This window comes from Equus quagga, chromosome 7 (assembly GCF_021613505.1).
Source record: "Equus quagga isolate Etosha38 chromosome 7, UCLA_HA_Equagga_1.0, whole genome shotgun sequence".
Taxonomy (NCBI): Eukaryota; Metazoa; Chordata; class Mammalia; order Perissodactyla; family Equidae; genus Equus; species Equus quagga.
The window spans coordinates 45054054-45198232 of NC_060273.1; the positions used below are offsets into that span (position 1 = coordinate 45054054).

At 45.1% G+C, this 144179-nt stretch overlaps 3 protein-coding genes across 10 annotated transcripts in view; 1 reads left to right on the forward strand and 2 right to left on the reverse strand.

Annotated features, from left to right (window-relative positions):
- The window catches only part of HNRNPH1 (heterogeneous nuclear ribonucleoprotein H1), a 9163-nt gene extending 6793 nt beyond the window's left edge, over positions 1-2370 (forward strand). For 4 of the 7 annotated variants that reach the window (XM_046666072.1, XM_046666073.1, XM_046666076.1 and 1 more), the window contains exons 11-12: positions 408-500; positions 1618-2370. In XM_046666072.1, the coding sequence (XP_046522028.1) occupies positions 408-500; positions 1618-1736 (212 nt within the window). In that variant the 3' untranslated portion in view covers positions 1737-2370. Of the gene's footprint in view, positions 1-407; positions 501-970; positions 1021-1617 lie in introns of all 7 variants that reach the window. The other 3 variants (XM_046666077.1, XM_046666075.1, XM_046666078.1) reach the window with 1 other exon arrangement.
- A 1875-nt stretch (positions 2371-4245) lies between these two features.
- LOC124242080 (protein SET-like) lies at positions 4246-6429 on the reverse strand. The gene is given in 2 exon segments (XM_046666633.1): positions 4246-5287; positions 5290-6429. Coding segments are annotated over 2 exon segments (852 nt in total). The 5' UTR covers positions 5570-6429; the 3' UTR covers positions 4246-4715.
- Positions 6430-7394: 965 nt separating this feature from the next.
- RUFY1 (RUN and FYVE domain containing 1) lies at positions 7395-61461 on the reverse strand. 2 transcript variants are annotated; one of them, XM_046666631.1, is made up of 18 exons: positions 61168-61461; positions 53512-53685; positions 52080-52197; positions 47231-47332; positions 45717-45840; positions 35619-35680; positions 33433-33498; positions 31262-31331; positions 28769-28870; positions 27186-27302; positions 26224-26391; positions 18977-19074; positions 17247-17366; positions 16490-16619; positions 14143-14237; positions 11063-11111; positions 9265-9342; positions 7395-8015 (listed from the first exon to the last, which is right to left on the reverse strand). In XM_046666631.1, the coding sequence occupies exons 1-18, from the start codon at positions 61439-61441 to the stop codon at positions 7872-7874; spliced, it is 2091 nt and encodes a 696-aa protein (XP_046522587.1). In that variant the 5' UTR covers positions 61442-61461; the 3' UTR covers positions 7395-7871. The 2 variants fall into 2 exon arrangements, with proteins under 2 accessions (XP_046522587.1, XP_046522588.1); XM_046666632.1 differs by lacking the exon at positions 61168-61461 and adding an exon at positions 61000-61143.
- Positions 61462-144179: the final 82718 nt, after the last annotated feature.

The following is a 144179-nucleotide window of genomic DNA, read 5'->3' on the forward strand; positions in this document are numbered from 1 at the left end:
AAATCACAGGATCAAAATAACCTTAAGTTTTGGGCATAATTAGGTGTTGAGTGATACCTGTGTATTGACATAACCTTAATATATCAAATTATGGGGGAGGGAACCTCCCACTAAATCCAGTTAAGCAGTTTTCATAGGGTCTTAGCACAATGCCTCTACTTGTGGAATCATGTGGATTTAGTCCTGCTGATGTGTATACTGTTGGCCTTTTGGTTTATAAAATGTTTGATTAGCTCAAATGATGGATAGAAAGGTTAGTCTGGTCATAGATAATAGGCAGAAGGAGGCAGAGGGTTCTAGTAATGTAAGATCAAGACTGGAAAATCAGATTTAGAATTACAAGCCCGGTACCACCAGGTACCACATTACATAAAGAACAAGGTTCTAATGTTCTCTTAACTTAACAGCAAACCAGTCCAGTTACGGTGGCCCAGCCAGCCAGCAGCTGAGTGGTGGTTATGGAGGTGGCTATGGCGGCCAGAGCAGCATGAGTGGATATGGTAAGTGTGTATTTTTATATACTTAGAATAAGTTTTAGGCAGGTTTCTTTAGTTGGGGGAATATGCAGGCTCTTTTTTGTTGAAAATGGGTTATTAAATGTATGCTTTTGATCCTAATGTTACTGTTCTTAATAGCTTAATTTTCAGAACCAGTCATTGGGAGGGGGAAGTGTTCTATAAATTAAAAATAGTCATTACTGCAGCTTGGAATAATGTCGAGCCAGAAAACATCTGCCTCCATTTATTAAAATAACAATAAATAAAGTAGTTCACTTTTTCTGTCTTTTGGTTAGCAATGATTCCATTTTAGATGGAGGGAGAATTTTACATAGTAGAATGGTGGTTGGGTTCAGAACCGTATTTACTAGACAGTTAACCTAGGATGATTTTATTTATTAACTTTTTTTCAATTGGTCTAAAAGAATGGTGATTTTGGTATTATAGTCTTACCCTACAAAATCCTTTTGCAGACCAAGTTTTACAGGAAAACTCCAGTGATTTTCAATCAAACATTGCATAGGTAAATATTTTCTCAAAAAATATAACTTAAATTCCCAATAGCAAATACTGATATGTTGTAATAACACTATCTCTATAGCAGTCGATGGCTCTGACTTAACTCCATGGAGGCTGCCATTTTGGGCACAGTGAGTTGCCTTTAGTCCAACTTTGTTGTCTCACTTCCTGCCCGCCATGAATAGGAAAAGCAAGAGACTGCCCCTGTGCTCCCTATTCATATATGCCATTCGATGGACACACTGTGAATGTTGATGGTAAATTTTTTTTAAAATGCCTTGTTTAGCTTTAAAAACAACATGAAGTAATTTTGCAATTTTTGAAAAACACTAGTTTTCCTTTAAACTTAATTTTCCATGTTGATCTTCAAGCATCCAATTAAATGGTAGCACAAGAGTCTGGCAAGTTGGTACTGCAGAGAAAAGGGGTTAATTGAGACTTGTTTGGAGTCGGGAGTCCCCTTTCCCAAACATGCTTCTCGCCACTTGGACAGCAGCCATTTGTACTCGTATACTTTTTAAACTTTTTCTTGGAATGCTATATTTCGTTTGACTGACAGCCTGATAGCTTCTCCTGACTTGTCCAATCGATCTCTTTGCAGGCAGCCAAGGAGCAGTGAACAGCAGCTACTACAGTAGTGGAAGCCGTGCGTCTGTGGGAGTGAACGGAATGGGAGGGATGTCTAGCATGTCCAGTATGAGTGGTGGATGGGGAATGTAATTGATCCTGATCACTGACTCTTGGTCAACATTTTATAAAGAAAAAAAACTTAAGTTTAACAGTTTTGCAGTACAAGCTTGTGATTTATGCTTACTCTAAGTGGAAATCAGGATTGTTTTAAAGACTTAAGGTTGAGTACTTTCGAGCACATTCATTCATCTAGGATGTAACAACTAGGTTGAGTAACTGTAACTGTTAAAACGATTTTCAGCTTTTCTCAAGTTAGTTCTCTTGTAGGTTGTCCTTAAGCAGTAAGTGTATTTAGGTTAAAGCAGTTGAATTATGTTAAATGTTGCTCTTATACCACGTTACATTGAACACTGTTTGGATGCATGTTGAAAGACATGCTTTTTTGTAAAACTCAATATAGGAGCTATGTCTAAAATGAAAAGTGAAACATTTGGCATGTTTGTTAATTCTAGTTTCATTTAATAACCTCTGAGGCACGTAAGTTTAAGCTTTTTTTTTTTGTTAATGGGGAAAATTTGAGACGCAACACCAATACTTAGGATTTTTGGTGTTGGTGTTTGTATGAAATTCTGAGGCCTTGATTTAAAATTCATTGTATTGTGATTTCCTTTTAGGTGTATTGCGCTAAGTGAAACTTGTCAAATAAATCTTCCTTTAAAAAATTGCACTTTGTCTTGTCTATGCTTCAGTGTCATGTGGACTGTTTCTTGGTGCTCTCTTCCTGCCTGGGGCATAGGTGACAGTGGCCCACGTCTCTGGCTGTGGCAGAGAGGCTCGGCAGTTGAGGCTGTTGTGTAGATATCTTCAGACTTCTCTTCCCTCCAGTGCAACTGAAGGTAACTGTAGCTTTGGGGCCCTTGTGGAGGGGCTCTGTGTTGGTCTGGCTGCACAGGACCTGATGTGAATGGCCTTTGACTTCCTAAGGTCGAAGTGCCCTCACTGCATGCTCTCTGCATGTCCACAGCCTTCAGGCATGGCTGAGAAGTGCCAGAGGCCAAGGGTAACTGACTGGGAGCTGCCCTTCCCAGTGATGGCATCATTTGAGTTTTCCTTATATGGGGTGTCTTAGAGGAGCTAGCTAGCTCACAGATGGCTTTCAGATTGAGGTTTCAGTCTTTATATTTTTTCCTCATGCCTAAAGATCAAGTCCATTTAAGAGCAAAATTGAGGGGCTGGCCCGGTGGCGCAGTGGTGAAGCGCGTACATTCTGCTTAGGTGGCCCAGGGTTTGCCAGTTTGGATCCTGGGTGCGGACATGGCACCACTTGGCAAGCCATGCTGTGGTAGGCGTCCCACATAGAAAGTAGAGGAAGATGGGCATGGGCGTTAGCTCAGGGCCAGTCTTCCTCAGCAAAAAGAGGTTTGGCAGCAGTTAGCTCAGGACTGATCTTAAAAAAAAAAAACACCAATTGATTCCCTTAACAAGCTAAATACCAAGTATTTCTGAGAGCAAAAATGACTGGTTTAAATCAGTAATTGAAATCAATTTCTGTTTTGGTAGATTAGAATTCACATGACCTTTGCTAGAAAATACTTGCAAGTTGTTGCATTAAGCAGTTCTTAAAGGTGGTGTTCCAGAATTCCCTTCAGTAGCTAGACTGCAGTGTAACTGCCACTCGTTCATCATCCTTCTAGACTCAGAGTTAGCTGTATTGAGATTAGAATTTAGAATTAGAGCTGCAGGTACAGGCTTGTGCTGTTTGAAGCCAGGTGTGTGTACAGTTTTTACTCACAGAGAGTGAAGGTTTCATCCTAGCTGAGGTATGGTGAGTGGACTCAAACACAGCTGAGAGCCACAGCCGTTTCTACCACTAGGTGGCAGCATTGTGGGAAGATGTGCATGAAGGCCTGCCGACCCTCCTGCCCTGCATGCTCTGAGGCCTGGGTGCACATCTGCTGGCTCGGGCGGCTCGTGCTGCTCCACACACACGGTGGAGAGGTCTGCAGTTGGGCTGGGGATATGGAAGTCTTCCACTCAGAGTGCACCATGCAGCTTGTCTGCAGGTTTAGACAATTTTCAGAAGAGGCACCATTGTCAACAGTACTGTCCCTGATCTTGGCTGAGTTACTCCATGTCTATGGAATCAACATACTTGGCATCGGGAAGGCTCAAGGAGGGTTCCTTCCCTGGGTCCTTCAGTTTTTTTTTTTTTTTTTTGGTGTACACATTTAGTTTTATTGTAACAAAGCAACTTGTACACTTTTAACGTTTAAAACTGAGCATCTTTCCTTTCCAGTGAAACAAAAAGAAAATTTAAAAATAAACAGGAACAAAATTACAATAGAGAATGTCAATTCCAAATAAGATCCTACAGGTTCTGCTGATTCTCCCATTGAGTGGCAGGGCTCAAGTCATCATTAGGAGAGAATTTTATTTTAAAAGTGTCATCTTAAACTGCAAGGATGTCCGTTAAACATCACAATTAAAAACATGCCAAAGGAGAAGCCATGTTGTCAAAATGCCCACTTAACCCATCCAAACATCTCAAACCCACCCTTTGCTGACCTTCTATAACCCCATTTTTTTAAGTTTTTTTTTCAAACGAGAAAGTAGACAGATACATGTTGGTAAATGCTAACTGTCCATATTCACATAGAGACACAGTGTAATCTCTGAGCCCAATATACAGAGAAAGGAGGAAAAAAGCTAGAATTCTATGCACTACTACACAGGGGCCTGGCACCCTCCAGCTTCCAGCAGAGCTAAGGGAGCAGAAGGTTTTTCTTTTTTCCCACAGAGCACGGTGGTGTTGATTCCATAAAGTTTTTGTTGAGACAGGAAGGGATAAAAATGAATTTGGAACAGAAAGGGGTAGAGATTCTTTTCCCACTGTATTCTGCTCAAGGTATTTCCCCCCAAAATAAGTTGAGAACCATGGTATAAAGGAGAGAAAAGAGACCTCAAAAACAGGGCGACTGAGCACAAGACGGGGGGGGGGAAAGACTTGCAACTTGCTCCCAGGGACTGGAGAAAATGAAAAAAGGAAGGGTGGAATCCATCAGTGTTCCATTAGCCATCTTCTCCTTCATCCTCCTCTCCCTCCTCCCCCTCATCATCATCTTCATCCTCATCCCCTTCTTCATCGATATCTTCTAATCCTTCTTCGTCATCATCGTCATCATCATCTTCTCCTTCCCCTTCCTCATCATCCATGTCAGGAACCAAATAGTACTGTAATGGATTTGGCCAAATATCACCTTTGATAACCTCTCCTAACTCATCTGCACCTGCATCAGAATGGTCAGTAAACCAGGTAAAGAAGCTCTCTGGTTCCTCATGCTGTCTCTTCCTGCTGGCTTTATTCTGTGTTTGACTTGAACGTTTCGTCAAATCCTTTCCAGATTTCCATTTGATTTCAGTGGACTTTGAAGACGGATCACCATTCTCATTCAGATGAAATTCTTTGGAGAGAATTTTATTTTCGAAGTAAGGGTTTTCATCAAAATAAAAATCTATTCTGTAACCTGATTTAATATCTTCAAATTCTGTCACTTCAACTCTTGTCAAATAATGCAGTGCCTCTTCATCCTCCTCCCCAAGCAACGCAGACACTTGTGGATGGTTGACAAATGTTGTTACCAAAAATTTGGGATTTTGGTGATCAATTCCGACCTCTTCTGAAAAAATGGTTGGCGGAGTTTGTTATATTTCTGTTCTACTTTCAAAATCTCCTCACTGGCTTGTTCATTAAGTCTGTCTATTTCATTTTGTACTTCATCAATATGTTCAATTGCTTCCTGCTGTTCTTTTTCTCCTTGCGGCAAGTTCACAGAGGTCTTCGACGTCTCTTCTGGCCTGGGGGTGGGAGGCAGTCTCGGTTTCTTCATTTGAGGCGGGAGCGAATTCTGGCGTTTGGGGGCCATGCTGTGAAGAAAATCCAAGAGTCAGACCCAAAGGAAGATGCCAGTATCTGGAAGAAGCGGTGAGAACAGACGGTCCTTCAGTTTTTTACATGAGGAACATCTTTGTTGAAAAATATGACCTGTTGGAGGAAGAGAAGGGACTAGAACTAGGAATTTAGGAAGTGAGGTTTACAACTAAGCTAATCCAGAATGTGGTTTTTGAAAAGTGAGTCCTAGAACCGTTTTGGTTCTTTGGAGCCTTGTGCTCATGGGCCATCACCATCACCTGGGAACTTGGGAATGACCAGAACCGCCCGAGTCGGAGTCTGCATTGTTACTTGAGGCTCCTCACCCCTGCCCCCAGGTATCAACCTTTGCGCTCAAGCTTGAGAGGCACTGCCTTAGGCCATCTGTCCCTCACTGCCCAGACCAGAGACAGGGTTCCAAAGTTCAGGTGCATGTTTGATGTCTGAGCAGAAAAGGTCTGTCTGCCATGATAAATGTTGGCACCTGGCACAAGGATCCTTTGTGAATAATGCTTGTTGAAGTTGGTGCGTGCAGGGTGGGTGGGTGAGGTTGGGAGAAGGAAACGGATGTGCTAAAGGAAGAGCACCGAGTGGCGCAGTGGTGGGTGAGAGCATTCTTGGAGCACGGAGGTAGTACCCTGCTTCCTTGTTTGTACAGATGAGAGCTAAGGCTCCCCAGCAGGTTGGAGTCCAAACTGTGCACTGAAAACAAAGGACTATCTGATGCTGCACCAGTTTGGGGGTAGTGCAGCAGTACGTAAGCTTTTTGGAAAAAGCTACTCAGGTTAAGAGAGGGAATGGCAGGGGGCGGGCTTCTTTTTAAAGACTGGGACCTGAGCTAACATCTGTTGCCAATCTTTTCTTTTCCCCTCCTTCTCAAAGCCCCCCAGTAAATAGTTGTGTATCCTAGTTGTAGGTCCTTCCAGCTCTGCTACGTGGGACGCCAAAGCCGAGTGTGCCTACCCAACAACTTGGCCATGAGGCTGGCCCCTGCCCTGTGCTTCCTCAATAATAAGGTTTGAAAACCTGCAGTTTGGAAGGAACGTGACTTTGAAGCAGGGCACATGGTTTTGGAGGCAGGCTGCACAGATTCCTGGTTTTCCAACCATAACATGATGTGCTAGAGGGAGCAGCAGGTGTGGAACCTGAGCCAGCCTGTGGGGGCACCTTCAGCAGGGAAAGGGCAGGTCTCCAGCAGGGCTGGAGGACTCAGACAGACCAGAGGAGTGGCCGGAGGTGTGCGTCCACTGAGGCTGGAGAAGGCTGAGGCCCTGCAGAGGGACAGACTGACTTGTCTGAACAGCATTACAGTGCTTGTTACAGTTCTTAACCTGAACATTCGAGGCCATTCATTGACTCCTGTCTGGGGGAGGGGGCGAGCATGCGCTCAGGGGGCCTCCAGAGGAAGGCTCTGAGCCAGTTTTCACAGCCCACCAACAGCACCCATCCTAGCACTGCTTTTGAAATTCAGACTGCTGGGCAGGCGCTTCCTCACAGGTGTCTCCAGGAGTGACCCACTGTACCCGCTCCCCATCATCTGCATCGTGATCATTTATATCGACTCCCTATTATAGAAAGGAGCAATTAAGTGCTTAGTGACAGCCTCAAGGTCATCTCTGTGCCTGCTGATGGACTTCAGGGCCCAACTTGTCCTTGGCTCACTTGGGCAGAATGCAGCCTGTACTTCAGAACACAGCAACTCACGGCCCTTACCTCAAATGCACCGCCCCGCTGCACGCGGGGCCTTCAGTCCCGACGTGGGAGTTGCTCACAGGCAGACTCCTTTGGAACTGACACGACCTTCATTTTCTGCACCAGAGTGAAAAAGAAATGATTTTATTTCAGGGCTAATGACAGATATTCACAAGGGTGTGAAATGGCAAATCTCTTGACTGAAGCAGGGAAGGTACACTGGGGGGAAGACAGGAGCCGATTACTCACTACACTAGTGCAACTGCTGCAAAGTAGGTTAATTCTTTGAAAAGTGAAAAATGACAGCAAAATCCTGAAGTTACACCTGAACCGAAACCAGTAGCCCAGTGAGAAGGAAGGGTGTCAATCCCCAGGAGTTCATTCCATACAATTCGGAGAGGAAAGTGGCGCAGCTTCCAGTCGGGCACGCTGTGTTTGCAGTGCCAGCAGCTGGGAGAGGGTCTTACTCTCCTTTGATTCTCTTGGGAAACGCTTGCCAAGCCCCGGTCATCCCCTGAGACCCACAGAGTTTGGCACTGTTCCAAGGCTGCCCACACCCTGAGGACGGCGCGGCCGATGGTCCAGAGGCGGCTCTGCCGGTGCACTCAGGAGCCCGTGGAGGAGCAGCGCTGCAGGAGCAGGGTGTGGCAGCCGTCGCACACGCGCACAGGCCTGGGGTAGGAGGGCAGGGCCAGCTCGTTACTGGAGCATGTGTTGCAGAAGATGTGGCCACAGTTGCGGCAGTGGTGCTAGAGGACAGAAAAGAGGACACGCTGTGGCTCTGCACACCCACTCTGTTTTTTCAGCTTTAAAGGTTTGCTTAATACTTTAGAATCCCTCCCCCAGAGGCATGTAGCAGGCTGGAAGGGGTTCTTCTAGACGAGAGTTTCTCCACGATGTTACTGTGAAATCACAGGGTGCTGGTGGAGGTGTGCACTTGCGTGAGTAAGGTTCTTTTTCTTTAAAATATGTGTTGCTGGACTCAGCTAACTCAGGGGCTTGGTGGTCCACACTCCATAAAGAGCCCAGGCCACTCCCTGTGATCGCCCAGTCCCGGGGTGCTGACTCAAGGTCTCCTTAGCTGGCTCCTCCTGAGGCGAGGAGTCTTGCTTTGTAAACAGGGCTGCCAAGAACCTGGGGCACATGCCAAGATGGACCTGTGGAGCCTCTGCTCCTCCTGGCTCTGTCCATCACTTCCGCCAACAGGCCCACTCCTCTCAGGCCGGACAATGACCTTGAACTGGGTCATTCAGGTGTGGGGACAGCCAGTGGAGCCCCAGCCTCTAGCAGGCCTTGTGGACAAGCGTGACCTCCAAGGCAGCCTCAGGAGAGCTGTTTCTAGCTCTGGACCTGTTGCAAGACCTTGACTAGAATTGGGGAGTTTTGCTTCCTCTTTCTCACAGAGAGGCTGCTAACTGAGGCAGGCAGATGAGAACACATAGCCACCAGTAGTGGATGGGATGGTGTTGGCGGCTTCCAGTTTTCTTGGGAGCTAACCTTGTCCCTGTCCTGCCCAACTAATCAATTAAGGCTGTGTCAATCCTGGACCAAGGGCTGGGCCCAGGACCTGTTTCCAAAACCTGAAGGCAGGCTGTGGAGGAAGATTCACCAGAGGCAAGCGCCCTGCCCTGATTGCCAGTGAGCTCTTGGTGCCACCTGGACAGTTGTGCTGAGACCTGCTGCCCACAGGTTCCCCAGAGAGTCTGTTTTTGCTTAACTTAGCCAGAATGTGGTCCTCTTGCTTACAGACTTTTCAGAAATACACTCCCCCAGACCAGTTCTGCACACAAGCGGCCCCAACTCCCAAATAAATGTGTCCATTGTTGAAGGGACTGTGGTGGGGACAAGGCTTGTGACTGACGGGCTAGGGTCCCCAGAAAGAGGGCAGGCTGGGAGGCTGTCTGCATGGGCCAGCAGACCACGTGCCCTTCCCAGAAGCAGAGGAGGGGAGCACCGACTCAGCCCATGGGCGAGTGGGGGGAGGGCCACCCCACATACCTTTCTCCGGGAAATGGAGAACTCCTTTTCACACTGCTTACAGTGCGTGGCTTCGTCATCTTTCAGCCAAGTGTGGCCCTGAGGAGGAAAGAATCCCATTGCATGGCTTGGCTCCCGATGGACCTTTAGCTGTCCTGGCTGCCCAGCATCCACTGTCCCTTTCCTAATAGTAGCTGGTTTCCTTTGGAGGGACTGTCTCTTCTCCCCTAGATGTGGCCCCACAGGACTGTCCCCACCCTCAACCGCAGCTGGAGCTTGCAGGCTGCAGACAGGGCCTGCCCTCTGCCTCTTGCTTCCCCGCCTCTGCAGTCTGCCCCTGGGCCTCAGGGCAGACTCTCCAGCCCGTTAGCCTTGGACTTGCCCACTGCCTTTCAATAGATGCCCTTTGGCTGAGGTAACCAGAGTCAGGAGCTAGTGCTGGCAACCCCAGCCCTGGCCCAGACACTATCCAAAGTGCCTGCTGACCTGGCAGGAGGGAGAAGGGCCAACCCTATCAGCCAGACTAGAGCAATCTGTGACAGTGGTCCCTGCGTGGAGACAGGAAGCCCCTCTCCACACATGCCAAAGCCCCAGTGCCCAGAGCCGGGCGGGGAAGCAGATGTCTCTTCTGCAGAGAAGGCCACCGAGGCTTTGAAAGGCGCCTTTCCAGAGGTCTTTCTGTGGGAAGCTAGGCTATGTGGTTCACTCAGTCTCACGACTGAGGTGTTCAAAGGGCTCACAGGGCTGATGGACTTTTCTGGCTCCCCAGCATCCGCTGCACGGCCCTCACTTCCCCAATGACACAGACTGATCTAATTGGGAGCCGCAGCCCCGCCCAGGGCTCTCAGCCTGGCCTCCAATAGCTCCCGGAGGCTCCAGAGTCTCATCTTAGAATTTGTGTCCTCCCTCTGGTGCCGTCAGCTGCCATTATTTTGTGCAAACACTTCCATGCAGTACAGGGGATATCAAGGTAAGCAGCTCACAGCAATTACATCCAAGAAGCTTTCAGTCTACCAGGAGGACAAAATAAATTGATGTTACCCACGAATCTGGGCTGCTGTCAGTTGCTGTGACAGTTTGCTGTCTCCGCCCTGTGGTGCACTTGGGAAGCCGGAGGCCCCAGCACACGCTGGAGGTGCCTTGTGGAAGCGGCTGCTTCTGCAGCAGAACGGAGGCCACAGGGTGGAAGCTCTGTCACAGAGGGCCCGTCACTTCTGCTCTGAGCTGCCATGGGAGGCCTGGGGCAGGTGCATCCTCCTCACCACTCTCCCCACCCCAGCAGGCCAGCCTGGCTCCTGCCCCGGATCACCTGGTCCACCTGCTCCCGCTCCTTACGTGGTGTGTGTCATTCTCCTCTCCAAAATGGTCCAGAAACTTGGTCCAGCTCAGGGCTTAAGTAGTCCCCAGAAATGGCACAGAGCACTACAACAGTGCAGGTGGCCTCCGGCCCCTCACGTGGCAGGAAAGGTCTCAGTCTCACTATTAAAAAAAAAAATCCCTGGATCTCTTTCTGTCACCTTTCGCTTCCTTCATTAGGGCCTCTGTGATCCAGGCCTACTGTCAAACTATAGCTGATGGCAGAGGGACCAGAATCAGAAGACCTAGGTTCCAGCTTGGGCCCTGCCACTTGTGAGTGTTGTCTTGACCAAGTCACGTGGCTCTAAGCAGCATTTTATCTGAAGATCAGTGCTAACAACCACTGCTCAACCGCACACTCTCACCCGCTGCTGTGAGGAAACCCAAGAGCGCGCGGCGCATTAGCACGAGCTGAGAGCGACCCGGAGTGATGCTTAGGCTAATAACATTAGTAATCCAGTACCTTCAGGGCCTTATTGACTTCTTTGATGTCTTCCATCTTCAGCTTTGACCTTAAAAAGAAAAAAAAATCATTCATAGCAGTGAGAGAGGCTCTCCAACTCTAAAGCAAGCAAGCCCACAGCACCTGGGGCTCTGTGAGGGTGCCAGGACTGAGAGAGGAGTACAGTAACGTGAGTCATTCTCAAACGCTTGCTTTCCATCCTTTTATAATCCCAGATTCACCGCATCGCCCTGGCTCACGTCTGCCCCGGTCTGAGGCTGACTGGACTGAATCTATCCAAGAAATGCTGATCTGCAAGGGTTCAAAAAGACCTGGAAATAGGTGCAATCATTTACAAACGGAGAATTCTCTCACAGACGCCCAGGCTTCTGGCTTCTCTGGGCGACTCTTCCTGCACGTGACAGGTGCTCGAGGCGGGGGGCTGCTCTGCTCTCAGGTCTGGGCTCCCCCATGGCCCCAGTCCTGCTGCCTGCTCCATCTAGAAGGGTCAGGCGCAGAGGGCATGGTCCTTGCTCTTGCTCCATTCTTGTGAGTGTTAAGAATGATTCCTTAGTTGTCCACATAAAGACAAGACGGAACACGGTCTAAACTGGCAGAATTAAACCAGGTGCGATGAAACACTATGTATTTGTAACCTGGGGGGGAATGGTCCAAGCCCTTTCATAAAAGCTGAGATCAGTCTAAAGTGTCATTGGATCAGCCTAATCTAAGTGTCAAAGTGGCACGGCTCAGAGACACAGGCCAGACTTCCTGGGCAGGATTAGGAAACCGAGCACCATGGCCTTTAGAAACATCCCTGGGGCCCCCAGTACCGACCACAGGCAGCTCCCTCCCAGCCGCACCGGGCTGCAGGAACAGGCCCGCAGACTGACAGGCCCAGAGGCTGCTGGGGTAGGGAGACCTGGGGAACTGAGGTCAGGATGGCAGCCCGAACATATAAGAACTTGCCTGGGAGGTATAGTCGGGAAGCAGCCAGATGTCCCCAAGACAAACTGGGCAGCTGTGTCTGTGGCTAGGGGAGGGTCTGAGGACAGGCTTGTCTTCTCTGTCCTCTGGTGTGGGCTTGCAAGGAGAAGGGAGGAGGGGAGAAAGCACAAAGGCCATTCCTTCGGTAGCCCTGCACATGGCATGTCGCATGTCACCATGGGATTGGGCAGTAGCACTGGGAAGCTGCCATGTGCAGGGGTGCACTTTCCAGTTCAGAGCCCACCCATGTTTCTGAGGCCGGTGGCCCACCAGGAGGGTGTTCTCTGACTCTGCTTACTGTCTGTCCAATGTGAAGATGGGCAGGAAAAAAAAACGGTGCTGGCTAGCTGAGAAGGGGGCAGGGCACGCACGGGCCCCCATCAGACCTCTCTCTGAACACCACTGCAAACCCAAGACACCAGCCTGCACACCTGCTTCTCATCAGTCTCACGGGACACCCCAGAGCCGGCCTGTGCTGTGGGCGGACACCTGGCCTGCCCACCCTCAAGGCACTCCCCTCAGGGTGGGGCAGTAGCACAGGGCACTCAGCCCGGGAGGGGGCAGGCAGGTCTCAGGGCGGGAGGTGCTGGATCAGTAGCCCTGAGCCGGTCTAGAAGGATACGGTGAGTTGGAGAGGATGGTGCCTCTTCACCTCAAACCACTGAAAAAGACCACATTCCTACCGGAGTCGTAACATTTTCCTTTCTTATTTTTCTTAATACTTTTGTGGGCCGGCCCAGAACATTGCTGTAGACCTTATGACTTTCCAGACCGAGAGAAAAATCCTAAGGTTGTACACATCTGTGTACCACTTTATTTTGTGTGTTTCTAGTTCATTCAGACATTGGTCCCCATCTCTGGGCCTTTCCAGTCACAGTGGACTCAGTGCTGGGCCTGAGCCCAGGCTGTCTTGGTCATGAGAGCCCTCATCTCTTTGGTCACTGTGTGGGTGTCAGCACTGGCACAGGAGTCAGGTGGGAGCAGCAGGCGACCTAGGGGCTCGGTGGGAGGGATGGCGAGAGGAACTTTCGTTGCTGTGACGGACAGCCCTGCTGGGCGCCATTCTGCCTGGTAGGGGCCAGACCCAGCTGTGAGGTAAGCGACAGACAGGACAGCAGAGGTGGGAGGTGGAGACCGATTCCTGATGGCTTTTTCTGCTTAAGCCAGTTTGAGCTGGATTTCTGCCACTTGCAACCAAGAGTCCTGACTCATAAGGAGCAGCAGCTACCCACTGGGTTTACAAATGCAATCACCACACAAACGGACAAGGTCCACGATATGCAGTGTGACTGATCGGGTTGTCCAGAGCAGCCGGCAGGACTGGGACACTAGGAAGGGAGCTTTCAAGTTCAAGGGGAGGCAGAACTACCAGGGTCTTTGTGCCTGTAGCATCACCAGCGGAGACAGACCGAGCGCCTCTGGTGGATGTGTGTCCAGTCATAAGAAAGGGAGATGACTACTGCGCTTGTTCATGGCAGGCTTAAGTCCTCAAGCCACAGTGCTCCCTCGGGTCTGCGCGGGCCGAACAAGCGACCCTCTCATCACCCATCTGGTTCCTGAGACCTGGATACTGAGTTAGTGAACACCAGGGTTCTGGTCACTAGAAAACAACAGTCTTTTTTTTCCTTTTTTCAAAGATTGGCACCTGAGCTAACATCTGTTGCCAATCTTCTTTATTTTTTTCCTTCTTCTTCTCCCCAAAGCGCCCCCAGTACATAGTGGTATACTCTAGTTGCGAGTGCTTCTGGCTGTGCTATGTGGGATGCTACCTCAGCGTGGCCTGATGAGTGGTGCCATGTCCGTGCCCAGGATCCCAACTGGTGAAACCCTGGGCCGCCAAAGCAGAGTGCGCGAACTTAACTCCTCGGCCACGGGGCCGGCCCCTAGAAAATGATATTCTTAATGAGCTGACTCAAATCACCACTATGTCCCCAAGGCCTGACTTCTTAGGGGTCACCCTTGAACACCCGGCAGGCCTCCTTGATTGGCCCTCCCTCTAACGACAGGACATAGGTGTGGGGCTCGAGTAATGCACCGGGCAGGCTGGTGTGACTCCATGAGGAGGGGGCCGGTGGCCCTCACGCAGGCACAGACTAGAGGGACAGGGTTCTTACTGGCTGAGATGCAGTCCCATTTCCTGGAGGGCTTGTTCCTGCTCGTCACAAACCTTCTGTAACTCGGCCTTCTCGTCCTGGAGCTCCCGCAGCTCCTAAAATGAATGAACAAACCAGACACTTGACACAGAATTGGAAGTCTCTTTTGTTTTAAGGTTTAGTAATCACAGTGACAAGGTCAGAACGCTTCTCAAGAGCAAAAAGCAGTTTTGCTGTAGTAACCTCATTCAAGACAGGTTACTTCACGGATTACTTCTCACTGGCTCACTTCTCCAGAGTGGGCAACTGGAAGGACGAGTGCCACCAGAGCGGCTCTGCAGAGGGGACAGTGTCAGGCGGCAGGAGGCAGCTACGTTCATCAGGCACGTTTAAAACAGACCCTCACAGGGCAAATGAGGCTTTGCCTATCTGAGTTTCCATTAAAAGACAGATTTGCATCAGCAAAGGCTAGTTTGAATAAACTTTTTTGGAAAGGGCTAGTCAAAATTTCCTGAGAATGAACGAGCACAGCTGATGAAGGCCAAGAGCTGGGATCTCATTTGTGGCCCGAGCATGGCCCGACCTTCTGGGGGCTCCCAGAAGCGAGAAGCTGTGCGCATGGGGAGTGAAGTGCACTAGGGGACAATGGTGCTGACGACGGTTCGTAATCTGGGGCCGGCGCATCCTGAGGACTCAGGCTGGTGAGGGCCAAGACAAAGACGCAGAAAAGGAACTCAGGGCTTCAGGGCTGACCATGGGCAGCAGCAGGCTGAGGCCTGAGTGGGGCAGTACCCCCAGCTGTCCCTAGACCCTCTGCCCCAGAACTCGTTAACGCAGGTTCACAAGGGCACCCTGAGGCTTACTGGTGATGGCAGACATGTCGTTCTTGGGGGGCAGGGGAGGGGGGGCATAATTCAAATCTTAGACTAAAGCATTTTGAAGTGGAGTAACAGGGGCATGTTCCATGATGAGGCAGAACTTTCTAGATGTCCTCTTCTGCTCTCCATTTCCTCTCCTCCCCTCTGGGAGCCAGAGCAGCTCCTGAGGAACCTCTCCTCTTCCTTCCCCAGTGAACCTCACCCCAGGCCTCGTGGGCTCTCCAAGGGACTCTAGGTACTTTCCAACAGAAATCAAAAGGGCCTTTCTCAGCTCATTCAAATTGCACAGCAGTACCCATCACTGTGTTCACAACAAAATTCAGGTCTGGATGCTGCTCCAGCCCAAGGAGCCTCCCCCAACGAAGGAGTGGTGTAGGAAGGCCACTCGTGGCACTCCCCTGAGCCTGGCACCATAGGGAGAAGTGACAGAGGCCTGAGACACCCTCCTTAGCTTCCCAGGCTGCTCCAACCAGAACTGCCAGGACCCTCCTGTCTTCTGGGGAGACCTCTGGTGATTTTACAGCACGGGAAAAACTGGAGACTACCTGAGTTCCCCAGAAGGTCTGGCTCTACAACCAGACCAAGACGCCATGCTGGCCCCTGCTCCTTTTGCTCTCTGAAGACTCGCCACACGCTGCAGGCCACACCTTAAGGTCAAAGACTGAGGACTCCAGGGATGGACTCAACTCAGGCCTAGGCTGGAGGAGATTCAGGACTCTGGTTCAGCATGCTTCCCAGAGATGACCCAGAGCCAGGCGGTTCTTGGGAACCAGGATACCTGACCCTGAGCAGAGTGGCTGACCCACATCTGGAGTGAAGGTGTGCAAAATGTTGGCTGGTTCCTCTCAGTTTCCTCTCCTGCAACCCTACCACAATTCTCCACACAGCAGCTGGCGAGGGTCTTAAAACGCAACGGATCCTGTCTCTACAACAGCTTCCTACTGTGCTCGGAATAAATCCAAATTCCTTCGCACACCTTGGTGGGCTTGAGGTGGGCTCTCCGCCCACCTGAGGCCTCAGCTCAGACCCTCCTTCCTCTGCTGGCCACACCTTAGTCACGCCGCCCTTCTCTCTGCCCGTTCATGACGATAGCCCCTCACGCCTCCTGCTGTCTCTGCCTGAGAGGTGCTTCACCCGAATCTCTGCCTGGCTGTCCCTTGCTTGTCATTCAAGTCTCTGCTTCACCGTCACCCTCTTCTAAGACCACCCCCGCCCCACTGCAGGGACATCTTCCTGTCTTACTTTCTTCGTAGCCCTCATCACTGAGTCTGTTTGCTCACTGGCTTACGCCTTCTCTTGGCCTTTTCCTTCTAGAGCAGCAGCTCCGAGGCGTGGGAACAGCAGCCCAGACCCTGGAGCGGACCAGCGCGCGGGGCCTCGCTCCGAGGAAGTGAGTCTGTGTGGAGTCCACTCGCCCGCTGGAAGGCATTTTAGCAGGAGTTTCTGGAGATGCTAGAAGCTCTTTCTGTTCCAAGGACGGTCCACCTTACCTTTTCTAATCCTTCTACTTGTTGAAGCTCCGCTCGCAGTAGAGAGGACGTATCTTTCTCATGCTGTAATTCTTGCTGAAGAGCTTGTCTTTGCTCTTTTTCTGATTTCAACTCCTTCTCTAGACTCGAGCTGTTTTCCCAAAATGAACTTGAGTTAGTCTCAATGGGAGATTTTCATGGAAAATCCATCAAGCACAACCCAAAATCACTGCACAAGTAATGAGGAACTCAAAATTGCCACGTGAGCATCTTCAACAAAGCCCGGAAACAAGGCTTTCTCTCCCCCAGGGCCACCTGCGCCTCCATAAGAAAGCCCAGGACCGTGTAAGAGAAAGCAGGGACGCTGGACAGTCGTGCACATAGAGAGAAAGGAGAAGAGCTATAAACCCCTAGGGCCGCACAGCAGACTCCTCTACTAAGATGGAGACCCGAGGGGAAAGAGGGTGCCACATTCATCTGCTTTTTCCAACCCAGGGCCAGCTGACAATGGAGGATGCTGGGGGGTTAGGGGTGGGAGAAGGCCGTGAGCCTCAGCCAGAACCCTGATCCCCCTCCCCAGCTGAGTGGCCCTGGGCACACTACGGAACTCCCGGAAGCCAGTTTTCTCATTTGTGAAGAGAGGAAGACAGACATCTCTTCTCTCATCCTAATTCTAGCATTGCAGGGGGACACTCTGAAGTGGGACACTATCTGCCCCCAGTGCAGAGATGGCTTTCCAGTCCTTCCCAAGCACACAGCCCGCCCGCAGGCTCCCTACCACTGCTCCTGCAGCCGGCAGAGCTGCTGCTGCAGCGCGCCCGATCTCGCACCCAGCTCCTGCTGCAGCGTGCGGCTCCGCTCCTCCGCCCGCTGCCTCGCCCTTTCTGCGAGCTGCAACCTAGACCAACGAACCAAGTCTTTGTAAGGAAAGGATCCATGCTCACAATCTATGCTGTGAGTTTTTCATATTCTTCTTGGCTTGGATTTTTTCTTTTTTTTAAAATTTAAAAAATGTATTTCTATTTTTAAAACATTTTAACATTAATACATAGTACAACTGACTCCTTTGTGTGTATAGTTCCATGAGTTTAGCACATGTATACATCTGTGTAACTGCCACTGCTCTCAGGATACAGAACAACTCCACCATGCTGCAAACTCCAGTGCCGCCCTTGGCAGCCACCCCCTCTCCCCACCCCTAATGTCACACAAATGCAAGTATACTGCGCAGAACCTTTTGAGACCAGCCGCTTTCTCTCAGTATATCTTTGAGGTCAATCCCAGTTTCTTTGTGTACAACGGTCATTGTATCGCAACCTGTTTACCCACCCACCCCGTGAATGGCATCTGAACCACTTCTAGTTTCCGGCAATTACGAACAGAGCCACTCTCAACTTGTGTGTGAACCTATTTTCATTTCTCTTGGGCAAACAGCTAGGAGTGGGACTGTTGGGTCACATGGTAAGAGTTTGTTTAGCTTTTTAAGAAACTGTTTTCCAAAGTGATTGTACCCTTTTGCATTCCCACTGGTGCTGCACGGGAGTTGCAGGGGCTCTGTAGCCTCGCCAGCACGTGCTGCTGTCACTGAAGAAGGACTGAGCTGTTCTAACAGGCCTGCAGCGGCATCTCAGCAGGACTCTAATGTACACTTCCCTAGTGGCTAACGATGCTGAAGATCTTGTCATGTGCTTATTTGCCATCCACGTGTCCTCTCTGGTGAAGTGTCTCTTCAAGTGCTTTGCCTATCTTTAAACTGGATTTTTCGTTTGTTGAGTTTTGAGAGTTCTCACAGTCTAGACACAGGCCTTTCGTCAGATATGTGATTTGCAAATTTTCTCCCAATCTATAAATTGTCTTTCTATTCTCTTAACTGTGTCTTTCACACAACAAAAGTCTTAAATTTTGGTAAAGTCCAATTTATTAAGTTTTTCTCCCATGGATAGTGCTTTGACGTCATGTCTAAAATCTCTTTTCCTAACCCAAGGTCACGAAGATTTTCTCCTACATTTTCTTCTAAAAGTGTTATAGTTTTAAGTTTTACATTTAGATTTATGATCCATCTTGAGTCGATTTCTGTAGAAGATGTGAGGTACAGATTTGCTCACGGACGTCCAGTTGTCCCAGCACCATTGTTGAAAAGATTGTCCTTCTCCGGTGACCTGCCTTTGCACCTTTGTGAAAATCGGTTGTCCATATTTGTGTGGGTCTGCTTTTAGACTCCATTCTGATTCACTCACTGACCTGACATTTAAATGTGACAGTGACAAGGGTCTCACTGGCTAGTTCTGACCCCGAGAGGACAATCTGATGCAGTAGCCCAAAGGCTCACTAAGTGAATACATGCTTGGGCAAGGCTGGAGAATCCAGCCCCCTTGCTGGGCAAGACTAGGGACCTGAAGGACAGTCATCCCAAGTCATATGTGCTTTTGAGAGAGACTCTGAGTAGGTCCCCAGGTCCAGAGAATGCCCAGCACCTTCTAGGAATATCTGCCAAGGGTAACTGATTACCTTTCTTCCATTTGTTTCATGCTAGACATTACTTGATTGGTTTTTTCTTCAAAAGACGTGATGGCTTCACTCTTCTGCTGTAAGCTGCTCTCTGCATTCTAAGAAAGCAAGGAAAAGGGGTCATCACACTCGACCTCTCCCTCGCCCCAGGGCCTGGCCTGGATTACAAGTGGGTTTATTTGCTCACCGTGTACTTTTATAACACTTTCAAGAGCGTTTCATCAGTTGCTGCTCCTCCCCAGAGCCCTGGAGGACAAACGGGGCCAGGGCTCCCAGCTCCACCCACAGAAAGAAAGGCAAAGAGGGAGGTAAGGTAGGCTTTTGTTTTCCTCCACAAACGGTCCACGCTCCTTTCTGAAAAGGAACGTCAAAGTCAGATCTGACTCAATGTGACTGAGCTGGTCTCACGTGCCAGCCACATCCAGGAGTTCATCAGACCCTGCAGCGTTCTCAGGTTCTCACGGTGGGTGTGGTTAGCCTCTACTTCTCTGAGCAAGAGAGGGAGGCTCAGACCGAGGAAGCCCCAGGGGGAAGGTTAGCGGGCAAATGCGGGATGGAGCTGGGGTCACACACCTGGGTGACTTTCTGAGGCCAAGCTTTTTGGGTTTTTTTTTTGAGGAAGATTAGCCCTGAGCTAACATCTGCTGCCAATCCTCCTCTTTTTGCTGAGGAAGCCTGGTCCTGAGCTAACATCCATCTTCCTCTACTTTATATGTGGGACGCCTACCACAGCATGGCTTGCCAAGCGGTGCCATGTCTGCACCCGGGATGCGAACCTGCGAACCCCAGGCCGCTGAAGCAGAATGTGCGCACTTAACTGCTGTGCCACCGGGCCGGCCCCCTGAGGGCGAGCTTTTAATCAAGACAGATGCCGAGCGACCAGGAGGGAGCAAAAAAGCACTATGTTCCTGTGTGTTTAAGAGAGACACTCTTAAAAAAAAGGGACACAGAGAGGTTGAAGATGGAAGGAAGTCTTAATAAATTCCTAAGAAATAACATACAGACTGTATGCTCTGACCTTAACGTAACAAAATGAGACATTAACAAGAAAAGAATATCTAAAACATCTCCTATCTGCAAACGCATTTACTAAAAAACTACTGAGCTACACAAAATAAACCAGAAGAGAAATTATGAAATACTTAGAGCTAAAAAACAATGAAAAACTATGCAATATTTCACTGTACTGAAGATGGCCCTAAGTGTAACACACACCCTAATTTACATACCACTAAGAAAGAAGAAACTGCTACTTGAAATATGGCATGCCATTGACTATAAGATGCATCTCAATTTCAGAGATGCTAAACTGTGAAAAATGTGCTATTTAGATGAAATACTTTTATCAAAATTGGTGGGACACACCTAAGGCAGTACTTGTGGGTAATTTTTAACTTTAAATAACATTTTTTATGAAACAAAAAAGGATAAACCAGATGAGCTAAGTACGCATGTCAAAAGCTGAAAATGAGCTACAGAGTAAACCTCAAAAAATAAAAAAGAACATAATAAAAAGGAGGGTAGAAATCAATGAAATAAGGAACAACAACAATAAACAATACAGAATATTAGACAAAAAGCTGGTTCTTTGAAAAGATTATTGAAACAGACACACCTCTGGCAAGACTGAATAAGGAAAAAGGACAGAAAATGCAAAAAAGAAAATGCTGAGTGAAAAAGATTAAAAAATTGTGTAAAGGAATATTATAAACAACTATGAGCTAAAACACTTTAAGATACATTTTTGGAAATATTATAAAAATATACCAAAATTGGCCTGAGAAGACATAGAAAACACACACAGGCCAGTAAGCATTCAACACACTGAAATGGCATCCAAGTGACCCTGCCCCAGAGCCCAGCCAGGCCACACGACATGGCTGGGCTCTTAGAACTTTCTGAGAGCAGACACTTGCCATCCATGAGTTATTCCAGAGAAAGAGAGCAGGAAAGCTTCTTTTAGAATGCCAGTCCAACCTTGATTCTGAAGCCAGATAAAGTGAATAAAAGGAAAGAAAATTAGAGGTCCATCTCACATATAAACACATATGATATAAAATATAAGCTAACTGAATCAGGAGTATTTTTAAATATAAATACATCCCAATCAAGTGGATTCTAGGAATGTAAATCTATCAACATAAACCACAACAGAAATAAGGGAGAAAAAGAACACGATTAGCACAATAGACAAAAATACAAAAAAAAGCATTTAATAAAAAGCTCAACACTCATTTATGATCAAACCTCTCAGCAAAAAGAAACAGAAGGGAACTTTCTGAACCCAGTAAAGATGACGCACCAGACATCTAGCAAGCATTACACTTCACGCAGAGACTTTTGATGCGCTCCTTTTAAGACCAGGACCAAAGTTTGCTCACCATTTCTACTATTGTTTAATGCAGTCTCGGAGGCTCTGGCCAAAGAAACAAAAAGAAATAAGCCCAAAACTGAGAGGGAAGACACTGACTGTCCTCCTCTGCCTGCGTGGTCAGCGACATCTGGACCCACCAGGAGGAAGAGACAAACCACGAGAGCGGGTGGGGAGAGGCTGTTAGACCAGGGCAGCGTGCAAGCAAAGCCACGCGTCTCCAGCAGCAGTGCCCACCCCAGCAGGCAGGCCATGGGGCGCCAGGCATGCCGCACAAGAACTGCACAGACCCAGGGACTCGCTGAGAGAAGAGGCAAGACCCTTACGGTGTAAAAGGGACCAACAAAGAGAAAAAAGAGTATCTAAATAAATGAGGAGCTACCCCACACTCTTGAACAGAATGACTACATACAAGGACCTCAGAGACTACAGAGGTCAATTTTTTCTCAAATTAATCTATAAATTCAATGTAATCCCCATTTATGAAATTCAGCAGGATTTTTAAAACAGAAATTTATAAACATTATAAAATTTTTATCAAGAATAAAAGTTTATAAATAGATAAGTCAATCTTAAAAAGGAAGAGGGGGAAAAAGGGGCAAGGAGGCAGGCTTGGCCTACGTCATGGGTTATGTCCCTCCCAAATCTGTAAGTTGGAGCCCTAACTCCCAGGACCACACAATGTGACCTTATTTGGAACAAGGGTCATTGCAGACCTACTCAATTACGACGAGGTCACAGTGGAACAGGCCTTATCCACTACAACTGGTGACTTATAAAAGGGAGAACTTGCACCAGACGCGCACACGGGGAGAACGCCGTGGGGAGACAACGGCAGAGACAGGGTAATAACTTCTCCAAGTGAAGGAGTCCCAACGACGGGCAGCAACCACCGAAGCTAGGGGGCAGGAAGGGACGGGGTCTCCCTCACGGCCTTCAGAAAGAACCGACCTCGCAGACACCTTCATCTGGGACTCCTGGCCCCAGAACCGCGCAACTGTAAATTCCCGCTGAGCCACTCGGCCTGTGCTACTCTGTCACAGCAGCCCTAGCAAACACACGACCAAGCAGGCATTCAAACGCACCACAGAGCTATGGCCATGAAAACGAACAGACAATCAAAGAGAGAGACCTAGAGACAGCTCCATTTTATACAAGAACTTGGCATGTGATAAAGGTGGCCGCACGTCAACGAGCTAAGAATGGATTAGCTGTTAAATGGCTTACTACATGGGGAAAAATAAAGCCGGATCCCTGGTAAGGCCACATACAAAGATTAACTCTCTATATGTAAAAAACCTAAACGGAAAGCTTTATAAAAGTAGTGTAGAATATCTTTGACACCCAGGCTTGAGAAAGGACTTCTTAAACAAACCCCCAAACTGCAAACCATAATGTGAAAAGTCAGCACACTTGATTACATCAAAAATAAGGACGTAAGGATACTAGATGATAGACTGGGAGGAGACAGTTACAACACGTAAACCAATAAGGGACTAATATTTAGATTATACATGGAATTACTACTAATCAACAAGGAAAAGATAGGAAAGTCAAAGAGAAAAGGACAAAAAAGGCAAACGGTCAAGTCACAAAGAGGAAACGTAATGGCTAACCAACACATGAAGGGGTGCTCAGACTCGCCGGACCGAGAAACAACCCCACACTCAACGGCACGGGCAGCACCAGACCGGCTGGAGGTGCACGCTGGTGCAGCCCTTCTGGAAGGAACGCGGCTGGGTTTGTGCAAACCAAGGACACAGAGGAAGTGTCTGACTGCAGGGCACGCCAACCATGCCTGCGGGAGGGACTCTCCCTGGTCCTGGAGGGAGATGTGGACACGCGCTGCTGGTGCTGCTTGCACTAGCGGAGTGGAGGGAAACTGTTGGTCCATCACGGGATGAATGGGCAGGAAAATGAGGGGCGGACGTGCTAGAATACTCAACTGCACTCAGAAGCCAAAACCAGATAGGTACACAGAGGAACGCAGTGCCAAGGGGGCAGTGAGGAGCACGCTGAGACCCACTGTACACGTCGCTTCCGGAAGCTAAAATTCAGGTACTCAACACTATACAACATGTCTTAGAGTGACAAATATAAATGAAAAGAGGAACACTGTAGAATGTTGGCCTAGAGGAGAGAGGATGAGAGTCGGGATGGAGGATACAAGGAGAAAAGGAAACAGAACCAGAGAAGCGTCTTATCACGATGGGCCCCTGCCTGAGGGACGGTGCGGACTCTACCTCCGGCCTCTGCAGCCCAGAGGGGAGAAGGCTATGAAGGGAAAACAGGCTGGCAGAATTCCAGCAGGACCAGGGAAGGCCGTGCAGCAAGGACTGCCCCAGGAAAGCTAGCGTGTGCAGCACTGACTCAGCAGTCAGGGGGTTGGCACTGTCAAAGCAAATGTTACAAGCTGGAAAGCTGGTGACCCTTGTTAGTTATGGCCATCAGTTAGTAAAACTGTTACTTGCCCAACTCGTAAAACAAAATCCACGCCAGCTGTGCCAGGGCCCCAGCATGCCGGTACACACGGTGGGGCCTGCTGTCTGAACCGGCGCTGTAAGCAAGGGGCCTGCAGTGAGGTGGGCAGGACGACAGTCCAAAGGTAGGGCCTTGTGGGGTAGAAAACCCAACTGGTTCTGGACCCTGAGATAAGTGAGAGAAGACGGAAGAGTGGGCACTGAACGCCACGGGACATTCTGCAGCGAAGATCACATTAGGGTGCTTCCCTCACATGGTGACCGCTGTCTCAGACAGCTGGCCCTTAATATGAGAGAGACTGATAGAGCAAAGAAATGAAGCAGGCATTAAGAACGATGTTTAGTAAATAAACTAACTGGTCAGTGACACACAGAGTGAGTGGAAAAGAACAGACCAGAGGCTGTGACTGAGGGAACTGTCTTGTCAAAGGAACCACAACTCAGGCCTGAAAAATATCTGTGACTGTTTGATTCCTAACACAACCTCCAGGCAGGCAAACCGATAACAGCAAGAGGCTCGCCACAAAGGCTGTGCCCACACAACCCTGAGAGCCCACTCTAAAGCGCCATGGGTGATGGTGGACCCTTCCCGGGCCACAGAGGTCAGCAGACAGAGAAGTTCTTCGGAAGGCAGAAGCAAGGCAGCCAGACATGCTGAGAGCTGGAGCCCCTGCACACTGGGCAGCCTCCACACTTCCCGCCCTGAGGATGCAGTGACCGCCATGGGCTGGTGCCCTGGTTCCCCCTTTCCAAGCAGGCGTTTTCCCCGCGGCCATCTGGCTTCCGCTCTACAATTTCATGCTGGGTGGGATGGGTCAAGGTGAGAAAGACAGCAGGTCATCTGGTTTGAACAAGGGCCACGTGGGCTCGATGGAGAGCACTGCCCATCACCCAGGGGTTTCGGACTGTGAGGATGCAGGGACTGGATGGGACTTCCGGGTAGCTCTGTGGGGCTGACTGTGGTAGAGACAACTACGTTGACCCACACCCTTCTCCCCTTCAGCTGGTTGTAGCCCAGAAACGACAGCCTCAGGCTCCCCTTGCAGCCAGTCGTGGCCACGCTGACCAGCCCTTTCTGTGTAATTGAATGGAACGATGTGCACAACTTCCGTCTCGCTGCTTGAGAGGACAGCTTGGAGGCTCAGAGGAAATAAACGCCAGGACACCTACCAGGGCCAAGGGCCAGGTCTGGCTGCTCCTGGCTCTGGGCTTTTGCTTGTCTCCCTTCTTCCGCTGGCAAGAATGTGACAAGTCGAGTGGCCTTGAGAGTTGGATTTGCCATAGCCAGGGTCCCTGAATGAATGTGGGGGGCAAAACTGCTGGTCTGAAGGCTCTCCTTGGGACTACGGTGTAACGGAAATACAACTTCCACATTTTTAAGCCACTCTATCTCAGGGTCTGCTAAGTTATTACCGCAGGTTTCCCTAACATGCATTAATATTATGTCTATACTGACCAAGACCAGAAGAAACTATGAAAAAATTAAAATAGACAATTTTTTAGGAGAGTGAAGATATTTTCCTCCTTTTCTCTTTGCTTTACTTGATCTTCATTGCTGCTATTATAATAATAGTGACTATACAACAATTTAAAAAGGGAGAAAATAGCAGTTTATTAGTACTGTTAGCCCTCACATTATCCTTGACACAGATATTACTGCATTTTCCACATCTATGGAAAATGAAGTGGGACTGTTTTGGCAATAAAATAGGAAACAGAACTTCAAAAAAAGAAAAGTTTTGAGAAGGATACAGAATGGCGTCCTTCTGGGCAAGGAAGCTTTATAATTTTAGACGCTATCTTTCAGACTCTGGCATGATGGATTCTTTCTGGGCTAGCTCCCCTTGACCACTCCGAAGTGACAGGAGAGGCGGGCAGCAGGCTGTGTGGCCTTGAGACTCAGCAAGATTAATGTAACGGCAAAGCCTGCAAAGACAGCACTGCACCAGCTTATACCCTTCACCCACGTCTCCATTTCTCTGGGCAAACAATGAGTCACCGAAGTAGAAGGAGAGAGACAGCAAGGAAGCAGTAGAGGCACGGCAGACAAAGCTGGGGTTTGGAGTCGAAGGACAAGGTTCGGCTCCCTGCTCTGTGTGTTAGCTGTGCCACCAGGGATGTGTGATTTAGCCACTCGGTTCTGCCTTGTCACTTACATTTCTCCCCATTTAAAAAACTTTCCTCAGGGATTGCTGAGAGTCTCAAAGAAAATAAATGCAAGGACACATACTAGGGCCAAGGACCAGGTCTGACACATACTAGGACTACACAGAGGTGTCTCTTCGCCCCTTCTGCAGAAGAAGGACTGGACCAAAACACAGCATGTGACAAGCTCTACCTCTGTAGCCAAGCTGCAGAAAACCAGGCTGTGATCTGAACACAAAGCCAATGCCCACCTGAACTTTGTGAAACATCTGTAAATTAATCGCTTTGACTTCTTCCAGCTGCTGGCGGAGGGCGACTAGAGTGTCCTGCTTCTCATGGGTGTCCTTTTCTAGTAACTTCATTGCAATTTCCATTTCGGTTTTCATACCAACTTGTAACTCCAGTTCTTTTTCTAGTTCCTTAAAAAGATATTAACAAGGAAAATATTATTAAAGTAGATCACAGAAACGTAGTTAGCTGCGGTTCTGTCTTGGGCAATGCCTAAAATATAAACTGAAGGTCAGAATACATTAGGGAGATTGAGAGAAGTCTGTCTGGGGCATAACTAGATTAAATTTTTCTCCTTTCCTCATTTTACAACGAAAAGTGGCTCTGCATCAAGTCAACAGAAAGCTGATAGGTGACAATGTGAGCCTACAGTGCTGGCAACCACTTTCCTCAAACCCTAAGATCAGAACGCATGGTCTGAAAGAAAGTCTGTCTCGAATGCTAGAGGAGATGTAATGTTTCCCAACATTAGAATTGCTAGAATGACTTGCTAGTTTACGGCAACAAAGGTGCAACCATTCTGAAATGGTTCTGTGCTGGATAACTCAGGACACACGTCCCCACATTCATGCAAAGAGATGAGGCAGGCACAGGACTGTGCTTAATAAAAACACCAGTCACTGATGCGTGGCTTGGGCAGAAATAAACCAACCAGAGGCTGTGACTGACGGAGCTGTATTGTGAAAGAAACCATGAGTCTAGGCTCACAGCAACCCCTGGGAGAGGTTTATAAAACTGGAAAAAAATGTAAGTGACAATGCAGAACTGCATGGTAAAAACAGCCTTTTTTTTAAAAAAAAGGGACAATTTCTAACTTTCCATGGGTGTCAGCAGTTTCCTAGTTTCAGCATGCATGTGAAAAGTGCTAACAGAAATAACGTGGAGGGCTACGAGAATCCTTCTAAAGACACTGAGGCGCGCTCACCGCACGGACTCTCCTCTCCTCCTTCAGCTGCTTCCACACGTCACTGTACATTTCATCCAGACCCTGCCGGGTTTGCTTGTAAGTTTCCAGCTCGACTTTGGTATCCTGTTTTGTTATCTGTATCAAACAAGAACGCAAAGAGGAATGGTTTGCTTATGAAAGTAAGCTAACTGAAATGATTTTAAAATACACCATAATTTTTTAAAAATGTAGCATAATTTCTATTTTTTAAGAATAGAGAAAAGTTAAAATTTTAAAGATATGGGGCCAGCTCCATGGCCGAGTGGTTAAGTTCGCATGCTCTGCTGCGGCGGCCCAGGGTTTGGATCCTGGGCGCGGACATGGCACCGCTCGTCAGGCCACGTTGAGGCAGCGTCCCACATCCCACAACTAGAAGGACCTGCAACTAAGATATACAACTATGTACAGAGGGAGTTTGGGGAGATAAAGCAGAAAAAAAAAATTTTTAAAGATATTCTGAACTATCTTTGAACTTGAAGGATGAGAGCAAGCCAATATTTTTTTTTTTTTTTGAGGAAGATTAGCCCTGAGCTAACTACTGCCAGTCCTCCTCTTTTTGCTGAGGAAGCCTGGCCCTGAGCTAACATCATGCCCATCTTCCTCTACTTTATATGTGGGATGCCTACCACAGCATGGCATGCCAAGCAGTGCCATGTCCGCACCCGGGATCCGAACTGGCGAACCCCGGGCCGCCGAGAAGCGGAACGTGCAAACTTAACCGCTGTGCCACCGGGCCGGCCCGCCAATACATTTTTTAAAAGAAAAGTTAGCTTCAGAAAATAATTTAGGGGCCAGCCCCGTGGCCGAGTGGTTAGGTTCGCATGCTCTGCTTCAGCAGCCCAGGGCTTCGCTGATTTGAATCCTGGGCATGGACATGGCACTGCTCATCTAAGCCGTGCTGAGGTGGTATCCAACACAGCACAACCAGAAGGGCCCACAACTACAATATACAACTATGTACTGGGGGGCTTCAGACAGAAGAAGAAGAAAAAAACCCAATAATGTATATTCAATTTTCTTTAAAACAGAACAATTGTCCTCAGTGGGATAGGCCCCCACTCAATCCATGATTCAGCATTTATCAAGCACACTTTTAGCACGAGGTGAATCTCCAGATGAATCAGCTATGGTCTCTACCCTCAAGTCGTCAGGTAAGAAAGCTGCAAGCCATCAATTCTATGAAACAGCAAGCGGATTCTACAAAGGAGGGAGGTGCAAAGAGCTATGGGAATGTGGGAGAAGGAGGGCCCAGGCCCACCGATGGTGTCAGGGACGGCATCACAGAGGACGTGGCATATGAGCAGAGGTTGAAGAACGAATAGGAACTTTCATGTGCGAAGGCTCACAGGCGAGGGAGCAGTGGGCCTGGGAACCCCCAAAGGGGTCCAGCAGGCCTGCGAGTGACACGGGAGGGCACGGTGGCTGGAGGCACCTTCTGGCATCAAACAAGCCATCTTTGCACCTTCTGAGGACTGGGTCACTATTAAACGACGAGCTTGAGACTTGTGATGGACATGTGTGAGTCAGAACCAGGCCGTCCAGCTGTGAAGTCGATTTCTCACCTCTACGCTCTTTTCACTTCTTTGACGAATCAATTCATTTTGCTCTCTTAACTGCTGCTGCTCTTCTTGAAGTGAACAAATCCGGTCTGTTGCAGCTGAAAGCTGATAAAGAAAGATTTTTATATTTCTTAACTTCAAAATGAATCTTACTATTCAAACTAAAATCTAACATTTGGTATCTTCACAACTGATAACGTATTCTCACATATTTGATATTTTATGTCCTTGTTTTGAATAGGTAATATATTCACATGGTTCAAAATTCCAGAGATATAAAAATGTATATAGTAAAATCTCTCTCCTGCCCATCCCTAGCCATTTCTGCCCTCCCCAAATGTTCTTCTTTTAAAAAAATGATAGCATGCTACATAATGTGGGCAAAGATTTTTGGACACAAAATACTAGAAATAGCCTGAATGTTCAATATTAGAGAAATGGTTTAATAAATTACAGAGGAAGCATAAAACATAAATATTTAGTTATTACAATGTTTACAAAAGCTTTCAATGACTCGAGAACACATTTATGATATAATACCAATAGGGAAATAAAGCAGGTTATATAGTACGTTCTCACCTCTAATTAAAAAAAACTCAACTATGTTAAAAATGCTTAAGAAAAGATGGGGACTACATATACCAAATGATAAAAATAGCTGTGACTTAGCCAAGGGATTATGGGTTTTCCTGATTCTTCATTCTTTTCAGGTTTCATAGCCAATGAGCAAAAGGATATTTTATCATGAGGGAGAGTTAAAGAATTTTTGAGGAATCACCACCATGTCATTAACAACATGTCTGAGGAAGACATTTCCTCTCCTTGAACGAGTTACTGTAGTTTAGGGAAAAGTGTACAGAAGCAGGATGCCGTCATGGACCTCCAAGGAGAGGCTGTGGGAGAAGCAAGGCAGGGTACACCCAGCACCCGGTCCTCCGGATGCCGCCTCTGCACACAGCCCGCAGAGAGAGGAGAAAGAAGGAGACATGTGTTTGGCATGTCGCTGTGCTCTTGGCATCCTTCACTCGTGGGGGGCCTTGAACACTGACCTCCTCACCTCCTCTTGGTCAACAGCATCTAAGTCCATTCAGACTTAGAAGCAGGACTGGGGTTTCTACACATAACTCCTGTGCCCAGATAAGAAACTTCAAGGCTTTACAGGTGGTGCTAGGAGCTACAAGGGAAGCAGCAGGAGAAAGCCACCAGCTAACCCCATTCCACTCTCTGAAGACGTGGAGGGCACGCTCTGGGGACAGAGATACTTTTCTCCATAGCTCATTTCTATTACAATCATTGGCCTTTGAAGAAAAAATAACCCAGCTGTTCAGTTTCAACAGCTAACTTAGACCTTCATTCAAAGCATCCTGCCTCATCTGGGAGAACAGACTGAGCCTGCTTGTTGTAAAGCCAACTGATGTCTCAACGCCTTCACACACCATGTGCTGTTAGGCACGCTGCTATGACATTAACCTAATTTCATCTTTACAACAATACTGTCAAGCATGGATTATCATCCAATTTGGAGATGAGAACAGTGAGGCTCAAAGACCTACTTCCCTAAACTGAGGCCAAAGGCCCACCCACCCCAGGTGAACGCGAGCACCCTGTGATGCCACCTACGAATGCCGCCTCTGGATCTCCTGCTCCTCACACAAATCTGAGCTCCTCTCCTGAACACTGTTAAGGGCTGGCCCCTTAGGAGACAGCAGTCGGTGTAAAGTGAGCCTTAAAGTGGGTCCTTCATTACAAAGGCGTGCTCTGTGACTCTCCTTTTGGCTGTAACCTGCCTGCGCACCATGAGGGGGTGCACTCTCCGCCCCACTCACAGCCCTCTTCCTTCCCAGTGAGAGCAGCCAGGGACCACTACCTGTGGAAAGCCTCAGAAGGGCTGAGAAACCCCCCTCCTGCTAACAGGAGACAAGATGTGTCCACCAAGGAGACTGCCGGGCAGCTGGCAGCAAGCTGTCTTCCTCAGCCTCAGCCCTCCTTCTTCCTGTCCTTTCATCCTCTCTCTTCCTAGTGAGAAAGCAGAGAAAGACCACACTGTGGGGAGACTGTTCCACACTCCTGAGAGGCTGAAACACAGAAGGGGTAGGCTAGGGGACTTTTACCTCGTCACAGAGCTTGTGCCTTCCCGGCAGGGGGGACACACTACACCATAGGGGAGGTGGGAAAGAGGAGGAGAGCAGCACCTTCCCACAGGGGCTGAGCCTCTAGGGAGGGCTCGTCTTCTACGGGATTACTGCGAGGAGATAAAAACTAAGTCACCTAGGACTGGCTCCAGATCAGCTGCACTGGCTCATGGGAGACCCAGACAGGGCGGAACACAGACACGCCGAGGATGCAGAGCTCTGAGAGCGCCCGGCCCGCCAGCAGCTCCACCCAAGTTAGCAATTCCCATTCCTACCAGCGAGCAGCTCCGGTCAGACACACCGACCACATCACCGCTCGGAACCTTGGCTCACTCTATGTTAAGAATTTCAGTAAGTTACAAACCTCTTCTTGAAGCTTTGAATTAGTCTTTTCCAAGCCATCTATCTTGGTTTGAAGATCCCCAACTGTGCAGCTATAGAAAACAAATATTAAATAAACGTGAACTTATAAAAGCTGACTGTTTTTCCTACCTACAAACAATGAGAATAGAGATTCCTAGATTTCCTGTATGACATGGAAGGTCAAAGGGACTCCAATAAACTCAGAGATGAGGATTCTAAACATGTGTGTGTGTCCGCGTGTGTGTGTCATTTATAGAAAGTTTTCAACGTTTTCTCTCCAAAATATGCTACCCACTTCTTTTTTAGCCAACTGGAAAGAAAATAGTTTTTTGCACAACACAATAGATGGGAAGCAAAACGTGTTGGGAGTCATGCATCTAAAGTAATATTCAGAGCAAGATATTGGAACTTTGGGGTAGTAGGATCAAAGATGATTTTAAAATCTTTTTAATACTTTGCCTCATTTTTCAAATATTTTTTAAGAAATATGTACTACTTTCATACTGAAAAATATGTAAAAAGCTAATGAAGATGATGAAAAATAATAACCACCACAACAGTAACCGTAGGAACTCTCTTTTTGGGCGACGTGCCAGGCCCGATTTGTTCAAGCATTTTAAACGCATCAACTCACGTAATCCCGCAATTCTGGGAGGTAAATCTTACTGTTAACCCGTGTCACAGACGAGGGAACCATAACTTTGCTCTAAAAGACTCACTCAAGGTCACAGCCCTAGAGGAGGAGCCAGGATCCGAGCCAGGTGGTCCAGCTCCAGGGACTGTCCCTCTGGGCAGTGGGCCCTATTGCCAAAAGCTGGTGCCTTTGCCAGTGAGGAGGACAAAGAAACAAACCCGGCAAGGCTAATGAGTCAAGGTGCAAGCACTGGGTGGGAGAAAATAAAATACAATGACACAAAATGAAAAAGAGAACCAAACAAAAGAGAGGGAGGGAATGAAGAGTTTTAAGAGTATACAATTTTCAATTCTATACCAACCATCTAACTTAGAAAATATCAATGAAATTCCAAAAAAGACATATACTCATAGGAGAAGACCTAGATGAACTAACCACCAAGAAAAAACTGAAAGCTGATAAAGTACTGCCTCCACACAGGCTTTGAGCTTCAAATTTTCCAGGAGCGAATAATGCTCACGAACTGGGTGTTCCCAGGCACAGAAACAAGGTAAAGCTCCCTAATTCATTCTGTGAAGCTGTACAACGCGCATGTGATGCCAGAGGGAAAAACTGCAGAGCAATTACAGGTCAGGTTACATGTTAAGAGAATGATCAAATTATTAAAACTACGTTTATTCCTGTGCCATAGGAATGGTTCAGTATGAAGAAATCCATTAATAAAATACATCACATTAACAGATTAAGAGATAAAAGTAATGACTACTTTAACAGCTGCTAAAAGGCATTTGATAAAATTCAACATCTACTCCTTATAAAAAGTCTCAACAAACTAGGAATCAATTAAGAAACCCTCTCCCCTGGCAAGAGCCAGCACTGCTCCCGGGCAGAGCTCTGAGCAGCGTGCTCCAGGCCCGCTCTGAGGAACGTGCCAGCCCTGCGCCTCTGTCACTGGCTTTTGGGGCCAGCACTGCTGATGTGCCCCACCCCTCTCTAAAAGGGGTTCCGGCAGAGAATAACGTCTCCCCAGCACACCAGACTGAGCATCTCCGCCCACTCCCCACCCACACCTCACCGACTAGCGAGTCATGAACACGCAGCAGCCTTCCAACTGAGATGGAAAACAAGACAAAGACGCCGCTACGCTAGTGACCTGCTCTCGAAGGTCTAGCCAGTGGTTTTCAGCCCTTTTCTCCTGCCCCAACACCCTTCAGGGGCGTGTGCTGACTCCCAGCAGCAATGGTGCCCCCCGTGGCAGTGATTTCCACCCATGAGGCCGAGGGGCGAGGGCTGGAGAGTCGTCTATTGGCTCTCGGAACTGTATAACTGCACAAAACAAAGAGCCGAAGACTCCGAAAGCTCTTTATCAAGAAATCATACTTCTCCAGTCTGTACACATGAGCATTGCATGATAATTTTTTTTCTTGGTTTGGAAAAAAGTTAATCATAAATATACGGCAACTCAAAAAAGTTCCATGAAACAAATATTGGGGATGCTGAGAATGAACTGTGACACTGGAAAAAGGAGGGGGTCCTACCTCAAGTGCCGGTTAAGTTCTTCCACGTAATTTTTTTGATCAAGGACATCAGTAATTCTCTCGTGCCTTTTAAAAAGAACACAAAAAGAGAGAAATTCTTTTTACTCAGGGTTAACACTTTGTCACTGTCCCCTCACCTTCCAATCACCTTGGATGAGAACCAATGTGATTAGGAAACCAAGAGACGACCTTAGGTCTGCATGGCCCTGAGTGAACAGAGGAGCAAGGCTGGTTGGGGAGAGAGCAGCCAGGGCCACAGGAGGCATGGAAAGACGCCAGCTGGAGAGCAGGCTCCCTCCAGATGTCTGCCCCCGGCCCCCTCCTGAGGGAAGGGAGAGAAAGCCATCAGCACACAAGGGGGAAAACACCAACAGCCAGGTGCCAATAGCCTCCAGGCAGCAGATGAAGCAGCCGTTGTTACACTGAAGGTAAGGAGGCTGGCTCAGATAACGAGAGCCGAGACTTTTCAGAACGCAAAGCTGATCAGTCTGGGTGAAAAAAAGTCTTTAACATTTTAAACTTAGGCGCCCATTTCTTTACACATCGAGGAACATCTGTACCTAAGTGGGTCACTCCACACGGGTTCCTGCCGCAGAGGCTGGATCTGTTCTTCACTGCAGTCATGTTCTCTGACCTGTTCTGCCCTTTCCACGGCCCTCCCAGGAAGCCGTACTGACGGCCTGTTGAGCAGCCTCTGTGCATATAGTCACAGTATCTATCTGTCTACGGTATATGTGGTACATACAGTTACAATGTAAGATATCTGTCAGGGATTGTTCTGGTTTAGAAAACGGGATATGTATACTCCTCAGTACCATACTTTTCTCACTCAACACCTTGTGGGAATCCTCCAAGTCTACCATACCAGAAGGTCAAATTTGTTCTTTTTTATGTCTGCATAATATGCCACAGTGTGGAATACCTTGGATATTCCATAATTCATTCACTTACTCCCTGAATGGTGGATAATCGGTTGATTTCCAGTTTTTCTTGACATTAAAAATCTATTTTGGAGCGAGCCCTTATGGCCTAGTGGTTAAAGTCAGGCATGCCGCACTTCAGCAGCCTGGGTTCAGTTCCCAGTCACAGAACCACACTACCTGTCAGCAGATGTGCTGTGGTGATGGCTCATACACAAGAATTAGAAGGACCTACAACTACAATATACAACTATGTACTGGGGCTTTGGGGAGAAAAAAAAAAAGAGAGGAAGATTGGCAACAGATGATAGCTCAGGCTGAATCTTTCCCAGGAAATAAAAAAAGAAAAAAAAGAATAAAAAGAAAAGGGAAGCTATTAAAAAAAATATATACGTATATATTTTTTGTTTAAGTTTCAAGTGGGTGTAATCCTTGTACTTAGGGCACATGAAGCATTAATGGGGTTCTGCTGATCCCCTCCTTGGTAAAGTGCACTGCCAGGGCACTGAGACCAGAGGAGTTCCTGTCCGGAAGACATTTCAAAGGCAGGTAACAGACGCATGCTGTAAAATATTCAAACACGACCCAAGGGTTTACATAACAGGTCCCCCTGAGCCTGCCTTCTGTCCTCTTCCCCCAGACAGCCACTGTTCCGGTCTCCGTGCTGCTCTAGAAGTGGGCCCTGCGTATGCAAGTACAACAGCTAAATAGGGATGTATAGTCTTTTTTATCATAACACAAACAGTAGCATATAAAACACACTGTTTGCTTTTTTTCTTTTCTTTTTTATTTCTAGGACAACTTCTTTTAAAAAATTGCTCTCGTTCACAAGGATGAGGGAGTGCTACACGTGGCATGAAAGGACATCCAAGACACACTACAATCAAAGATCAAGTCCAAGGGCAGCTTCTGTGTATAACGATACCATCCCACTTACGTTCAAACAGACCGTAAAGCCAGTTACACTCCCAGCAAATACATACCTGCCAGGCATTAAAAAAGGCTGGGTGGAGGCATGAATAGCTTCCTCTGAGGGAGGGGTGGGAGTAGGACCAAGACGGGGATGAGGGGACAGTGTAAGTGGGGGATTTCACTTGAACTCTGTGCTCTGTAGAGCTTAATTCACGAAGCAATGGGAATATTAATGTGTTACATTTGTAATTAATAACAGCTAAATAAAAACTGAAATTTCAAACAAAGAAAAAACAAAAGTAGCATTCTTTGCCAGAATTTCATTAAAAGCGTGAAGAACAGCAGCGTACTTACTCTTTGCCACCATCAAGATCTTGCACATCCTTAAGGTAGAGGGAAAAATCGATCACTCCAACCTGATGGACATAAAATGCACAGGTTTAAATAAAAAATAACTTTTCCTGCTTTCCACAGCCTTACAATCTTTAAAATTCAGGGTATTTATTACATTCCTGTCTCTTTCCTACAAACATTTAGTCAGGCTAACCAGCTCTACAAAATTGAACAAACCAACCAAGAGAAAAATAACCCTACCACTTTCTAGAAGAAAAACTTACTTAAAATCAGAATTTAAGGGAACACTCTGAAATTTTACCACCCAGTTAAGATTAGTTTTCTGTATATATTCAATAATCAAGTTGTTGACAAAGAGCAGCAAATTTCCTCGGGGACAAAGTAATAAAGAAAAAGGAGACCTGGGTCTCTCGACTACAGTGCTTCATCTGCCACCTCAGGGGTATTGGCACCTGGCTGTTGGTGTTTCCCCCTTGTGTGCTGATGGCTTTCTCTGCTGTTCCCTAAGGAGGGGGGTGGGGCAGGCATCTGGAGGGTGCCTGATCTCCAGCTGGTGTCTTTCCATGCCTCCTGATATAATATATAATATAAAGATACAATGAAGAGGACATTCATACACCAAGAGAGGACATTCACACGACACAAAAGATGTCTGAGAGACCCACACAGCCATATGTCTGAAGGTGGAGGTGCTGGGCCCCATGGAGGGAGTGGAAGGAGGTAAGGGGATCTCCTCACCCTCCTGAATGGCAGCAACCCCTGGACTGTGGGCAGCTCTGAGAGGAAAGGGGGGAGGGGCAGCCCTCCAGGGAACACCTTTGCTCTCCGAGTTCCATCACAGCCAGTGGTAAAGCCCCAAACAGAGGTGACTAAGCTATTGCAAGGGTGTCTTCATCAAGCTAGCACCCCAGGAGAGCAGCTAGTGAGGGCAGAGCGAGAAGACCCCTGGGATGGCACAGGTGAAAGAAAGCACCCCTCCTCCACCTGATGCTCCAGCCCAGCTGGTCAGTCAGAGTGCCCACACATACGTTAGAAAAGCAGCAGGTGTGAGTGAGCTGCAGATCACGGCAGGCTCAGAATACATAGGTCCTGACACCCACTCAGCAGCAGCAGGTAGAAGCTGTGACAGATACTATCACTATGTGGAGGCACAAATTCACACCATCAAGCAGTATGAAAAAATATATTAATTCTCCAGATCAGAAGGAAAATGATAAGCACCCAGATATCAATCCTGAAGGCATGGAAAGTTATAATATAAATGACAGAGAATTCAAAATAGGTATCATAACAAACCTCAATGAGTTACAAGACAGTTCAATGAAATCAAGAACTTCTTCACCAAAGACACTGAAACTATAAAGAAGAACTAATAAGAAATGCTGGAGATGAAAAACACAACAGATGAGATAAAGAATCTGGACTATTTGAACAATAGAGCTGATATCATGGAGGAGCAAATCAGCAGTCTGGAGGACAGAAATACAGAAAGGCTTCTGATGGAGGAGAGGGAACTAAGAAGAAGAAGAAAAAAGAAAGAAATTCTCTGAGAAACATCCAACTGACTTAGAAAATGCAACATAATGATTACAGGTATTCCAGAGGGAGAAGAAAGGAGAATGGAGCAGAAAGTTTGTTCAAAGAAATAATAGCTGAGAACTTACCAAACCTGGGGAAGAAGCTGGAAATACAAGTGAAAGAAGTCAACAGATATCCTAGATATATCAATGAAAAAGACCTTCTCCAAGGCATATATGAGTAAAGCTGGCAAAAGTCAATGACAAAGAAAAAATACTAAGGGCAGCAAGGCAAAAGAAAATAACCTACAAAGGAAACCCTATCAGGCTTTCAGTAAATTTCTCAGCAGAAACCTTACAGGCTAGGAGTGAATGGAATGATATATTCAAAATTCTGAAATTCAAAAACTTTCAGCCAAGGATACTCTATCCAGCAAAAATATCCTTCAGATATCCTCAAATATTCTTCAGATATGATGGAGAAATAAAACTTTTCTCAGATAAACAAAAGCTAAGGGGGTTCACTGCCACAAGAACTGCCCCCCCACAAGAAATGCTCAAGAAGGTCCTCATACCTGAAAAGAAGAAGAAAGGGGCTAGAAAGCCTTGAACAAGGAGATAAATAGGTAGACAAAATCAGAAAATTTCAGCTAACAAAACAGGTTAGCAAACAATTATAACATTAAAGATAAAGGGAAGGAAAACACCAAAGATAAATATAATCTTGTCATTTTAACCACAAACTCACAACACAAGATGGAATAAGTTGTGACAATAACAACTTAGGGAAGAGGAAAGGGATGGAATCAGCTTAGTCTAAGGGAATAAAAGGCCATCAGAAAATAGACTATCTCACCTACAAGATTTTTTATACAAACCTAATGGTAACCACTAAACAAATAATCAGAAGAGAGACACAAATGATAAAGAGAAAACTAAGAAAACCATCACAGCAAACTACCTAACTGAATTGGCAGTCCGAAATACATGGGATGAGAAACAAAGGGAATGTAAAAGAACATTAAGCATTAAGTTCTCATATATCAATAATCACCCCAAACCTAAACGGATTGAATTCTTCAGTCAAAAGACACACAGTGGCTGGATGGATTAAAAAACAAGACCCAAGAATATGCTGCCTCCAGGAAACACAGCTCAGCTCCAGAGACAAACACAGGCTCAGAGTGAAGGGATGGAAGATGATCTCCAAGCTAACAGCAAACAAAAGAAAGCAGGTATTGCCATATTTATATCAAAGTAGACTTCAAGACAAAACAGGTAATGAGAGACAAAGAGGGGCAGTATATAATGATAAAAGGGATGCTCCACCAAGAAGACATAACACTCATAAATATATATGCACCCAACACAGGAGCACCAAAGTACACAAAGCAACTATTAACAAACCTAAAGGGAGATATTAACAACAACACAATAACAGTATGGGACCTCAACACCCCACTTTCATCAATGGATAGATCATCCAGACAGAAAGTCAACAAGGAAATAGTGCCCTTAAACAAAAACCTAGACCAGATGGACTACAGACATATATGGAACACTCCACCCAAAATCAGCAGGATACATATTCTACTCAAGTGAGCATGGAACATTCTCAAGGATAGACCATATGTTGGGAAACAAGGCAAGCCTCAATAAATTTAAGAAGATTGAAATCATATCAAGCATCTTTTCTGACCATAATGCTATGAAACTAGACATCAACCACAAGAAAAAAGCTGGGAAAAGGACAAAGATGTGGAGACTAAATAACATCCTACTGAACAAACAATGGATCACTGAAGAAATTAAAGGAGAGATAAAAAAATACCTGTGAGATAAATGAAAACAAAAATACACCATACCAACTCATATGGGATGAGCAAAAGCGGTCCTAAGAGGGAAATTCATCGCAACACAGGCTCATCTTAACAAACAAGAAAAATCTCAAATAAGCAATCTTAAATGACATCTAACAATTCGAAAAAGAAGAACAAACAAAGCCCAAAGTCAGCAGAAGGAGGGAAACAATAAAAATTAGAGCAGAAATAAATGAAATTGAAATAAAAAAGACAGTAGAAAGGATCAATGAAACCGAGCTGGTTCTTTGAGAAGATAAGCAAAATTGACACCCCCTCAGCCAGACTCACTAGGAAAAAAAGAGAGAAGGCTCAAATGAATAAAATTAGAAATGAAAAAGGAGAAGTTACAACAGATACCACAACTGTATGTCAACAAATTGGACAACCTAGAAGAAATGGATAAATTCTTAGACTCATACAACCTCCCAAGACTGAATCAAGAAGAAATAGAGAATCTGAATAGATGAATCACAAATAAAGAGATTGAAACAGTAATGAAAAACCTCCCAAAAAATAAAAGTCCAGGACCAGATGGCTTCTCTTGAGAATTCTACCAAACCTCAAAGATTTAATACCTATCCTTCTCAAACTATTGCAAAACGTTGAGGAAGATCTAACAATTCCTAACACATTCTATGAGGCCAAATTACCCTGATATCAAAGCCTGAGAAGGACAACACAAAGAAGGAAAATTACAGGCCAATATCGCTGATGAGCAAAGATGCCAAAATCCTCAACAGAATATTGGTAAATCAAATACAGCAACACATTAAAAAGATCATAAACCATGATCAAGAGGGATTCATTCAAGGGACAAGGATGGTTCAACATCCACAAATCAATCAACATGATACACCACATTAACAAAATGAGGAATAAAAACCACATGATCATCTCAATAGACACAGAGAAAGCATTTGACAAGATCCAACAGCCATTTATGATAAAAACTCTCAATAAAATGGGTGTAGAATAAAAGTGCCTCAACATAATACAGGCCATATATGACAAACTCACAGCCAACATCATAATCTATGGGGGAAAACTGAAAGCCATCCCTTTGAGAACAGGAACAAGACAAGGATGCCCATTATCACCACTCTTACTCAACATAGTACTGGAGGTTTTGGCCACAGCAATTGGGCAAGGGAAAGGAATAAAAGGAATCCAGATTGGAAAGGAAGTAGTGAAATTCTTGCTGTTTGCAGACAATATGATTTTTAAAAATTTTTTTTTTTAAAGATTTTATTTTTTCCTTTTTCTCCCCAAAGCCCCCTGGTACATAGTTGTGTATTCTTCGTTGTGGGTTCTTCCAGTTGTGGCATGTGGGATGCTGCCTCAGCGTGGTCCGATGAGCAGTGCCATGTCCGCGCCCAGGACTCGAACCAACGAAACACTGGGCCGCCTGCAGCGGAGCGCGCGAACTTAACCACTCGGCCACGGGGCCAGCCCCGACAATATAATTTTATATATGGAAAACCCTAAAGAATCCATTGGAAAACTATTAGAAGTAATTAATAACTATGACAAAGTTGCAGGGTACAAAGTCATCTTACAAAAATCAGTTGCATTTCTATACTCTAGTAACGAACTAACAGAAAGAGAACTCAAGAACACAATCCCATTTACAATCACAACGAAAAGAATAAAATATCTAGGAATAAATTTAACCAAAGAGGTAAAAGACCTATACAATGAAAACTATAAGACATTATTGAAAGAAATTGATGACGACATAAAGAGATGGAAAGAGATTCCATGCACATGAATTGGAAGAACAAACAGTTAAAATGTCCATACTACCCAAAGCAATCTACAGATTCAATGTAATCCCAATCAGAATCCCAACGACATTCCTCACAGAAATAGAATAAAGAATCCTACAACTCAGGGGCTGGCCCCGTGGCCGAGTGGTTAAGTTCGCGCGCTCCACTGCAGGCGGCTCAGTGTTTCGTCAGTTCGAATCCTGGGCGTGGACATGGCACTGCTCATCGAGCTACACTGAGGCAGCATCCCACATGCCACAACCGGAAGGGCTCACAACTAAGAATATACAACTATGTACCCGGGGGCTTTGGGGAGAAAACGGAAAAAAATAAAATTAAAAAAAAAAAAAGAATTTGTTTAAAAAAAAAAAAGAATCCTACAATTCACATGGGGCCAAAAAAGACCCCGAATAGCTAAAGCAATCCTGAGAAAAAAGAACAAAGCTGGAGGCATCACAATCCCTGACTTCACAACATACTACAACGCCACAGTGATCAAAACAGCATGGTTCTGATACAAAAATAGGCACACAGGTCAATGGAACACAACTGAAAGCCCAGAAATAAAACCACACATCTACGGAGAGCTCATCTTCAACAAAGGAGCAAAGAACATACAATGGAGAAAGGGAAGTCTCTTCAATAAATGGTGTTGGGGGGCCAGCCTGGTGGCATAGTGGATAAGTTCATGCACTCTGCTTCGGAGGCCTGAGGTTTGCAGGTTTGGATCCCAGGCGTGGAACTAGCATCACTTGTCAAGCCATGCTGTGGTGGAATCCCATATAAAATAGATGAAGATTGGCACAGATGTTAGCTCAGTGATAATGTTCCTCAAGCAAAAAGCAGAAGATTGGCAAAAGATGTTAGCTCAGGGCCAATCTTCCTCACCAAAAGAAAAAAGAAAAAAAAAACGGTGTTAAGAAAACTGGATAGCCACACACAAAAGAATGAAATTAAAACATTATCTTTCGCCATACACAAAAACTAACTCAAAGCGATCAAAGACTTGATGGTAAGACCTGAAACCATAAAACTCCTAGAATAAAATATAGGCAGTACACTCTTTGACATTGGTCTTAGAAGGATCTTTTCAAAGACCATGTCTACTTAGGTAAGGGAAACAAAAGAAAAAAGAGACAAGTGGTGCTTCATCAGACTAAAGAGCTTCTGCAAGGCATAAGAACCTAGGATCAAAACAAAAAGACAACCCACCAGCTGGGAGAAAGTATTTGCAAATCATATATCTGACAAGGCGTTAATCTCCATATATATAAGGAACTCACACAACTGAATAACAAAAAACCAAACAACCTGATCAAAACATGGGCAGAGGATATGAACAGACATTTTGACAAAGAAGATATACAGATGGCCAACACGCACATGGAAGGATGTTCAACATCACTCATCATCAGGGAAATGCAAATCAAAACTACACTAAGATACCACCTTACACCTGTTAGAACGGCTATAATCACCAAGACAAAAAAATAACAAATGTTGGGGAGGATGTGGAGAAAAGGGACCACCCATACCCTGCTGGTGGGAACGCAAACTGGTTCAGCCACTATGGAAAACAGTATGGAGATTTCTCAAAAAATTAAAAATAGAAATGTCATATGACCCAGCTATCCTATTACTGGGTATCTACCCAAAGAGCTTGAAATCAACAATTCAAAGAGACTTACGCACCCCTATGTTCATTGCAGCACTAGTCACAATAGCCAAGACCTGGAAGCAAGCCAAGTGCCCACTGATCGATGAATGGATACAGAAGATGTGGTATGTATATATACAAGGGAATGCTACTCAGCCATAAAAACAGACAAAATCGTCCCATTTGCAACAATATGGATGGACCTTGAGAGTATTATGTTAAGAGAAATAAGCCAGACAGAGAAAGACAAACACTGTATGATTTCACTCATATGTGGAAGATAAACTAATAAATGGACAAAGAGAACCGTTTAGTGGTTACCAGAGGGGAAGAGGGGTAGGGGGTGGGCCAAAGGGGTAAAGGGGCACATTGATATGGTGACTGACAAATAATAACGTACAACGGAAATTTCACAATGTTCTAAACTATTATGACCTCAGTAAAAAATTAAAAAACAAAAAACCCCATAAAGCTGAAGCCATCATACCAGTGAGTTCTAATGAACCTTCAGAGAAAAAATAATTTTTGTTCTAATAAACTGCTATAGAAAACAGGAAAAGGAAGAACATCACCCAGCTTATTTTATGAGGTTAATACAATCCTCCCACTGAAAAGTGACAGACAGTGTACAAAGGAAAATTCAGAAGAGTGTCACTAATAAATGAAACACGAAAATTCCAAATAACCCACAGATACATTAAACCTAGGAGTCAACTAGAGGAATAATGCACGATGATCAAGTGCGGCTTATTTAGGAATGCAGGTATAATATCCCTATAGGAAACCCATGCATTAATTCAATAATAGTTATGTATTAAGAATGGGTACAACATTTCAACAGATGCCAAAAAAGGTATTTGATAGCATTCAACATTCATTTTTAATGAAAACGCAAAGTAAAGTAGATTAGAACAGCACTTGCTACACAAGAGAAAGAGGATCCCCGAGACATCAACAGCAAGCACTCACACTTCATGGAGACGTACGAGAGGCATCGTGTTAAAGATGAAAGAGACCAGGGCTCAACCACCTCTATTGTTTAATAAAAATCCCAACCGAGCTATTATTTTGGAATTTGACAAAACGATGTTCAAGTTCACCTGGCAGAATGGACGGCCTTAACCATATTTGAAAAAGGCGTGTACTAAAGTAGGCAGGTAGGAGGTGAAGCACCAGAGCGTAAAAGCACACCCTGAGGCTCCAGTAACTAAAGGCCCGTGCTGCTGGTGGAGAAGCACAGAGACCCAGGCACTAGCCAGAGTCCAGGACTGAGCCTCGGTGCGCTATGGATACTGCACACAGGATGAAGGTGGAGCTTCAAATTAGTAGGAAAATAATATATTTAATATGTGATATTGAAAAAACCGGTTTACTACTTATAAAAGAAACCTAGATTTCCACTTCACACTATGTCAAATGACAGGTAGATTATTTAAATGTAAAGAATACACATTTAATTTTAAAAATGACATTAATTTTTAGATAGGGAAGGACCTTCTAAGCATACCACCTTAGAAGGCCTAAGGGAAATGTCCATTAAATTTGACTCAAAAAAAAAGAAAAAATCTACAGGGAAAACTAGCTCTGAGGAAGTAGAAAAGAAAATAACAAAATTTCTGACAAATGGTTAATAACCTTAATTTATAATAAAGGAATGGAAAAAGATGGAAAACTCAGAAAAATGGGCAAAGGATGTGAACAGATAATCACAAAAGCTGAACGACCAATGGCAAATTAAAACACGAAAAAAATCCTTGCCCCCCCTTAAGTTCCTGAGAATGTAAATTTGAGATGAAGAGCTGTTTTGTTTATCAGATTGAAAAAGGCCAAGAGCGCTCATCACATCATCACAACACTCATGTGGAATGTGTATACTTTGACTCCGCTAGCCCCAAATTTACCCTAGGGAAATGAACAGACAAGAGTGCAAAGAGGTATGAGGACGTCTATAATATTGCTCTTATCAGAGAGAAACAACCTAAGTTCGTAAGTGTTGATTAAATAAAGTTCATCATTCATCACATGGAACACTATGCATTTAAAGCGGTTTACATCTCTATTGACATTGAGAGCTATATGGGACATATTGTTAAATTAAAAAAATTACAAAATGCTGTGCTTGGAATAATCATATTTTGGTTAAATAAAAAAGAAATCTGCAAATCTCTTGCTCTCTAAAATAAATACACTCCCCGCCCCCCCTTATTCGTGTGCTGGAAGGATACATACCCAATCATGACACTGAATTCGCTGTCTCTGAGTAATGGGATTGTGTGTGATATTTTGTTTCTTTTTAAAAATACTTCTCTGTACTTTTTGAAAATTTTTCAACATGTAAAAACAACAAAACTTTGAAAAAAAATGGGAGGAGAGGTTACCAAAAAAAAAAAAAAAAAAAAAAAAGGTGACCTGGGCATAGAAGTATTGAGGAAGCTTTAGATTCTTCAGATCCAAACATGGCGGGAAGAAGGCCTGGCAGCGGCCTAGCCACAGCCACAGGCGCCATGGAGAGGGGTGGAAGTGAGGATGGGTCGGGGGGTCTGTCCTCCTCAGACATTTACAATCCTGCCACCAGGAGTTTAGACCTCAGCCCTGGTCACCGGCTCCCATGCAGGGGGAAAGGCCACCCCCAGAGGGCTGTCTCACTCCACAGGACGCTCTGCGCCTTACTGACAACTTTCGTTTGTATCTCCTTTTATCAACCTGACTTCCCAAATGTGTCCTAACTCTATCTTCCCAACCCCATCCAGTCTTTGGGGACTTCTAGACTTGTCTGCTCAATGTTTTTGCTGTCTCAATTCTTGCCCATTTCCAACTCATGGTTAGAAGTGGATGAGTTGCTACTGGATGGTTGCTAGATTGATCTTTCTCAAACCCAGGCCTGATCATCTCAGTGTACTGCTTAAAAACTTCCAATTGCTTCCCAAAGCTCCAGGGACGAAAGCTGAACCCTGTAGCATGGCATTGATGGCCTAACACCCGGGCCCAGCCTCTATTTTCACCTTACTCATCGAGGACCCTGTGTTGCAGCCACAGAGATCTGTTTCCTGTTCCCAAACATACTGTGCTTTTTGTGTGTGCCTCTGTGCCTTTTGACCAAGCTATTTCTTCACCCTTCCTTGCGAGCTTCCCTGGTTGCTTCTCCCTCTACCCTAGCAAGGCACCTTGCACAGCCCCCTATCAGAGGGCCCGTTGCCATTTGTCCCTTTCTTAGGTTCAGCACATGTCTGTAGATCTTACGTAAAACCCCTGGCCTAAGGAAGGCATTCCATCTAGGGCCAAAATTCCCATTTTACCTGAGAATCCAAGTCTTCTCCTTTTAAGCAGAGATTGGCATCAAGAACATTGAGTCCCACCAGCAGACCGACGATCACCATCCCTTCTTCCTCCATCATTAATGCGTCTGGCTCATAAAACTCACTGAAAGAGATTGATAGGCCAGGGGAGCTGCTCAGAAATACCTTTATCACCCCTTCTCCCCCACCTGCCCTGCCTTTTCACCTCTCAGCTGATGGCCCGGCTTCCAACCTCACCAGGAGCCAGAAGCTCCCTCGTGTGAATCTCCTGTCTTTCATTTCCCTCTCTTGCTTCAAGTGCTGCTATTTCTTCTCTGGCCTCTCCTCTCTCCCTGTGGCTTAGTATGGGCTCCTCCCAACTCCTGTCTAAGGCGAACTCTTCCGTTTGGACCCTGGACCCTAGTCTTTCTCATCTCCTCTTGGCTCCTGTGTTCCTGACCATCACTCGGCCCCTCCCGTCCCCTGGCTCCTTCTGTGTTGCTGCGAACTACTGCTGTGTAGAAGTACACTCATATCAATAGGAAGCGGAACCGCACAGCCTCCACATCCAAGAATAAACCACATAACCCTGGCTGCTGTTACTTCCTTGTCTCCCAGTCACCTCAGCCGTTTGCAGCAGGGCTCCATCCTCTGTCTATCACTGCTTCTGATCACCAACGATTTGCTAATTTACCATTATGTGCGTGTGAGTGCGCGAGAACTTATTAAAGAATTAGCTCATTAGAACAAAATCTGTATTGTAAAGTTACTCAGTATAACTGCATTCAAAGTACAGAGTACATGAAATATTTGAAATCAGCATTTATCATGTAAAGATGTTTAACAATAAGCCATGACTTGAAAACATGAAAAATTCTGGATGATAGGCCATACCGTAAAAGACATTTTCTCTCTATTAGACAAGAGAACTGGCTCTAGAGAGATTCTTCCCTTATAAATTGTCATATTCTAGAGAAAATGCCTTTTATAATGATTATTTTTGCCTATATTGTTATAAATATCAAAAATGAACCAGTCATAAATTTCAGAGATGGCCAGTTAGTTTTTATTAAGAGATATAAAATTTTACAAACTGGATATGGAATCCTAAAATAGATAATACACATATATTCTCTTGCCCAAAGCAGGGTTTTATACTTTAAAATTGCCACTGTATCTAGTTCTAAAGTCATTTTTTTGGTTATTATCCGAGCTAATAACACCAGTGTGCTGAAACTTAATGGAGTAGCCAGTCAGGTCCCTAATCGTAGGCATTTTTGAAGAATTATCTTCAAGACGACTTTTCAAAATGAAAAGTAATATGACTCTTCATTCATAAATGACTTGCAGATATCAATTCTCAAAAAATGAAATGCTGCTGTTTTAAAACCAAGCCACAGAATATTTACGATTAGTAATAATTTGACTAACAGCTGTGTACATCACACACTCTTGTTTTAACTCAAAATCATCTACAGAAGTGTGTTCTAACTATTTACAAAGCAAAAGACAAGCAAAGACAGGTGACAAAATACCTTAAGAGATGTTTACTGTCTATCAGCACCTTCAGATAGTCTGCCAGTTTCTTTTGCATAAGAGCAAGATAAAGCCAAGCTCGGCCTCTTCCTGCAGCCGTCCTAGAATTCAAACAGAAGCAAACTGATGGTGTAACAACAAATAACAAAGAAAAAAACTCGATTTAGCCAAAGGGATACACAGGCTCACACACACGCAGGCTTGTGACTGCAGAGTGCGCTAAGAACAGCTGCTTTCGGAGTGGGAGGGGTGCCCCCGCCTGGGAAGGCTGAGAAAACAGCTCACTGCCTTCCTTTGGGTTGTTTCAATTCTGTATCATGCGCATGAGTTTCTTTTCCCCACAAAAAAAGGAAAAAAATCTTAAGCCACAAAAATCTGATTTCTGGAACAAATACAATTAGACAAAACTTTGCATATACTCATAAAATTTCACAGGGAGCCAGTATATATCAGATTAGATTTGTATAATGGATACACATTCTTTCAAAAGACTAATATACAGAACATAGTGCTTGTTAAAGTGTTGAAGTCTCACAAGATTTCTAAGGCATTAGCTCAAAAGTGTAATTTTATTTTTAATTGTGGTAAAATGCACATAAAATTTACCTTTTTAAGTGTACAGGTCAGTAGTGTTAAGTACATTTACATTGTCGTGCAACCGATCTCACAGGTCAATTTTGAAAAGGCCTGCTGTGAAAATTAGAAGTGAAAAAAAGAGCCAATCCTGACGGCCTAGTAGGTAAAGTCAGGCGCGCTGCACTGCGGCGGCCGGGGCCGCTCCCGTCGCCCAACCTCACCCTCGTCTGTTGGCAGCCTGCTGGAGCCGCAGCTCAGAGAAGAACTGGAAGGGCTTACAACTAGAATATACAGCTAGGTAGTGGAGCTTTGGGGAGGGGAAAAAAGCCTCCCAGCTGTAGACCCAACACTGTTTACGGAAAAAGACGGTTCTAGGCAGAGCAGTCACCTGCACCCTCCCGGACAGCCCGGAGGCACTGCCGCCTTATCGGCCTCAGAGGGAGCCCAGGGCTGCAGGCCTCGCTGGGCCCTGGGGGTTCCAGGGCCGGGTCCAGAAGGGTTAACCGCACTTCACCAAGGCTTTGGAACATGCCCCCTCCCCACAATAAATGATGTTACAGAGTAAAAAGGACACGAAATAAAGTAGGAAAAAGATATTTAATGTTGGCATGAGGTGAAACATGGACACTGACACGTGCAACTCGGTGGGAGTGTAAACTGGAAGAACTCTCCAGCAGGCAATTTTACATCTAGTAATATTCCTAAGGAAATAATTTTAGGATGCATGTTTGGGGGCGGTCACCACTGCACTGTCTGGATAATGAGAATTTGCAGACAACCACAAAACCTATGTGACCACTTCAAAAATGATGTCACGGATGAATATTTGATGTGGAAAGAGGCTTAAAATCTAATATTAAATGGAAAAAAGCCTACAAAACAGTATGTAGGGTTTAATAATCTTTTCCCTGTTCCGTCTCCCCATACATTAATACACTGTTCATAGTTTAGGTTCACTTCCAAAACATTTTTATACATGTGAAAACAAGTACAAATATAAATTCTTATTTTTCTGCCCCTTTTACAAAAAATTAACAAGTTATACATGCTGTTCTCCAACTTGTTTATTTCACCGAGTACGTATTCTTGATTATCTTTCTATATACAGGGAATTTCTCATTTGTTTTTTACAGCTTTAAAGTGTTTCATTATTGGACTGCATCATATTTTATTTAGCTGGCTGCTACCCAGGCTGTTTCTAATCTTCTGCTGTTACAAATAATGCTGCAATAGATAATTCTGTACATGTGTCATTTTCACGCGTTAGTCCTCTAGGGCAAAAGGACTAGAAGTGGGATTGCTGGGTCAGAGGGTAGAAGCATTGGTGATTTTGGTGCATCTGTCAAACCGCCCTTCACAAGGTGAGTGCAATATGATGCCATGGGGGAGTGAGAACAAAAATAGAATCTTACCTATTTGTCTATGCATTGAAAGGGAGCCAGAACAGGCACGGGACTCAGCCCCCGCCCCTTGACCACCAGGCCGGCACCTCCCCGCCCTGCCACTCCTGCAGCCCAGACAAACAGCCTTCCAACAGCACAGCTCCCGCCAGGAGCAGCCGACTCCCGCATGCGCACGGGGGACCCCTCTCCGGCCTTCCTGGGGCGGCGCAGTGAGCGCGCAACCCCGCCCCGCTGGACCTGCTGGGCAGGGGCAGGGACTGCCGCCCGGTGGGGGCCTGCGAGGGGGACACCACCAGGGGGAGGGAAGCGCAACGCCTCCGAGGGGACTGGAGACGCCGGGCAGCTCCCCTCCCCCGTCAAAGGCGCAGGACGACCCCTTTGGGGAGCAGCCAGAGAGACGCATGTCCTGTGCAGTGTCCCTGTGCTCAGCGTGAGCCCCAGAAAGCCTGAGGCTGTGGTGGGGCCGCTCCTCGGTTTCTGTTACGGAGAGCCGAGGAGTCTGGGGTAGCATCGAAAGATCTGGAAGGATACTGACCAAGATATTAATTGTAGGGATTCTTCCTGAGTAGTGGACTAATGGAAGCATTTTTTTGCTTGTTTTTTATTTTCTAATTAAAAATTGGGTAATAAGAATTAAAGATTATTTTTAATTTTCAAAGAAGAGAGAGAGAAGCCTCATCTCTAAGTGCTAATATGTGGGATGGGTATACCTCGTTGAAGAGGTATGTTCAATGACAAACCAGGACATGAAAACAATGAGAAATTTTGGGTGATAGGCCATATTGTAAAAGATATTTTTTATCTCACTTAGACAAGAGAATTAAACTCTAGCGAGATTCTCAGGATGCAAAATTCATCCTGTGACTTTCAAAATACCTTAGAGTAAACCATTCTCTTCCCCCAAAAAACACGGGTCATAACTTCCAAAATACTGTCGACATTTTAGAACCTTGGTTACTATTTAATGAAACAGTAAAAATACTGCAGCTCTTTATGGAGCAAAGCAGCAGGCTTCTCCCAGCTGGCTGGTGAAGCCGCTCCTCGCAAGGCGTCCAGAGAGGGAGCCACAGGTACTTCCCTTCCTGCGGACAGGGAGGGTTTTGCCGTTTAAGCTTGTCACTTGTTAAGCATCCACAGGGGTAATGAGGAAACAGAGGTAGTGGGCATAGGTGACAGTGAGCTCTGAGTTAGCATAACAAGACTTCAAAAATGCCTCCCGTGCATCATGGGAAAGCGGGAGGGACAGCCCTGCTCCACTCCAGTCAGAACACACTGGGAGGGGGCCTGCCCCGTGCCGAGTGGCTAAGTTCTCATGCTCTGCTTCGGCGGCCCAGGGTTTTGCTCGTTTGGATCCTGGGCACGGACATGGCACCGCTCATCAGGCCATGCTGCGGCGGCATCCTGCATGCCACAACTAGAAGGACCCACAACTAAAAATATACAACTATGTACTGGGGGACTTTGGGGAGAAAAAGGAAAAATAAAATCTTAAAAAAAAAAGAACACACTAGGACACTTGGTCTAGGAGCTGTACTCTTGCGGGCGTGAGCTAGTCAAAGGGGATGGGCATCCCTCCCCCAGAGAACACTGGAGAAATGTGGTGGGGCGGGGGGTGGCACCAGCTACTGAGAGCCACCAAGTGAAGATCTGAAAGGTTGTCATGAGCAGAAGAGGCCCAGAGGGCTGGGAGCCTAGGGGCAGGGACAGAAACTTCAGTCCCATCTTGAGAGGAATGCATGGGGCTCGGCAGCAATGGAGTGGAGTAGGATTTGGAGGGTCTCAGAGTCCAAGAGACCTGTGCCCTGTTCCTGGCTCCAGCCCTCCTTGCTGAGGTAAATCACTTCCCCACCCTCAAGTCTCAGTTCCCACACCTGCAGGTGGAGGCACCTACAGCTCTCTTACAGGCTTGTTGTGGAGGATTAAGGGAGATGATGAAATGTCCTTAGCACTGTGTCTAGCATGAGGCAGGCCCTTCGTAAATGGTGGTGACTATTATGTTCTGAAAATGCATGAAACAGAGGCTGCATAGCTGAGCCCGCTGTGGGAGACTGAGGTGGCTCTTTCTCATCAGCCCAGGGATCTCTAGGGCCCCTTCTAAATACCAAATTCTATAAGGACGCCTTGTTTGTGTTTTGTTCAGTTTTTGATTCTGAGCCTATGTACAGGGATCCCAAGGGTGAACCCAGACATGACAAAGGATTCGTTAGTCTCAGCCTATTCACAAATGCCCCTTGTCCAGGAATCTAAAATCTGGTCCACACTGTATGCAGAAAACTGTCCAGATTAGGCAAAGCAGTGATTCCAGGACAATGACTCCTTTTCCTCCTATAAATGCTCCTCGGGTGACGACAACACCTTTTCAAACTAGGTGATCTTGTGCGGCAAGCAGGAATCACTGCCCCCATTTTAAAGAAAACTGAGGCTCAGAGAGGGGCAAATCTTGCTCCAGATCATGTGAATTATGAGCAGCAGAGCTGGGACGAAAGTCTGAGTGTGGCTCACGCTATAGTTTGTTCTAAATTAGAAAATGTTTTATCAGCAAGGAATTGAGAAATTGGTGAGTACAAAGGAGTTTTGTGTTTTTTTTTGAGGAAGACTAGCCCTGAGCTAACTACTGCCAGTCCTCCTCTTTTTGCCAAGGAAGCCTGGCCCTGAGCTAACATCTGTGCCCATCTTGCTCTAATTTATATGTGGGATGCCTACCACAGCATGGCATGCCAAGCAGTGCCATGTCTGCACCCGGGATCCGAACCGGCGAACCCCAGGCCGCTGAGAAGCGGAACGTGCAAACTTAACCGCTGCTCCACCGGGCCGGCCCCACAAAGGAGTTTTTTTAAACATCAAATCAATATAACTACTACTCACTCACTTTAATTCTGGCAGATTTCTGACACTAGTGGCTATATCTGTTGCTTCTGGACAGAGTTTCTCCACCAGCTCCAAAGGACCAAAGAAAGATTTGTTTTGGCCAATAAAACTCTTCTTAACTAAAAGGGAAAACAGAAGCGTTATTCATAAGAACAGGTTGCAGAATGTGTTTGGGGCCCACAGTCTCCCCCAAAAGCCAAAAGCAGAGCTCCACCACTTAATCCTCTTGATTTAGTCTTGGGACCGGGAGAAGCCAAGTCACAGGTTAGCTCTCCCTTCCTCTGGCGACAGGGTTTCTCTGATATACCTACTATGCTCTTTCTCCAAGTAATTATCACCCATAAAATAAAAAACGTGCCTCAAATAATCACCTATGAAATCCTTCCCCTTTTCCCCTCCTACCTGATGCCCAAATCAAGGCTTGATTTCAAATCATAGCCACCACTCCTCATCTGAACTGCTGCAATAATCTCCTGATGGGTCTCCCTGCTCCTAATATTGTCACCGCCCCAACTTTACAATCTGTTTTCCACAACTGGAAGTTTTGTTAAAAGTGTAAGTCAGGTCAGTTATTCCCTTGCTTAATATCCTCCAAATACACTCAGAATCAAATCCAGCTCCTCACCTGACCTATAAAGGCCTACACCGTCCAGCTGTCCCACTTCCCTGACCTCAGCGCCTCCCTTTCAGGTACCTGGTGTCTTCCTCAAACCAAGGTTGGTCCCACTCAGGACCTTTGCACCTGTTTTTTTTTTTTGCTAGGAATGCTCTTGCCTCAGATCTTTTCCTGCCTGACTCTTTCTTCTCCTTTAGGTCTCAGCTCATATTTCACCTCCCCAGAAAGACCTTCCCCTCTCACGCTAGCTGAAAAGCTTCTTCCTTGATTCTCTATCATTTAACGCATTTTGCTTCCTGGAATTCGAAGCATTGTGTAATTATGTTTGTTTGTTTCTGAGTTTACCGTCTGCCTTCTCCTCTAGAACTGTGCTGTCCGAAGCACTCACTAGCCACACGTGCTACTGAGCACTTGAAAGGTAGCTAGTGCAACTGAGATGGGGAGTGTAAAACAAAGTGAATTTTTAAGCCTCAGTATAAAAAGAATGTAAAATATCTCATTAATAAGGCTTTTAATACTAATTATGTGTCAAAATACTATTTTGGATATACTGGGTTCGATAAAATATATTATTAAATTATTTCACCTGTTTATTACTTTTTCTAATGTGGCTACCGACACGTTAAACATCGCCCATGTGGCTTAGACGGCAAGTCCGTTGGACGGCGCCGCCCTGGAGGGTCGCCAGTTATGGGCAGGTCCCTCGTTTGTTTGTGTACAGCTGTTATCTAGCACTCGGAACAATGTCTGGCACTGAGGAATAAAGGCGAGCAAACAGCCAACCCCATTTGCGCGCCCGAGCGCCCCGCAGGCTCACCTTTCAGCCCGTGTTTGAGACAGTGCTCCATCACCACAAAGAACTGCTGCAAGGGGGCATGGTCCGCGTCCAGGCTGCGGCCCAGACTCAGGGCCGACTGCAGCAAGACCTTGATGCTGAGCTTCATCATGTGCACCAGGTTGGCCCGCTCCTCCATCATCTGGCACTTGGAAGCTGCGGGGCAGAGGCAGGAACAGCCGCGTGAGTGGACTCAGCGTAGTCCGGGGTGAGGAGGTGGACGCCGAGCAAGGGAGGGAGGCCGCGCCGGCGGAGCCAGGCGGGCCGCTCGCAGCGCGGACTTGCCGGCTGCCGGACCGCTGACGTTCGCAGTCGCTCGGCCCCCGATCCCCTGAGGTCTCGGCCGCACCTGGACGGCGGGGCCTGTGGTCAGGCTCCAGGGGCCCCTCTCGGGCAGCTGCGCGCGTTGCTAGGGCGACGGCCCTACCAAGGCTTGCTGCGATTGGCGTCTCGCACACCCGGTGTTCTGTTTTCGGCCAATGGAAGGGGGCAAATGCCGGGAAGCTCCGCCCAGACTAGAGGGCGGAGCGCCCCGCCCCCGCCATCCCTATTGGGCGAGTCGCGCTCGAGGCCACGCCCACGTCGGGGCAGCAGGCTGCCGGAGCTCGCTCTCGCGTGCCGCGCGGCCCCGGCGGGCCTCGCCGCTGCCTGTCCTTCGGCCACAGGTGGCGGGCAGTTACGAGTTCCACACCTGGTACGGAAGGCCGTTAGGATACGTGACCTCGGCCGCCTTCCGCGTCAGTTCCACTCGTCTTGTCGCCTGGAGAATACGCACGTCCGTCCGCGGTCAGACGATGCCGGCGCCCCGGAGACGAGCGGCGCAGGGCCGGGCGCGGCCGCCCAGGCGAGCGGCTGTCCGAGCTGTCGTGCCCTAGGATTTCTTCTGCGAACTGCCTGCTAAGTCTTGGAACTTTCCTGTTGGATTGTTTGCCTTTGTCTTGACATGTATATTCTGGAATATGAATCCTTTGTTTACCCGTTTTATTTCCTGGGCATTAATTAATATGGACGTACAAATATTAAAAGAGCATACAGTCGTCCCGCAGTGTCCGTGGGGGATTGCTTCCAGAACCCCCGCGGACACAAAATCCGCAGATGCTCAAGCCCCTCCTGTGAACCGCTGTGGTACACTGAACACAGGCGGCCCCCCAGCCCCCACATCCGCGGGTTTCACATCCGGGGATTGAACGAAGCCCGGATTTTGGGAAACCGGCAGATACGGAGGGCCGACAGCACATACATGTACACACATATACATAGCGAAATAGAAAATAATGATATCTTGACTATGAATTTATTATTATAAATTATAAAAGGTACTAAGTAAATATTATTGAGATTTGAGACTATCTGGGACTAAAACTTCTAAATTCAGTCAGCAAAACCCAAGAAGAGTGCAGCTGGGAAAGAAAGACCGGCCTAAACATTTCATCTTGGTTGTGGAGAGAGAAAAATGGGTTAATTAAAGCATTTGAATGGGGGTGGTATAATTATTTTTAAATTTGGAGAGAACCCTATGTATTATATTTATAAATTTGCAAACTCGAATGAAATCGATGATTGGCATTGGAAATAAAACTTGCAAAACCTCATCAAGAGGGAGAAAGCCTGAACAGGGTTTCTGGTTACTGGTCTCAGTAACAACAGAAGCAATTTGTAAATTCACCTTTAAAGAAGACACGGAGCCCAGGTCTATAAGCTAGAGGTCTGTGAATCGGAATACACACCCAGGAAGCCTTGCCCAGGGCGAGGCAGGCCCAGATGTTTTCAGAAAATCGATTTCCAGATCCGCAAGTTTCACAGACACTCTCTCCGCTCCACAGAGGACGGGCAGTTCACAACTCCCTCGGACCTTCGTCCGGACGCACGGGCCTGGGGTGCAGCAAGGCCACGCGGGGGGACAGAGCCTCCTTAGACGATGATCAAGTCGCCAAAGCTAGGAAGCGCTCCCGTCTCCCGCCGCTTTACTGCGCTTAGTTAAGGAGACTGGTCTGGGGAGGGGGCGGTTTCTAGCCCTCTGCTGGGTATCCTGAATTTAGAAAGTTAAACTCCCCCCACTCCCCGCAATATAAATATATGCAATTATTTTCAGCTAGTCTCAACACTCCTCCCTAGGATGTGCCATTAACTTGATGGAGCTTCCGTAAATTAAATGAGCCAAGACTGTAGTCCAAGTTTTTGATGGCAATGGATTTGAAGTACATGTAAACTAAGTCTTTTTGTCAAAAAATATTGTATTGGCAAAGGAGTAATGAAACAAGCGATATTTAGAAGTCTCCAACCATTTTGAGTGTTCTGGGTTAAACAAGATGACTAACTGAAATAATTACAAGTTATTATCATTTGATAAGTCTTGGTCAAGCCTTTTTGGGGAGCTTCCCAGAGGTTGAGGAATTAATAGGACTAGGTTGCATCCTTTTGCTAGTCAGGTGATTTTCAGCTGCTTTGAACAAAAATATAATTTTTGATATTAGATCGGTGTGATTTGGGGCATAGAACTTGGAGTTCAAAGACTTCAGCAATATTACTATAACAAAACTGTCCATTTCTATTTATTTATATGAACCAGGTTTCTCAGGGATCCCATCTATAAAAAACCAAAAAATAGGAATAAAATTGATGCTGAGTCCTATCACATTTTATCATAAATCATATATATTCACCTACGATTCAGCTCATTAAGAGAAGCAACTCCAAGAAAAATTTATGTATAATTATTTATAAAAATTATATTCCTTTTATCAACTTAGCACTACTAATGATTTTAATGGTAATTCATTTCAAAAGAAAAAATTTCTATACACTTAGAGCTTTAGTCACAAGAAAAATTTATTAGGGGCCGGCCCCGTGGCTGAGTGGTTAAGTTCGCCCTCTCCGCTGGGGCGGCCCAGGGTTCGGATCCTGGGTGCAGACATGGCACTGCTCGTCAGGTCACGTTGAGGTGGTGTCCCACATGCCACAGCTGGAAAGGACCCACAACTAAGATATACAACTATGTATGGGGGGGGTTGGGGAGATAAAGCAGAAAAAAAAAAAAGATTGGCAACGGTTGTTAGCTCAGGTGCCAATCTTTAAAAAAAAAAGAAAAATTTATTAAATTTTAATTTATTTACATATTTTTTGCTGAGACATGATAGGATGACCAATAAGAAATTTTAAAACATATGGGGTGGAATGGAAATTCAAGTTCAAGGAATAAAAGGGAAAAATGTAAAATTTTCAAATATTAAATAACGTTATTTATTTTTAAGATGGATAGTAGTGCTTATCAAATCATTAAGGTATTTATATACCACTTGCTACACTTAAAAGAATGATGTACGTTTTATTTTAACAAGTCAATATTTACAATAGACCAGAAAATGTATTCTAAACTTTAAAATTATGATGAAGAATTTTATATGTCAATTTTAAAAGTTGAAGATTCTTTTAGGGTGTCATATGAGCAAAACTGTGAAAACTAGTTTTTAGGAGATCAGAGCTGGGTGGCAGTGGCTCCCACCACTGTTTGTGGCAGTGTCCTGCGGCCACACCCTTGCTCCATTAGTCACCTATTCCCATGCATGCTCAATTTAGAGAGTTATGGAAAATTCGAGCTGGGAGGATCTTTATGCCAGTCCATCTCAATTTTACTAGCTTTACGGCCTTGGTCAAGCTATTCACATCTCTAACCTTCATTAATAATAGTTCAACACACAGAATGGCACAAAGTTGTACTCTTATCGAGTTGCCAAATAAATGGTCTGATCAGAGATCTTGACCTTGACTGTCACACAGTGCCGGACCTGGAACATGAATGAGTGAGGCTGTACGGGATGAGCTGGAGGGAGTACGCAGCGACTGCACGGGAGGAACCCTGCTGAGTGAAACCCTCTTGTGGGGGAATCTGGTCAACACTGCCAGGTCGGGGGTTTTCAGGAGAAGCCGGAGCTCTGCATTTTTATGTAAAAACTGCTAATTGGCTAAAAAATTAAAAAAAAATGCTTTTATAATGTACAGGATTAAAAAAATGCAACTACCAGCCACCAACAGCTCAAAGGGCTGCCAGTTTGTTGTAACCTTCGGTACAGAGAATAAGTACTGAGGAGGGGCAGGGGGCCGCACAGATTTTCTTGTTAGGTTCTGAATTATACAGAAGTGACTAGACTCTTTATAAACTTGAGTTTTAGTTTTGAGTAGCCCTCTGGTATCTTGAAAGATCTTATCATATAGTGTGGTGTTATCCTGTACTGACAAGGAAGAAAACCATTCTGACACTTTGCTAATTTTCAGGAACTTTCACTTATCATCTCAATGGCTGACTTAAGGAGCTCAGCAATGTGGAGTGGAAAAGTTATTGTGCTTCATTTTGGAAGGTGCTGCACCACTTGTGCAGGAGCGTTTTGACACATGGAAAATAAAATTTGCCATGGAAGAGAACAGAGAACGGCGTAATACATACACCACCTACCCCATGGCAAATAGATAGCTCAATAGTTAGAAAATTGCAGTGAGGGAGTCCCGACATGCGAGACGTTCATTCTGAACACGTTATCCATCCTTCAGGAGGAGGCCTCACTCTAGAAAGCAGGATGGAGAACCGAGTGTCTGTCCTGTGGTTTGTGTGAAACTGGTGACATGTGAGCACGTGCTCCATGCCCAGACAGTCTGAGAGATCCAGTAGGACTGGGGACAGGTTCTGGGAAGGAGGACTTCCTCTACATTGAATGTCCTTTTGTATGGCTTTGATTTCTTTGTTTACCATGTGCATTTATTTCTTAAAACAACAATAAGGGGCCGGCCCCATGGCCGAGTGGTTACGGTCCCACGCTCCGCTTCAGTGGCCCAGGGTTTCACCAGTTTGGATCCTGGGCGCGGACCTAGCACCGCTCATCAGGCCATGCTGAGGCAGCGTCCCACACAGCAGAGCTAGAAAGACCTACAACTAGGTACTGAGGGCTTTGGGGAGAAGAAACAACAACAACAACAGCAGATTGGCAACAGATGTTAGCCCAGGTGCCAATCTAAAACAACAACAAACCAAACCAGACAACCATAGAGAACGCAAACACTGTGGCATGCTGTGCTACCAGACCCCACACAGGATAACAAAAATAAGTATCAAAGCATTACACAACCTTCCACAGCATTTTCCTTAAACCTCTGTTACCAAACACATTTTACCTGGCGAGAGTGCTGCTCACCTTCCATCTCTGCCCCTCAGTGCTCCCTCTGAAAAGTCTCCCTCCTCACTGCTTGTGTAAGCACATAATGGAAGAGAGACGAAATGAGGCAGCCTGGGCCTGGCCCTGGCTGAAGTGGTGGCTGCTCCTTCTCCTAACCTGCTTTTCTGAAGCTTCTGCAGAACCTTTCCCACCCCGACCCCCACTCCTGTCCCACCTGCTGGCTTCAAATTCTGGTTACCTTTGGGGACTAGCCACACAGCTCATCCCAGCAGTTCTCGACATTTCAGCCCTTAGTAAGCCATGTTCACAATTTTTGCCAGATCTGAGTGGCAGTGAATTACTTAATATTTTCTTTAAATTGACTAATTAAAAAATCCATATGGTATATATTACGGCATTTTGCTTACAAAGTTATTTAAAGGCATCGAGGCGTTGAAGTGTTGTGACTAACTGCGTGGGCTCGAGGGGAATACTGTCTTGGTTCAAGTCCTAGCTCAGTTACTTCTAAGTAACTTGGTCAAGTTACTTCTCTTTAATTCAGTTTCCGTCTTTATAAGATGGGGATAATAACAAAACCTATCACATGGGGCCGGCTCACAAGTCAATCTCCTCTTCCCACAGTCCTAAGGGGTTACAACTTCCTGCAAGGAGGTAGTAATCTGGCTGGGTGGACAAGAGGCCCCTGCCCAGCTGCCTGCCTAATGTGCTGTGGCAGTGCCAGCCCTGGGGTAAGATGGCAGACACCTTGCCCTGCCCTGAGATTCAGAGGGCGTGACCTCAACTCTCCCTGGGCCAGGAGTAGTCATGGAGTAGGGTCAGGGAGGGGTGGGAAGAAGCCCCAGGGCAGTCTGAGTGGGCCATGCTGCCTGAGAACTTGTCCCAGGGGGGTAGCGGAAGGTGGAACCACACGAGCCCAGCTCCAAGGCCCTCACGCATGCTCCTTTGTTCCACTGAACTTCACTTACAAAACACAAATTCAAAGATAAAATTAGTAAGAATTTCAAGTGTGGAGTACTTCTGAGTGCCTGGCCCTGGGTGACCACACTGATCAAAGCCTGCATGAATTGCATACCATGAAGCCAGCCTTGCTGTCATCTAGGATTATTAGGAGGATGAAGTGAATCAATGTATGTACAGATCTAAGACTAATACCTGGCACCTAGTAAGTGCAGTATCAGTGTTGGCTATTACTTATAGCACTACTATAAATGGAAAACAAGTGATTTTCAACTGTGCATTTGTTCAACAAATGTTATTCTGTGTTAGGCACTTTTCTAGGCACTGGCACATTTTATTTATCAGTCAGCAGCTAACATTTATAATTTGCTTGCTGTGTGCCATGAAGTATCTAAGAGGTCTCCAGAAGACCCCATGCCTTCCCTCTCAGACTGACTTCCGTTGGTTGGGTCTACCTTCTAACACCCACTGACATGTGCAAAGGTGGTGAGCTGGTCGGAACCAGATTCCTGGGTTGAACAGGATTCCTCATTACCTCCTAGTCCTACTTTCCATTTCCAGAATCTCACAAGTCAGCTTTTAAACTTCTCTACTCATTAATCTTTCTTAACCACTGTAATTCTCACAATTCACTATTCTGGCCTCAGTGATGACTTCTACAGCAAATTTACCAGTGGATAGGAGGGAATCAAGAAACCTCAAAGGCACATAATCATGCTTCTTAGCGCTAGTCTTTAGTCAGCTCTACCCCACAGCACTATGAAGATACAACTGAATTTTTAATTTAATTTTAACATTTAAGCATCACATATGGGTAGTGCTACTGTATTGGTTAGCACAGCTCTAAATATCTGGCTTTATAGGGCTTTCTAAGCAACATTCAATATCATAATCAGTTAATGTTACCATTCTCCTTACTGACAGACTGAAACTCTATTCTTGAAAAGGACTGTAAGAGGTCATCGGGTGAAAACCGGGTGAAAGAATCCTATTTTACAGGCTGGAAAATGTGGTTGACTTGTCTACATCACAGAGCGAGTTGCTGGTACAGCTCGCCTGGAACCCGCACCTGCCGACTGCCGCCTTGGCGCTTCGACTCCGCGGGGGGTCGGGAGGCGCTAACACCCGGGGGTGTGAGCTGGGCTGGCATTTTGACCCTTAAAGCAACCAATACTGGATCATTTCCTATGTACTTTTAAAATGAACACTGACTACCGAAGCTTACACTAGTAAATTTCCTTAGTCTACAGCCCACCAATGGGAGTGAGGACGCTGTCTGGGGAACACAGAAGGGAGGGGTAGGTACGGCGCCGCCCCGATCTCAGGCCCCCCGCCCTCGCGTCTGTACCTCGGCCTGACTGCACAGCATGAAGAAAGGGACCGCGTCGTCGGGCCAGGCGACAGGCTGGTGAACAGCTCGTCTAACAGGCCGAGCCGGCTAACCGCCGTGGCCAGCCCCGGCCGCCGCGAACGGCCGCGGTCCCGCGGGTAGCACGCGCGCGCCCGGCGAGCCTACCTGCGCGCGCCACGCCGTCGGCGCCGCCGTCCGCGCCGCCCAGCCCCGCGGCCGCGCGCAGCGCGCTCCCGCAGCTCGCCGACAGGGTGCCGGTGGCCCTGCGCGCCAGGGTCAGGATGGGCGCGGACCAGCCGTCCGCCGCCGCTCGCGGCCTCGCCGCGCTCCGCAGCTCTCCCGGGCCGGGCAGCTGGCTCCGGTCTACGATCTCGAACTCTTCTCCCGGCTCCGGCCCCCGCTCCCGCCCCGCCGGGCAGCCGTCTTCCCCGTCGGCCATCTTGGCCGCGTCACGTGGCTCCGGCAGGCGGCGGACTCGGCGCGGGCGGGCGGGCGCGGGCGGGTGCTTTGGTTCCTTTGTCGCTCTTTTTTTGCCCCGTTGGCAACGTTCTTCCTCTTCCCAGCCCTGCTTGCCTTTCTTTCAACTTAAAGAGGTTCAGGAAAGTACAGTCCTAACATGAGAGGCACCCAAGCTTCCAGCAGGCGGGAGGACCGGTTTGCGCGGAGTTACTCTTGGGCGTTCTCCCTTGGAGTCGCGCGCGGGCCGCCGGGAGCACAGCCCCGGGCCACAGCCGTCGTTTTGACCCTGTTTCCTCTTTTTAACTTTCATTTCACATTTTACTTTTTCTACTTCGTCATTTTTCTGCAGTAGGCTTCAGAGCAAGCCCTAAAAGGGCCCGTAAGGAAAGTCTGGGACAGGCGAGTCAGGAAAGAAGGACTTTTTAAAATTAAATAAGGAAATGCGATGGCTTGGCAGGAAAGAGCACACTGGTGGACTGGGATTCCAAGGCCCAGTGTGAGATGGGATCTTGCTCTCAGGAGTACGTGCAGCCTTTAGCAATTGTGATGACTCTCTGTTATCCAACTGCACAGCTTGGGCAAGACGCCATCCACTTGTACAAAATCATTCAGTCGGTTTCCTCACTTGGAAAAGAAGGGACTTTGGCCAAATAGAAACTCACATTTCACTTTTTGTTTCCCAACCCAAAGTGGGTTCGCCTCCTGGTGAGTTAAAATCAGACTCTGGACCAGAAGTAGTTGTCCCACAAAGTAGAGCTTATTTGCAGCAAATAGGAGGGCACACGGACTCTTCCAAGTGATGGCATCCGGAGTTCCTCTTGTGCAGGCTCAGTTGGAAAACATGCTTCCACACCCACTGCAGGTGATGGCAATAAGGCCTAAGCTCCTCCTGGAGAGATCTTAGCATTAAAAATGAGGCAAAGGTCATAGGCCTAGCTCCCTTTGTTAGGGTTGGTCTGGTTGAAGGTGGTTGGTGATTGCATCTCTTAAACAGTTAAATATTCGAGAACCCAGTCTTGAGTTCCTTGGGACACTTAGTGACAATTTGACACTTTGTTTGCAAAGTGCAGGATGTGGGCCTCATCAAACTAGGAGAACTATTTTGTGTGACTCTCAGAGCATTTAAATTAAAAAGATTTTTAAGTTGTTGCAAATATTTAGACATCAACAGATGTCACACAAAAATCTGGATTTTGGCCCTCTCTTGAAACATTGGAAGCTTTGGCAAGTCAGAGTATATTTCCTGATGGCTGCCCCTTTAGAAGCCTGAGTTCTGGCATCTTAGGAGAGGGGTGGACTAACCCCTCTTTTTTTTTTTTTTTTGAGGAAGATTAGCCCTGAGCTAACTACTGCCAGTCCTCCTCTTTTTTGCTGAGGAAGCCTGGCCCTGAGCTAACATCCGTGCCCATCTTCCTCTATATGTGGGACGCCTACCACAGCATGGCGTGCCAAGTGGTGCCATGTCCGCACCTGGGATCTGAACTGCCGAACCCCAGGCGGCTGAGAAGCGGAACGTGGGAACTTAACTGCTGTGCCGCCAGGCCAGCCCCTAACCCGTCTTAACTAAAGGTCAGTTGTTTTCTTTTCTTTTTTTTTTGAGGAAGATTAGCTCTGAGCTAACATCCACCGCTAATCCTCCTCTTTTTGCTGAGGAAAAGTGGCCCTGAGCTAACATCTGTACCCATATTCCTCTATTTTATATGTGGGATGCCTGCCACAGCATGGTTTGATAAGCACTGTGTAGGTCCATACCTGGGTTCCGAACTTGTGAACCCTGGGCTGCCAAAACAAAGCACACAAACTTAACTACTATGCCCCCCACTTATTTTCTGTGGGGAGAGTAGGGTGGGGAGTGCCTGGGGAATTTGTGTGTCACAATGATTGAAAGGGTGCTAGTTGTCTTTACGGAGTGGGGTGGACAGGGGTGTTAGGTAATCTGGCATAACAAACAATTGTCCAGTATCCTTCAGGACTTCCCAATGCCACTGGCTGTTCGTGTAGGTGAAAAGCCTGGTTATAATGATCAGAGCCTGGAACCTAATTCCATTTGGCATGAAAACACTAACTCCTTTTTTTGTGTCATCTGCTGCAGTAACCCTCAAATCTCAGTGGCTTAACGTAACAAAAGTTTGTTTCTCGTCACGCTGCGCTAAGGGAGGTGCCATCACTGCCAGCAGAGTTTTGCATCAACACTAAAAGCCTCAACCCTGAAGTGACAAATTTCACTTACACACATTTTCATTGGCCAAAGCAAGTCACATGCCACCTCCAACTTCAAGGGACTTAGCAAGTCCAATCCTACTACTGTCTGGGAAAAGGAGAACTGGGGATATTGGTGAGCAGTATTATGACTACATAAGTGAACCCTGAGTTTTCCCAGAATACAATTAAATTGATTTGTTCAGAACCTGAGAGCTAGTAACCATTTCAAAAAATCACATCACCCATAGCAAGGCTGCTTTTGGTATTTAAGACATTAAGACACTGCCTGCTAGTTGTATTGGAATACTTGTTATAGATTTATTTCTCATTTTTATATTACAGTTGGGACGTTATATTAACTTTTTGAAGTTTTGCGTGTTGGTAGATTTATTATCTATGAATTTCATTTCAGAGTAGTAAACGGGGCATTGTAAAACATGCATTACTGAGCCAGCCCTGATGGCCTAGTGGTTAAAGTTCGGCATGCTCTGCTTGGGCGGCCCAGGTTCGGTTTCCAGGCACAGAACGACACCACTCGTCTGTCAGTAGTTGTGCTGTGGTGATGGCTCACACAGAAGAACTAGAAGGACTTCTAACTAGAATGCACAACTATGTACTGGGGCTTTGGGGAGGGGAAAAAAAGAGAGGGAGATTGGCAACAGATGTTAGCTCAGGGTGAACCTTCCCCAGAAAAAAAAAATCAATGAGACCTATATAACCATTCTAAATAAATTAAATAAATAAATAAATAAAATATGTATTCCTGACAGGGTAGGCAATTGAGTTTGCGCATAATTATCTTAATTCTCCTAGCAGCAAACATGGCAATTCTAAGTTCTTTCGGTTGTTACTTTATATGAGATCAGCTCTGGAGAAATCTTGGTAAGAGAGGTTTTGGTGAACAGGATGTGTGTGATTATTTGAAGTACAAATAGAAACATTTAGAAGACACACTAACGTATTTGTTATGTTGTTTTCTATAATTTTCCACATGCTTGAAATGTTCTATAGTAATTAAAAAGTCCCTCCCCCCCCAACATGTGGCCAGTCCTCACCCCCGCCCTCTGTGTGGTTCATCCCTGACCTTTTCTCCTCTCTGCTCAGACCTGTTTCTTATGCCTGGAGTTTCACCTGTCTGCTGCCTCCTGAGTATGATTCTGCCCTCTGCCCATTTTTTGTCTCTCCCAGTTTTCTTTCTAGCCTTTTGGAAGATTCTCATAACATTTCTTAGACCCCGTCTCTCAAATCTGGCCCTTTCCTTCTATTCCCCGTGCTGCCGCCCGCATGGACTCTCACTGGGTTTTGTAGTCACTCTCCAGGATGTCTCCGTGCATGCTGGGGCTTTGCTTCCTCCATTCTGTTCTAGACAGCTCAGCCCGAGGGCTTCCCAAGACCCAGGGCTGGTCCCTTCACCTTCCTGCTTACAGATCTCCCATGGCTTCCCCATCGCAGGAGGATTTGTCTTGCCCACGTGCTGCAGTTGCAGATTGCTCATTTTCTCCTTGGTGTGGACTAGAAACTGACTAATGCAGCACCCCAGGTTCAATGACTTGCCTGAGCCAGTGTCCAGAGATGGATCCTCATGGCTTCACTGGATTCTGAGTTGGCCCATCAGCTGAGAGCACCTGGGGCTGAACTAATTTTATCTCACGTGTACACATTTTTCATCTCGGTTGGCATTTTATAATCTAGGAGATCCTCACTATCTGGACATCATTGGTACCCTGGTGCCAGGAACAGCTAATTGAAGTCAAATCACTTTTCTGAACGATGCAATATGAAGCACCATCATTGGCTATGAAGTCTTCTGCCAAAAATGTTTGCCTACAAACAAATCAAGACTTTAGAGCAGCATTGTCCAATAGAACCCTCCGAGGTGACGGAAATGTTCTAGACATGCGTTGTCCTATAAGGTGACCATGAGCCACAGGTGGCCTCTGAGCACTTGCAACATAGCTCATGTGACTGAGAAATGAAATTTTTACTTTAATTAAATTAATTCAAATTAAAATAGCTCTCTGTGGCCAGTAACAACTGCATTGGACAACACAGCTTTAGATCTAACTTCGAGGTTACAGGAAATACAGGAAAGAAAGGAGGAAGTGAAGCAGCTCCTGCAGGAAACACTGAGACCCTCCCAGAGGGGCAGCACCCCTGGCACCTGGCCCGAGAGGCCACCCTAGGGAGGCCAGAACTGCCTGCTGGGACTGGATGTTAGATAATATTATGGAATTATTAATTTTGTTCAGTGTGATAATGGTTTGTGGGTATGTAGAAAAATGCCTTTGTTTTTTTGGGGCTGTGTTGGAATGATAAGTGGTAACATGGCATGATGTCTGTAAGGTACTTTAAAATACTTCAGCACAAGAAGATATTTGATGCAAATATGGCAAGAGCTTGACAGTTTTGAAATCTAGGTGATGAATATAGGAGAGTTGTTATATATTCTCCCTACTTTTCTGAATGTCTGATTTTTCACAATCATTAAAAAGATATATAAAAAAGTGCATCTGTGTGAAACAGGAGCTAATGTTTCATAAAGAGGGAAAAATCTCCATGAAACACTTGATTGAAATTTTATTTTGAATAATAACAAAAATTATGAACATAAATTTATTTTATCTTCTATTTAACAAAATTTAGAATGTCTTTGTAGCCACATGCTAGTTTTTAGAATGAATAAAGAATGAACAAGTGCTGATTTTTACACAATTTTTCTGAAAGGTTACATGATATCGAGATATAGCATCATTCATTTCACACCTGACTCATGGTTAAGTCAGAAAGAGTGTTCAAAAATATTTAGGCTTCATCTTTTTTCTCAAGGCTTCTTTAAATCTTTGATAGACAAAATCGTATCCTTTTTTCTGTGCCTGCATTTTCATTTTATTTGTGTCTCTTTGCATGTAGCTAGTACTGCAGTTAATTGGCCCAAAGTGGTGGAGGAATTAGCGCATTCACCATGCCCTCCATCCTTCTGGATAACTTCATGGGATGTAACAGGAAAAACCGAGCCATTTTATGGTACTTTTACTCTATATTTTGAGCCTATCTAAGCTCACTCTTCACATTCAATGCAAGTTTTAAATTTATTTTTTTTCAACCATTCTATTTTGAAGCTCCTATTGGATCACCAACATTGATTTTCTTTTCTGCTGACCTCATGTGTCAGTGGCTGTGTGTGGGAACTGGGTGGGACTTGAGCAAGACTTTTGTTTACTCCGTGAAATTTTGCATTGTGTGCAAGATTCACAGTTTCCCTGTACAATTGATTTGCACTGCAGACAGCTGACAACCGGCCAGAGCCTGGCCGGCCAGTGGCGCAGGACATGTGCAAGGTGCTTCGGAGTCCAGCAGGCAGTGAGCTTTGAGTAAATGGTTAATTCATTAGCGAACCTTTTCACATTATGAAGACTGTAGCTCTCTAACAAGCCTTGTAACTGCAAGGACTTGGGTGAAATATCCTCTGATAATGAAGATGCCCTCTATTTTGAGCTTAGAACTTTAGAGTTGGTTGTCCTTGCTATAACTGAACGGGATGTAGGTGCTATTGCTGACGTGGCAACAATGTATGGCAGTTTAAACGGTAACTAGCCAAAAGGAGAACTCAGTTTCCCTACTCACAACACTTCTGACACTAACTGCCCAGAGGTAGTGCACACCCCACAGGATAAGGGCTCAGTCCCCCGAGACCGTCCCCTCCTCTTCAGAGGCCAGTCGCTAGTCTGGGCCTCTGGTACTTCTGATCAAGTGGCTATATCAGTTGGGGGTTCCCACAGCCCTCTCCTCTCATTAGGTAATTTGCAAGGGGGGCTTACAAAACTTAGGAAAGCTCGTTACTTACTATTACAGTTTATTATAAAGGACACAACTCGGGAACTGCCAAATGAAAGACACGCACAGGGCAACGTCTGTGGGAAGGGGCGCAGAGCTTCCGTGTCCTCCGCGGGTGCACTGCCGTCCCAGCACCTCGGTGTTCACCAGCCGAGAAGCTCTCTGAACCCTGTTGTTTAGGGTTTTATGGAGCTTCCAGTGTGTGGGCATGACTGATTCCATCACTGGCCGTTGGTAATTGAACTCAATCTTCAGCTCCTCTCCCCTCTGTTGAAAGGGGCTTATTGGAAATAACACAAGATGCTGGATCTCCCCTATCACTCAGGAAATTACAAAGGTTTTAGAAGCTCTCTACTGGGAACCAGGAGCAGAGACCAAATATATCTTTATTATTATGTCACACAGTAATTTTATGAAAACAATCTTGTATTAATTCAAAAATAGCTCACTTGCAAAAACGTTAACCTGATAATTTGCGTAATTGATTTACAGATGTAAACCCTCATATGTCAGCTGAGTGACCCGTCCTTTCCCTGCTAGCGACCTCACAGTGGCCATGGGTTGGAGGAGATAATCTTGAGAGCAGCCCAACTCATGCTTTTGGGGAAATACCACAAGACAGCAGGGCCGGGAAGGTGGGCTTTACAGCCCCTGCCAGTGGCTTCTCAAACAAAGGGCTTTCTGATTTGGTAACATTTTTCCATAACAGGTCATACAAATGGGCCTAGTTTTCCCCCTGTCCTTAACATTTTATTATAAAAAAATTTCAAACATAGAGTATAACATTTACTGTGTCTATTCTATGTATTCATCCCTGTATCCATCCATTAATCCATCTTATTTTTTGACGTATTTCAAAGGAAATTCCAGACCCTAATATTTTAAAAAACCTTTTATTTAGAAAGAATTTTAATCTTACAGAAAAGTTGCAAAGAATAAAAACAACACAAAGTACGACTGTATACCCTTGACCCAGATTTGCTTGTAGTTAACGTTTCACTCTGTGTGCTTTATCATTTGTATGTGTTGGCTCTATATCTGTATTTATATATATATACATTTTCCCCCTGGACTTTTTGAGGCTAAATTACACAAATCATGACTCTTTACCTTTACATACTTTAGGATATATTTCTTGAGAATTGGGATTTTTCTTACATCACCATGGTAATGTTACCAACTTCAGTACACTGAACATTGAAACATACTTTTAATAAGATGCTTAAAAATTTTTATTGAGGTCATAATGGTTTATAACATTGTGTAATTTCAGCTGTACATTATCATATATCAATTTCTGTATAGACTACATCGTGCTCACCACTAATAGTCTAGTTTTTACCCGTCACCACACATATTTGCTCCTTTACCCCTTTCACCCACTTCCCAACCCCCTTCTCCTCTGGTAACCACTAATCTGTTCTCTTCATCCTTGTGTTTATCTTCCACATATGAGTGAAATCGTACGGTGTTTGTCTTTCTCTGTCTGGCTTATTTCACTTAACATAATACCTTTAAGGTCCATCCATGTTGTTGCGAATGGGATGATTGTGTCTTTTTTTATGGCTGAGTAGTATTCCATTGTATGTATATACCACATCTTCTTTATCCATTCATCTGTTGATAGGCACTTGGGTCACTTCCACATCTTGGCTATTGTGAATAATGCTGCAATGAACATGGGAGTGCATAAATCTCTTTCATGTTCTTTGGATAAATACTTAGTAGTGGGATAGCTGGATTGTATGGTATTTCTATTTTTAATGTTTTGAGGAATCTCCATACTGTTGTCCATAGTGGCTGCACCGGTTTGCAATCCCACCGGCAGTGTAGGCGGGTTCCCTTTTCTCCCATCCTCTCCAGCATTTGTTATTTTTTGTCTTGTTAATTATAGCCATTCTGACAGGTGTAAGGTGATATCTCATGGTAGTTTTGATTTATATTTCCCTAATAATTAGTGGTGTTGAACATCTTTTCATGCGTCTGTTGGCCATCTGTATATCTTCTTTGGAAAAACATCTGTTCATATCCTCTGCCCATTTTTCGATCAGGTTGTTTGTTTTTTTGTTGTTAAGTTATATGAGTTCTTTATATATTTTGGAAATTAACCACTTGTGGGATATATGATTTGCAAATATTTTCTCCCAGTTGGTAGGTTGTCTTTCGTTTTGTTCCTGGTTTCCTTTGCCTTGCAGAAGCTCTTTAGTCTGATGTAGTCCCATTTGTTTATTTTTTCTTTTGTTTCCCTTGCCTGAACAGACGTGGTGCTAAGATGGTGCTAAGACCATTGTTGAAGAGTGTACTGCCTATATTTTCTTCTAGGAGTTTTATAGTTTCAAGTCTTACATTCAAGTCTTTAATCCATTTTGAATTAATTATTGTGTATGGTGATTTTTGTGTAAGAATTTTTATTCTTTTGCATGTGGCTGTCCAGTTTTCCCAACATCATTTATTAAAGACACTTTTCCCTTCTCCATTGTTTGTTCTTAGCTCCTTTGTCAAAGATTGGCTGTCCATAGATGTGTGGTTTTATTTCTGGGCTTTCAGTTCTGTTCCATTGATCTGTATGTCTTGTTTTTGTGCCAGTACCATGCTGTTTTGATTACTATAGCTTTGAAGTATATTTTGAAGTCAGAGATTGTGATGCCTCCAGCTTTGTTCTTTTTTTCTCAGGATGGCTTTGGCTATTCGGGGTCTTTTGTTCCATATAAATTTTAGGATTCTTTGTTCTATTTCCATGAAAAATGTCATTGGGATTCTGATTGGGATTGCATTGAATCTGTAGATTGCTTTAGGTAATATAACATTTTAACTATGTTTATTCTTCCAATCCACGAGCATGGAATATCTTTCCATTTCTTTACATCTTCTTTGATTTCTTTCAATAATGTCTTATAGTTTTCAGTGTATAGGTCTTTCACCTTCTTGGCTAAATTCATTCCTAGATATTTTATTCTTTTTGTTGCTATTATAAATGGGATTGTATTCTTGATTTCTCTTTCTGCTACTTCGTTATTAGTGTATAGAAATGCAAATGATTTTTGTAGGTTGATTTTGTATCCTGCAACTTTGCTGTAGTAGTTGATTATTTCTAATAGTTTTCTGGTGGGTTCTTTAGAGTTTTCTATGTACAGAATCATGTCGTCTGCAAACAGTGAGAGTTTTACTTCTTCATTGCCTATTTGGATTCCTTTTATTCCTTTTTTTTGCCTAATTGCTCTGGCCAAAACCTCCAGTACTACATTGAATAGTAGTGGTCTTGTTCCTGTTGTCAGAGGAATGACTTTCAGTTTTTCCCCATTGAGTATGATGTTAGCTGTGGGTTTGTCATATATGGCCTACTATGTTGAGGTGCTTCCCTTCTATGCCTGTTTTATTGAGGGTTTTTATCATAAATGGGTGTTGGATCTTGTCAAATACTTTCTCTGGATCTATTGAGATGATCATGTCATTTTTATTCCTCATTTTGTTAATGTGGTGTATCACATTGATTTGGGGATGTTGAACCATCCCTGCATTCCTGGTGTAAACTCAACTTGGTCATGATGTATGATCCTTTTAATGTATTGCTATATTTGATTTGCCAGTATTTTCTTGAGGACTTTTGCATCTATGTTCATCAGTGATATGGGCCTGTAATTTTCCTTCTTTGTGTTGTCCTTGTCAGGTTTTGGTGTCCAGGTAAAGTTGGCCTCATAGAATGAGTTAGGAAGCTTTCTGTTATCTTCAATTTTTTGGAATAGTTTGAGAAGGATGGGTATTAACTCTTCTTTGAATGTTTGGTAGAATTCTCAAGAGAAGCCATCTGGTCCTGAACTTTTGTTTTTTGGAAGATTTTTGATTGCTGTTTCTATCTCTTTACTTGTGTTTGATCCATTTAGATTCTCGGTTTCTTTTTGATTCAGTTTTGGGAGGTTGTACGAGTCTAAGAATTTATCCATTTCTTCTAGTTTATCCAATTTATTGGCATATAGTTTTTATAATCTTTTGTATTTCTGTGGTATCCATTGTAATTTCTCCTCTTTAATTTCTAATTTCATTCATTTGAGCCTTCTTTCTTTTTTTCCTAGTGAGTCTGGCTAAGGGTTTGTCAATTTTGTTTATCTTCTCAAAGAACCAGCACTTAGTTTCATTGATCCTTTCTATTATTTTTTTTAACTCTCTATTTCATTTACTTCTGCTCTAATTTTTATTATTTCCCTCTTTCTGCTGACTTTGGACTTCGTTTCTTCTTCTTTTTCTACTTCTGTTAGGTATAAATTAAGATTGTATATTTGAGGTTTCTCTTGTTTGTTGAGGTAGACGTGTATTGCTATACCTTTCCCTCTTATGACTGCTTTTGCTGCATCCCATAAGAATTGGTATGTTGTGTTTTCCTTTTCATTTGTCTCCAGGTATTTTTTGATTTCTCCTTTGATTTCTTCATTGATCCAATGGTTGTTCACTTGCATGTTGTTTAATCTCCACATATTTGTGCATTTCCCAGCTTTTTTCTTGTAGTTAATTTCTAGTTTCATAGCATTGTGGTTGGAAAAAATAGTTGATATGATTTCAATCTTAAATTTACTGAGGCTTGCCTTGTTTCCCAACATATGGTCTAACTTTGATAGTGTACCATGTGCACTTGAGAAGAATGTGTATTCTGCTCTTTTTGGATGGAATTTCTATAAATATATCTATTAAGTCCATCTGGTCTAGCATTTCATTTAAGGCCACTGTTTCCTTGTTGACTTTCTGTCTGGATGATCTATCCATGGTGTAAGTGGAATGTTGAGGTCCCCTACTATTATTGTGTTGCTGTCAGTTTCTCCCTTTAGGTCTGTTAGTAGTTGATTTATATACTTTGGTGCTCCTATGTTGGGTGCATATATATTCATAAGTGTTATGTCCGTTTTATCATTTTCTACTGCCCCTGTTTTTCTTTTTTATCTTGAAGTCTGCTTTGTCTGATGTAAGTATGGCAACACCTGATTTCTTTTGCTTGCCATTTTCTTGGAGTATTGTCTTCCATCCCTTCACTCTGAGCCTATGTTTGTCCTTAGAGCTGAGGTGTGTTTCCTGGAGGTAGCATATTGTTGGGTCTTGTTTTTTAATCCATCCAGCCACTCTGTGTCTTTCTATTTTTTTCTGCTGAGGAAGATTCTCCCTGAGCTAACATCTGTGCCAGTCTTCCTCTATTTTGTATGTGAGTCACTGCAACAGTTTGCCTGATGAGTGGTGTAGGTCTCTGTTTGGGATCCAAACCTGTGAACCTAGGAAACTGATAGAGAGCATGCCAAATTTAACTGCTAGGCCACAGGGCCAGCCCCCACTCTGTGTCTTTTGACTGGAGAATTTAATCCATTTACATTTAGAATGATTATTGAGATATGAAAGATTAATACTGTCACTTTATCTCTTGTTTTCCAGTTGTTCTGTATTTCCATTGTTTCTTTTCCCTTGTATTTCTAACTGCCATTCCACTTTGGTGGTTTTCTGTATGATTTTCTCAGTTTTCTCTTTATTTCTGATTTGTGACTCTGCTGTGATTTTTTTGCTTAGTGTTTACCATGAAGTTTGTATAAAAGATCTCATAGATGAGATAGTCCATTTTCTGATAGCCTTTTAACTCCATTAGCCTGAGCAGGTTCCATTTCTTTCCTCTTCCCCTTCTGAATTGTTGTTGTCACAAATTATTCTTTTTTGTGTTGTAAGTTTGTGACTAACTGGAAGTGTTTATAATTATTTCTGATGCTTTCCTTCTCTTAATCTTTTATGTTATAATTGTTTACTAACCTGTTCTGATAGAGAGCTGCAATTTTCTGATTTTTTCTGTCTATTTATCTCCTTGCTCAAAGTTTTGTAAACCTTTGTCTTTTTGTTTTGGTAGGAGGGCTTCCTTCATCATTTCTTGTAAAGGAAGTGTACTGGCAATGAACTCCCTCAGATTTTGTTTATCTCAGAAAGCATTTATTTCTCCATCATATCTGAAGGATAGTTTTGCTGGATAGATTATTCGTTGCTGAAATTTTTTATATTTCCGTATTTTGAATATATCATTCCATTCTCTCCTTGCCTGTAATGTTTCTGCTGAGAAATTTGCTGAAAGCCTGATAGGAGTTCCTTTGTAGGTTACTTTCTTCTGCCTTGCTACCTTTAATATATTTTCTTTGTCATTAACTTTTGCCAGTTTTAATATTATGTGTCTTGGAGAAGGTCTTTTTTGCATTGATATAATTAGGAGTTCTATCAGCTTCCAGTTGTCCATTTGGCTATTGTAAGTCCAGTTCTTCCCCCAGGTTTGGGAAATTTTCAGCTATTATTTCTTTGAACAAGCTCTCTGTTCCTTTATCCCTCTCCTCTCCCTCTGGAATACCTATTATCCTTATGCTGCTTTTCCTAATTGAGTCAGATGTTTCTGGAAGAATTTCTTCATTTAAAAAAACTTCATTCTCTCTCCTCCTCTACCTGAAGCATTTCTATATTTCTATCCTGTAACTCACTAATTCTGTCGTCCATGACATCAGCTCTATTTTTTATGGTTTATAGATTATTATTAGTAGTATTTTGCTGAGGAAGTTCACCCTGAGTGAACGCCTGTGTTAATATTTCTCTTCTTTGTATGTGGGTTGCTACCACAGCATGGCTGCCATCAGTGGTGTGGTTCTGCTCCTGGGAACTGAACCCAGGCTGCCAAACTTAACCACCAGGCCATGGGGCTGGCCCCTCTAGATTATTTTTTATCTCATTAATTGTGTTCTCCATATCCAGAATTTTTTTTTTTTATGGTTTCAATCTCTTTGGTGAGGTATTAATTTTATTCCTGAGCTCATTGAACTGTCTTTCTGAGTCTTCTTGTAACTTGTTGAGTTCTTTATGGCAACTATTTTGAGTTCTCTGTCATTTAGATTGTAAATTTCTGTGACTTCAGGATTGGTTTCTGGAGACTGTCATTTTCCTTTTGCTCTGAAGTGTTACTGTAGTTCTTCATGGTGTTTGATGAATTGATCCTTTTCTGGTGCATTTGTGTAGTACTAGGTCACAGATTCCATCTGCTACTGCAGGGGGTGGGCAGGAGCTGTGTTTTCTGATCCCGCCCTGTCTGAAGGAAATTGTGCAGGTAGGGCTACTCTGCATTTGTGCATGCTGGCCACAGCAGCTGTGCAGGTTGCCCACCGTAGGTAAGGCCTCTGTGCTCGTGGACAGGTTGATCTCATGGGGGAGGGGCCAATGTGATCCACAGGGAACCAGCTGAGCTGCTGCACTAGGCAGGAGGGCACCTACGTCAGGGCTGAGCTGCCACTTGGTGCGTCCTGCAGGCTGCTGTGCTCCACAGGCGGGGTGCCTTCTCACCTTTGCTGTGCTTGGCAGGTGGGCACCTTCATGAGGGCTGAGCCGCTGCCACTCAGTGTAGAGTGTTCCCACCGACAGAGCTGCTGTGGCATGGTGGGTGCTCCCCCGGGCCAGGCTGCTCCCTCCTCCTCTTACGGTCTTGCCTGGCTTCCCGCTGCTGGGGAGGGGAGGAGTGCACTCACCTAGTTCCACTGCTTCCTGGGGATCCAGTCCACCCACCTTCAGATGCACAGCTGCGTGGATCTCTCAGACGTCCTTTTGTGCTGTGCAGGCAATCCTCTGCTGGTTAATGAATGTCCATTTAGTTGTAACTTAGAAGGGAGAGACAAAGGGAACAACTCACTCTGTCATAATGCTGATATCACCCTCTAAGATATTTTTAATCTAGACATGCCTTACAAGAGATGCTAAAGAAGGTTCTTCAAGGTGAGATGAAAGGATGTTAATTAATAACATGAAAACATATGAAAACATAAAACTCACTGGTAAACGTAAATATATAGTCAAATTCAGAATACTCTAATATTGTAATGATGGTGTGTATATCACTTATAATTCCAGGATAAAGGTTAACAGACAAAAGTATTAAAAATAACTCTAGCGGCAATTATTTGTTAATAGATATACAATATAAAACGATATAAATTGTGACATCAACATATAAAATGTGGTGGGAGAAAAAAGCATAGAGCGTTTGCGTGCCATCAAAGTTAAATTATTATCACCTAAAAATAGACTTTATAGGGGCTGGCCCCATGGCCAAGTGGTTAAGTTTGTGCACTCTGCTTTGGTGGCCCAGCGTTTCGCTGGTTTGGATCCTGGGCGTGGACATGGCACCGCTCATCAGGCCATGCTGAGTGGCGTTCCGCATAGCACAACCAGAGGCACTCACAACCAGAATATACAGCTATGTATTGGGAGGGCTTTGGGGACAAGAGGAAGAAGAAGAAAAAAGATTGACAACAGTTGTTAGCTCAGGTGCCAATCTTTAGGAGGAAAAGAAAAAAAATAGACTTTATAACTAAAAGATGTTTTATGTAAGCCTCATGGTAACCACAAAACAAAAACCTATGTTAGTTACACAAAAGAGAAAGAGAAAGGAATCAAAGCATACCACTACAGAAAATCATCAAAAAAAAAAAATACTTTCAATGTAATCTTCAGTTCTTAATTTAAAAAGTGTACTACATTGTATAGAGGTATCTTCATTTGTTTTACCAATTTCCTATTTAGGGATATATGGATAGTTCCCTAATTTTCAGTATTCTAAACAACACTATATTTTTGTGCACTTATCTCCTTAGAATAACTTTCTAGGAGTGGAATTGTTAGGTCAAAATATTAACATTAAAAAAAAATCTTGATTTACAGTGTATTGCCAAAGGAAGATTATAAACTCGTACCAACACGTTCTGAAGAGGTTCACTTTCCTCCATCTTCCCAACACTAGATATTATCAACCTTGGAAAGTCCGGACCAATTTGATAAGCAAGAAACGTCTCTCATTTTATTTATTTATTTATTTTTTCCTAAAACATCTTCTCTTTACACCACCGAAGAATAGGCCTATGGTTGCACATGACCACACACACAGAGTCATGGTTCTACTGGCACCCATGATATTCCACACCCAGGTGTTCAAAATCACACAAACCCATCTTCACAGGCCGTGGTGCACCCAGCCGCTCAGCAATCCCAGCCACACAACGACCCAGACTCTCGCACCATCGCACACGTACTGCCGTAGTCACAGTCCAGCACAGCCACGGTCTCCCGCCCAGCCTGTCACCTCACTGCTCGCAGTCACGAATCGCACTCCCTGGCTGCTTTCTGTGGCCTCCCTGCAGTCAGCTGCTGCAGTTAGCCAACGCCTCACACCCAAAGAACTACACAGCCGCAGAAAAACAATTCACCCGCAGCCAGAGAGGCGCAGTTGGTCCCACAACCCTCACAGCGACACACATGCACGTTCACAGGGCCAGGTATCAAGGGCCACACATCTGTTCTTTGAAATGCACAAATAAAGTTCCTGCTGTGTACCAGGTGCTGTTCAGGCAGAGCCACCTAAGGGGAAGAGACTGGACCGCTGAGTGTGTCAGTGGCTGCAACCCTGAGGCGGGGCGTGCATGTCCGATGAGGCTTGCACAGCCCAGACACCCCCACTGTGAGTTCCCCTCACTTACTGCACGGGACCTGGGACGTGGGCTGGAGCCGCTGGTCCTGCCGAAAGATTTCCGATTGTAATTTGTATTTTTTTGATTATTAGTGTATGAGACACACTGTTAATTGCATGCCCAATATTAATTCTTTCTTTTTTGCTAATTGAATCCTGATTTTGTTAATAAGCTTATCCCTAGATGAGATACTCATGTTTACAACCTCCCTGGCAGCCAGGAGTGCCATCTGGTCTAGCTCTGACCAATGAACTATAACTAGAGGGTGTTGGAGCTTCTGGGAAGGCTTTTGCTTTTCCTAATAAATGGGAAAATACAGGCGATGAGTCATATTCCTTACCCTTTCTTCCTGCCTTGAATGTAGATGTGACGCCTGGAACTAGGGCAGCCATTTTGCCATCATAATGTGACAAGCATGAGGGAATACTGAAGACAAATAACTGTTTAAGCCACTGTAAATCTCTTACTTACAGCAAGTATTCCTAAATGATGTCCCTATGAGGCTGAGCTTCATTTTGTGTGCCATTTGGCCACAATGTGTATCCTGCTGTATGATAGTCCTTGGTTTGCCTGTCTGGCTCCTCTCTATTTTGAGAGCTCCTTGAGAAAATGGACAACCTGACAATATTACCCACGTCTGTATGGGAGAGTAGACACAGGTTGGGTGCTCATTAAATGTTTTAAAGGAATGAATGATAAAATTTAATTCCATATGCAAATTATGTTTAAAATGGAAAGTCCAGGATGGATGTTTACTTTTCCAGGGTGGTGGCTCCTCCAGGTCGTTTCCTGACCCAGTATTCTCAAACTTTTTGTTCTTTTTATTCCTTTATGAGAACCAGAGATTCTCATTCTCTAAGGCTGTGTCTCCTACTCGTTTTCACATTATGACCTACCTAGCACTTGATAATGTTTGTTGTATAACACACCATATATATAACACACTGTTGTATAACACACATTGTAAATGGACAGAGGTAACACTTGGAGAGTCTGACTTTCCCACACTTTATGGGGTCACCCCTGGGCCAAGAGCATCAGTATCTCTACACAGCTAACAACCCAATAGCCTCACTAGTTGAGAATCTCCTCTCTTCTTTGAGTTGAAGGCTTGTCTACTTCTCATTGAGGAATATCATGAAGACTTATAAATTTTTGCCAGAAGACAGACATAACTATCTAACAAATATCAATGTTTGGCTCCATCTAGTGGTCTGAAATGGATTTAGGTCTCTAACCATCCAAGATTTCATAGTTTCCATCTATCTAGCCAGCCAGCGAGCCAGCCAGCCAGCCACCTATCCACCCCACATTCATCCATCCTTCAGTCCATCCATATCCATTCCCCCATCCATCCCTATCCCTCTATTTATCTTTATCAATCTTACAATTCATCCATATCCATTCTCTTGTCCATCCATCATGCTCCCATCCACCCACCCATCCAATCACCCATCCATTCTCCCAACCACCCCTATGCATATATTTATCCTTATTCATCTTTCAGTTCATCCATATCCATTCTTCTGTCCATCCATCCTCCCATCTAGTCATCCATCCATCCATCCATCCATCCATCCATCCATCCATCTGTCCATCCTCCCATCCATCCATCTTTCCATCTATCCATATCCATTCTCCCATCCATGGAGCCATCACAGCCTGCAAGGCCCTATTGATCCAATCCCTGCCAATCTTTCTGACCCCATTTCACATCATTATATGTGGGTTTGTTAAGTCCCACAAGATTTTTTTCTGTTCCTTAAACACACCAAGATTATTCTTTGCATATGCTTTTTCCTCTCTGCTTGGAATGATTTTCTCCCAGTCTTAGCCTGACCGACTTTTTATCATTGTCCTTCATATCCAAGCTCAATTCAACTTTCAGAGAGACCATCCCTAACCACTCTGAAATACACACCTCTCCCAGCTTCAGTACCTCTCTGTCACTTCACTCAGTTTTACTTCCTTCATGGTTCTTATCATTTCCTGATGTTTTCCTCTTGGGGTTTTATTGGGTATTGTTGCCTCCCCTCACTGGAATGTAGCTCAGAGGGAAGCTGGTCCTCTAGTTCACTGCTGTATCCCCGGTACTCAGAACAAACTACCCCCATATGTTGGTGACTTGAAACAACAAAGTTTATTTCATGCTTATACTGCACAGCCACCTTGGCTGGCAGAGTTGCTCCCCATTTCTTTCCCTTAGAGTCCCAACTGGCCAAGCATCCATCCTCTGGAACTTCCTTTATCACTGCTGTAGAGGAAGAGAACAGAGAGGAAAGTGACCTCCTCCTAAAGGTTTCCTCACAGAAGTGGCCCATGCTCTTCTGTTCACATTTCATCCACCAGAGTGGATACATGGCCATGCCTAACTTCAAGGTGGGGTTGGGAGGTGGGAAATGCAAGCCCACCGGGTGCCTAGAAGAACCAGAACTGGAGGTGACCAGGACTGATGGGGCATCTCTGTGGGGCAGACACAAACGAGGAGTGCCATGAGGGGCTCAGCTGGAAGGGGTGGCAGAGCACAGTATCTCCTCACACGCAAAGGAGCCCATGGTCAATCCTCTCAGGTGGTGGTGGGGAGGTGCTGAGAAGGGTTCACAGAGAAGTTAACACAGCCTGAGCCTTGAAAGAGGAGCAGTTGCTCACCTGTGTGGTGGAGCTGGGTGTGGGCAGAGGGCACAGTGGGCAGAGGAAGCAGCCAGAACCAAGCACAGAAGCCTGAAAGAGCTCTCAGCTCTTGTGAAAAATGGGGTGTAGGCTTTGCCTGATGGAAAGGTGGATCTGGAGCCCTGAGTGCAGACCGTGAAGGGTGTCAAGTGAGACTCTGAGAAGTCTGGGCTTTATCCTGTACACAGCAGGGACAATGAAGCTCGTAAAGTAGGGAGTGATCTGTTCAGAATGGTGCTCTAGAAATGAAAACATGGTGGCTGGTGGTGTGGTTCAAGGCCGTGTGAGCTCAAAGACAGATAGGCCACTGGGGAAACCACTTGAAGTCACCCAGGTGAGATATGAAAAGGCCTGAATTGAGGCAGAAACAGTGGGGATTACAAAAAGAGGCCTAATGTCAGAGATGTTTGAGAAGGAGAGTTGAGAGGACTTGGTTGTTGGTGAGACATGAGGGTGAGGGGGAGGGAGAAATGAAGGACATGCTCAGCTTTCTGACTGGGTGAGTGGATGTGTGGTGAGGAGTGGGGAGAGGAGTACTCAGTGTGGACATCCAGATGGAGCGGGCCAGGAGGTGGTAGGATGTGTGGACCCAGAGAGGAGAGCCTGGCCGAGTATATCTCCTGCACGTGAGTGGGAGTGAAGGAATGCTGGTGTTAAATGTTAACTCCAGTTTCCTGTGAAGGAGCTGGACCGGGGAAGATGAAATGAACTCACCGAAGCCTTTCCATCAAGGCCTCTTCACCTGCAGGCGCACAGAAGTGGGCTCTTCGTCCTGATCTCCCAACGCGTCACGGGAACCTTGGAAGGACACTGCCTCCCTCTGGCCCTGGGTTTGCTCTTCTGAGGAAGAAGAATGTCTGGAGCATGAGTTTGTGGGAGGCTCATGTGATTAATTTTTTCTTAAAGGAATGACACATGGTTACATGTATATATTCTCACTGTAAAAAGTCAAAACACGGAGAAGCAAAAGTTCCACTTTTTGTCTGTCCCCCCCACCCCGATTCATCCCTTCCCCATTTACGGTTCCTTTACATTTGCTTATAGACGTGTGGCATGAGATGCACAAATAGTTTGTTTAGAGTGTATCCCTCCAACATTTTTTTATGAAAAATTTCAAGCATACAGAAAAGTTGAAAGAATTTAAGAGTGAACACCCTTATAACCACCTAGATTCTAGAATTCTTTTTGTGTGTGTGTGTGTGTGAGGAAGATTGGCCCTGAGCTAACACCTGTGCCAATCTTCCTCTATTTTACTCGGGATGCTGCCACGGCATGGCTTGATGAGCGGTGCTTGGTCTGTGCCCAGGATCGGAATCTGTCAAGCCCAGGACACCAAAGTGGAATGCGCTAAGTCAACCACTATGCCACCTGGCTAGCCCTCAGAATTCATATTTTTAAAAATTATTTTTATTTTGTGTATTTTTATTTATTTTTTGTTGAGATACAATTGACATATCACATTATATTAGTTTCAAGTGTACAATGTAATGATTAGATATTTGTATATATTACGAAATGATCACCACAATAAATCTAGTTAACATCTATCACCACACATAGTTAGAAAATTTTCGTGAAATTTAAAAAAAGTGATGAGAGAGGCTGATCCAGTGGTGTAGTGGTTAAGTTCACGTGCTCTGCTTCGGGGGCCTGGGGTTCACAGTTTTCGATTTGCACTCCCACCAGCAGTGTTTGAGGGTTCCCTTTTCTCCACATCCTTGCCAACACTTGTTATTTCTTGTCTTTTTGATAATAGCCGTTCTAATTGGTGTGAGGCAATATCTCACTGTGGTTTTGGTTTGCATCTCCCTGATGATTAGTGATGTTGAGCATCTTTTTATGTGCCTATTGTCCATCTGTATGTCTTCTTTGGAAAAATGTCTATTCAGATCCTCTGTTCATTTTTAAATCAGATTTTTTTTCTTTTTTTGCTACTGAGTTGTATGAGTTCCTTATGTAGTTTGGATATTAACCCCTTATTAGGTATATAATTTGCAAATATCCTCTCCCAATATTTGGGTTGTCTTTTCATTTTGTTGATGGTTTCCTTTGCTATCCAGAAGGTTTTTAGTTTGATGTAGTCTCGCTTATTTATTTTTGCTTTTGATGTCAGATCCAAAAAAATCATCGCCAATAGAATTCACATTTGGCTGTATTGCTTTATCACGTCTATACATTTATCCATGCTTCCCTTTATTGATCCATTGATTCATCTGTTTAAAAGGTTTCTTTTTGGTGAGGAAGATTAGCCCAGAGCTAACATCTGCCACCAATCCTCTTTTTGCTGAGGAAGATTGCCCACCTTCCTCTATTTTATATATGGGATGCATGCTACAGCATGGCTTGATAAGCAGTGTGTAGGTCTGTGCCTGGCGTCTGAACCTGTGAACACCGGGCCGCCTAAGGGGAGCATGGGAATTTAACCACTGGCTGGCCCCTAAAAGTGTATTTTAAAGTAAGTTGTTGACGTCAGCACACTTCACCTGTAAACACTTTGGCATATAGTGAATTGCACCAATATAGAGTTTTCATTCTATAAGTTTTAACAAGTGAATATGCTCACATGACCCAAACCCCTCCTAAGGGTTTATCACCACTTTCATGCCCCTTCCCGGTCCATCCCTGACCCCACACTCCAGGAGCAGCAGCCATTCTCCCCTCCTCCTTCCCCTTCCTCCTCTTCCTCCTTCTCCTCCTGCTGCTTCTTAGTATAGATTAGTTTTTTGTGTTCTAAAATTTTATGTAAATGAAACCATACAGCGTGTATTCTTTTGTGTCTGGCTTCTTTCACTCAGCATATTTTTGAGATTCATCCATATGTCTAAAACAACAGCCTTATTGAGGTATAATTGACATATAATAGACTGTTTATGTTTCATTATACAATAAAAGCTTTGAAATATGCAAATATGTGTGAAATTGTCACTGTGATCAAGATAGTGAATGTATCCATCACCCCCTAAAGTTTCCCCATGCCTCATTATAACCCCTCCCCCCAGCCCCTCCTGCACCTCCTCCCGCCCCAGGCAATGCCTGATCTGTTTTCTGTCACTACAGATAGTTTGCATTTTCTAGAGTTTTATATAAGTGGAAATCATGCACTACATACTTTTTTATGTCTGGCTTTTTCAGTCAGCACAGTAATTTTGAGATTTATCTATGTTACTGCACGCATCAATAGTTGCTTCCTTTTTATCGCTGAGCAGTGTTCCATTGTATGGAGGCACCAAAATTTGTTCATCCATTCATCTTGCCGATGGACACTTGGGTTGTTTCTAGTTTTTGCAAATAAACTTGCTGTGAGAAATTCCAGTCATTTGGATAATTGTTCCTCATTAGGTAATGTGTGTTTTTTTGTGGCCACTTTAAAGTGTTTTCTTCATCTTTGCTTTTCAGCAGTTTGATTATGACATTCTAGGCATGGATTTCTTTGAGTTTATCCTGCTTAGGGTTCACTGAGGTTCTTGAATCAGTAGATTTATGTCTTTGACCAACTTTGGGAAGTTTTCAGCCATTATCTCTTCAAATACTCTTTAACAGCGCACCCCTCTCCTCTCCTCCTTCCATTCCAATGGCATGGGCGTCAGATGGTTACCTATTGTCTCACAGTAGTGTCTCTGAGGCTCTGGTAGTCTTTATCAATCTTTTTAAGTTTCTGCTCTTCAGATTGGATAATGTCTGCTTTTTAAGTTCACTGGCTCTTTCCACATTCATCCACAGTCTGCTCTTGAGCTCATCCAGTAAACTTTCATTTCAGTGATTGTATTTTTCACTTCTAAAATTTTCACTTGCTTTCTTTTCTAAAAACTTCTGTTTATTTGCTGAGATTGTCTATCTACTGTTTGTTTCAAGAATGCTTGCCCTTACTTCTTAGAGCATGGTTATAATAACTGCTTTAAAATCTGCTAATTCCAACATCTGTGTCATCATGAGGTTGGTGTGTTAATTGCCTTTTCTTTTGAAAATTGGTCACAATTTCCTTGTTCTTTGTATATTAAACAATTTTGGATTGTATTCTGGATATTTTGAATATAATATTTTATGAGACTCTGGATGCTGTTTAAATCTTATGGAGAAATTTCTTTTCTTAGCAGGCAATTCCTTTGGTTAGGTTTAGGCTATAAGTTCCAACTCGCCCTTTGTGGGCTCTGGGTCCAACAGAGTTTCAGTTTTCAGAGCTGAGCTGAGTCCTGGTCAGTGGGCTAACATGTCATTCAGTTCTCAAAGCCCTTGGTATTCTGTTTAGGGTCAGATCCACACACGTGCACCTTGGAGGTGAGCCCAGGAATTCATCCACAACGTTGTGGGATCTCTTTCTAAGCTCCTCCCTCTTCACAATCTCTTCCACACTCTCAACGTCCCAGGAGCCGCCTTTCTTGTCCTCTGGCTGGAAAGCCAGGACTGTGGTCTCCCTTCTCTGCACACTTTCTGTGAAGAGGTCTGCCTTCGTGATGAAGCGGTGGGGGGAGAGAGAGGAATAAAAACGCACAGGGCTGCAGCTTCAGGACTGAGCTTGGCTGGGGCCAGGGTCATGAGAGCAAAACAAACAAGCAAACAAACCCGGGGGATCTTCCCCATTCTCTCTGTCCCTTAGAGACTTCCCTCTTGCTTCTCAGACAAGAAAGAGAGGGCTTCTCTTGGAGCAATTTTTGTTGGTGCCCAGTAGGCAGTTCCCGGATTTGTGCTACCTTTGAATCCAGACCAGGAGATAAGGGAGGAAACGACCCCAGGCAACTCACCAACGGATAGTGTGTACTTTGAGTTCTGGTTTCTTCCCCGATCCGTCTACTATCACGTCTTTCTCAAACCCTCAGAGAACTGCTTCAAGGATCGTGTCCAGAGTTTTTAGCTGCATTCGGTGGGAGAGACAGAGTGGATTAAGGTGGCTCCATTTGACTTGGAACCAGGATCTGCTAATTGTTTTTAAGAAGACCTAAGAGACATTTTGAACTGCATTTTAGTTTTTCCTGGCGAGAAGCTCTGTTTGAATAAACTAGTCTGCCATTACTAGGATCGGAATATTTCAGAGTGAGTTTATCAAGGTCCATAATAAATTCAGTTGGAATTATAATGGAATTGCATTAAATTTGTAGATTAACATGAGGGAGAGGTTGGAGTGTTTCTCTATTTCTTCAGATGACCTTTTATGTCCTTTAAAAGTGTTTAAATTTTCTTCATAGGCATCTTGTACATATTGGTTAAGTTAATTTATAAAGAACTTTTATGTATACGTATATATTTGCCATTGTGAATGGTATCTTATTTAAGCTAATTTTGTGTTGGTTTATGCTAGTGTGAATAAATGTAATTAATTTGTATATTTAATAAGAAATATATGATCTGTGTTTAGATTTCATAAATGTACAGTTAAAAAAGTAGATTCACATACCTGAATTGTTTCAAACATTTGTAAAAGTTTTCAAATAGGTGATGAGTATCTAGGCTGCCCCAGGGAGAGAAGCCCAGGGCGTCCTGCCCTGCATGCTGATCTATATCACCCTCTGGGAAGCAGAGGGCGTCCTGACCTGATCTGACCTGATTCCTATCCAAAGTTATAGGACCACCTGATAACCAGACCCCACCTGCACTAATACCATTTTAACGATTTTTTTCATGATCTTTCCTTTGTAAAGGAATAACTCACATACCTATGCCTTATAAATTTAGCTCTAACCCTCAACACATTGCAGCTCTTCACTGCCCATGGGTCCTGTCCCCATGCTGCAGTCCTTCACTGCCCATGGGTCCTGTCCCCATGCTACTCCATGCTAGTCTCTGAATAAAGGAGTACTACCACCAGACCTTGAGAGTCCAAGAAATCTTTCTTTTGACTCTCGACTCACCGAGCCCTCATCATAGGTGCATACATAGGATACATACTATAATTCTACTTATAGGACATCCTGGAAAAGGCAAAACTGTGAGGACAGAGACTAGATCAGTGTTTGCCAGGAGTGAGGGATGGAGGAAGAGTTTACCTAAAAAGGAGAAGTACGAGGGACACTTTTGGGGCGAAAGAACTGTTTTGTATCCCAACTGTGGTGTTGGTTACGCGGCTCTCTGCATTTATCAGAACTCACAGAACTGTGCATCAAAAGCAATGGATTTTAATTTACTTCATCTACATTTTAAAAAAAATTAAAAAGAGGGGCTGGCCCAGTGGTGCAGCAGTTAAGTGCGCACATTCTGCTTCGGCGGCCCGGGGTTCGCTGGTTTGGATCCTGGGTGCAGACGGGGCACCGCTTGGCAAGCCATGCTGTGGTAGGTGTCCCACATATAAAGTAGAGGAAGATGGGTATGGCTGTTAGCTCAGGGCCAGTCTTCCTCAGCAAAAAGAGGAGGATTGGCAGCAGATGTTAGCTCAGGGCTAATCTTCTTAAAAAAAAAAAATTAAAAAGATTCCACAACTTGATAAGTTTAATAAATGCTGAACTTAACAACTTTAAAAAAGTTTTCTGATAATGGAATTATCAGTTGTTCAATTAAACTGAAAATTAATTAAAATGAAATAAAATAAAATATTCCATTCCCCAGTCATGCTAGCCACAAGTGGCGGGTGTCTACTGGATTGGATCGTGCAACTAGTGTGGAGAAGAACCAGTTCTTCCTTGCAAGTTTGGAAAGGCTCGCCTGTGAACTATCCGGGGCCGAGCCAGCGGGTATTTTTGGTCTAGTCTTGGGTGGCGGAGGTCTTTGATTACCATTTCAATTAAGAAAATAATTGTTAAGCCATTCAAGTGATCTTTCCCTCTTGGGCAAGTTTGGTATTTAAAATTTTGTCTGTGAATTTATCCATTTTGTTTAGGTTTAAAAATTATTAGCATTTTATAATTTATAAGTATCTGTCACCTTTACTAATCTTTTCTGTTATCTTTCTATCTACAGTTATCTTTATTATAGCCCCCTTCTGATTTCTTTGGATTTGGTCTGCTGTTCCTTTTCCAGCTTTTTGAGTTGAATGCTTCTCTCATTTATTTTGGACATTTCTTGCTTCCCAATAAATGTATTTAGAGGTACACTTTTCCTTCAAGCTCGTGTTAGTTGAGTCCCATGCATTTTATATCTCTATGGTTCAGTTTTAAATACATCTTAATTTGCTTTCTACGAAGAGTCACTAATCTTACTTTCTTTTTCCCTTTCTTTTTTTCCCTCTCTTCTTCCCTCCGTTTGTCTCTTCCCATTTCCATTATGACTGGAGAACATGGTCAATATCATACCAATTTTTCGGAATTATTAAAGCTTCCTTTAAGGTGAAATATATGTTTAATTCCTGTAAGTGTTCTGAGTGTGCCTGGAAATAATATGATTCTCTGTTTATTGTGGATACACACACACACACACACATATATATATATATATATATATATAGACATATGCATATATTTCGTATTTAGCAGGGCTTTCACATCTCTGCTTATTCTTTATTTGCTTGGTTTACTGGTTTCTGAGAGAGGTGTGTTAAAATTATTGATTTAGCTATTACTTCTTACAATTCTACCAGTTTCTGAGAAGGTATGACAGCCTTATAAACTTATTATTTCTCCTAGAAATTCTTCCAGTTGTGTCTTTCCATAATTCGAGAATCTAAGTTTCAGAGCATATATGTATGTGTGGATGTATTTTTTTGCTTTAGGGTAAATGTGTATGTGACTTTGCTGGATATTGTCAATTTCTGCTCCATTGGGTTGTGCCAGGTTGCATTCCTGCCCATAGTACATGAGAGGGACACTTTCCCCATAACCTTGCCAATAGGGTGTATGGTCAAGTTTTTAGATTTTTGTTACTATAATGGGTGAGAAATTATATTTTGATGTAGTTTTAACTTTCAGTCCTCTTATTATAAGCTATGTTGAGCGTTTTTATAGATTGGAATGACATTTCCATTTCTTTTTCTGTGATGTTTCTTTATTTCTTTTGTCCATTTCTCTATTGGGTTGCTGATTTTTTTTCTTTTCAATATTTAGAAGTTCTTCATATATTAAGCAGAATAATCCTTTGTATTATAAATTACTAATATTTTTCTCAATTATCTTTTAACTTTGTGGTGGTTTTGCCATGTAATTTGTACTTTTCATGTAATCAAATATAAATCTTTGCCTTTATTGCTGCCGGGTTTTGAGTCATAGTTAGGAAATCAAAATTGTTTTCTATGGAAGTCATTGTGTGAGAAAAATCTGAGGAGCTGTGTGCCTGGGATGATTTTTTAAAAATTAGCTTCTCATATTTAAATGAAAACTTGGGTGGATATGAAAGCCTAGGTTTAAGCTTCTTTTATTTCAGTACATTGAAAAAAATTTTCTTTTTCTTTTTTTGAGGAAGATTAGCCCTGAGCTAACATCTGCCACCAATCCTCCTCTTTTTGCTGAGGAAGACTGGCCCTGAGCTAACATCCATGCCCATCTTCCTCTACTTTATATGTAGGATGCCTACCACAGCATGGCGTGCCGGGAAGTGCCATGTCTGCACCTGGGATCTGAACTGGCAAACCCTGGGCCGCCGAAGTGGAACGTGCGCACTTAACTGCTGCACCACTGGGCCGGCCCCACATTGCAAATTTTACTTGCTTGTTCTATGTTGTTCAGCGTTGCCATTGAAAAGTCTGATGTCAATCTGATTCCTATTCAGTAGTAGGTGAACTGCTCTTTTTTTTTTTTTATTAAGGTTATGAAAGTTAATATCCTTGTGAAATTACAGTTGTACATCATTATTAGTCATGTTGTAGGTACACCACTTCACCCCTAGTGCCCTCCCCCCACCCCCCTTTCCCCTGGCAACCACCGATCAGTTCTCTTTGTCCATATGTTAACTACCACCTATGAGTGGAGTCATACAGAGTTTATCTTTCTCTGTCTGGCTTATTTCACTCAACATAATACCCTCAAGGTCTATCCATGTTGTTGTCAATGGGACGACTTTGTCCTTTTTTATGGCTGACTAGTATTCCATTGTATATATATACCACATCTTCTTTATCCAATCATCAGTTGCTGGGCACTTAGGTTGGTTCCATGACTTGGCTATTGTGAATAATGCTGTGATGAACATAGGGGTGCATGGGGCTTTTGGAATTGCTGACTTCAGGTTCTTTGGATAGATACCCAGTAGTGGGATGGCTGGGTCATAAGGTATTTCTATTCTTAACTTTTTGAGGAATCTCCATACTGTTTTCCGTAGTGGCTGCACCAGTTTGCATTCCCACCAACAGTGTATGAGGGTTCCCTTTTCTCCACAGCCTCTCCAACATTTGTCACTCTTGGTTTTGGATATTTTTGCCATTCTAACAGGTGTAAGGTGATATCTTAGTGTAGTTTTGATTTGCATTTCCCTGATGATTAGTGATGACGAGCATCTTTTCATGTGTCTATTGGCCATCTGTATATCTTCTTTGGAGAAATGTCTGTTCATGTCCCCTGCCCATTTTGTAATTATGTTGTTTGATTTTTTATTGTTGAGTTGTGTGAGTTCTTTGTATATTATGGAGATTAACCCTTTGTCAGATAAATAACTTGTGAATATTTTTTCCCAATTAGTGGGCTGTTTTTTTTGTTTCAATCCTGTTTTCCCTTGCCTTGAAGAAGCTCTTTAGTCTGATGAAGTCCCGTTTGTTTATTCTTTCTATTGTTTCCCTCATGTGAGGGGTTATGGTGTCCGAAAAGATTCTTTTGAAGCTGATGTCAAAGAGTGTACTGCCGATATTCTCTTCTAGAAGACTTATTGTTTCAGGCCTAATCTGTAGGTCTTTGATCCATTTTGAGTTTATTTTAGTAAATGGTGAAAAAGAATGGTCAATTTTCAATCTTTTACATGCGGCTTTCCAGTTTTCCCAGCACCATTTGTTGAAGAGACTTTCTTTCCTCCATTGTAGGCCCTCAGCTCCTTTGTCAAAGATTAGCTGTCCATAGATGTGTGGTTTTATTTCTGGGCTTTCAATTCTGTTCCATTGATCGGTGCATCTGTTTTTGTACCAGTACCATGCTGTTTTGATTACTGTAGCTTTGTAGTATGTTTTGAAGTCAGGGATTGTGATGCCTTCAGCTTTGTTCTTCTTTCTCAGGCTTGCTTTAGCAATTTGGGGTCTTTTGTTGCCCCATATGAATTTTAGGATTCTTTGTTCACTTTCTGTAAAGAATGACATTGGAATTCTGATTGGGATAGTGTTGAATCTGTAGATTGCTTTAGGTAGTGTGGACATTTTAACTATGTTTATTCTTCCAATCCATGTGCATGGAATGTCTTTCCATCTCTTTATGTCGTCGTCGATTTCTTCCAAGAAGGTCTTGTAGTTTTCGTTGTATAGATCTTTCACTTCCTTGGTTAAATTTATCCCAAGGTATTTTATTCTTTTTGTTGCGATCGTGAATGGGATTGAGTTCTTGAGATCTTTTTCTGTTAGTTCATTGTTAGCATATAGAAATGCTACTGATTTATGTCTGTTGATTTTATACCCTGAAACTTTGCTGTAGTTGTTGATTGTTTCTAATAGTTTTTCTATGGATTCTTTGGGGTTTTCTATACATAAGGTGAAGTCGTCTGCAAACAGCGAGAGTTTTACTTCTTCTTTGCCTATTTGGATTCCTTTTATTTCTTTTTCTTGCTGAATTGCTCTGGCCAAAACCTCCAGTACTATGTTGAATAAGAGTTGTGAAAGTGGGCACCCTTGTCTTGTTCCTGTTATGAGAGGGATGGGTTTCAGTTTTTGTCCGTTGAGTATGATGTTGGCTGTGGGTTTGTCATATATGGCCTTTATTATGTTGAGGTACTTTCCTTCCATACCTATTTTATTGAGGGCTTTTATCATAAATGGATGTTGGATCTTGTCGAATGCTTTCTCTGCATCTATTGAGATGATCATGTGGTTTTTGTTTCTCATTTTGTTAATGTAGTGAATCACGTTAATTGACTTGCAGATGTTGAACCATCCCTGTGTCCCTGGTATAAATCCCACTTGATCATGGTGTATAACCTTTTTGATATGTTGCTGTATTCGGTTTGCCAAAATTTTGTTGAGGATTTTTGCATCTATGTTCATCAGTGATATTGGCCTGTAGTTTTCCTTCTTTGTGTGTCCTTGTCAGGTTTGGGGATCAGGGTGATGTTGGCTTCATAGAATGTATTAGGGAGTGCTCCATCTTCCTCTATTTTCTGGAATAGTTTGAGAAGGATAGGTATTAAATCTTCTTTGAATGTTTGGTAGAATTCTCCAGAGAAGCCGTCTGGTCCTGGACTCTTATTTTGGGGGAGGTTTTTGATTACTGTTTCTATTTCTTTACTTGTGATTGGTCTATTCAGATTCTCTATTTCTTCCTGATTCAGTTTGGGTAGGTTGTATGAGTCTAGGAATTTATCCATTTCTTCTAGGTTGTTCAATTTGTTGGCATATAGTTTTTCATAGTATTCTCTTATGATCCTTTGTATTTCTTCAGTATCTGTTGTGATTTCTCCTCTCTCATTTCTGATTTTATTTATTTGAGACTTCTCTCTTTTTTTTTTAGTGAGTCTGGCTAAGGGTTTGTCGATTTTGTTAATTTTTTTGAAGAACCAACTCTGTTTCATTGATCCTTTCTGCTGTCTTTTTTGTTTCAATATCATTTATTTCTGCTCTAATTTTTATTATTTCCCTCCTTCTACTGACTTTGGGCTTTGTTTGTTCTTCTTTTTCTAATTCCATTAGGTGTCGTTTGAGGTTGTTTATGTAAGATTTTTCTTGCTTATTGAGGTGAGCCTGTATTGCAATGAATTTCCCTCTTAGGACTGCCTTTGCTGCGTCCCAAATCATTTGGTACGGTGTGTTTTCATTTTCATTTGTCTCCAGATAATATTTGATTTCTTCTTTAATTTCTTCAATAATCCATTGTTTGTTCAGTAGCATGTTGTTTAGTCTCCACATTTTTGGCCCTTTCCCAGCTTTATTCTTGTAGTCGATTTCTAGTTTCATAGCATTGTGATCAGAAAAGATGCTTGATATTATTTCAACCCTCTTGAACTTATTGATGCTTGCTTTGTTTCCCAAGATATGGTCTATCCTTGAGAATGTTCCATGCGCGCTTGAGAAGAATGTGTAACCTGCTGTTTTTGGATGAAGTGTCCTATATATATCTATTAGGTCCATCTGATCTAATTTTTCATTTAATTCTATAATTTCCTTGTTGATTATCTGTCTGGATGATCTGTCCATTGGTGTTAATGGGGTGTTGAGGTCCCCTACTATTATTGTATTGCTGTTGATGTCTCCTTTTAGTTTTGTTAATAGTTTCTTTATGAATTTTGGTGCTCCTGTGTTAGGTGTGTATATATTTATAAATTTTACGTTATCTTGGTGGAGCGTCCCTTTTATCATTATATACTGACCCTCTTTGTCTTTCTTTATCTGTTTTGCTTTGAAGTCTACTTTGTCTGATATAAGTATGGCAACACCTGCTTTCTTTTGTTCATTATTAGCTTGGAGTATTGTCTTCCAGCCCTTCACTTTGAGTCTGTGTTTGACTTTGGGGCTGAGGTGTATTTCCTGGAGGCAGCATATTGTTGGATCTTGTTCTTTGATCCATCCTGCCACTCTGTGCCTTTTGATTGGAGAGTTCAATCCATTCACGTTTAGAGTGATTATTGAAATGTGGGGGCCTACTGTTGCCATTTTATCACTTGTTTTCCGGTTCTTTTGCATTTTGTCCTGATGGAGAGCTGTTACTTTGTGTTATTGTCCTTCTGCTTATCTGCTTTGTTCTGGATTTTGTAACCCCTTTCTTTTTTTGATTTTTCAGGAATGAGGTTCTTCCAGAGCATTTCTTGAAGAGGAGGTTTTGTGGTGATGAACTCCCTTAACTTTTGTTTATCTGGGAACGGTTTTATTTCTCCATCGTATTTGAAGGATATTTTCGCTGGGTAGAGTATTCTTGGCTGCAGGTTTTTGTCCTTCAGAGTTTTGAATATTTCATTCTACTCTCTTCTAGCCTGTAAGGTCTCTCCTGAGAAATCTGCTGATAGCCTTATGGGGTTTCCTTTGTAAGTTATTTTCTTCTGCCTGGCTGCCCTTAGTATTTTCTCTTTGTCGTTGACTTTTGCTAGCTTCACTACTATATGCCTTGGGGTTGGTCTTCTTGCGTTAATAAAGTTTGGAGATCTATTGGCTTCTGTAACATGAAGTTCCATCTCTCCCCCCAGGTTTGGAAAGTTCTCAGCTATTATTTCTTTGGACAGGCCTTCTGCCCCCTTCTCCTTCTCTTCTCCCTCTGGTATACCTATAATCCTTATGTTGCATCTCCTAATTGAGTCAGATAATTCTTGGAGAGTTTCTTCATTTCTTTTAAGTCTTACTTCTCTCTCCTCCTCTGTCTGCAGCATTTCTATATTCCTATCCTCCAAATTGCTAATTCTGTCCTCCATATTATCGACCCTACTGTTCAGAGAGTCCAGATTTTTCTTAATCTCCTCCATTGTGTTCTTCATCTCCAGTATTTCTAATTAGTTCTTCTTTATAGTGTCAAGCTCTTTTGTGACATAGCTCCTGAACTCACTGAGTTGTCTATCTGAATTCTCTTTTAACTCGTTGAGTTTTTTAATAATGGCAGTTTTGAAATCACTGTCATTTAGGTTATAGATTTCATTGTCTTTGGGATTGTTTTCTGGGTGCTTATCATTTTCCTTCTGTTCTGGAGATTTAATATATTTTTTCATACTGCTTGATGACGTGGATTTGTGCCTCCGCATAGAGATAGAGTTTACTCGCTGCTTCCACTTGTTGCGACTGGTGTGTGGGGGGGGGGGCAGCTGTTTACACTGCACCAACCAGGAACCCTGTCAGCTGTTACTGACTGGATCTGGACCCCTCCTCGTAGTCACAGTGGTCCTGTGGGGTCCCTTGTCAGTTGTGGGGGCAATCACAAGGGGGCCTCAGGCTGCTGGTGCCTGCTGTTGCAGCCCACTTAGACGTGCTCCCTCCTTGTGGTCTGCAGAGGTGTTGTGGGTTTTCCCAGCAGCCAGGAGCAGGATCACCTATAATCACCGCTTTGTCCCTAACAGAGCCCCCAAGATCACACTTGTCCACTATAGGTCCCAGCAGAGCTATGGGTATCTTCTGCAGTCTGTCGTTAGCTCACCTAGCTGTGCTACTTTTGCCCCAGGGCCTTCCCGCCTTGTGATTGCCAGTTGGGACCTCTCCACTAGTGCTGTGCAGAGGCTTCCGCTGAGGCTGCTGTAGGAACCTGGAGTTCCCCCCTGGGCTACGTAGCCGTTTCACCGGAGCTCCACTCTGCCCCACTCCACTCTCACGGGATCTCTGGGAGCCCCTTGCCTCGTCTGGGACACGGCCAGAGTCCGTGGGCCTGGCAGTGGCTTGTAAGTTGCTGCCTTGTGGGGAATTCTGCTCTAGGGAGCTTCCTGGTGTTCCGAATGCTGGGTGGGGCCTCCCTGCCAATGGCGAGCAGAGGCCCTCCCTGCTGGGGGGGGTGTGGGACCCTGGAGCATCCCCCCGGGCCACAGAGCTGGGTGTTGGAGCTCCACCCAGTCCCCAAGCACGTCCATGGGAAGTCTGGGCACCCCCTGCGCCGGAGACCGTGGGCCCAGCAGCAGCTTGTGGTCTGGTGTCGTGCTGGGGAATCCGCCCGCCAGGAGCTTCCCTTTGTCCTGGATTCTGGGCGTGGCCTCCCTGCTAATGGCGAGCAGAGGCTTTCCCTGCCAGGGAGGTGCGGGACCCCAGAGCCTCCCCCCAGGCCACAGAGCCAGGCGCTGGGCCTCCAACGGTGTCCCCAAGCACGTCCATGGGAAGTCCGGGTGCCCCCTGCACTGACCCGTGCACTGGAGACCGTGTGCCCAGCAGCAGCTTGCGGTCTGGTGCCATGCTGGGTAATCCACCTGCCAGGAGCTTCCCTTTGTTCTGGATTCTGGGTGGGGCCTCCCTGCTAATGGCGAGCGGAAGCCTTCCCTGCCGGTGGGTGCGGGACCCTGGGGATTCCCCCTGGGCTTAGGTGTAATCGTGGGGGGCTTGAGTAGGGCTGTTGTCACCTGTTTTCACTGTTGCTCTGCTGGTGAGTGCACACTCCCGCCCTTGGTGAGTGGCTGTGCTATGGGGGAATCTGCTGGAAGAGAGCCTCCTGCAGGAACTAGGCTGTCCGGGGGTCGGGGGTTGGGGGTTGGAGCGCTTTCACCTATTTCCACCTCCTCCCGGGGGGAAGTCCGTCTGCCTTTTAATGTATAGTAGCATGAGACTCTTAGGTGTCTTGAGATGCTATCTGGATATCCTTTGTTAATTGGTAAATGTCCAATTAGGTGTAGATTCGACGGGGGAGAGACAAAGAAGACCACTCACTCCACCATCTTGGTCCCGCCTATTAGCACACTCTTATTGCAATTGTCCTCTTAATTGGGTTGGTACCCAGTGTAGCTGGTTGCTAGGTTCAGGGGCATACAGTTGTGATAGGCCTGAGGCCAACAAGGCTGATGTCAGCTCTCTTAGGAGTGCAGCTGAGTGGGGCTAGCCTTTGGCATGGAGGCACTCAGTTGTTTCAAGCTTTGGAAGGTGGGGCTGATCCTTTTTATGGCTATTTGTGAAACACAAGTCTTCTGCCGCTGATGAGCCTCACCCCACTCTGGACCACATACACTGTCAGCACAGTCCTGGTCCGGGCACAGTTCTCAACCCCTTGGAGCGTACCCCACCGCCACACTGCAGAGGCCCCCACGGTGAACTGCTCTTTTTTGAGGGGAAGCTCTTAGAATTTTCTCTCTGTCTTTGATCTGCTTAAATTTCACTGTACTGTATCTACATGTGGTGTTTTCCTTATGTCTCCTCTGTGGCACGTGGTCACTTTTTCAATCCAAGACCTTCTATCCTACTTTGTTTCTGGGAAATTTATCTCCATTTCTGTCTTCTGGAATTTCTTCTGCTCCCTTTTCATTTTTCTTCATGGGACTGTTATCATCTCAATATTGACACTTCCACTTCTATCCTCTAAATGTCTTTCTGTTCCTTTTAATATTTCCTAACTCGTTACCCTTTCCTGATTCCTTTGGGAGAGTTCCTCAATCTGCTATTCTCTTTCTTCGTTTCTCTCATCAGTTCTATCTCCCCTATTATTTACATCATCTATTGTGATCTTCATTTCTGCTATTTTGTTTTTGATACCTAATATTTCCACTTTTAAATTACTTTTTTGTCCTCACTTCCTGTTGCTAATATAGTCCCTGATCTCCTTAAGCATACGATGCATGCTGCTTTAGAGTCTCTGTCTGTCCGCTCTAACACCCTGCTGAGATGAGATATGTTAGCCATCTCTCTCTGTGGAAAGGTATCTTTCTTTTGAGGTGGCTGTACTCCTTGGATGTCTAGCTGCTTCGAGGGTATCGGATGCTTAAGCTGACCTTGTGCATTGGGGAAGGGCTGGCCGAAGATGAGGTCCTCCCCTGATGAGGAAGGAGTGAGAAGGGTTGGGCCCGAGGATGGCACTCACGGCGCCACAGAACCACTAGTGGTCATCCCTGTTTGCTGCCATCCCCAGGCTCCTCCTCAGCTCGCTGTACCTTCAAACCCCTGCACTGAACAGTAGCAACAGGAAGAGGCAGTTTCGGTAGGTTGAAATCCTCCAGCCCTGGCTATGGGGGGATGGGTGGGGAATGATGCCCTAATTCTGGTGAGTGTGCACCTGTCTTCATCAACTCTTTTTCTAGCAATGTAGTTTTATTGTGGTAAAATATACATAATAAAATATTGATCATTTGAACCATTTTTAAGTGTAGAATTCAGTGGTATTAAATACAGTCACAATGTTGTGTTCTCATCACCACTGTCTATACCCCAGACTTTGTTATCTTCCTCAACATAAACCTATACCCATTTAACGTTGACTCCCCCTTCCTCCTCCCAGACGGCACCCAGTTGCTAATGGGAAATTTGGTATGACAATTTCACAAAGCAGATTACATTGTTATTAGATCCACCGTTCACCAGTGTTTCTCGTACACTTTCTCTTCTCCTCTCCTGAGGTCATTGTTCTGATTTAATTTTCATGTTGATGAGAATATCGTTGAATAATTTCCCTGGAGCGGGTATATTTTTGCTGGACTTTCTGAGAAATATGTTGCAAGTGTCCTCTTCCCGGCTCTTGTTCGTCATCCTGTTCTTTCTTTCTGGAAGCTCATAAGATTTTCTTTTGATCATCGTAGTTCAAAATTTCACAGGCAATGTCTATATTTATGACTTTAAAACTAGCTCTGCCTGTACTTAACCCGGCGATTTCAATCAGAAGATTTGCGTCTTTTTTCAGATGTGGGAAGTTTTCGTGCATTGCATCTCGTATCGTTACTTTTCTCTACCGTTCCTTTCTTTAGTTGTGGGGCTCCTGTTCTTTGTTGTTTGTTCTCCACGTTGCCTTTCTTTTCATGAATGGTATCTTTATCTTTTATTGTATTTGTGGAGCTATTTATTTATGTTTTTATTCAGCAAACATTTTTTAACACTTCTTCTGTGCCCCAATTTGGGCACTTGGGTTACATCAGTGAACAACATGAAGAACCCTCCTTCATGGAACTCCCCTCTTAGTGGGGGAGACGATAAACAAAGAAGCAGATTCTAATGAACAAACTAGGCAACGTTTAATAATTCAGTGCATGCTGATTGGTCCTTCTGGTGCTTTCTTTAAAGATAAATCCCTTTTTCAGTTAAAAAAAAAAGAGTTTTAGGGGCAAACCTCATGGCATAGTGGTTAAGTCTGATATATTCTGCTTCAGTAGCCTGCTTTTGTGGGTTTGGATCCCAGGCGCAGACCTACACCACTCATCAGCCGTGCTGTGGCGGTGACCCTCGTACAAAATAAAGGAAGATTGGCACAGATGTTAGCTCAGGGCTAATCTTCCTCAAGCAAAAAAAGAGGAGGATTGGCAACAGATGTTAGCTCAGAGTGAATCTTCCTTACCAAAAAAAAAAAAAGTTCTAAGTTTTAGAAATAGTGAAATGCAAATGTATCAATATTTACATTAACTATAAGTACATTAAATGTTCTAATTAAAAGATAAACACTTTCTAATTGGAGTTTAAAAATCTATGTAATTACAAGAGTCTTAACTAAAACACATGGATTCAGAAAGGCTGAAAGTAAAAGGATTAAAATGATAGTGCATGCAAACCCTAATCCAAAGAAAATTGAGGAAATATATTAATATCAAAGGAGACTTTATTTTTTTTGAGGAAGATTAGCCCTGAGCTAACTACTACCAGTCCTCCTCTTTTTTGCTGAGGAAGGCTGGCTCTGAGCTAACATCCATGCTCATCTTTCTTTACTTTATGTGGGATGCCTACCACAGCATGGCGTGCCAAGCGGTGCCATGTCCACACCCGGGATCCAAAGGGGTGAACCCCAGGCCGCCGAGAAGTGGGACGTGTGCACTTAACTGCTGTGCCACTGGGCCAGCCCTCAAAAGAGACTTTAAAGAAAGAAAGTACAATCGGAAATAGAGTAAATTCAAAATAGAATTAAGGTGGTTCAATTCATCAGGAAGATACAACCTAATAGCATGAGACGGCAGTAATAAAGCAAAAATGGACAGAATGACAAGTAGTAGTAATGTCTATAAAAAAAGTGAAAAATTTTAAGACATCACTATCAAATACCTGATAGGAACAAACAAGGGGAAAAATCAGTAAAGAAACAGATTTCAACAGAAGATTAACAAACTACCTAATCGACTTATAGAGAACTTCATTAACCAAAAACTTTATAATACACACTCTTTTATAGCATACATGGAACATTTACAAAAATAGACTTTCTCCTGGGCCACAATAAAAAAGAAAAGAAAGAAAAGAAGTAGATTTTGTAATGTATTTGAAGATGATGTGTACTAAGGAAGAAGGCGGCAGGTAGGATAGGGCCAGGGCGATCGGGAGTAGGGAGATGGGACTGTCTGCAAGTGTTCAGGGTAGGCCTCTTGAGAAGGTGAGGTTTAAGAAAACAAGGTGAGGGGCCGGCCCCATGGCCAGTGGTTAAGTTCTCGAGCTCCGCTTTGGTGGTCCAGGATTTTGCCGGTTCGGATCCTGGGCGCGGACCTAGCACTGCTTGTCAGGCCACACTGAGGTGGTGTCCCACATAGCATAGCCAGAAAGATCTACAACTGGAATATACAACTATGTCCTGGGGGGCTTTAGGAAGAAGAAGAAGAGGAAAAAAAAAAGAAGATTGGCAACAGATGTTAACTCAGGTGCCAATCTTTAAAAAAAAACCAAGAAATCCACGCCCATGAATAACAAAGCTTCCCTCTGTTAGAAAGCAACAACAAAAAAGGAAACAAGGTGAGAAGCAAGCCCTGTGGAACCGGGGGAGGAACACTGCAGGAAGCAGCTGGTACAAAGGCCGTGTGAAGGGCATATGCCTGGCATGTTGGGTGAAGAGCAAGGAAGCTGGTGAGACTGGTGCAGAGTGGGTTTGGGGGTTCTGAGGGGTAACAGATCTAGGATCTGTACAAGATCTGTAGGATCTTGTAGGCCACAGTGAACACTTCAGCATTACTCTGCCTAAAATGGGAAGCCATTGTAGGGTTTTGAGACAGAAGAGCGATGTGATCTGACTTAGGTTGTACAAGGGTCTCGGAGGCAAACCTGTTAGGAATAGACCGTATGGGAATAGATCTAAAGGGAGGAGCAGGAGACCTGACAGGAGGTGCTGCAGCAATCTGGCTGTAGGGCCTGGCCTTGCTTGCCCGGCAGAAACCCCTAGGCCCATTGCACCCCTGGGTCCTTGGGCTCCCTTCTGGGGTTTGTAACGATCTGGGCCTGGCCAGCCGGGACACTCCCCTATCCCATGAGAAGAACATCGTGTCTTACAGGGACACAGAGCCCCTCCATGGGAGCCACTGTTCCTGGAAACGCTGGTCGTACCAAGGACAGCCCTTTGGCAAGCATGCAGCCTTTGTTCCTCTGCCTGCTTAAGCAAGCTTCTCTTAGGGGGCGGGCGGGTGCACACTTCCGTCCAGCCGGCTGCTGCTGGACACTCTCCCTGTAAGTAAGGCCCAGTAAACCTGTATGTCTTGTTCACAGTCTCTGGGTCATTTCCTTGGTCTCTCGGCACCATGTCCTGCCCCCTAGCCCAGCTGGGCCTCTGGCGGAACACTGGGTAATAGGGGACAGTGGCGGGGATTGGGGCAGTACAGTGGAGGCTGGTGAGAAATGGTGACTATCTGGATCTGGAGCTGCCACCAGCTCAAATGAGAAGTGCTATGGAGGTAAAATCAAGAATTCAGTTTTGGATATGTTAAGATTGAGATGTCTAATGTCCCAAGTGGTAATGTAGGCAGTTGGATATTTGAGTCTGGAGTCCAGGAGAAAATTTGGCTGGATCTTTAAGTTTGGGAGTTATGGGCATACAGACAGTATTTAAAGCTATGAGACTGGATGAGGTAACTGTATTGGTTAGGCTATGCTAGGCTCCTGCCTCGGTAACAGAGAGCTCCCGAACCCCAGTGGCTAGACACACAGAAGTTTGTTGCTCAATCATGTGAAGCCTGATGCAGGTCTGGGCTCATTTCCAGGACATCTGTCTTTCACAGCGTGACTCAGCAATCGGGCTGCTTTGGTTTTTTGTTCCCACATGTCAACATGAGGATTTCTTCAAATAGCTGCAGCAGGAGAAGAGACAGCTGGAGAGTCATGTGCTGGGCTGTGCTGGGAAGTGACCCATCTCTGCTGCTCGGAGCCTATGGGTTAGAGCCAGTCATCAACAGTCTCCACTTGCCGGGAAGGGTTGGGAGGAGATAGAGATGAGTGAAGTCACCAAGAAAGCCAGGGTAGATAAAGGGGAAAAGAAGGTCATGGAGAAGAGGCGGAGCTCGCAAAGGAGACCGAAAAGAAATGTTTAGGGAGAAGAAGAAGGACCAGGAGCTGGTATCCTGGAACCCCGGGAGGAAAATGTTATGCGGAGGGAGTAATCAAGGTGGGCAGTAAGATGATGATGGAAGACTGGCCATGGGATTTAGGTGGAAATGATCTGTAACCTTGAGAAGAACCGTGTGCAAAAGCCTGGTTGAAGTGAGTTAAAGAGACAATGGATGGAGAGGAATTAGAGACAAGTATAGACAAGAAATGAGGCAGATGCTGGCAGGAGAGATACGTTCAAGACATGGGTGTTTCTGCTTGGTTTTTCAGCTGGGAGAGAGGGCATTTTTGCATGCTGTTGAAGTTGACCTAGCAGAGAGAAAACTGGTGATGCAGGAGAGGAGGAGTGCTGTTGGAGCACTGCCCTGAACAGAAGAAGGGGGACTGGCTGCGGATGGCAGCCTGGACGGCCCAGCTCAGGGAGCAAGTGGGAGGGGGAGAAGGTGGGGCAGATTCGGTGGGGCTGGGGGACAGAGGAGAAAGTGTGAAACAGTCTTCAGGAGAGCTGGGGAGTGGACGACGAGGGAAGTGCCGTATGGCCTGGGCAGGACAAATTGCCTCTCGAGGTTCTCACTCAGGGACTGAATTGAGACCCTGTGGCTTGTGACTTTCCCAGCCACCTTCTGCTGGAGAGTTGGACTGAGTTCGGATGTGGTTTCATCAAGAGAGCACAAGGCAGTGAGAGCGGCAGCAGTTCAGAGTGTGTGCAAGCGGTTGATGAAAATTCTGAAAATGTTAGCCCTCCTTTTGATCTTTTGGATCATGAATTGTGTTGCCAACAGTATTCATTTTGTTTTTCACTGCTTCTATTGAATTTTATAATCTGAATATCTGTGTATATATATAATGTATGTGTGTATAAAATAAATAACTGTAATAAAAATAATTGAAAACAATATAACTATAAAATATATAAAAATACAAATAAGTAAAAAATAAATTAAAAACTATAATAAAAATTTAAAAACAACTGTAATGAGAACACTTAAGGAGAGTTAGGAAGATATTGCAAAGAAATGATAAGAAAAAACAAAAAAGATTTTGGAATATATTCCAAATCTCTCTCTATCTCCATCTCTATCTCTATGTCTCTCTCCTTAAGGGTTCTTATTATGGTTGTTTCTCTCAGTGCTATCTTTTCTTCTCTCTGGGAAGTCTGCCTCTCCAGGAGCCACCTGCTCTGATGACTGGCCTCAGTCCCCCTCCCTCAAGCCACTGGGTCCTCACACCAGCGCTGCTTAGTGTGGTCCTGGACCAGTGGCATTGGCATCACCTGGGAGCTTGCTGGGAATGCACATTCTCAGGCTTCACGCAGACACATCCTCCAATCAAGTCTCTGGGGATGGGGCCCAGGAATGTGCATACTTACTGGCTACCCAGGGATTCTGTTGAGGGATGCTGCTTATATCACCTGTGACCTTTCCTTTCCTTCTCATGGTAGAGACTGGGGCCCCTCCAGACCCACGCTGGCTGTCCTGGGAAGCTGGCACTAGGCACCGAAGTGAGTCATTCCTTCTCTCTGGCAGGGGGAAGACAATGGTGGGCCCTGGCTCTCTGTTCGCCGGGGTTCTCCATGTATACCTTTTGGGTTGAATTGGTACCCAGACAGGGCTGTGCATGTTAGTTCCTGTTCTTACCTCACTGTGGACTTTCTCAGGGCTCCCCCCGGGCCCAGCGAAGGGCAGACTCTCAGATCTCAGGCTCAGAGAGAACACAAACGCCAGCTAAGTTTTTAAATGGATTTTAGGAACTCACAGAGGAGGAAAGAATCATTGGAAAATCAAGATATTTTTGATTTGCTTTGGCTGTCAAGAGACAAATCCTGAAAGACTTCATCTAAACATTTTTTCACTTGAAGAACTGAGTGGGGGAAGATGCAGGTTGATGGGAACCGGGAGATGAGTCCACTGGTGGGGGAGACACCCTGGGCTAGGCTGTGTGCGTGTCTGAGAAGGGCTGTGGGCTGGAAAGCAGGCTGGTCGTAGGGGCCGGGGGGCAAGGAACACAACTGCACACCCTGGGTCTCTTGAGAGAGAAGTGGCGAAACTCAGGGGCACCCACAGCTGTGGCAAAAGCATGCAGAGTGCCTCCCTTCCCGGGAGGTGGTCATGGCTGGGGGTGATGGCTTCAGAGGATGCTGGTGGGCACAGGTGCCAGCCCATCATTCTGGCTGGGAGGATGCTGGGGAACTGGGACTGGGCGTCAATCTCCCTGAGGCTGGGGCTGCCCCTGAGGAAAAGGGGAGAGGAGAGGGTGGGATGAACCTGCCTGAAATGTCTGAGTGACCACAGACGAGGACCAAAGTGTCTGAGTTTTCCTGGGCCTAGATTATGTTTACAGAAACTGGAATCAGAAATTAAAATCGAATTAGAAAAAATAGTTACATTTTGCACACGTGACTTTTGAGACTGAGAATTTGTACTTGTTAATTTTATAAATTGTTAATTCTATAACTGAATGTGAGAGTATCTCGCACGGTGCCTGCCATGGAGTCGGTGCCTGCAGGTGCCCGTTAGTGTCTTCCCAACTACGCACGTAGCTGAAATACGTGCACACATGCTGACGGACAGGCTGGCGGAGAGAGAGAATGCACAGATGATGCTGTCATATTATTTTTATTCAGAAATTTATTTGCTTTTTTGCACATTTTTGATCATACCATTTAGATGATTTTTATATCTTAGAGGTAATCATTAGAACGAGGTGATTAAATTCCTCATCGATGAGAAGACCGAGGTCTGAATCCTAGATCCACCACTTACTAGTTGTGAAACCTTGAACAAGACACTTCACCTCCAAGAGTCGGCCTTGTCAAGTGGAGGTTGCGCCTGACTCACGAGGCTGGCGGAGAGGAATTCATGGCTCTTGAGGACTTTTGCCGACTGGCGCTGGGCTGGGCAGTTTAACAGACGTTTTCTTGACAGTCAAGCCCCTAGCATGGGGCCAGGCACACACGCAGAAGGTGGTGAGATAATTCCATTCTCTGTGTACAAGTCCTAAACACACCCCACATATGGGCATGCACACACCCAGACACATACACACGTAACACATGCACAACACACTGTATGTGCACACATACCACACACGTATACACACTCAGACATACAGCACATGCACACACACTACCTACAACACAACACATGCACACACGCATCACACATACCGCATGCGAACAACACCACATACAAGCAACACATGCACACGTGCCACACCCATCCCGGCCACAGACACAATGCATCACATGTACACACACCACATCACACACACGACCCATGTGAACACACACATATGCACATACCACACCACACACACCACGTTCACACACACCGCACGTACTTGCACACACACTCTGCCTATGTGCACTCACAGAGACACACAGACACACAGACACACACATCTGATGACCAGGAATTGCAATAATTAGAGGTACCACTAAGTGGCATCATGACACTTTTTTTTCAGAAATTTTTACTCCTCTATTTTTATATAGCTGTGATTATATTCTGTATTATAGTTCTCAAAGTGTGGCCAAAACTATTTTCATAATAATACTAAGATTTCATTTGCCTTTTTTCACTCTCAGTACACAGTGGAATTTTCCAGAGATGACACGATGTGTGACATTGCAACAGACTGAAGCCACAGCAGATCTGAGAATCATGGGGTCTTCTGCTAAGTCAGACGTTAAAGACATTTGCAAATGAAGAAACAAAGCCACTCTCCTAAGTATTTAGAAGACATCGTTGTTTTTCATAAAAATGTTATTTATATTAACATGGAATGGATTTATTATTGCTATTTTTAAAGATTTTTATTTTTTCCTTTTTCTCCCCAAAGCCCCCCAGTACATAGTTGTATATTCTTTGTTGTGGGTCCTTCTAGTTGTGGTATGTGGGACGCTGCCTCAGCGTGGTTTGATGAGCAGTGCCATGTCCGCGCCCAGGATTCGAACCAACGAAACACTGGGCCTCCTGCAGCGGAGCGCACGAACTTAACCACTTGGCCACAGGGCCAGCCCCTATTATTGCTATTTTTAAATAAATAAATTTATATATTTCAAAGTCAGTTTTAATTTCTAACAGTTAAAATCGATAGATAGAACTTTCACAAACAAAAGTTCTTTAGAGAGGCTGCAATAATTTTTTAACAGTATAAAGTTATTCTGAGGCAAAAATGTTTGACAACCACTGTTGTACATGTAATTACCTGTCCATAGACACATTTCAAGGTTTTTCTTTTATTATAAGTTTATAAAGAACCAACATGTACAGAGAAGAGGAGAATCACTTATAATGTGCCTGCCCAGAGACTAGAAACAATCGCTACTGACATTTGCCGTGTTTTTCTCCCCGTTGTGTTTCTGTACGTATTTCTCCCCAGTTCATGTGTTTGGAATGGAAGCTCAGTGTCCCAGGTTGCACCTGCCAGTGGTGCGAAGGCCGGCTGACTGATGTGGACATGTGAGCTTGGTGGCTCTGGGGCTCGTGCCTCCACCTGCCCACGCTGCAGCCCCTGGGGCCACCCGTCTCCTTCCGTATTTCTAGGGCCTTCAAGGGGTCTTACTTGCGTGACTCCAGTCACTTTTAGGTTGTCACCTTGTGAGGTCTGGCTAAGCTGCGTCCACAGGTGCTCCCTCCTGCCGTGAAGCAGCCCTCAGCCCTCCAGTCTCGGTCTCTCCTTGTCCCCCTGGGGTGTGGAGGGCGCCTCCATCCCCTGCCAGGCGGCCATGGCCTTGCGGCGCCCTGTTCCGGCTCCCCTGACCTCTGTTCGCTCTGCCCTCTAGGTGGGTCCCTGTGGTGTCCACCTCCTTAGCAGCTGGGGCAGGATGAGACACCTCTGTCTCTGTGACCCAGACCTCCCAGTGGGTCTCTATCCTATGGGAGAGCTGAGAAACGCCTGCCTGGTCCATGTGCAACTCTCAGAGGGACTGCGGAGTTACAGAAGACCCCTGGTGAGCCAGGGTGGATGTGGGGGTCCTTGAGCAGAGTGGCCAGGGAAGGGAGCACTAACCTGCCTCCCCAGGGCCCCGTGGCCTAGGCGGGCTGCCCAGGTGGGTTCAGGGCCAGCCTCCTGCCGCTTCTGTTCACCGCACAGGCTCTGTCCCCTCTGCTCATCTGTCTTCCTCTGCCTCCTTCCCTGCCATGCCTGCCATCCGGCAGACAGCTTTCAGTGGGATTGTGAGCCCCATTGAAGTCCTTTCCCATGGTCTGGCTGGGCCCTCAGAACATCTAGAGATGTGGCTAGACCCCGAGCCCCATGAAAAGCGTTCCAGACTCTCCACGAGAGCACCGAGCTTGGTCTGCCCAGAGCCCGCTGGGTCTTGGGGGCTGTCCAACTCCACAGATGGGCCTCTCTGCCCCTCGGCTTCAGCTGAGCACCATATCCGGCTCAGCGCATACATATTTAAAAGATTGAGGTGTAGTTCGGCAAGCGCACAGATCTTAAATGTACAGATCAGTGATTTTTGACAAATATTTATGTATCTGTGTAGCCAACACCACGATCAAAGTATAGAACATTGTCATTACCCTAGAAAATTCTCTTCTGTCTTTTTCCAGTCTATCCACCTCCCCCCACCTCTGCTCTCCAAGTGACCACTATTCTGATTTCTATTCCAAAAGATTAGGCTTTTTTCCTTTCTCATTTTGAATTTCATATTAACATATCATGAAGTATGTACTCTTTTGGATCTGACTCTTTTAGTTCAAAACACTGATTTTGAGATTCTTCCTTGTTTTTGCATGTATCAGTAAATCATTCCTTTTTTTTTCTTTTTTTTGGAGGAAGATTAACCCTGAACTAATATCCACAGCCAATCTTTTTTGCTGAGGAAGACTGGCCCAGAGCTAACATCTGTGCCCATCTTCCTCAACGTTATATGTGGGATGCCTGCCACAGCATGGCTTGATAAGCACTGGGCAAGGCCGTGCCTGGGATCCCAACAGGCGAACCCTGGGCCACCGAAGTGGAGTGCTCGAACCCAAGTGCTACACCACCGGGCCAGCGCCAAACCATTCTTTTTTTCTTTTTTTTTTGAGGAAGATTAGCCTTGAGCTAACGTCTGCTGCCAATCCTCCTCTTTTTGCTGAGGAAGACTGGCCCTGAGCTAACACCTGTGCCTGTCTTCCTCCACTTTATATGTGGGGCCCCTGCCACAACATGACTTGACAAGTAGTGCCATGTCCGCACCGGGATCTGAACCTGCGACTCCCGGGCCACCGAAGCAGAACATATGAACTTAACCACTGCACTACTGGGCTGGCCCCACATTCGGTTTTAATTGTTGAGTAGTATTCCGTTGTATGAGTACACCACACTTTATCCATTTTCTTGTTGAGCATTTGTTGTTTTCAATTTTTTCTGTTACAAATAAAATTGCAATCAAGGTTCTTGTGCAAGGATTTGTGTGGACACATGTTTTCATTTCTCTTGGGTCAATACCTGGGGGTAGAATTGTTGGATCATAAGGCAGGAGAATGTTAACCTTGTAAGAAACTGCCAGACAACTTTTACAACCTTGTATCAGTTTACCTTCCCACTGTCACTGTACGAGAGCTCCAGCTGCTCTGACCCGAGCAAACACTTGTCGTCAGTCTTTTAATGTGAGCATCTTACTGGGTGTGTAGTAATAGCTCGTAGTTTTAATTTGCACGTGTTTGATTTCATATGCACGTGTTTTATTTTTACTTATTAGTGTGTTTATACTCTGCCCTATTCTGAGAAGGATTTTAGGCGGTTAATTTGTGTTCTTCTTTTTTCTGTGCAGCCTTATATCACAATCTGCTTTCAAAGTATTTAAGAAATGTTTGTGTACTTTGTTTTTCAATGGCTGCATAGCTTTCCAGCATGTGAGGGCATCACATCCCTTCTTTTGGCTGTTTCAGGCAATATAGCACTCAGGTTAGGACCGTGGGCCCTGGAACCAGAGGTCAGGGCTTGAAGAGAAGGTGATTTACTCTCTCTGGGCCTCTGCAAAACCTTGCCAGGTGCTGCCAGTGTTGAATAAGAAAAATGCGTGTGAAAACGTTAGAGGAGAGAGTGAACAGGGCGTGCTGCTTCCTGCTGTAAACCACGTTACCACTGTGCATAGAGCTTTTTTCTCTATTTAGGATTACTCCTTTAGGATCAATATTCCCAAGTGAAATGACTGGGTCTGCAGATGCGAGCATTTTGAAGAATCTTGCTCTCCGAAATGCACCCATTCACTCTCCTACCAGCAGCCCACGAGAGTGCCCATGCCACCACATCGTTCCTGGAAAGCAGTGACTTTTTACCAGAGCAAAGCCTCCCGTCTACAGTGAGAGAAGCCGCACTGCTGGGTGGTGACTCAGCAATTGCTCCTCGCAGCTGCTGCAGGGACCCGGGCCGCAAACCTGGGATCAGTTAGCTACTGCCACAGTTATGCTGTGTAACAAACCAGCCCCGGGGGTCAACGGCATGCACTCACAAGCATTTATTTCCTACTCTTGATTTTGCGGGTTGGCTGGCGTGGCTCTGCTTCATCCTGCAGGTGGGCCAGGCAGCTGTGCTTCATGTGTCTCTCGTCCTCTTCTGGGGACTGGCGGGGACATGCTTGTCTCTGGGTGAGGGCAGGGGCTGGGGAGACAGCACAGCTGACTGTAACCCATTTCAAGTTTTTGCCTGTGTTGTATCTGCTAACAGCCCATTGGCCCAGTCCAGGGGCGAGAAGTGCATCCTACCCACCATGAGGCTGTGGCAAGCGTGTGAGGTCAGGGAAGGGGGAAGATTGGGGCCGGTAATTCAGTCTACCACTCCTTTTGTTTTGCTCCTTTTGCTTTCTATTGTTGTAACTTAAGTTTCTTCTTTCTCTTAAATTGAGACACAATTGACATATAGCATTATATTAGTTCCAGGTGTACAACATAATGATTCAGTATTTGTATATATTGTGAAATGATCACCACAATAAGTCTAGCTAACATCCATCACCAGACATAGTTACAAATTTTTTTTCTTGTGATGAGAACTTTTAAGATTTACTCTCTTAGCAACTTTCAAATACACAATATGGTATTATTAACCATAGTCACTATGCTGTACATGACATCAACAGGACTTATTTGTTTTATAACTGGAAGTTTCTACTTTTTGACCCCCTTCTCGCATTTCTCTCGCCTCCCCTACCCCGACTCCCCACTTCTGGAAACCACCAATCTGTTCTTTGTTGTTTCTATGAGCTTGTTTTTTAAAAATTACTTTTTAGATTCTACATATAAATGAGATGGTATGTTATTTGTCTTTCTCTGTCTGACTCATTTCACTTAGCATAATGTCCTCAAGGTCCATCCATGTTGTCACAAATGGCAAGATTTCATTCTTTTTTTATGACTGAATAATACTCCATTGTATACACACACACACACTCCACACTTCTTTGTCTTTTCCTCCATCGGTGGGCACTTGGGTTGCTTCCACGTCTTGGCTACTGTGAATAACGCTGCAGTGAACGTGGGCTGCAGATGTCTTTTCAAGTTAGTGTTTTCGTTTTCTTTGGATAAATACCCAGAAGTGGGATTGCTGGATCGTATGGTAGTTCTATTTTTAATTTTTTGAGGAAGCTCCAAACTGATTTCCACAGTGGCTGCACCAATTCACATTCCCACCAACAGAGCACAAGGGTTCCCTTTTCTTCACACTCTCACCAGCGTTTATTATTTCTTGTGTAAAAGAAGTTTCTTTGTTGAATTTGAGAGGATGAAAAAGAGATTTCTGTTTAACTTAATATGTTGATATATTAGCAATTCTTGTCAGGGGCCAGCCCTGTGGAGGAGTGGTTAAGTTTGTGCGCTCCGCTGCAGCGGCCCAGGGTTTTGCCAGTTTGGATCCTGGGCGCAGACATGGCACCGCTCGTCAGGCCACGTTGAGGCGGCGTCCCACATGCCACAACTAGAAGGACCTGAAACTAAGATATGCAACTATGTATTGGGGGGATTTGGGGAGAAAAAACAGGAAAAAAAGACTGGTGACAGTTGTTAGCTCAGGTGCCAATCTTTAAGAAATTCTTGTCTTTCATATTTGAGCAACTCAGCTCTCTTTTTAAGAGAACCTGTCAGGATACAGCTCTTCCTGTACAGTTCCTGATTATATGTGATCTCTCTCCCACCCCAGGAAACTCCCCTGGAGCATGATCTGATTTTCTGCAGCAGAAAGAGCGCTGAAAACCATACGTAATAATTTAAACGGATCTCTTAGATGTGCTCCCCACCTTACCTCTGTCCTTGAGTGAGTTCAAAACACAAAATTTATAAATACTTTCATTAATCTAAAAAAGAAAAACTGATTAACTAGTCCAATTATTTAGTGAATCAGTACAGTTTTTTTAAAATTCCAAATTAAGTTATTTTCGGAAGTGTGGCAGTTCTAACCGGATTCTTCATGAAAAAGATCTGCTCTTGCAGTTGGACAATAATGTGTGCATTTCGAGTGTGATCTCTCCTCTTTCCCTCGCTGCTGCTCCATTAACCCTGCAACCATTCCCCCACCACACTAGGTTCATTTGAGATTTTCATTCCAGATTGAAATTTAACTTTTTTTTAACCTAATGCATCAACTCTAAGTTTTTACTTCATTTCCCCCTCCATCACTTATTGTTCTATCTTCCACTTTCTTGGATTCTTTTGGGGGAAGCTTATAGGTGGTATGAACCTGCACATGCTTGAAAATGTCTTTATTTTGCATCCCACGTGCAGGCCAGTTTGGCTGGGTGTTGGATTCCAGGTAAAGTGACTTTTCCTTCCGAGCATTAGAGAAATTGTTCTCTCTCCCAGCATGCAGTGCTGGTGATGGAGATGTTGGGTGTCAAGCTGATTTTCGTTCTACTGTCATAACTGGTTTTCTCTCTTTGAAAGCTAGTGGGATTTTCCTTTCATCCTTGGTATTCCAACATTTTACCACAATATGTCTAGATCTTTGAAATTCTATTTTACTTTTCATTCACTCCCATTAGTATTCAATGAACACTTTCAGTCTGCAGGCTGGTGTCTTTCTTCAGCTCCAGAATCCTCCCCCACCGTCCCAGGATTTTTTTGAGTACTTCTTCACTCCCATTTTATCTTTCTCTTCTTTTGGAACTCCTATTAGGCAGATATCAGAATTTCTAGGTCTACCTTTCACATCTCATGACTTCTAACCCACATTTTCTATTTCCTCGTCCTTTTACACTAAGCTTTAGGATAATTCCTTGGTTTGAGCTTCCATGTCACTAATTTCCCCTTAGCTGTGTTTAGTTTGGTATTCACCCCATCTATTGAATTTTTGAAGTTAACCTTCAGTTTTTGCCATTTGCAATTAATTTTTATGGATGAAATAGCCTCTATTATCTCTCTGAAGACAGAAATTATAATTGTTGTAATGTCCTTATTTTTCTCTATTGATTTCCTTTGGTTGTAGGTCTCCTGTGTTACGTTTGGCGTCTTTTCATCATGCTGTTGGTTTTTCTCAAATGTTTAGAGATTCTAGGTCATCTGCCCATCTTTGTACCTAAGAATTCCTTTTAGCTCGCTTCTTCTATTTATCATACCTGCCTTTGATGATTCTTGGGGTGGGGCAGGCTGTATTATTCAGAGGGTTAGGCGTTCCTTCCTGGGGGGTCAGTAGTCACTGGGTGTACTGTCTTGCTTCTTTGGAGCAAGTATTCACACTCTCAGATTTAGCTTGGGGGCAAATGATGTGGTCAAATGATGGTGATCTTTCTCATTTTCTTGTACTATTATGGATTTCGTTTTCCTTTCCTTTTCTTTCCCCTTTTTGCTTCTTCTAATTAAACAAGACTTTTCTGTCATTTATGGAATTTTGGTTAGGAGGGAGGTCAAATGGGGGTGCTTGGTCCTCCATCTGGCTCTGCTCTGCATTTTTAGCAAAACGACTAAGTTTGGAAGTTTAAAACTAACGACATTAGGGCTGAGAGATTGCTTAATGTAAATATATTTCAGCAGAGTTAATGAAAACTTGGAGTGCTTACAAAGTTGGATATATTACATGTGTGACAAATTATATATAAACCAGATTTCATTTCCTGTTTTTTTTTAATCGGCAAAGGAAAAATGGCAAGAAAACCAAATCTCCTATATTTTAGCTACACATTTTAAGAGATAATGCATATTTAAACATTTTCAGCATTGCTGTTAAAATGAATAAAACTTTGCAATAAGATCCCCCCAAAATATAAAGTTGTAGACAGTGGTGAGCCCCTCGTTCGGACATGGTCCTGGCTCTGCCTCAGAGGGCCCGGCGGCCTCAGGCTGCTGCTGGTAGCAAGTGCAGGGCCGTTTCTCTCACTTGTCTCTCATCACTATGGTGATTCTCATTAAATAGAGTGAGCAGTCCCGACCATGGGCACTGGCGCCTGATTTGGCATTTTATCTGCGACTGTCAGTTTCCACAAAACAGCAGCCATCTAATCAATAGATATCTGTCAAGTGCCTACTATGTGCTTGGTCCTAGAGACAAAAGACAAATGCTTTCCCTCAAGGAAGAAAAGCCAAAATATGTAGATTCCATGGGTCATCCAGCATGTGGAGCCCAGCTTTGCATGTTTTTGTGGTTACTGAATGTAAAAATATTTTATGTTTGTGTAGATATAATCCTTTAAAAAAAATTATGTTTAATTTTCAAATGGGAGGTACATAACAGGGTTCAAAGATCAAAACGACATGAAAAATTGTCCCCATCCACTCTCTCTTCCTCTTCTATCACCCTCTAGATAACCATTTCTATTAGATTCTTCTTTATACTTCTAGTGTTTCCTTATACAATTATATATGGATATGCATTTTAATTTTCCCTTCCTAGAAAGGATGGCATTGCAATATCCTTACCGATATATCCTGGAGATCTTTTCACACCATCCATAGCGATCTCCCTCATTGCCTTTCATGGCTCTTAGTGGTCCCCTATGCAGATGTATCACAATACATTAACTGGTCCCCTACTGAGGGCCACTTGGGATGTTCCCAAGCTTTTGCCATGACAATGAATGTCCCAATGAACAATCTTATATGTCTGCTACTTGTATGCATGCAGGGCTGTTTGTGGAATTGACTTCCAGAAGTGAGATCAGTGCAGCAAAGGGTACTGTCTGGGTTTTGCCAGCTGTCCCTTTACAGGGGTTAAAGAGTCTAGCCCTCTCCCAGCCACATCTTAAGCTCCTCTTTCTCCTGGGTGAGAGGATTTCTAATCCTTTCTTGTCTTCTGGTACCAATAATGCTTCACCCTTCCTCGCAGGGCTGTATTTGTTCTCAGGGGTTATCCCCGTTTCTATCAGAACGAGTGCAGCTGACCATCAGCAGACCATATGTTATCTAGTTCTTGCTTTGTCAGCGCCAGATGAGGAATCATTGAAGGGAACCCAGCATGTTTAAGGGGTGATGTGGAGCACACAGTGGCGGGGGGGCCGGTTCAAGCTGCTGAGCAGTAGGAGGAAAGATCAGGGGCAGGCTGTGGAGGGTTTGGGCTGCTGTACGCCAAGAGCTGTGGAGTTTCCTGCAGGCAGTGGACAGCCACTGAAACCTTCAGAGCCGAGGGGGAGATGGTTGGAGCCACGTTAGGGCAGATTTTACTTCCAGTGACCTCAGGATGGGAAAGAGACTAGAGATCGTCACTTTTAATTCTTACATGTACCTGCTGTGGCTTGCCATGGTAGTAAGTGTGTAATATTGCTATTTAGCAGTTGTCTGATATAGCACATAGAGGGGTTGCAGGGGAGAACTCCTTAGCCAGCAGGGGTAGTTTCTCTATTATGCTTTCTGATTGGAAGGAGTGAGAGGCCACTTTCCCTCTTGGCTCCCCAAGGGCGGTCCTCATCATTGTCATTTGATGCACAGCAATGGAACACCATGAACCACTTCAAGTTCAGAGAGCCTTTGAACCAAGGTTCTTATTTTCTAATCTTGTGATTTTATTTCCCACCTTCGACGGACAGGCAGTCCTTATGGGGCAATGTCTTGCCCCAGACACCGTGAAGAGTGGGTGTCAGACCCGAGAACAGAAGGCCAGCCTCTTGAGGTTTCGCTCAGCTGTTTTCTATCCACCAAGTGGCCCTGCCAAACCCTGTCGCCTGGCTCCTTGCGGGTGTGAGGAGCCGTGATGCTGTGTGCGGTTTCCATGGCAGTGCGCGCGGAGGCCGGCGGAGCAGGCAGCCAGGTGGCTTGATAGCTCGCTCGCTTGCTGGGCACTGGCTCACCTGCTTTGTTGTTGGCAGCTGTCCCCTTCGCTCCTCTTCATTCCTGGAGGCTTAGAATGACTTTTGCTACTCCCTTTATAAGTCTGGTCTCTGTGTGAGAGAACCTTAACGTTCTGAGCTTATGTAAACTGCGACTTCATCTCTAAGCCATTGAAGGGAGGCATTCAAAATGCAGGGGTGGAAACCACCGGGAGCAGCAGGGCGGGTCTCTGAAGCAGGCCAGCCCTGGGAGGGGAGGCCGTTCTGGTGGCCGAGCCCCCTGCACGGGCCCTGCAGGACGCCTCCACCGCCGCGGAAGAGGCTGGGCGAGGGCCACAAGATCTCTTCACGGATGTCATTGGCGCCCGGCTGTGAGAATTCAGGGTCTGCCCAACTTTGTTACATCTGATCTCTTCATTTAATTAACTCCAGAAGACTGTGCTCGTTGTAGTTACTTGCCACAGCACAGACATGTCAGTTTAATAATTGTCCATCGTTCTCCAGTGAGGATGCATTATCACAGGATTATAGGAGTCCCGTCATGTGAGGGAAGTGAAGGATCTCAAATGGAGAAGGATGGCAGTCAGGGCCAAGTTTACCCGCGCTTTCTCAGCAGGTGCTCCCGGCGTCCATGTCAGCAGGCTGTGGCTGCTGTGCTTGCAGCCCAGTGGTGTCAGGAGCGGCCCACGCGGCAGGTGTGGGACCCTGTGGGCTCTGCCCAGCAAGGCTGCCAGGCTTGGGCTCTGCCCTTGGGATGAGTTCTGATGGACCAGGGCCTTATCTAAGGAGTTAATGCTTAGAAGAATCCCCAGCAGGGCGGAGACAGAGGCTCGGGGTCAGGGACAAGGACTCTGGCTCCGGAGATGGAGGTGCTCCGGTGGATTCCATCCAGTAGTCATGACGGTGCGGATGGCAGGGACATGGGGCCAAAATAGCTCTTCCCAATGGCTTAAGACCCTGAGGCAGTGGCCCTGAAGCCACGTGTTCTTGGACACAGTGAAGGCTCAACAAACAGAGTAGAACATATTTTAGTATCAAGAGCCACTGGGCAACTAAAAATAAAACTCAGTTTAAGCCCATATATGAGTCAAAGCAGATTTATTTACTTTTATTAAGGGGCAAAATATTCTTTGTCCTAACCATCTGCAGTTAAGCCATGAAGAGAGACAATGAAATTCCCTTTGGTAAACCCGCAGACTAATTACATGCATTTCTTTGATTCCATGTTATGACCAGAAAAAGGAGGAGAGAAGGGAAGAGTGGATAAAGCAGTCCATTCCATGACTCCTTGAGCAATTACTTTTTGAGCACTTAGGACGTTTTTCAGCTCTGAAGTAGGAACAGGTTGAAGACAGACCGAGCCTTCACCCCCAGGGGCTGGGTTAGCTGGCAATTCCAGGAAGCAAGCTGCCAGTGAGGCGACAGCTGGAGGCCTGACGACCGGGGCTTCACAGATGAAGTGGTTGAGGGGAGGGAAAGTTGAAGAAGAGTTGCAGAGGTGAGAGAGGGAGGCCCATTCCAGGCACAAAGCTGAGGGGGACAGTGGCTGGAGTGAGAGGTTGGTGAGAGATGGATAGAGCCCGCTAGCCTGGGGATGTGGGCTCCATGCTTTGCAAGGGAGAGGCCTTGAAACAGGGCAGATGGGTTTCTCAGGGATCACAGGGCTAGGGGGTGGAATGGGGAGGACGAGGCTGCAATGGGGACAAGGAGTCCACTGGGCCGGTTGCTGCTGAAGCTAGAGGGAGAAGAGGCAGGGGCGCAAGGTGGAGGCCTGGGAGCAGATTCGACAGACCCCTGGGATGGGCTGGCTGCCTGGGTGTAGGAGGAGAGAGAGGGAGGAGCCAGGTCAGAGCTCTGGGCTGCTGGCTCGGGCAGTGGCAAGGCAGGCAGTGCAGTCCCCAGGGTGAGGACCGGGGCGGGGCGGGGGTGAGCACCTGTGTAGATGCAATGGTGGTGGCAGAGGGAGGGAGATGGTGAGCTTGAGTTTAGTTAATTGTATTAGATAGTGTATTAGTCAAGGCTCTACCAGAGAAACAGAACAAGCGTCTATATTATACAGAGAAAGAGACAGAGAGAGTTCTTTATTGCAGGGCATATGTGAATGTAGGTCTGCCTGGGCAAGTCTGAGGTCTGAAGGGCGTGCTGTGAGGAAGGACAGGCTGGAACCCTTAGGAGGAGCTGACACAGTCTGCAGGCAGGATTCCTTCTTCCTCAGAGAGCCTCAGTTTTTCTGTAAGGCCTTTCATCCAATTGGCTGAGGCCCACTCAGATTATCAAGGGTAACCTCCTTTACTTAAAGTCAACTGATTGTCGTGGTGAATTGCATCTGCAAGGTGACTTCACAGTGACATCTAGATCAGTGTCAGACTGAATAACTGGGGACTGTGGCCTAGCCGTGCTGACACATAAACCTAGCCGTCACATGGGCTGGCCCTGTGGCCAAATGGTTAAAGTTCTGTTTCAGTGGCCTGGGGTTCGCGGGTTCGGATCCTGGGTGTGGACTTACTCCACTCATCAGCCCTGCTGTGGTGGCATCTCACATACAAAGTAGAGGAAGACTGGCACAGATGTTAGCTCAGGGCTAATCTTCCTCACCAAAAAAAAAAAAAACAAAAAACCCAACAACAAACCCTAGCTATCACAGATAGCAAACCATGGGATCATGAAATATTCCAGAAATAAAAGATGAGTAAAGAGTGTGTTCTTGTTATCCCAAACTCCTGGAACTTCCCCCCAGAGGAAACCACAGTGAAGAGTTTCTGTGTCTCCACCCACAGATGGGAGAGGGATCTGGACAGGAAACGGGCTCTCGGGGTCTTTAGCTTTTGGGTAGGAGGCAGAGCCAGGGGACTGGGAGAGAGCAAGAAGCCAGGCTGAGTGAGCAGCAGAGGGACAGACTGTGGGGCTGCTGGGAGGACGGCGTTCTCTGCCCCTGTTCTGGCTGGTAAAGGGGAGAAAACACCTTGCCACCCCTCCCTGCTGTGAAGTAGGGGCCCTGCTGAGAGCAGACCCAGGGGGTGTTGAGGACGGAAGGGCCAAAGCTTCTATTCTGTGCTGCCGCGAGTAGAGGCCGAGGTCCTTGCGCTTTGCTTAGGGTTCACCTCAGTGAGTCTCTGGGGGAGCGGAGGTTGTTCTGGAGTCTCACGTGGGATTGTGTACGGGAATCTGAGAATAAGGGGCTGGCACTGTGGGAGAAGAGAGGAGGAGATCCAGCCCAGGCTGAGAGGAGGTGTGAGGAGCAAAGACGGCCAGTGAGACCTTCCCAGAGGGGCTTCTGCAGACAGTGTCTACTACTCAATTCTGTGCTGATCCTGTTGTACACAACGGTGGGCTCCCCATCACTCCAGACCCTGGAAGGACAGTCAGCACAGCAGGACTAAATGTCTCCTACGGGCATGTTGAAGTCTGGGCACTGTGTTGGGCTCCTGGGAGTTGCAGTGACCCTTCGAGGTCCCCTGGTCCCTTCCTTGGAGCAGGGTCTTTCTTTCAGAGCCCCCATCACATGGGAGTCCAGGGCACTTGCAGGGATGACCTTCACCGCTCTGCCAGAGCACTTCAAATGGCAAGAATATTTCCCCTTATGAGCAGCCTGTCTCCTGGACCTGGAATTGCATATTTCTGGCTTGTCTTCTGAGGCCAGGGGAACAAGCCCTCTGGCAGCTCTTTATGTAGCTCCTCATGGAGATGGTCCTCCTGTCTGCTGTGCTCTCTTTCCCAGGCCTTCTTTCTTGGTCCCCTCGGCTGCTCTGATGACAGGTTTCAGCCTCCCACTGTCTTGGGTACACTAATTCAAAAGTGCTTATGTTCTGTAATAAGGCATTTGTCTGGTTTTTATCTTGGCTTCCTGAGATGAAGCTTCTAGACCCTTAGAATTTTTCGAGTGACAGAATGCCTTTGTTGCTCATGGCGGCCTTTGGATCACACCAGAGTTTATGCTAATGAGGTGACTTGAGATGGGCACTGATTGTACCAGGAAGACCAACCACATGTATAGAGGGTTGGGACTTGGAGTCGTGGGATATCAGCCCCACCTCCTGACCTCTGGGGACGGAGAGGGGCTGGAGAATGAGTTTAATCACATGGCCGATGGTTCAATCAATCATGCCTACGTAACGAGGCCCTAAGGAAAACTCTGGACACTGAGGCTCAAGGGGGCTCCCTAGTTAGTGCACACCTTGGTGTGCCAGGAGGGCGATGTGTCCTGATTCCAAGGGCAAGGACAGAGAAGCTCTGCATTTGGGTCTTTCCCAGACCTTGCCCTAAGTGTGTCCTCATTTGGCTAGTCCTGAATTGTATCCTTTATAATAAAACTGGAAGTCTAGTACTTTCTTGAGTTCTGTGAGTTATTCTAGTGAATTACTGATCCCAAGGGGGCCAAGGGAACCCCCAAATTTGTCACCAGATGGTCAGAAGTGCAGGTGGCCTAGGGACTCCTGAACTTGCAGCTGGTGTCTGAAGTGAGAGAAGGCTTGTCGGGGTCTGTATTTTAACCTGTGGACCTGGTGTAACCCCGGTGGTTAGCAACAGAACTGAACTGCAGCATTGCCCCCTGGATCAACAACCCCAGGAACAATGTGGTACTGAGTATGCAAGAGGGTAGTGACCTCTGCTTCTTGGTGAGGAAGACACCACTAGTGCAGGCCAGGTGCCATTAGCACCGTAGCCTTGGATAGCCCTCAGCACCCGCTCACACAAATTATGGCCAAGACTGAGTTACTTGGTGATAAAGCTCTGTGGGGCACCTGGAGGGGCTCAAGCAGGGGCTTGGCAGCAGCTTAGTTCTCGATCTTCCCACTTCTGGTCCTAAGAACCACATGGAGAAACAAAGATCCTGAATCTACTCCTATCCCCAATTAATAAAAGAAAACTCCACCTTCAGTGAATCTAGGAGACGAGGAAAGCTCCAAGTCTCAAATTACGTTTAACTGTAGCCAAAAGCTCTTAAAGCCAGTGGAATCTGCACAGGAAGTCACAGTGGGGCAGCAAGACTGGCAGAGAAGAAGGGGGCATGGGAAGGAGTCAAATGGGTAGGTTCTAGAAAGAGAAGACACCACGCTGAGGAGGAGCCGCTGTGAGCAAAACTGAAAATCAGGGGATGGAGAGAAGTTTGGATGGGCCCGGAGGGGGCCCAGAAGTGGTTAACCCAGGAAGACCCTCTTTGGGAAGAGAGTGGATCCCTTGGAAGGCAAGTGCAGTATCCTTTGGGGGTATTAGCTGCTGGTGAGGGAACTGGAGGGGCTCAGGGCTTGGAAAGGAACCTTCCTTTGGGTTTAGTTTGTCTTCTTTTTCTAGTGTCTTAAGGTAGGTTATTGATTTGAGATCTTTCTTCTTTCTTAATATAGGCATTTACAGCTATAAATTTCACTCTAAGCCCTGCCTTAGCTGCATACCATAAGTTTTGGTATGTTGCATCTTCATTTTCATTCATCTCAAAGTATTTTTTGATTTCCTGTTCGATTCCTTCTTTGACTCATTGGTCAAATAGGAGTGTGTTGTTTAATTTCCACATATTTGTGAGTGTAGGAGGAGCCCTTCTAGACTGATGTCTTGGTTCTGCAGAGGTATAGGGGAAAGAAACTGTTCTTCATAGTCTTAGAGGAGGGAACCCTGGAGGCATGTCCCCCAACACCACCAACACCCATGATTCCCTTACTAGTAGCTGGTCCAAGAAAATAAAACTCTCTCAAATATCAGTAATATAACAGATATAGCTGAAAATTCATACGGAATTCCATAAGAAAAATCCTGAAAAGGAACAACAAAATTTTTCTGCAAGTGAGGAAAACACATCAGAAAAATGTTGCCAAAAGTGGGGGAAAATTGTACATGAACCTTCCAACATGTATTAATAATAATAAAAGGGGCCAGCCCGGTGGTGCAGTAGTTAAGTTCGCATGTTCCACTTCTCAGCGGCCCGGGGTTCGCTGATTCGGATCCTGGGTGTGGACATGGCACCGCTTGGCAAGCCATGCTGTGGTAGGCATCCCACGTATAAAGTAGAGGAAGATGGGCATGGATGTTAGCTCAGGGCCAGTCTTCCTCAGCAAAAAAAAGAGGAGGATTGGCAGTAGTTAGCTCAGGGCTAATCTTCCTCAAAAATAAATAAATAAATAAATAAATAAATAAATAAATAAATAAATAAACCCTCCTTGATGAAGTAGTTACAGCTATGAAGAAAGATCACAAAGCAGAAATTGAAGACCTCAGGGTAGAAATAGCCAGATGAGAGGAAGAGATGGGCAGATAGTTGGTGGACATTGGGGACTGGTAGAAGAAAGGAAAGAAACAGAAGAAAAGATAAAATAATTTCAGAAATGAACACTAAATTAAAAGGAGCTGAAGAGAGAATAGAGCAGAAAGCACAATAAGGCATATAGAGGTTAGAAATGAAGAAAGAGCATGAGATATCAGGAAAAATTGCGAAAGACTTTGACATGGACCAAAAGGATTATTGGGTGTCTTCAATGGAAAACTGCTTTGGAGTGTAATGGAAAACTAAGCACCACCTCTGAATTACTCCCTTCTGGGCTGTTCCTTTCATTGTCTTTGTGCTATTTTATGATTTTGTAAATTATAGGTAACAAATAGCAATGCAAATGATTTTTATCTGTAAACATGCAAATTAATTCTTTCTCATGGTAGGAGTAATTGATCCCCCATTGTGGTAGGCAGAATAATGGCCTCCCAAAAGGTCCACATCTTAATCCCTGTATCTTATGAATATGTTACTTTACATGGCAAAAGGGACTGTGCAGATATGATTAGGATAAGGATCTTGAGATGAAATTATCCTGAATTATCCAGGAGGGCCCAATGTAATCACAAAGGTCCTTATAAGAAGGAGGCAGTAGGGTGAGAGTTAGAGAAGGAGATGTGACAATGGAAGCAGAGGTCATAGTGATGCACAGTTAAGAGCCAAGGAATGAGGGCAGCCCCTAGGAGCTGGAGAAGGTAAGGAAAAGCATTCTCTCCTAAAGCCCACAAAAGGAGGCTTTTAGACAGTAACTACTCTACTCCAGCCAAACACCACAGAAAAAATGGCGGCCCTACCCTGACTCCCATACAGAACAGGCCATGTGGGGAGACTAGAGTTCCATTCTTGCCAGGCAGTAATGAGGTACCCCAATCTATGGACTTCCACCTCCGCTCAGCAGTAACAGGGACCCTTTTGCCTCCCTGTTCAGGTGGAGTCAGAGGAGGCCTAAGAGAGAGACAGGAATTTAACCACTGCTCAGAGGTCATTGGGCCACCTCCTCAAGCTGTCAGTGGAGGCCACATGGGGAGCAGTAATGAGGCACTCCTCCCCAACCAGGCAAGGTGGTATCAATGGAGGCTTAGTGAGGAGCCTGAACTCCCATCCCTGCCCAGCAGTAACAGGGATCCTCTTTCCCTGACCTGAGTGTCAGTGGAGGCTGAGTGGAGAATTTGCACTTCTACCCTACCCGGCATTAATGTGCCAGCACCTCCCTCCCCTGCTGGAGTGATGTTAGAGGAGACCTGCTAAAATACAAGATTTAAATAAGATCCAGAGTCTTATAGCACAATCACCAAAGTGTCCAGGTTTCAATCAAAACTCATGCATCATACCAAGAAACAGAAAGATCTCAACGTGAATGAGAAGGGCAATCAACAGGCACCAACACCTATAGGACACCTATGTTAGAACTATCTGACAAGGATTTTAAAGCAGCCTTCATGACAATGCTGCAATGTGTAATTTATGAATATCTTGAAATAAATGAAAAATAGGAAGCCTCTGCAAAAAAGTAGAAGATATAAAGAAGCACTATGTGGAAAATTTATGACTAAAATATGCAATAACAAAATAAAATCTCAATGGATGGGTGTAACAGCAGAGTGGAGAGGACAGGGGAAAGAATCAGTTAACTTAAAGATAGAGTGATATATACATTACCTAATTTAAACAACAGAGAGAAACAAGACTGGAAAAGAAAAAAAGAACAGAGCTTCAGGGACATGTGGGACTACCAAAAAAGATCTAACATTTGTGTCATCAGAGTCCCAGAAGGAGAGGAGAAAGCAGGTGAGACTGAAAAGTATTTGAAGAAACAATGGCTGAAAAATCTCCAAATTTGGCCCAAAACCCCATAAACTTAGATTCAGAAACTTAGTGAACTCTCAACAGGATAAATCCAAAGAAATCCATGCTGAGACACATCATAGTCAAACATCTGAAAACTAAAGACATAGAACAAAATCTTGAGAGCAGCTGGAGAGAAACAATGTATTACCTATGGGGAAAAATGATTCTAATTATAGCATATTTCTTACCAGAAACCAGGGAGATTAGAAGAAAGTGAAACAATATTTTTCAAGAGCTGAAAGAAAATAATTGTCAACCCAGAATTCCATATCCAGTGAAAATATGCTTCAGGAATGAAGGAAAAGTCAAGACATTCTCAGATGAAGGAAAACTAGGAGAATTTGTTGCCAGCAGACCTACTCTAATAGAATGGATAAAGGAATTTCCCTAAACAGAAAGTTAATGACAAAAGATGGAATCCTGGAACATCAGGAAAGAAGAACAATGGAAAGAACAAAAACGTAGATAAATACAATAGATTTTCCTTTTCTTCTTGAGTTTTCCAAATTTGATGGTTGAAGTAAAAATTATAACACGTCTAATGTGTCTCTCAATGTATCCAGAGATGATATTTAAAACAATTATATTATAAATAGTAAGGGTAAAGGGACATTAAAGGAGGTAAGTTTTCTATACTTCACTCAAACTGGTAAAATGACAAAACCATTAGGTTGTGATAAGTTTTGCCTGCGTAATATAATATCTACAGCAACCACTAGCAAGACCATACAAAGACATACATTCAAAAACACAAGAGATATATCAAAATAGAATTCTAAAAAAGTGTTCAAGTAACCCACAGTAAGGCAGGAAAAAGAAAATAGAGAAATGAATAATGAAGAGAACAAACAGAAAATAATAAAGCGGCAGACTTCAGCCCTAATATGTAAATAATTACATTAAATATAAATGGTCTAAATACACCAGTTACAAGACGGAGACTGGCAAAGTAGATTTAAAAACACGACCCAACCAAATGCTGTTTACAAGAAACTCACTACAAAACTATAAAGATATAGGTAGGTCAAAATACAATGATGGGAAAAGATATGCCATGCAAACATTAATTAAAAGAAAGCAGGAGTGGCTATATTTATATTAGATGAAGTAGACTTCAGAGAAAAGAAAACTACCAGGGACAGAGAAGAAAATTACATAATGATAAAAAGAGCTGATCCACCAAATGAAAGGACAAGTCTGTCAAGAAGACATATCAATCCTAAATGTGCCTGCACAGAGCAACAGAATTGGCACATATGCGTAAGAAAAATCGAAAAACAGGGGCTGGCCCTGTGGCCGAGTGGTTAAGTTTGCGTGCTTCACTTCAGCAGCCCAGGGTTTCACGGGTTTGGATCCTGGGTGCAGACCTAGCACCACTCATCAGGCCACGCTGAGGCGGCGCCCCACATAGCAGAACTAGAAGCACCTACAACTAGAATATACAACTATGTACTGGGGGACTTTGGGGAGAAGAAAAATAAATAAATAAATAAATATAGTTGGCAGTTTACTGTAAAAAGAACTTTCCCTCAAAAAAAAAGGAAAACAGATGAAGGAAGAAATAGACAACTCCACAATTATAGTTGGAGACTTCAGCACCCTTCTTCAACAATTAATAGAATAATTAGACAGAAAATCATCAAAGATACAGACAAATTCAGCACCATCATCAACCAACAAGACCTAATTGACATTTATACAACATTCCACCCACAATAGCCCAACACGCATTTTTCTCAAGCACCCACAGGTCACATACCGAGACAGATTGCATCCTGTGCCATAACACAAACTTCAACAAATGTGAAATAACTGAAATCGTACAGACTGTGTTCTCCAACTATACTGGAATCAAACCAGAAAAATAACATGAGGATCTCCGAACACTTAGAAACCAAACAACGTACTTCTAAATAATCCATGGGTCAAAGAGAAAATCTTAAGGGAAATAAAAAAATACACTGAAAATGAAATATAACGTCAAAGTTTGTGGGATGTAGTTAAAGCAGTGCTGAAATGGAAATTTATAGCATGAAATGCTTACATCCGAAAAAAGAGAAAGTCTCAAATCAGTAATTTAAGTTCTTATTCAACAATTGAGAGAAACAAGAGAAAAACAAATCTAAAGCAAGCAGAAGGAAGGAAATAATAAAGGTAAGATCTGAAATTAATGAAATTGAAAATGGAAACAATAGAGAAAAATCTATGAAACAAAAAGCTAGTTCTTTGATGAATAAATAATCAATAAAATTGACAAAGGAATGGCAATGCTGACAAAGAAAAAAGGGAGAAGAAACAGATTACTAATATCAGGAATAAACAGATCCTACAGACATCAAAAGGATAAAAAGGGAATACTCTGAACAACTCTACATTTATAAATTTGATAACGCAGATGAAACAGGCCAATTCCTTAAAAACACAAATTCCAAAACTCATCCAGTATTAAATAGTTAATTTAAATAGCCCCATTCACTATGAATTCAGAATTTAAAAACGCCCCCAAAAGGAATCTCCAGGGCTGGATGATTTTACTGGTGAATCCCATCAAACATTTAAAGAAGAATTAATACCAATTTTACACAATTTCTTCCAGAAAAAAGAAGAGAGAACACTTTCCAACTCATTTAATGAAGCCAGTATCACCCTGGTACAAAAACCAGACAAAGACAGTGCAAAACAAGTGATATCCGGCCCCCCAACTGCAGGTTAATATATGTCTCCTTCGTGTGTATTGGTGTAATGGATACATCTCCCATGCATGTAGATGAAAAAAATTTTTTCCTGCTAATTTCATTTTTTCAGCTTAATTTAAGTAAAACTGACTTGTAAAATTGTAAGATATTTGAAAAAATTCTTAAAATATTAGCAAATAGAATTCAGCAATATATAAAAAACCATTATATGCTATGACCATGTGGGGTTTGTTCCAGGGATGCAAGGCTGGTTCAACATTCAAAAATCAGTCAATGTAACCTGCCGTATTGATAGCTAAAGAAGAGAAAATCACATGATCATATTAATTGATATAGGAAAAGCTTACTAGATCGTGTAGTAAGTATGTTTAGTTGCACTTCATAAGTATATGTTTAGTTGAACTCGATAAATTTCAACATCTATTCATGATAAAAACTCCCAGGTAACACGGAATGGAGGAGAACTTCTTCAACTTGATAAAGAGCATCTACAAAAAAATCTGTAGCTAACATCATACTTAGTGGTGAAAGATTGGATACTTTTCCTGTAAGATCATAAACAAGGCAAGGAAGTCTGCTCTCACCATTGCTATGCAACACAGGACCAGAAGTTCTAGCTAGCGCAATAAGTCAAGAAAAGGTATACCACTGGAAAGAAAGAAAGAAAACTGTTTCCATTTGTGGATGACTTGTAGAGTCTGCACAGAAAAATCTCAAGTAATCTACAAAAACCTCCTGTAATTAATAAGTGAGTTCAGCAAAGTTACAGAATACAAAGTCAATTGTATTTCTATATACTAGCAGTGAACACACGGACACTGAAATTAAAATTCAGCATCATTTATAACCACTTAAAGAAAAAAGAAATACTTAGGTGTAAGTCTAACAAAACGTGCAAGATGTATATGCTGAAAACTACAAAATACTGATGAAAGACATCAAAGAGGATCTAAATAAATGGAGAGACATGCCCTGTGTGTGGATTAGGAGACTCAACATACTACAGATGTCAGTTCTCCCCAAGCTGATACACAGGTTTAACACAATTGCTATCAAAATCTTAGCAAGTTTTTTTTAAGATATAGATAAGATTATTCTCAAATTTACGTGGCAAGGAACAGGAACAAGAATAGCTAAGTCAATTTTGAAAAAGAAGAATTAAAACAGGAGGACTCATTACCTGGCTCCAAGACTTATTATGTGACCACAGTGATCACGGCAGAGTGCTCGTGGTGAAGGGGTCGGTGGAACGGAACCCAGAACCCAGGGGCAGCCTCAAACAAGTACGGCCAACTGACTTCTGACAAAGTGCGAACGCAGTTAGATGGAGGGAGGGTAGTCTTCCCAACAAGTGGTGCTAGAACAATTGGTCAGTGGTAGGTGAAAAAAAGTCCTTGACCTAAATCATACACTACGCAAAAATTAACTCAAGGGGCAGTCCTGTGGCCGAGTGGTTAAGTTCACATGTTCGCTTTGGTGGCCCCGGGTTCCCTGGTTTGCATCCTGGACGTGGACCTGTGCACAACTCATCAGGCCGTGCTGTGGAGGCATCCCCCATGGAGGAACTAGAATGACTTACTACCAGGATATACAACTACGCATTGGGGCTTTGGGGAGACAAAAAAAGGGAAGATTAACACAGATATTAGCTCAGGGCCATTCTTCCTCACCAAAAAATAAAAACAAAAGTAAAATAAAATTAACTCAAGATGGATTATAAATTTAAGTTTGAAATGTCAAACTACAAAATTTTTAGAAGATAACATGAAAAAATCTTCAGGACCTAGTTCTTGGTGAAGATTTCTTAGACATGACACTAAAAGTACAATCCATTAAAAAAAACTGATAAATCGGACTTCATCAAAATTAAAAACTTTGACCCATGAAAGACCCTATTAAGATGAAAGGACAAATCATAGACTAGGAGCAAATATTTGTAAACCATATACTTGACAAAGGATTTATATCTAGAATATATAAAGTACTCTCAAAATTCAACAGTGAAAAATTCAGTTAGAAAATGGGCAAAAGACATGATGAGACACTTCACCAAAGATAGCCAATAAGCACACGAAAAGATGTTCAAGATCACTAGACAATAGGGAAATGCAAATGAAGAACACGATGAGACATCACTACATATCTATTAGAACAGCTAAAATAAAAAACAGTGACAATGCCAAACGGTGATGAGGACACAGAGAAACTAGATGACACACGTCGCTGGTGGGAGTGTGAAATGGTATAGCCACTCTGGAAAATAGTTTCGCAGTTTCTTGTAAAACTAAACGTGTACTTACCACATGACCTAGAAATTGCACTCCTGGGCGTGTATCCCAGAGAAATGAAAGCTTATGTTCACACAAAAACCTGTACATGATTGTTCAAACCAGTTTTATTTATAATAGCCAAATATTGGAAACAACCAAGCTGTCCCTTGGTAGGTGAATGGTTAAAGAAACCATGGTATTCCATGCCATGGAATTGACTATTTTACACAAAACAACCTGGATGGATCTCCAGGGAATTATGCTGAGCAAAAAAAACCAATCTCATCCACTGTGTGATTCCATTTACATAACATCCTCAAAATGTCAAAATTCTAGAGATTATATTGGTTTCCTAGGGCTGCCGTAACAAATTACCGCAAACTTGATGATGACAAAACGACAGACGTCTATTCTCTCAGTTCTGGAGGACAGAATCTGAAAGGAGGGCGTCGGCGGAGCTGGTTCCTCCTGAAAGCTCTGAGGGAGAATCTGCTCCCTGCCTTTCTCTTCGCTTCTGGGGGCTGTCAGCAATCTCTGGCGTTCTCTGGCTTCTAGACGCCTCACTCCAATCTCTGCCCCTTCTTGACATTGCCTTATCCTCTGTGTGTCTCTGTGTCTCAATCGTCTCTCTCTGACTTTCTCTTATAAGGACACCTGCTGTTGGATTTAGGGCTGACCTGAACTCCAGGATGATCTCATCTTGAGATCCTTAATTATAGTTGCAAAGGCCTTTTTCCCAGATAAGCTCACAGTCACAGATTCTGGGCGTCAGGATTTGGACACATGATTTGGAGGCCAGACTTCAGCTCCCTGTAGAGATGGGAACAGATTAGTGGTTGCCAGAGGTTAGGTATGTGGCGAGAGGGTGGTGGGCATGCCTGTAAAGCAGAGGCTCTAGAGCGAGGCCCTCGTGGGCATGGCTGAGTTCTGGGTCTTGACTGTGGTAGTGGTTACACAGATACGTACACGTGATAAAATGGCGCACATTGCACCAATGCTAATTTTCCTGGTTTTGATATTGAACTGTGGTTAGGTAAGATGTCATCACCAGAAGAATCTGGGTGATGGGTACAAGGGGACCTCTCTGTTCTATCCTCACAACTTCCTGTGATTAATTGTTTCAAAATAAAAAGTTAAAAAACCCTACCCACATACACACACACACACACACAAGTACACACACAAGCAAAGTCTGAAGGCAAATGATAAACTGGCAAAAATATTTCTAACTAATTTCACAAAGGGATAATCTACCTGAGGTAGATATAGAGGGATAGTCTTGAAAGATGGCTGCCAGCAGCTCTTTCCTTCCTTGTGCCCCAAAACATTTCTCCCGTCCAGAGCTAGAGTGTGTTTCCCGTCCATTGAATCTGGCTTGGCCTGTGACTTTCTATGACCAATAGAATGCGGAAATGATGTTCTGTGACTTCTGAGTCCTGGTCTTAAGAGGTCTGGCAGATTCTCTTTGCTCCCTCTTAAAAGGCAGCCACCATGAGAAGGCTGACCTCGTGAGATGACCGTACCGTGAAGAAGCCCAAGCTGGCCACGTGAGGAGGCCACTGAGGGGGCACTGAGGCACTGCACGAGTGAGTAAAGGCTGGGACTGCCCAGCTCAGTCCAGCTGCCAGCAGAAGGCAGCTGAGTAAGCCCAGCTTGTGGCAACTGGAGAAGAACGACCCAGCTGAGCCCACTCAACCCACAGAATCCTGAGGAATAATAAATCATTGTTGTTTTAAGCCACTCAGTTTTGGAGTGGTTTGTCACATGGTAAAGAGTTCTGATCACCAATTCCAACATGGTTTTTTTTCTCACATCACCAAGCAAGCAATTCTCTGACACCAGCCGGGTGTCCTACAACCCAACTCGATTCTGACCCTATCTACCTGGAGGTAGTGTCAGATCCCACAGGTGAAAGGCTGAGTCCCACAGGACTGCCCTGCGTGCCACCTCCCAGCTCAGACACCAATCACAACTCCAGTTTGTCACCTATGCTTCTGATCGATTGGCTACAAATTGGAGGGTCCCATAACTCTTCCACGGGTTCGATTAATTTGCTAGAGTGGCTCATAGTACTCAGAGAAATATTTTGCTTTCTAGATTACCGGTTTATGATAAAAGGATGGAACTCAGAAACAGCCAGATGGAAGAGATGCATAGGGCAAGGCATGGGGAAAGGGCCTGCAGCTTCCATGCTCTCTCCAAGCGCCACTCTCTCAGCACCTCCAGGTGGTCACCAACCCGGCAGCTCTCTGGACCCAATCTTTCTGGGTTTTTATGGAGGCTTCAGCACATATCCTGATTGATTAAATCATTGAACACTGGAGATTGATTCAATCTCCCGCCCCCGCCCTTCCCACAGAGGTCAGGGGGTGGGACACAAAGTTCCAACATTTTAGTCACTAGGTGGGGTCCCCTGGCAACCAGCCCTCATCCTTTAGGTGCTTCTCATTAACATAACAAAAGACCCCTTTGTCACTCTCAGCACTTAGGAAATTCCAAGGATTTTAGGAGCTCTGTGCCAGAAATGGGGACAAAAGCCAAATATATATATTTCTTCTTATAAATCTTAATATCACACATAGAAATAGATAATTTAAATAGAGCTTTTTCTTTTGTTTGAAAACAACCAAGAACTCAATGAAAAATGGGCAAAAGAAAGAAATGGTTCCTAGAGAGAGACAGACAAATGGTCCTTAAATATCACGAGATGCTCAATCTCACTCATGGGAGAAATGCAAATTAAACAGCACTTGGGCACCATTTCTCACAAATCAGATTGGCAAGAATCCAAAATTTGAAAGGGCGTAGTTGATGTGGCTGGAAGGAAGCAGCTTTGGTGGTGGCAATGCAAAGTTGCACAGCCCTCTAAAGAGCAGTGGGCATTTCTTATAAAAAACTCCAATGCATTTATCCTTTGACCCAGCAATCCCAACTCTGAGAATCTATCCTGCAGATAGCCATGCATGGGCGCCACATGGCCGGGGAAGCAGACTATACTCTACGGCATTGTTCATTACGACAAAGGACTGGAGAGAAGTCCAGGGTCTGTGAAGAGGGAACTGCTTAAATAAAAATGAACCACCGCTGGAAGAAAGAAAGAGGATGTACTACAGGATATAGTAAGTAAAAAAGGAAGGCGCAGAATCGTGTGTAAATTATGTTATCTTTCTGTAAGAAAAGGATGGAAAATAGGAATAAATGTATTTGCATTTCTTTGTATTTGCATAAGGAAATGCAGAAAAAATACACAGAAAACTAAGGAAAATGCTTACCTACAGGAGTTAGAATTCTCTGTATATTTTTATACCTATTTTATACCTCTTAGTGTCGTTTCGACTTTTGAACCAATGTGAACATATAGCATGTTAAAACCAGTTCGGGAGGTGAGGGGGTGTGGGGACGGAGAATGACTGTTGACTGTGGATGGGGTTTCTCTTAAGGAGGCTGAAAATGTTCTAAAATTAGATGGTGGCTATGGTTGCACAACTCTGTGAATATGCTCAAAGCCACTGAACCGTACACTTTAAATGGTGAATCGCGTGGTATGAAATATATCTCGAATGTTGATTGACCATCAGCAAGTCTAGCAGTGAATTCACCACACCGCTAGGCAGAGGGAAGAAATAGTAGACGATATTCTCTATAGACGCAGAAAAATAATTTGATAAAATTCAAAAACAGTTCATGACTGGAAAATAAAACCAACCAAACGCTTGGCAAATTAGTAACAGAAGAGGGTGTACACTGACGGCCTATGGCAAATGGTACACTGGCGGATGAAAGGCTAGAGGTAGTCCTTGGCCAATCAGGAATAAGATCAGACGCCCAGTGTGCTGTTTCCACCCACTATTGTCCCCGAGGTTCCCACACAGCTCAAAGAAGAAAAAGAAATACAGTGTATAAGGATTAGAAAAAAAGGAAAGCAAATTTTAAGTATTGTCTGATGATACGATTATACAAATGGAAACTACCTCTGCCCAAATTTACAGACAGATGAATGGAATTAATTAGGTAGTTTAGTAAGTCGCTGGATATATAATCAATAAACAAAAATCAATTGCCTTTCTATGCTCCAAAAAATAATGAAAACAAATCAATTTACGAAAGCAAGAAAAAATATGAGATGCTTAACAATTAAGCCAACAAATGTTTTGCAAGGGACTTGTAAATGTCACGATTTCAACAGCCTTGTGTTCAATGCAAACATGACAACGGAGGAGAGAAGAGACCGAGCCTGGGCTGGCGCCTCAGACCTACTGCATAGCCTTCTGCTGTGGGTCTCTGTATCAGCCTCCATGACAGAGTCAGGGTGTCTTGAGTTAAAGAGAATATTAAGTAGAGGGTATAGGAAGCTCCCCACCAGGGACCTCCCTAGAAACTGGGCTTCTTCATCCTGCCTTCTCTGAGTTATAGCTGGCAATGCTGACCTAGCCAGAGTGTCTCCAACCACACCTGGACAGGTCACCCTCACCAACATGCCTGCTGGGTCCCAGGGCCATAACAGGTGTTGGCAGCCAGCTTAGGATGTTCCCACCTCACACTTTCACATATTTTTTTTTGGTGAGGAAGATTGGCCCTGAGCTAACATCCATTGCCAATCTTCCTCTTTTTGCTTGAAGAAGATTGTTCCTAAATGAACATCCATGGCAATCTTCCCTTATTTTGTATGTGGGACACTGCCACAGCATGGCTTAATGAGCAGTGTCTAGATCCTCACCTGGGATCCAAAGCTATGAACCCTGGACCGCCAAAGCAAGCAGAGCATGCAAACTTAACCACTATGCCACTGGCCTGCCCTCCTCCCCTACATATTTTTAAGATGAATTTTATTTTGTGAATAGCTAATAAATTTGTATTGTTAACTAAACAAAACAAAGCAAAACAAAAACCTTGATGGCAGGTGATGACGGGACCCAAAGCACGGAGTAGGAAGCAGCGTGCTTGGACTGAGGTCACTGGTGTCTCAGGCCCCGTCCCAGCGTCCCTCTCTTTTGTGGTTATCTCCTGCCCCATCTTGGGCCTGCCCTCACTCCCCTCTTTGTCCTTTGACCCTGTCCCCTACAAAACCTCTGTTCTCTGGCAACCTCCTAGACGCAGGAAAAAGAACAAAGACAGCATTTTTTTGAACAGCCTCTCCACCTGAAGACCACCTCAGCTCCTTGTGTCCTCTGGGCCGTATGGGGACAAGAGGCCTGTGGTGGGTCTTCCTAACCTCCAGGGAGGTTTTCCCCTTGCCTGCCATCCTGAGGCTCAGCCCCACCCCGTGAACCAACAGTGTCCTCCCTCCATGTGGGACAGCAATGGCAGACCTAGTCTGTCATGGCTGTCTGCACCAGGGGACCCCAAAGAGGAGGGTGGGGTGCAGGGGAGAGGAGACACTCAGAAGGGTGCAGTCCTGTTCCGGGGCAGACGGGGAGGAGTATTCTGGTCTAACAGCAGCGCCTGCAGAGGCATATTTGGGGCCCACATTTCAGACACATCCTTCAAAGCCACCGTTCTCAGGAACGCATGGTCCGGCCCTGCAGATGGCACAGCCCTATGGCACTCACAGAGCATTTCGCCCGCCATGGGCGCTCTCTCCTGGGGGCCTGTGAGGCACGCGGAAGGGCTTTGAGCGCTTCCTCTTGTTTGGGTGGCTGAAAGCTCAGGGTCCCAGGATGGGGATGCCTGGCAGCAGAGATCTGGCAGCAAGCCAGGAGCCTCACCACTCGTCCCAGGCTGTTGGGTCCTGTTCAGGGACCCTTGGACCTTGGTAGAGATGGTGGCTAGTTGCCACCGTGGGCTTGGGGCCAAGCCTGGAGCAGGGCTGGAGGCTCTGCTCACCCAGCCTCCTGTCATGTGGTCCAGTGTCTATCTGAACTATATGCTATGCAGATGCCAGCTGGCCAGAGCAGCATCCCAAATTGTCCAGAGCAAAAAGGTGGCTCACTGTCATCGCAGCTCAAATTTCAGGCGTGGGCAGTGGGCTCGGGTTGATGACAGGGACAGGGAGAGGGGCTCTTCCTCTGGGGGCTGGTGGATTAGCGACAGCACTTAGGAGCTGGGGTGTCCTTGCCCTTCAGATCAAGCACCGTCATAGAATTTAGCATTTTCATCCTGATTGGAATTTGTGGCTTATTTCTGCTACCAGCACCATCCCGGCCAGGGCGACTCAAATGTCAAGATCTATTTTTCAGGTGCATAAGACACCAAAGATCACAGCCGTCTGGAAGAGTGAATTTTAATTAGCAAAGGGATCCCATGAAAGCTCCCCAGCCCTGAGGAGACAGCCCTCCAGGCTTTGTTCAGCCCTGGGTGTCCATTACCGACTCAGATGGCTGGCGATAGCGTCCAAAGGGCCTCAGGACTGCATTAGTGGGAACTGGGTTTAACTTTCAAACCTTATCTGTTAAGTCCCAAATGCCAAATACCTCTGGAGAAAGGAGGAGGCCCAGAGAAAGGCACTTTCTGAATAGCTGGTAGTGTAGTGTTGCCCCAGAGCCTTGCATGCACTGTGCTTCCTTAGTACCTAATTACACAGTGTAGGACGAATTTGTCATCCCATAGGAGGGCTTGGGGGCCCTTACCAGTTCTTACCTCCCTTTCTCTCATGCTTGCTTTCTCTGCTCCCACTTTTTGCCTCCTAGGCGCTGCCAGGGAAAGCCGAGGACGCTCCTTCTTTGTCACCAGCAAAGACTCATTCAGTTCAGTGACAGCCCAGCCAGTCCTACCCTGGTGGCTGGACACTCAGAGGTGAGCGGGGAGGTCTGGACCTTTGAAGAGCTCACAGCCTCCTGACATGTAAGCAAGCTGGCTGTGACGTGGAATGACAAGGTGCCCTCTTACAGCATGACTGAGGGAGGCAGCGAACGCAGACGAACACCTGAGGAAGCTGTATGAGCGTGTGTCTTGGGAAGGTGGTGAGCTCATTAAGTAATAGGTGGATTTTAGAAGATGAATAAGACTTTACCGGGCAAAAGAAGGGGTATTACTATCTACATTACAGAAGTGAAAGAGATTATAAAGGAATACTATGAATACCTGTTTGCCAATAAATTAGATAATTGAGGTGAAATGAACAAATTTCTAGGAGACAAACTGCTGAAACTGACTCAAGAGGAAACAGAAAATCTGAGTAGACCTAAAGCTCATAAGCCGACTGAAACCAAGAGCACAGGCAGCAGAAGGAAAAAGAGATAAATTGGACTTTGTCAAAATTAAGAACTTTTGTGTTGTGAAGGGCACCATCAAAAATGTAAACATATTTGCATACCTGATAAGGGATTTGTAGTTAGAATATTTAAAGAACTCAGATCTCATTAAGAAAAGACAAATAATTAAAAAATGGGCAAATGATTGACATACACATTTTTTCAAAGAAGATATACAATTGGCTAATAAATAAATAAAAAGATGTTCAACACCATTAGCTATCATGGAAATGTAAATTAAAACCACAACAAGAACCCCCTGGCGCTCAGTAGCATGGCTAGAATAAAAAAGTCAGGTAACAAGTGTTGGTGAGCACGTGGAGGAACTGGAACCCCCATCCACAGCTGCTGGGAGCGTGAACACGGCAGCCACTGGGAAGACAGTCTGGCAGGGCATCAAAAGGTTAAACACGGAGTTACCATCGGACCCAGCAGGTCCACTCCTGGGTTTATATCCCCCAAATAAAAACATACATTCATACAAAAACTTACACGAGTGCTCATAGCGGTGTTATTTGTAACGGCCCGGAAATGGGAACAACTCCCACATCCATCAACTGACAAACGGAACAAAATGTGGCACATTCATGTGATAGAATATTTGGCAATGCAAAGGCATCGAGTGCTGATACACGGGGCAGCATGGACAAACCTTGAAAACATGGTGGTGAGTGAATGAACTCAGTCATAAAAGACCAGTTATATGATTCCATTTACATGAAATGACCAGAAGAGGCAAATTTATAGAGACAAAAAGTAGACTAGTGGTTGCCTAGGGCTGGGGGGAAAGGAAGTGAAGGCTAATGGGTGTGGGGTTTTAGGGGAGGTAATGAAAATATCCTAAAATTGATTGTGGTGATGGTTGTACAACTCTGTGAATATACTAAAAGCTATTGAATTGTACACTTTAAGAAGGTGAATTTTATAGTACATGAATTATATCTCAATAAAGTCGTTGTTAAAAAGAATTCACTAGGCAGTGGGAAGGGCATGCTGGCTATGGAACAGCGATGTAAACGGGTGTGTTTGAAAACTTGGAATTTTTGGTGTGAGGGTGGCAGTGGCAGGGTGTGGAGGGGCACGGCACGCAGAGACGAGAGCAGAGGGCCTGGCCTGGAGTGCACAGGCTGTGGGGCCTGGGTTTTCTTTGAAGGCTGTGGTGAGCCAGTGAAAAGCACGAACCAGAGCGCAGCAAGCAGAAGAAAGATCGCTCCAGGCCTGAGAGCGTGTGCTGAAGCCAGGGCTGAACCGTGGCAGGAGATGCTGGGCATGGGGAAGAAGTGGATTCGAGAGCCATATAGAAGCTCTGCTCAATGTTGGGGCCTGGGGAGAAGGGCCAAGGAAAGACCCTGGGGACCCTGGGGAAGGAGGAGGTCCTGCACCCCCACGCCATCCACCCCCGTTGCTATTTACCTAACCAATGAACGCAACCAGTCCGGCCTGAGCGTCCAACACAGCCGGGCCTCAGGCCTGGTGCTGGGGATGCAGAAACAAGGCTGGACTCCCACCACAGCCATGAGCAGGGGCGGGCGGGGCACCCGGGAGGGACTGGTGAGCTCAGGGGTGGTGGGAGGGAAACTAGAGAGGGAGTAGGCGCTGATCCTTTCACAGATATCTTACTGTCTCATCGCACTCCTCGCTGCTTCCGTGGCTGCTTTTCCCACTCCTTCGAGGGCTATGGCTCCAGTCGTGGTCAAGCTACTGACCTGGATGCTCTGTGTCGTCATTTGCAAACATACCTACATCAGGGCGACAGCAAACGTTACAGGTGGGACAGAGGAGGGCCGAGTGAGACCAGCCTGAGGTCCGGCCTTGCCCACACAAGTGGCTACTTCTTCCATGCTGGGGAGGATGAGGTGGGTCTGATCTGAGTCCTTCACTGGGTGTCACCTGTGCTTTGCATATGTGTGTGTGTATGTGACTGTTGGTAGCTTGAGGAGTCTTTTTTTTTTTTTTAGTGAGAAGATGCACAAAAGGGATTATGTACTTTAAGCTTTATTTATTTACTTGTCCTTACTTTTGTCTCCCTGCACTGTCATAGAAAAGCGATGTGAACTGAAGGCTTTAATTAACGTGTCTATTATTCTCTATAACTTCTGGAATTTTTGCTTTATGAAAACTGACGCCGTTATTTGTTATATAGACATCAATATCTATGTTGAGAATTGCACCTTTGACTGGAACAAAGGGCCATTCTTCATACTAACTAATGTTTTTTGCCGTGAGCCCAGCCTGCTCTTTATTCTTTTCGCTGCGCTTCCCTGATGCGCTTGTTCACGCCTCTCTGTTGCATCTTCCTAGGTCGCTCTGTTTCAACTGTACCCCTTGCAGGGGGCGCGAGGGGGATGTTGCTTTTTGAAACAGTTTTGATTGCATTCATTCATGTACTAGCCCACATGACAGGGGTATTTTGTCTTAATTCTGTCATATAATTTAGTTTTTGGGGCTATAAAAAATTCCCTGTATGATCTGTTTTATTCATTTTGTCTTTTCATGTGTATTTCTTCTGATAATTAGAAAAAATTTTCATTGTTATTATTTTTATTGAGCTATAACTGACGTATCACATTGTATGAGTTCTGGGTGTACAACATGATGATTGCTATATGTGCTACTGAGTCTTGATATCATTTGGAGGCCACGTTCTGTTCAATCGTGCTGACGTGTCATCTGTTCTTCAGTAAATCTTGTGTGGTGAGCTGAAGATGCCTCTAATCTTGCAAACATGCTCTCGGCATCTAATGTTCAGTCCTTGCTTTAGTCAGGACGCTTTGTTTGCAAGTGACAGAGGTGACTCAAGGAGCTGAGGGAGTGGGTCCCTGGGCCTCCTGGGGAAGGGCCGCGCCCAGCAGCTCTGTGTGTGTGTGTATTTGTACACAAGTGTGCAGATTTCATTGTGCCCTTGCCAGCACCCAGCACTGTCATTTTACTTTCCTATTCTTTGCTTAATTCGTGGGTACAAAACGGAACTTCAATGTTGCTTTAATTTTAATAACAAAGGGTGAGGATGTCCATGGATGTGTTTGGAGCAGGCTGTTTCCCCCTTGGCCATGACTGTTTATTCCTTAGCTCCCTGCCCACGGGGCTGCTTCCAGACTCTGCCGGAGAACGGGGACACAGGACCTGGCCTCCATGCGGTCTTCCCATTTCTCAAGTTCACACAGAGCACATCTCCAACCGTGCAGCAGAGGCCAGTGTGTTCTGTTCCCGCCCACAGGCCGGCTCTGTTTTTGCAGGCTGTGCAAGAGGGGCCGAGGAAACGATAAGCAAAAATCCATCACAGCTTCTGGACTCAACTCAAAGGACACACGAGGCTGCTGGAACACCAGCAGGACTCAGCCCGACTCGGCGATGTTGTCAGGAGAATGATTCCGTTTCATGCTGAAGCGGCCTGGCAGGGCAGGTCTTTGGAGGATAGCTTGCAAAGAGCCTAAGAACCATCTGAAAGGTATTTGTGTGGGAGGAGAAAAGGAGAAGGGAATTTGGGTTTTGCCTGAATCCAGTGTCCTTTGTTGCCTCTCTTTTGTGGGGTGTTCATGCAGTTTTCCACCCCCAATTGCTTATTTTCCTCTAGTGGACAGAGCTGTGAGACAGCATGGCAGGTGGTCCCTGGTGTGGAGAAGTACAAATCGGCGAGCTTCACTCTGGTTTACCTGGTGTCTTCTTACACAAGGTCGTGTGTGTCCTATACATTGCTTTACTCCAGTAAAAGCCTTTGGATTTCAGGAATTCCTGAGTTTGCCTCAGTTTCTAAAATCTTTGCAAATGGAGGATGGTTTAAAAGATGGATAGAAAATTTTGCCTGATCAGTAATATTTTTCCTGGTTAGAATGTTGAGTTTCACCTCTGCGAGTCCTTGCCAGCGTCCCTGTGCAGGCACATGCCCCAGGGCTCGGGGACGCTTGGTGTCAGGGACTCCTTTGCAAGACGCACCAAGGAGGTTTGGTGGGAAAAATAAATTCTCCCCCCAAAACGAAACTTCCACTGCTCTGGTTTCTCTCATACATTGGATCTTATCTGCTTTCTGTTTTCAAAAAATTCCTCAAAATATGTGGTCCACCAAGAGCATCCTTCTTGTTTCTCCACACTGTTGGGGGGACTCACACACTTGAAAATGCTGTTTTCTCCTGCCATCTCTTGCTCTGTTGGGAGAAGGGGCTATGCTGTGAATATGGCTCGTCATCTTGAGCTGGACATCTCCGTTTGAACCATCGAGCTTCAGAAACGGCATCTATCAGAACTTCATTTTAGGGAAAGGCGTGCGCCTGACCTGGCATTAATGTTTGCTCATAGTATTTTTAGCTGGTCAGCTTTCCAGTTGTCTCAATGCCTTTTCTTTTTCTTTTTTTTTTTTTTTAAGATTGGCACCTGAGCTAACAACTGTTGCCAGTCTTTTTTTAATTTCATTTTTCTCCCCAAAGCCCCCAGTACACAGTTGTGGATTCTAGCTGTGAGTGCCTCTGGTTATGCTATGTGGGACGCCACCTCAGCACGGCCTGATGAGCAGTGCCATGTTCATGTCCAGGATCCAAACCAGCGAAACCCCAGGCCACTGAAGTGGAGCGCGTAAACTTAACTACTTGGCCATGGGGCCGGCTCCTGGACATTTCTTGACCTGTGGAGGCATCGCTCCAATCTCTGCCTCCATCGTCATAGTGTTCTCCCTACATGTCTGTTTCTTGTCCTCTTCTTACAAGGACATCAGTTGTTTTAGATTAAGGACCCACCCTACTCTAGTATGACCTCATATTATCTAATGATGGCTGCAATGACCCTATCTCCAAATAAAGTTATATTCGGAAGTATCAGGACAGACACAAATTTTTGGGGGATACTGTCAAACCCAGTAGAACATCTCTAAAGTTTGTATCAATATTATGTTCAAGAACAATGTATGTCTATTTATTCAAATCTTATTTTGTATCATTTAGTAGAATTTTATAATTTTTTCATATAGTTTATTCATAGTTAAATTTTTTTGTCCTTTTGGGAATGATATAGTTTCTTTTGTTACATAATCTAGCTGGTTTCTAGTTCCTGTAGTAATTTATAGGAAATCAATTTTGTTTTGGATATAAATTTTATAACTCACTGAAATTACCTCATCATTTTTAATACCTTGCAGTCAGTTCTCTTGAGTTTTCCAGGTTTGTAATTGTATCATATACAAATGATGATACTACTGCAAACTCTTTTCGAATATTTGAAGTTTTTATTTTGTTCTCATGTCTAATTCCATGGTCTGGTAGTTCCAGAACGATGTTATACAACGGTGGTGATGGTGACCATCCTTGTTAGTCCCGACCTAACGGTTTCTGGTTTTAGGCGCTGGTGGAGAGTGGGGTCAGGATGACATGTAGGAAGCTGTACTGCAAATGAGGCTAGATTCTGGCGAAAGGGGATATTGTGACATCTTGGCCTTCCCACATGACTTCTCACCTGCAGGGAGTCTGGGGTGCTGAGAGGACAGCTCAGCTTTTCTGGGCGAGGCAGGCTGCTCTTCAGGTCAACCACTGTCAGTGTTGGGATCAACCAGCCTGCCTGGGAGCCCTTCCTGCACCCTGGGCAGGCAGGCACCCTACAGTGGACAGCTGTTCACGCCTGCCTGCGTCTGTGGCCCCTACTTTGGTAACAGACCTCACTCCTTCTCCACCCAAGTCCGTGCAGTTCAGGCCAAATCCAGCACTCCAGGCCTGGTCAGTCACTGGGAATGGCGGCTCGTTCAGAGTGGCGTGGGTGTGGGGCAATTTGCACCTGATTCAAGCCAGGCTCAGCAAACTAACTTTGGGACTCTTTTTAGGAGACTCTGTGCCTTGTGGACTTGGGGTATGGAGGGAGTTGGCCCAAAGCTGCTAGGGTCAGACATGGGGAACACCTGCCTGAGCTCAAGCCAGCAGTAACGAGACCAAGTCATGACAGCATCCTCTGCTCATCTGGGTCCAGACATGCCTGCAGCTGGTTACTCTGGGATTTTTCAGTTACATAAACCAACAAAGACTGTTTTTTGTTAAGCCATCTTGAGTTAAGTTTGCCACTTTCGACTAGAGGACGCTTGAGACATAACCTACCGTGTTAATCTCCATCGCAAGTCAAGCTTGGCAAGCAGAACTGTCCTCACCTGGTGTTCATAAAAAAGGTGGTCCTGGGGCGCCACGTGTTTACTCATTCAAATACTAGGTGTGATATTGAATACTATGGGCAAGTGCTACTTAAGCACCCAGGGATCAAATCAGACTGTGACCCCTGCCCTCAAGGAGCTCCCATCTTGGGGACCAAGGCCGGTAAGGAACATGAAGCATGATTGATGAGTAAATTATCAAATGTGCTGGAATAAGCTCAGTGCTGCTGAAAGACAAAGAGGAGCAGGGCAGGGGAGGGCGAGGTAGGTTTTGGCATTAAAAAGGGTGGTCAGGTCAGGCCTCGTTGAAAGGGTAAATTTTGGGTGGGGTAGGTGGGGCGTGAGATCCATCCCCGGAACACCCTCACCACTCGGGGCAGGGGGCAGGTGCTGGAGGTGGGAGAAACAGGTGGGTTTGCTGGGGACCATTAGGAGCTGAGCTAGCGGGTCTGCATGTGGCAGGACTCCAGGGGCGAGGGGTGGGGGGTGGTTCTGAGCAGATCCCTGGTCTGGACACTTGTCAGATGGAAAAGGATGCAGCAGAAAACCCGTGTCCTGGGGCAAGAGCCAAGCGTGTTGAGTTGTGTGGTCTTGGAGACGTCCTGGAGATCTGGACAGCCCTGTCCCCCGTGGGACTGGCCCCATGGCCTGGGCCTTGGTGGTCCTTTCCCAGCCCCTTGGCTGCTGGCTGTGGCTGGCCAGCATCCATCTATATGGGGGTCACTCAAGCTGCCAGAGCTGGCCTGCACAACTGTGGGCCCCTCCTCCAGCGTGTGCAGCCCCTAGTACCCTCCCACCCTCCTACCCTCTCTGCCTGCTTTTACCCTAGCAGTCCTCTGTGTCCCGCTGCAAGTCAGGCCAGGCCCAGCTGGTACTCTTGCGTCTGGCCTGGATGGGGCCTTGGGGCCTCAGTCTCCTTCTTGGGTGGCCTGGGCAGGCAAATCCAGAACGCTTGCGCTGAGAGAGCCCAGGGGCAGTGCTGGGCGTCTCCCTGGCCTCCTCTCTCTCCTCTCTCAGCTGGTACCTACGTAGTCTGTGCTCCTGTTCATGTTTGTTGTTCACGTCTCCCTGATGGATTTATTTGCCCTCATTTGCATAAGAAATACCATGCTCCCCATCCTAATGAGCAGGCCCATCTGGCAGTGCAGGCCTTCTCTCGGCTGAGAGCTGCATGGCCAGGAGCTGTTATAATTAGGCTGTTCCCTTCCAGGATCAAGGAAGGACTGTCCGAGCAGGCTCTCGACACAGCCCCTGCACCAGAGCTCTCCACAGCGGGCCACAGCCGGCTCCCTGGGCAACTGGCCGTCTCGTCTCTGCGTCCATCTGTGTGTGCCGTCTGGGTCGGCCCTGCCTCTCCTGGATTGTCCTCGGCCAGGCCAGGGCTTGGCCACCACTAAAGAAGGCATTTCATAGTAACACTGCAAAATCAAGCTGGGAGCAGCCTCATGGCCACTTGGTTGAGCTTGTCCCAGGCTGGAAGGACTCAAATCCTGTAACATGGTGTCATGGAAGGTGTCCTCTGGAATCTCAGCTCTGGGCAGTGCTTAGCTAGGCTACATCCAAAGTAACACCCCAGAGAATATGCCCTAAACTCTCAGTTGTCACTCTGAAGACCCCTATACTAACCCCTCACCCACCCACTGCTTCAACCCACTGTGGTTACTGCCCACTTCTCTGTGCCACGCAGCCTCCTGGGGGTGGGCTGTGGCACACAGGTGCTCCCACATGCTGATGTGGCAGCTAGAATAGGGCAGGTGTGGAGGGAGCCTAGCTGGAAGAGCATCTGTGCTGACACGAGTGGGTCCTGCCTAGGCCAGCACCGGGGCCTGTCCCCAGGTCCCCACCTGTGTGCGGAGCACCAATCAACGCTGCTCTGCCCCAGGCCACCTTTGGGCTTGGCTTAATCATGGCTGCCCTGGCTCCATTCTGACCCCCATGCTTACCCCAAGAGTAGTTCCTGTGTGCTTAGCGAGCACTTCTAGCCTCGAGAAGCCTTGTTTCTGGGAGGATCCTTTCAGGAGAGTGGAGGGGAACAGGGGAGAGCAGTGGCTGGGGAAGGAGGCAGCAGGCGGCACCCTGGAGTGCATTTTCCCTGCTGTTTGCTCTGCTGCGGGAAGGCTCAGGAGGAATAGTAAGTCAAAGAGAGAGCTAGAGGAGTCCTGCGCTGACAGCTGCAGAGACTGAAGGTGGTGTGACTGTGGCAGGCTGCATCAAGGCCACGCTGCCCTGAGGCCAGACGGGCATGGAACGGTGCCTGGACTCTGGCCTGGAGTCTGGGAGTGAGGAGGAGGATGCTGTTGCCGGGAAGAGCACGAGGGGCCTGAGTGGGGACCAGTGAGAGGTTGTGAGCTCCTTTGTCGTTGTGTTTTTTCCAATAGAATTCTACATTTGTATTTTTTAAAAATGGAGGCATCACATAACAAAGTGTGTAAAGTGTGCTGATATGAAGCCAATCTTTACCGTGTGTCTTTGCACACGGATAGAGAAGCTTATCAGCACTCTGTGGCTCCTGCATTAGCCAGGTGTTTTATCTTCTGTATTTGTGATGCTTTGACGTCTTCTGAGGTTCTGCTGGCTGGGGAGAGACTGCCCCTGCAAGTGTGCCTTTCATATGCAAACCAGCGATCCAGAGCCCACCCCTTCACCGCCTCCTGCATGGGACTCTCACACAGCAAGCCGGGCGTCCTCCAGCCCTGCATCACTCCAGGGCTGGGGACCAGACAACTGGAGACCACCTTGTCGCCAGAGCTTTCCGAAATTATTGAAATTAGCCGATCCTAAACTTGCTCAAACTTGTCTCCCCACCTCCTCTGTTCCCACCCTTGGAAACAGCAGTATGGGCCCTGGCCATGTGTCCTTCTGCCTCCTGACTGACGCTGGTGCTTCCCCATGTGTCCCTGCATCGGGAATTCTAAGTAGTAAACTTTTCTCTCAAAGTCTCTGTGCCTGTCACCTTACCATATCTGATCAAAACAAAATCCCATTTCAAGAAGGCCTGTCTGTCCCTTGCTGGTCTACACACTCCTCCATCCCAGGAGGTAGCCGTTGTTGTGATTTCTATCATAACAGAGTGTCGCCTTGTTCTTTAAATAAATGGAGTCTTTCAGTATTTTCCCTTTCGTGTCTGGCTTCTTTCACGCAGCGTAATGAGATTCCCCCACGTTGCTGAGAACATCGTGCTCTCTCTCACTCTTCTTCTCTCTTGGGGGCAGTGAATATTCCATTATATGCACAGGCCACAATTTATTTGCCCCCTTCTTTGTTGATGGGTGTTCAGGTTTTTGGCTATGTCACTGCTCAGCTGGTTTCTCCTTCTCCGTAGCTTTCTCTTGTGGTTGTGCATCTCATTGTCATTAGACTCTTTTGCATCTATGAAGCACGTTGCAGGTATCATACAAGTCACAACTGTGTGCGTCTTGTGGCTCTGTCTCTAGATCTCGTGTCCAGCATCAGGTGGTCCCCATCTATTTAGCAGACGGTTCTTGAGCCCTTACCATAGCCAAGGTGCTGTCCTGCTGCTGGACTGCCTCCCACAAGGGGCTGCATTCTGGTGGCGATGATGTTGTGGGCAAGGACAGAGTAAATAAGTAGGAAAAGAAATCATATAATTCCGAGAAATGATACACATGAGGGAGAAAATAAAGCAGAGTGACAGCATACAGTGTATGTGTGGGGTGGTTGCTGCAGGCCAGCTAGGCAGGGCAGGATCTCTGGGGAGGGGCTTTTTAAAATAGATGACTGACTGCAGTGGAGGAGGAAGCCCTCGGGGGGAAAAAGCATTCCGGGCAGAAGGGAACAGCATGTGCAAAGGCTCTGAGGCAGAAACATACTCTCTTAAGGGACAGCAAGAAATGCAAAGGGACTGGAGAAGCAGGAGTGAGGGGGAGAGCAGGAGGGGTGTGATCATTTGGTTCTGGGCTAGTTATTTATCCACCTAAGTCTCAGTTTTCCCATCTGTAAAGTAGGAGCTGATAACAGCTCCTACCTAGATTGTAAAGTGGATTACAGGTCACAGTTATGTGTAGATCCCCTGGCATCTGTGAGTTCTCAGGAAAAGGAAGCTGTCATTCTCAGGCCCTTCTAGCTCTCTG

Coding starts and splice junctions, on each gene's coding strand:
- RUFY1 (XM_046666631.1), bottom strand. CDS start 61,441: ATGGCCGACGGGGAAGACGGCTGCCCGGCGGGGCGGGAGCGGGGGCCG. Junction 31,332..33,432: donor GAACTTAACCGGCACTTGAG/GTAGGACCCCCT, acceptor TGTTTTCTATAG/CTGCACAGTTGGGGATCTTC. Junction 16,620..17,246: donor TGCCGGCTGCAGGAGCAGTG/GTAGGGAGCCTG, acceptor TTGGGAAAACAG/CTCGAGTCTAGAGAAGGAGT.